We start from the raw sequence: 136,171 nt of genomic DNA on the forward strand, positions 1-136,171 counted from the left end.
CGGCCATCACCCAGTTACAAAGTGGGCAGGGCATGTGCATAGAGCTTTCTCCAAAGAAGACATGCAAATGGCCCAGCAGCCCCTGGAAGATGCTCTGAGTCTCCATCATTGGTCGTGGGGGGCGGGGGGTTGTGCGCGGGGAGCAGATCCAAACCCCACGAGAAACCCCCTCCCACCCACCGGGGCGGCTAGAATGAGCGGCCGGCGGTCACCGGGCCCACAAGGATGGGAAGGCGCCAGAGCCCTCGGTGCGTGGCCGGCGGGGACGCGCGGGCGCAGCTGCAGCTCCTCCAAAGGTTAGACGTGGCGTCACCTCGTGGCCCAGCCAGTCCACGGCTGGGTAGACACCCCGGAGAACGGAGCACACGTGTGCACAAGGCACGGCAGGCACGTGGGCACGGCGGCGCTGTCCATGAGAGCCGCAAAGGACAAATAACCCAAACAGCCCTCCGCTGCGTGGGTACCCGGCTGCGGTCTGCCCGGACCACGGAATATTCTTCAGCCTTAAAAAGGGGGCGGAGCACCCCACAGGCTGCGTGGAGGGGCCTGGAAGACGTCATGCTACACAGGAGGCTACATGTTGTGTGACTGCATTTACAGGAAGCATCCGGAGGGGGCGGGTGCGCAGAGACAGAAAGCAGGTTGGTGGTTCCCAGGCGCGGGGGGCTGGGGCAGGCGGGGGTAAGAGCAGGGTTTCTTTGGGGGGATGTCCGCGTTCCGGAGTCAGGTAGTGGTGGCAGGTAAGCAGGTGCATCGCTGAATTTCATACTTTAACTGGTGGTGTAGACAGCACCTGGGAAGGCACGTGGGCATTTCTTTAATTATCGGCAGCTGAAGATGCTTCCCCAGTGAGGCTGGACATGTTATCAGCACTGCCTTACCTTTGCCCAGGTGTCTTTGATATGTAAATCCAGGCAAGCACCAGGAATGCTCGGGCCTCCCCAAGAATGCAAATAAACTCCTTTGATCCTAAGTTTTGGTGACACTTCCTGGTATTTGGGGTATAAATAAACACTGTCCCTCCATCAGAGAGGACGGCGTCCCACCGGCTCCCAGCTTTATAATTCTATTTCTTTCTTTCTTCCTTCCTTTCTTCCTTCCTTTCTTTCTTCCTTCCTTCCTTCCTTCCTTCCTTTCTTTCTTTCTTTCTCTCTTTCTTTCTTTCTTTCTTTCTTTCTTTCTTTCTTTCTTTCTTTCTTTCTTTTCCTTCCTTCCTTCCTTCCTTCCTTCCTTCCTTCCTTCCTTTCTTCCTTTCTTTCTTTCTTTCTTTTTTCCTTCCTTCCTTCCTTCCTTCCTTCCTTCCTTCCTTCCTTCCTTCCTTCCTTCTTTCTTCTTTCTTTCTTTCTTTCTTTCTTTCTTTCTTCTCCTTCCTTCCTTTCTCCTTCCTTCCTTTCTCTCTCCTTCCTTCCTTCCTTTCTTTCTTTCTTTCTTTCTTTCTTTCTTTCTTTCTTTCTCTCTTTCTTTCTTTCTCTCTTTCTTTCTCTCTTTCTTTTATTTCTTAATCCCCAGCTCCTCCACTCAGGAACCGGACCGGCTCCCTTTCGGTGCTGACGCGGAAAAGAGAGAAACCCCCCCACGGGTGGACCTTACGGCACGTGACTTCTGAACCGATAGAGCTGCTGCTCAAACAGATCTGCCTCTAATAGTCGCAGGAGCACAAACGGAGGCCCGCAGGCCATGTGCCTAAACAGTCAGGAACCGAGCAAACAAGCTGCAAAGTAAAATATGTTCCCTTCTCTTACCTTGACAGGTAGCCCTCCGTGGTGACAAAACTGGAAAGTGTGTGTAGAGCTGTGGCTTTATATGCCGGGAAGCTGTCATGTTTGGGTGGGCTGTTGAGGGACCGGCTGTGTTTGGACAAGTGATAAAATAAAGACAGGCGAAACTCCGATTCTTCTAGTTTTATTCCATAAACACACGTTTGTGTGCTAGGAACAGGAGTAATCTAAAACAACTAAAGAAATACAGCGTTCATCAAAAACATGGACGATCGTGATTTAAATTCTTAAAAATGATTTTCAAGCCGAAACCGGTTTGGCTCAGTGGATAGAGCGTCGGCCTGCGGACTGAAAGGTCCCAGGTTCGATTCCGGTCAAGGGCATGTACCTTGGTTGCGGGCACATCCCCAGTAGCGGGGTGTGCAGGAGGCAGCTGATCGATGTATCTCTCTCATCGATGTTTCTAACTCTCTATCCCTCTCCCTTCCTCTCTGTAAAAAAATCAATAAAATTAAAAAAAAAAGTGGAAAAAATGATTTTCAAGAAGGTATTTATCAAAAGTGTTCGTAACCGTTTCTTGAAATGAAGCGGCCGGGTACACATGCTAATGAGCACAGTATCTGAAATCAAATCCGAATCTTCACTCATTTTTTGAACGTTTAATGAAATGTCAGTAAACATTTTTGACAGAAGAACACTCTCAGCCATTGGCCGTCCCCAGCCCGCCGAGCTGGTCACGCAGAGCGCGGCGCCACGCACGCTCTCCCTGGACTGACACGCGCAGGCTGAGAGCGACAGGCACTGTTTAAACACGCAGGCGGCCCCGGCCGGTTTGGCTCAGCGCACAGAGCGGCGGCCTGCGGAGTGAAGGGTCCTGGCTTCGATTCTGGCCGAGGGCACAAAATATACTTAAAAAAACAAAACCATGGCAAGGTCCATGCCCGCCAGCCGCCGCGGGCGTCCCTCTGGATGAACCCACAAGAAGCAATGGAGCCAGGTCAGCACGTGAGGAGGACAGAGAACGGAGCCTGGGCCCTGGTCTGAGAGGGAGACTGGGGGACACGCAGGCCTTCCCGGGGTCACCCCTCAGCGGCGTGCCCAGGGGCTTGGTGCACACTTTGCACAGCTTTTTTTTTTTTCTCTCTGAATATATATTTTTATTGATTTTAGAGAGGAAGGGAGAGGGGGGGGGAGGGAGAGAGAGAAAAACATCCATGATGACAGAGAATCATTGACCGGCTGCCTCCTGCAGGCCCCACACTGGGGATGGAGCCCGCAATCTGGGCCTGTGCCCTGACCGGGAATCGAACCGCGACCTCCTGGTTCCTAGGTCGATGCTCAAGCCCGGAGCCCGCTGGCCGGCGTTGGCAGCTTTGTAAAGCCATGGGCTCAGACTCAGGCGGCTACGCCAAGAGACGTGAGGGACGCCCCACACCAGCCCCACGCCTGTCCCTTCTGGCCTGAGCGTTCTGGGTCCAGGTGGCCGTGGCCCGCCCCCCACACCCCACACCTCCAGGCAGCCCCTCTTTCTCCGCTGTCCCTCACTCTCCACTGAGCCAGCCAGGCCTCTGCCCATGAGGGCCCCTGTTTCTGGAACACTCTCCTGAAACCTCACAGTCAGCGTCTGTGCACGCCTCCTTGGCCAGCCACAAACTCGGGGGAAGGGGGGGAGGGACTGGGGGCTTGGGGACGTGACCAGCTCGGCCTGGCCCTGGCCCATCGTGAGGATGAGGGACTAGGCATCCCCACATGAACCTGGGGTGTGGCTGTACTAGGGGGGCAGTCAGCCGTGTTTGCCCCGTCACACCCGGGACAGGAGTGCAGAGTGCGCCCCCCGCCCCCGTCTGTAGATAGGGCTTGGGGGTCGGGGGGATGGACTTGCTCAAGATCACACACATCACAGCGGGGGACTGAGCCCCAGCTTCTAACGCCATCAGCAGCATTCTTCCCCCGCCCCCAGCATGGGATGAGTTCTTGGTTGACAAGACCCCTTTAGAGGTCTCGGGAGTTGGGGAACCCCAAGGCTCCAGCACCCAGAATCCTTCAGGAGGAGGGGAGACGTTAGCCGGGGTGGGGGGTGGGGAAGGCCTTCCCTACGCCACCAGCGCCACCAGCCCTCGGGGCAGCGCCCGCTGCCGGGGTGGCTCGCTGGCAGGCAGCCATTACCCCTGTCACCCGCTCTCCTCTGGGGGAGGCAGGCTGCTCACCCCCTGTCAGCGGGACAGGGGCAGACCCTCTCCACCCCCTGCTGGGGGGGCAGCCGGTGAGGGAGGGGGATTGGGGTCCAGCTGGTAGGCGGGTGGATAAGTGAGGGAAGACAGTGAGACGGGGCAGAGCAGGGATGCCGGCTGCCACGGCACTGCCAGGTGGGTAAACTGAGGCGGGGCCCCTGCCCCCGTATGGAGCGCGCTAACCCCGTGTAGAGCAGGACTTCGCTTGTGGATGGGTCTCCCGGCTCCAGGAGGTGTCCGTGGGAGGTCCTGGCCGGGGACCCCTAACCCCAGGTGGGGGGCGGAGGGCAGAGCAGGAGGTGTTTCTAACTGGGCCTTGAAGGAGGGCTGGGGTCTGGGAAGCAGAGAAGAGAGGGAAAGGCGCCCCAGGCCAGGGGACAGATGAGCAGCCGGCCAGGCGGTTCTGCTGTGACTTCAGCGAGGGCCCGGGGTTGGCACAGGGGGCGGGGGGAGGGGGCTGGAGGGGAGAGCCGGAGGCCGGAGCGGGTGCGCTCACTGTTTCAGGAAAGCGGCCAGCGGCCCCAGGCGAAGGGACTGAGGCCCAGAGGTCACGCGGCGAGCAACTGGCAGAACCAGGATTCAAGCCCCGGGTCCGTGCTGTCGGTGCGCACACGGTCGGCTTCCGCAGCCGGGAGGGTGGGCGAGGGGCGCAGACTTTATAAACGGGGGGGGGGGGGGGGTCTGAGCAAGAGGAGGGCAACACGGTCCCATTTGTGTGAAGCACCCTTAGTTCCCTTTCTAAGTGGCCCCTCACCCGCTCCGTATCCTCTTTATTTTTCTTTTGCTTCTTCAAAGGGTCGTGGGGCGTGGTTAAGTACGTGGGACCCAGAGCCACGGCCCGAGTGCAAATCCTGCCCCGGCCACGTCCTCCCCGTTTCTGTCCCTCCTGCTTCACCGTGGGGTGTGGGGACCGAAGCGGGCGCCAGGCCTGAGTGTGCACGTCCGTGTCAGCTGGCCACCCGGGTCCTTCCCCGCCTGCTACTCGGCCGCGCCCGAAGCCGGGACCCTCTCTCACCGGATCCGTCTCCTAGAACTGCGGACACAAAGACCACCAACTGGGGGCCTCCCCACAGAGGTGCACGGCCTCCCAGCCCTGGAGGCCGGAAGTCTAACGTCAGGGTGTCCGCAGGGCCCGGCTCCCTCGGAAACCTGGGGCGGAGGACCCCCCACGTGCTCCTTCTGAGCTTCAGGAGGCGGCGGCCACCCGGGCGTTCCTGGACTCAGAGCCGCATCCCCCTCCCTCCCTCCCCCTGTCGCCGCGTGGGGCTCTCTGCTCCTGCCGTGTCTTCCCATGGCCGTCCCCTCTCTTCCCGTAGGACACCTGTCGTATTGGGGGAAGGGCCACCCCATTTCCGTGTGACGTCACCCCACCGCTGGTCCCCGTCTGCACCCACTGATCCCATCCGCCGTGGCCCTGTTCCCAGATACAGTCGCTTTCTGAGGTGCGGGGCTGAGACCAGCATATCCCCGAGCGGACAAGTTCAACCCAAATACTCATCGACGCAGCCCCGCAGCTGGCCCGAGGGAGGTCTGTGGGTGGACAGCACGTTGGTTAGAGCATCGTCCCGACACGCCAGGGCCGGGGTTTGAGTCCCAGTCAGGGCGCACGCAAGAATCAATCAATAGCCCTGGCCGGTTTGGCTCGGTGGATAGAGCGTCGGCCTTCGGACTGAAGGGTCCCAGGTTCGATTCCCGGTCAAGGGCACATGCCTGGGTTGCAGGCTCGATCCCCAGCAGGGGGCGTGCAGGAGGCAGCCGATCCATGATTCTCTCTCATCATTGATGTTTCTATCTCTCTCTCCCTCTCCACTCCTCTCTGAAATCAATAAAAAAAAATAAAATAAAAAATAAAAAGAATCAATCAATAAATGCCTAAATATGTGGAACAACAAACCAGCCTCTCTCTCTCTCTCTCTCTCTCTCTCTCTCTCAAATCAATAACAAATATTTAAAAGGTAAAGGGGCTCTTCTGACTGTGAGTCCCCAAGGGCAGGACTCAGTGTCCCCATCTCGTGTCCTGGAGCCTCAGGGCAGAGCCTGCTCTCCCGGGGGCCTGGAGGTGGACTTTAATTTCGATGCATCTTGGGGCGTCTGCCTAGACCGTGGGCTGGCCAGGCCACCCCGGGGCTGGGAGGGGTACAGATGGGCTGGGGACGGCTCCGCTCCTCAGAGGCGCAGGCCTGGCGGCTGAGCCCAGAACGCTGACAGCGGGCTCAGCACTGCTGCCACTCAGCACAGACGGGCGCTCCCCAGGGAGACGTCAGAGGCCGCGGGTGCGCGAATTCCGCTGTCACTGCTAAGCCGGGGCCAGGCTGCCTGAGCGTCGTGCCGTGACTGGCAGAGGGAGGCGGAGGGGATCCTGGCTGGGGGCCTGATGCTGAGTCGGGGGACAGGGGCTCCCCCTGCCTGAGTGAAGAGGGGAGGGCAATTGGTCTCTGCAGGGACCCCCTCCCCGGCCGCCTGCCCGTGGCCCCTGGTGCCCGGCCCCGCCCTCCTGCTGTTCCACGAGGCCCCAGCGTCCGATGGCCGGCCGGCCGAGCGCAGCGGCTGGAGGGGAAGAAGGACGGAGACGGCCGCTGTAAAGGTCAGCAGCCCGAGGGACCGGGAACATCCACGATGCAAATGTGGAATTTACACTCCCCGTGCCCGCTGGCCTGCCTGCCTGTGTGCGTGCCAGCCAGCAGCCTGGGCACAGCCGGTGTCCTGGGCCTTGTCCGCAGCCGGGTAGCTCTGGGGCTCCCCACGCTGCAGGCACTTCTCCACGGGGGGCCCTGGGGTGCCCGTGGAGGAGGGGCCTCCGCTCCGGCCGAGACATCCCAGGGGCGGCATGGAGAGAGTAACTGGACGCCAACCAGTCCTCCTGTCGGTCTATCCGGCTTCGCCTGGATACTTCCCAGGCCGGTCCATCCATCAGACTTAAGACCACCCCCCACGGAAACCTGGGTCCTGCTGTGAGCCGGGCATTGCGTGACACCTCCTAACAACCCTGCCGTCACGGTCCCGCTGCCCCAGGGCAGGCAGCGGAGGGGCAGAGAGGAAAGGCCTGCCGGGACCACGCGGCCCCGAGTGAGGGAGCCGGGACTCACACCCGCGTCTCCGTCATCACCGGCATCGCACGAAGCAGCCCTCCCATCTTCGTCAGCCCCGCCACCCCTGGCCACCGTCCCTCAAGTCGCTTAGCCTAGCAGGCCGGACGGATGTCCCTGCACCAGCACCGAGAGGCTGTGTGTGCGTGTGCGCGTGTGAATGTGTGTGCGTGTGCATGTTCCTGTGTGTGTGCATGTGCGTGTGCGTGTGCGTGTGCGTGTGTCCCATCCAGCTGTGCAGTGCGGGGTGCTGTGCAGTGAGGACTGGGCCAGGAATCCCGGGCTCAGGACCAGATCTTCGCCTGGCTTGCTGAGTGACCTCGAGACCGTCACCAAGCCTCTCGGGGCCTCAGACTCGTCCGTGACCCCAGGACACGGGTCAGGGATCTTTCTGCCCCGCCCCCTCCTCCGTGCGCCTGGAAACCCCATGGCTGAGTCGGCCTCCTCCTCTCCCTGTGCTTCCAGTTCCCACCTGCCCCCGGTAGCCAGCACGGAACTCGACACCCGTGGGTGCTGGACACGGCCCGCCCTTGCCCGGGTGACACCCTGCCGCTCCGAGTCCCCGGAGACGCCGTCCACAGGGCGGACGCTTCTGGGCGTTTGCAAACCGACTCGTCCTCTCCCGCTGGCCGCTGGCCGCCGGGGCGCAGAGCCCTTAATCCTGTTGACAGTCGGGGAACCAGTTTCTGCCGCTGTTGACAGAGCTCGGCCCCGCCTCGGCCCACAGGCCGGGATCAGAGTTCAGCCTGTTGTTGGGCCCTTTGGGGCCTGGGGGAGGGGAGCGGGGAAAAGGCCTTTGAAGCCGAGGCCTCCCCGTCGCCGGTGGCCTCCCTGGGGATGGAGACCAGCCCCGGATGAGCTGGCAGATGCGGGAGGCACCTCACAGTGTGCTGGGGGCCGTGGGCTCAGCAAGGCCCCGGGGAGGTGGATGGACAGACAGACACCCACACAGTGAGGTGGACGCCAAGGGGAATCCAGACACGTTCCTCGGTTGGCCGCTGGCTGTGACAGAGAGATCTGGGGGGCGTGGGCTCCGAGGGCAGAGGGTCAGGCCGGAGGGACCCAGCACTAGCTGTAGACAGGCCAGGGGGGCTGTGGGTGCCTGAGGAGGGGGAGGGGGGCTCTGGAAAGGGAGAGGCCTGGGGGAGCAGCCCGTGGAAATCGCTGCCAGAAAACACACACCCGTGGGTGCCAGGCCGCTGGTGCTGGCTCCGTCCTCAGGGGTGCCATCCCAGGAGCTGGGGACCAGCAGAGCCCACCTCCCTCGGGGCTTCGGCCCTGGGGCAGAGCGGGGGCTCTGGGAGTCCTCCTCAGGGGGCCCCACCCCCAGGAAAGCCTATTCGGGGCCCAGTCCTCACCCGTCACCTGCTGCTGGGAAGCAATATTCCTGGGGGCCCAGGGCTCAGATGGCGTTGGGGAAGGGAGGGAGGCGTGGACCCAGGCCTGGGGGAGCTTCTGCAGCCCTCCCGGCAGCCTGGAATGGAGGAACGTGGCAGCCCAATACGCCGAGGTTGCGGGTTCGATCCCCGGTCCGGGCGCGTGCAAGAACCAGCCCATGAACGCATAAGTAAGTGGAGCAACAAATCCATGTTCCCTTCCTCTCTCTCTAAGCACCAGTCCGTACAAACATCATTTTAAAGGAGAAGGAGCGTGGCTCCGGCAGACGGTCTGGGTTCAGATCTCCCCTCTGCCTCTTCAGGGCTGTGGGGGCTAAAGAAAGTGCCCAACCACCCGGCCGGCGTGGCTCAGGGCTGAGCGTCGGCCTGTGAACCAGGTCACGCTTTGATTCCCGGTCAGGGCACGGGCCTGGGTGGTGGGCTCGATCCCCAGTCTGGGCGTGCAGGAGGCAGCCGATCGGTGATTCTCTCTCATCATGGGTGTTGCTCTCTCTCCCTCTCCCTTCCTCTCTGAAATCAATAAAAACATATATATATTTTTTTTTTTTTAAGTGCCGACCTCCGGGCTCCAGGTTCTCCCGTATCCGGCGGACACGGCGCTCTGCTCCCAGGGGTTCGTTGTGAGAAATGAGCATCACGGCCCGTGGAACACGCGCCTGGCAGGGGCCTCTCCGTCCCGTAGACGTAAAGGCTGTTCTAGGGTTTCCAACCACAGACACGCCGTCATTCAAACAGCAACCGGCAAGCTGACTGAGGGCACCGAGCTCGGTGAGACGCCGCCGCGGGCCCGCGGGCACGCGTCCGGAGTGGCGCGCGAACAAGGCTGTGGATCGCAGCATCTCAGGTCCTCGCCACCGGCCAGAGGCAGCTCCGTGCTGGGCCCGGGCCCGTCAGAGAGCGGGCGGCCCCTGCACAGCCAAGGCAGACGCGGCGGGAGGACGGACCAGGATCTGCTTTCCCACTGACAGCGAGAAGCACTGGCACGCAGTACTTACAGTTTAAATGTTACCGTTTTAAGGGAAGGACGCCGGCGTGGAGCAGGGTGTGCGAGGTTGTAAAGTGAGAGCGGGCGTGCAGGCGGCGGTCTGGAAGGACACGCAGGGCCGGCGGCCGCACGCCGCTCCGGAGAGGGCGCTGGCTGGCCGGGGCGGAGCGCAAAGCCCGTCACGGTGTGTCTTGAATTTTGAGTTTTGAATTTTGAATCATGTGAATGCAGCGCCCATTCAAAATGTAGATGTACATTATTTTTTAAATTCATTGTTTGTACATTGTTTTTTTTTTAATTGCTTTATTGATTAAGGTATCACATATTTGTCATCAACCCCCCCCCCGTTCCCTTCCCAAACCCCCCCACACACATGCCCCCCTCCCCCTGTTGTCCGTGATCACTGGTTAGGCTCATATGCAAGCACACAAGTCCTTTGGTTGATCTATCTCCCTTGTCCCCACCCTCCCCTACCTTCCCTCTGAGGCCCGACAGTCTGATCGATGCTGTTCTTGTTCTTCAGTCTATGTTGTTCATCTTTTCCCCTAGATGAGTGAGCTCGTGTGATACTAGGAATACACTTATAGGAACTGAAAATGAGACAAGCAATAATGGTTATGCTGAGAGGCAAATGAATCAGTCTGTAGTGAGTTTCCTTCTGGGCCAACAGTTCTTTTGAGTCCCGGTTTCTATGTCCAACAGTTGTTTATGTGTACATAACAGCAATGATATTTCAGTTCTGGATGGTGGACAAATGGTGGTGATGCAGGTCCGACCCTCTCTGGTTCGGTCCTGGGCAATCTGCAGTGACGCACATCTGCTGACTGCGAGTATGGCAAGGCATGGTCAGCGTCTTCCATCTCTGGACTGCTTCTCTTCTGACTTCATGGCTGGAGTGTACATTGTTTTTTAAATATCCATTTTTTCATTAACCCCGCCCCCCCCCTCCCCGACAGCCGAGATTGAACTTGGGGTGTGCTTGGGCTCTGGGTGCCCAGGGGAGAGAACGGTGACTAGGGAACCTCAGAAGCTGGGCTCCGGGGTCTGGGCAGTGAGGTGGGACCCCCAGGTGCTGGGTGGGCCAGGCCTGGGCCCTCGAGCCCACCCCTCGACGGGAAACGGGTGGGACTGAGAGCGGCGTGGACACCTGCCCGACCTGGCCCCCGCGCCGGTGTGAAGGCCTTGAGGCAGGTCCGCCCTCGTCACCTTCTGCGCGTCCCGCTGGCTCTGGCTCGAGCAGCACCCCGGGCAGCACCCCGGTGGGGCCCCACTGCCCTCATGTGAGGGGGATGGAGCGTGCCACACCCTCCCCACCGGCGGGAAAGGCCGCCCTCCCCCGGGCCCGGCCCTCTCGCTCCACGCGTGCAGACCCCAGGGCAGGCTCCCCTCGCCGCGTGCCTGCTGGGCACCCGTGCCAGGTCTTTCCCGCACGAAGGAGCAGGCTCGGAGGAGCCAGGACCGCCGTCTCACCTGCCCACACTCCCAGGGCGTGAGCCATGTGGCACCTGACCCCTGGCCAGGCCCCTGCCCACTCCCCGGGTCCAGCCGGCCCCGAGGCCCCGGGCACGGCGGCGTCACAGAGGCCCAGGCGGGGCGGCAGCAGGAGCTCCGCTGCCAGGAGACCGTCTCCCTGGAGTCCCTCGGAGGCGGCAGGGATGTGGAGGAGGGAGGGTGCCACCCACTCCCTCCCCGAGCGGAGCGGAGCGGGGATGCTGGTGCTGGGCTCCGGGTGGGGGGGGGGGGGGCCTCGCAGGATGGTCACGGGGCTGCAGGGCGCACAGAGCCCCTCCGGCCGTGTCCTCAGTGGCGGGACCCGAGCAGATGGGCCCCGGGGCCCTCGGAGAGGTGCCTCCCTAGGCACAAAGGCCTCAGGTGACAGCTGTTTCTGTGTTGCCAACGCCAGAGGGTCCTTGCTGGACTTCACAAGTGGGGGAGGCGTCTCCCTACACCTGTCACGAAAGGTGTGACCGACCTGCTGAGCTGCAGGACCTACTGTGTGCCGGGACCTCCCCACACACCATCTCTGAACCTCGTGAGATGCTCAGTGAATAGTCCCACTTTGCAGAAACGGAGGTGCAGAGACCTGAAGTCACATTCCTGCCCCCAAGTCCCTGGTCGCTTTCCTGCCTCCCCGCACCCGCCTCCTCCCGCCATCGGTGCCCGTGTGACCCGGCTCAGCGCTCAGGCCAGGGGGCATTGGCGCGGGTGGAACCCACAGGAGGGAGCACTCCCACGCAAGAGCCAGGCGGTGGGACCACGCAGCAAGGGGACAGGAGGTGTGAGATCCCAGCGAGTCTTGGGGGGCGGGGCGAGCACGGGGAACAGAGGGGCCGGGAAGCCTGGTCCGGAGGGTGGGGTCCGAATGCCAGGACAGAGGCCTGGCCAGGGAGTAGCGGGCACCACGGAGGTTTCTGACTCGGGGACAAGCACGATGAGAGAGGAGCGGCGGGCGCCCACGACGGCAGCGAGGCCCCGGGCAGGGGTGGGCCAGGCAGACGGTCGCTGCGAGCGAGTCTTCTGGAACAAGCGTGCTTAGACCGAAGCCCGGCTGCCCTGCTTACCGGCTGTGTGACCTCGGGCCAGCGACCTGGCCCTTCTGGGCTTCCGTCCTCTCAGATATCAACTGGCGATGGCGCACCTCATCGGGCTGCGGTGAAACAAACTGAATGAAGACATGTCCAGCCCGGCGGGTGTGGCTCAGGGGTTGAGCGTCAACCTTCGAACCAGGGGGTCACGGTTCGATTCCCGGTCAGGGCACGTGCCCAGGTGGCGGGCTCGATCCCCCGTGTGGGGCGTGCAGGGGGCAGCGGGTCCATGATTCTCTCTCCTCATTGATGTTTCTCTCTCTCTCTCCCTCTCTGACATCAATAAAAACATACTTTTAAAAAGACATGCCCAGCACTTAGCGCAATGCCTGGGAGACGTGGGAGCACTACTCTCAGCGACCTGCTGTTGTCAGGGACCCCGCCCTGAGCTGCGGGGCACGTGGGCTCCGTGTTCCTGCGCGTCGAGGGGAAGCAGATGGGGAGACAGGAAGCCCAGTGGGAAAGGAGCTGCCGGCACAGGCCTCGGTGCTCCTGGCCCCGACCCGGGGGCCCCTCTCTCTTCAGACCCCGGCAGGTGACCAGACGGGCAAGGGCAGGCCCTGGGAGCTGGGTCCAGGTGGACAGGGGACCTCATACCGGCTGCCCTGGGTGGGCATCCCTGTGCCCACTTAGCAAGGCTCCAAGCCAGGTTCCCTTCGCCAGTGCCCCCTGCCAAGCCCAGGGACGGGGTGATGTCTGGGCAGCGGGCCGGCAGGCACACCCAGGAGGCCCTAATGAGGCGTGTAAAGGCCACCGAGGCGGCCGGGGAGTCGCGTGGGATCCGCCCGTCGCTGGCGGTTGCTGGGGTGAGCCGTGCGCTCCTGTCATCCGCCCGTAATGACCGTAACCAGCTCATTACCACTCGGGCTGCCGGTGACTCAGACCCGAGCTGCCGAGGGTTCCTGCCTTTAACCCACCCTCCCCTCCCCCCGCCCCCACATCTGTGCAACAGCTGGGCTCCGGGACAGCCAGTCCTAGGCAGGCCCGCACCATCTGCTTCTCCTGGGGAGTCGGTCTCCCCAGAGGGTGCACCCGTGGGGGCTGGGTGGAGCGAGCCTGGGTTAGGGTGCTGTGAGCCTCACACGGCTCCTCACGATGTGACAGGCGTCCGGCTGGGGACTCAGGAGGCCTAGGGGCTCTGCCTGGGCCCTGACGGACACGGGACCACTTGTTTTCCTGACCCTGGAGCCCCGGCGTCCCCCGGCTGTCGGCTCCCTGCCTGCTCCCCCCGCCGACCTGGCCTAGTGCAGGAAGGTGCTCGGCCAGCGTGAGGCCGGGGGTGCCTGTGTGTGTTGGGGTCCATTAGGGGACGATTGGATGTGACTTCTTTGGGGTGCGGAGGGGGTGTGAAGGAGAGGGCTGGGGGGCAGAGGCACCTTTTAGCTCCACCCAACCCCAGACTGCCCACCGATTTGGGGGTCCTCAACCCCTTTCTCCTACCCCTGCCTGGATGAGGGGGCTTTTTCCCCACGGCGGCCCCTTCCTAAAACTGGGAGGAGCCCTCGGGATCCCGGTAAGAACAACAGCAACGTGGGCGCACAGCGCACCCACCGGCCCCTCGGAAGACTGTGAGCCAGGAGGGCTCCCAGGTGGAGGTGCTCCTACCTCATGCACAGATGAGGGCCCCGAGGCCCCGAGGCTCGCCTCAGTCACCCGGCCGGCAAGTGGGCGCGGGCGGCTGAGCCCCTCTGGAGCCGGCTCTCAGGGCCACAGGGCCACGCGTAGAATCAGGGAAACAGACAAAATAACCCGACCAGGCCAAACAGTGTAAGCAATTTACAGCTAATAAGTCCCGAGGTTGTATCTTCCCTAAACACAGACACGTGGGAGCAATGGCCCCCTATTCCGGGCCGCCCAGGACAGACCAGCCGTGGTCCGTTCTCCGCGACGCTCTTTACAATGAAACCAACTTTCCAGAAAAGAGCCCTGACCCGTCTGCACACACGTGTGGATGAATCAGCATACGGAAGGACACACCTGCAAAGCTCATGAATAACCTGGTGAGACCCTCCCCCGAGGGTTCCCACTGGCCAAGACGAAGGGGTGGCAGGGGGCTCTCGCTGGAGCACCCCCCGCCTGGCACCTCTGCCCGTTTCCTAAGGGACACGTGAGACTGGCACCCAGGGGAGCAGCGGGCAGCGGCAGCTCGCGCCGGGCCAACCCCTGAGCCTGACTCCGGGGCCCCTTTCCTCTGACTTCCTCCCGTTGTTCTTCTACCGTAAGCCCTTCCTCTGTTTCGCTGTCCCCAGCTTTCATAACACCCCGCCCCCCAAATCACCTGGACGCGTGTTGTGAAATCCTTCCTCCACAGAGTCAAGAACCCACACACGCCTGGCGGGCCCAAGGCAGACCGGCTCCGGGCCCGGCCCGGCCCAGTGACAGCCCCAGTGTGGGCTCTGGGACTGGGGGCTCCCCTTCCAAAGAAGGAGCTCTCTGCCCGGCCAGTGTGGCTCAGTGGTTGAGCATCGACCTAGGAACCAGGAGGTCATGGTTGGATCCCCAGGGTGGGCCTGCAGGAGGCAGCCTATCAATGGTTCTCTCTCATCACTGGAGTTTCTATTTCTCTCTCTCCCTCCCCCTTCCTCTCTGGAATCAATAAAAACATATTTAATTTAAAAAAGAAAAGGGGGAGGGCTCTGGGCTGGGAAACCCGGCTGCCTCATCTGATTCACACCCACCCGGGTGCCCGGGATCTGCTTGGCACACGAAGGAATCACCAGGCGAACTGCTTAGAGCTGAACTGCTCTGGCTGAAGGAAGCGGGGGGGGGGGGGGGGGGGGTCCCCTGGGGGAACTGCTTCTCTCCCCACCTCTCACCTTCAGAGAGTAAAACTGAAGTCGAGAGAGCAAGGGACTGACGGGGTCGCCCATCCAGCTAGCAGCGGAGTCAGGCCTGGCATCCACACGCCAGGACTCCCCCAGGGAAGGACCAGGAGACGTCGGGGGCTGTCTCCTCCCAGAGAGGGGTGCCACGCCCTGCTGGCCCCCCTCGGGCTGAGCCAGGCCTAGGAGGGGACCGGAGCCCCGGCCGCACGCACTCTGAGCGCCTCCATTAACAGCGCTCGGGGCAGCAGGCCCGGGCTCCCGCCCGCCGCGCCCTGCGCCGTGTCTCCAGGACGCCAGGGACAGCCCGTGGGTGTGCGGCTCAGGGCCACCTCCTTCCCTCTGTTGACACACTGACTGCCTGTTCCATCAGCAAACACTCGGCCCGCAGAGGCCGCGGGATTGGCTGGCAGGGTCCGCGCCGCTCCCCTCCTTGCCTAAACAGACAGCCTGTTTGTCCTGCCGGCCGCCAGGACTCCCGCCACCCAGTCCCCGCCCGGGGCTGACTCACCCCCTCCCGCTCCTACAGAGTCTCTGTCCGCGAGGGAGGCCCAGGGACAACTTTTAGGACAAGCCCTGAGCACTCACCCATGCGGCTCCCTCCCCCCACTTTTACAGGTGACACCCACCCCCACCCCCCACCCCCCGCCAAGAGGGGAGGGCGTGGCCAGGTCACGCGCAGGAGGGCAGGGCCGGCACCCAGCCTCCCGCTGGGGTTTGAGTGCAGCCCCTGTATCCACACGTGCTGTTCCCTTCGCCAGGAAACCCGCTGCGGGGGCGGCCACCGCACCTGCGTCTCCGCGTCTCCCCAGCTGCCCCACTAGAGCCGTCATACCCGCCTCCTTCATGCCACGGGTCCTGAAGGTCAAGGTCTGGGCGGATGCTCCTCCGAGCCCCGGCCCCCAGGCGCCCCGAGGGAGGCCCCGAGCCAGTGTCAGCCAGGCCCTGACCGGTGTGGCTCAGCGGATGGAGCGTCAACCCCTGGACCGAAGGGTCCCGGGTTCGAGTCTGGTCCAGGGCATGTACCTGGGTTGCAGGCTCAATCCCTGGCACCAGGTCGGGGTGTGTGCGGGAGGCAACCCATCGATGTGTCTCTCTCACATCGATGTTTCTCTCTGTGTCTCTCCCCTCCCTTCCGCTCTCTAACCATCAGTGGAAAAATAACCTCGGCTGAGGAGTAACCAAACCAAACCACGGGGTCAGCCGGGACAAAGCTCAGTCCTGGCCCCTCCAATCCCGGTGCCAGCTCCCCTGGGCCCGGGCTATTCTGGGAGGCCTCCCCCCCTCCCCCCCCCACCCCCCCCCCCACTTGTTCCAGGATCCCAGGGGGGCTTTTCACACCAGGGGCGCCCTGGCTTCCCTGCGCCTGGGCCCAGCCTGGGCAGAGCCTGCTCCAGGCTGCGGTGGGTGAGTCAGGGGCAGACGGTAAACACCTCCACGGAGCACTGGCTGTGCCACTGAGGCCTGGCACGCGTCCTGGCCGCGCCGGGATCTAAAAGAAGACGCGCTGGCGCCCACGCACCCACTGTGGAAAGGAGAAGGTGGACGGGAAACAGGCTTCCGACGTGCCTAGCGACACAGAGGCCCAAGCAGAACCTGGGGGATGAGCGGCGGGGGGAGGGGGTGCCTCAATCAAAGCCACCGCCATCGATGGAGCACGTGCTATGTGACAGGCACTGCTGGGCGCTGGGACGTCACGGTGGGCGAAACGCAGGCCCTCCGCGTCAGAGCGCAGGGAAGCTGGAGCAGGGGCGGGCGGGTGGGAGGAGGGGGCATAGAAGGGTGGGGTCTTGACAGATGGGGAAACTGAGACCCAGGAGGGCCTGAGATCCCACAGGGAGTCAGGGCAGAGGCAAGCCCCAAGGCCGGCATGTGGGCTCAGCAGTGAGGTGACCCCAATGTGGTCCGTGTGCGGCCTCTGCCACAGGCCCGGTGGGGGGCTGGATGAGGGCATGACCCCTGTGCTCTGCCCCTTGGGGAGGGAGGGCCTCTGGGGCCCCAGGGCACACGGCCGCAGAGGAGGCTCCGGGTAAACCAGGCTCCGAGGGCGCTCAGCGGTCAGTCCCCATGACGGCCCCTCTGTCTCCCCATCTGAGCGGGCGGCTGTCGGTGCTGAACAGCCTCCCCTGGGCCAGAGAAGACGCTTCTTACTCCTCGGGCGGGTCTGGCGCCTGAGAAGCCCACCTCCTGTCAGCGCCGGCGTGGGCCTAGGCCGAGCGGCTCCTTCTCGGCGGGGACCACCCGCCACGGGGCAGGGCCAAGGCGCTCTAAGTGAGCACCAGACGCCGGTCACTAGCCCTGCCCTCCGCGCTGCCTCCTCCGCACTGGCTGACAAGCTTCATAGGTCACCTCCCTCCTGGGCCTGGGCCTGGGCCTGGCAGCCTGTTTGCCGGGAGCCGGGAGGCGTGTACGGCGCAGAGCCCCGGCTGGGGCCCTTCCCAGCGGTGTTACCTGGAGCACGGCGCTTGCCCTTTCGGGTCTCGCCTGGAAATGGCGATAATGTGACCCGACTTCTCGTCCAGGCGCCCTCACCAACCCGATCCTGGCTGCGGTCTCAGATTTGGGGCAAAGCAAGCTATTCCTGGGTCACTAACCGCCCCCCCCCCCCGCCCCCGCTCCCAACCCCTGACCCAAACTATTGGTCATCAGGGGCCCTCACACCTCTTGCCGGAGCTTCTTAGGATCGTACTCCTCCCTTCCCTGCGCTCCCGTCACAGCTCGCCCAGGCTCCCTATGGTCAGTGTGGGGGACCGCTGTGCATGGGGGTGCTCCATGGGGCTGAGCTGGGTCTTATTAACCACTGGACCCCCTGCACAGGCCTGGGACACAGTTGGTCTCTATAGATGACCATTCAGTCATTCAATGAACAGCTCTTGGAGCAAACTGTGTCCCCCGCTCCACGCTGGGTAGTGGGGTACCGATAACAGAGGCTAAGAGTATGGCACAGCCTCACCCTCAGGAAACACAGCTACGTAGCAGGTGGTGAGTGCTTTGTGGGGGAGCAGCGGGAGCACCCATCAGGGCTGCCTGACTGGGAAAACCAGGGAGGGCCTCCCGGAGGAGGCAGCATCCACACTATGACCTGAAGGGTCAGTGGGGGTTAGCAGATGGTGAGTGCTTTGTGGGGGAGGCCCGGGAGCAGCGGGAGCACCCAGAGGGCTGCCTGGCCCGCAGCGGGCCCTCCGTGTGGGGCGCAGTGTCCTCCCGCCGCCTCGATACCTCTGGCTTCAGGTCACTCGTGGGCGAAGGAAGGGCTGGCCTTTACTCCAGAGTCCCCTGAAGGGCGTCTGGCCGTGGCCAGGGAGGCAGCCACGGTCCTGGGAAGAATACTGCACACCCTCAGGCCGGTCCCGTGTCCGCTCTGTCCTGTTTCTCCCGCAGGGTAGCGAGGGCGCGGCTGAGTGCTGACTGAGGTCCCCTAGCCCCAGGGGCGGCTCCCGGACCCCGTGCCACGGCCCTGCCTGCGGGCACTGCCCCCCTCTGGGCTCCCCGGAAGGGAGTGCAGGGGCCGGACTCTTTAGGCTGCCCGCCTGCAGGACGCAGGAGCAAGCAGGGAGCCGGGCAGCCGTGCCGGCGGCTGTGGGCCTGAGAACCGAGCTGGCGGTGGGTGCTGGCGGGCCGTTAAGGGGCGAGCTTGCTGAGCATCTCGTTGGCCCCCACCCGCACTCAGCCTCACCGCACCTGGCACTCAGCGGCCGCCTCCGCCCCCCGCCCGGCCTCTGGGACCGGCTAGGAGCATGGATCTCATCGCAGACCAGGCGCCCACTCCTGCCATTAGCTCTCTCCGCGGGCCTGGATAGGGAGGCTGTCCGCGACCTCGGGCTGCAGGGTGGTGGGTGAGTGAGGTTCCGGGAGGAAGGTCCCCAGCTGGGCAGGCCAGGCAGGTCCCCAGGCCCTGAGCCCCTCCCAAGGCGCCAGCTCCCATCCCGGTTTCCATGGCGCGTGGCCAGCCCCCTGGAGGAGGAGGGCAAGGCTCATGTGCCCCCATAACCCCTCCTATTCCCTCCCTACACACACACACACTCACACACATATACACATACACACATACACATGCACACGCATACATATGTACACATACACATATATACACACATATATACATACATATATACACACATACACTCACATATACACATACACACATATACACAAACACACATACACACACTTACACACGCATACATGCATATATGCATACATATATACATACATATATATACACACATATACATGTACATACACACAGAGATACACACATGTACACACTTGTACATACACATACATATACACACACACACATGACACGGCCTCAGCACAGGCCCCTGCCTCCAGCCTCCAGGGAGGGGCTGGCCAGTGGGTAATTTTCTAGGGCGTCCCAAGGTCCAGATCCTCACAAGTCCAGAAAGCGCTGGGCTCTGCAGAGAGAGAGAGAGAAAGAGAGAGAGAGAGAGAGTCAGAGAGGGAGGAAGGGAGGGGGAGAGAGAGAGAGAGAGAGAGAGAGAGAGATCCTGCCCTGACTGACCCCGGAGGAAACGGCCTACAGGGCCGCGGAGTAGAAACAGGAAGGGCCGGGCTGCCTGGAAGTCCGCAGGGTGGGGCCTGGGAGGGCCAGCTCCAGCCTCTGTCCTCGCCTGAGCGGTGGGTGGGCTCTGCCCTTGGGGTGACCGGGGCCCTGGCGTGGGCTGCCCTGGGGCGTGTGTTCCCGGCCGGCTGTTGCCCGCCTGAGAGCCTTGCCAGGGCGCCTGGCACACATGTGGGAGCTGAGCGGTGTGGGTGGGGCACGGGGTCCTTCCTCAGCCGTGGGGGGGGGGGGGGGGCCGTGGATCTGACGCCAGCCCGCTGCCCCCATCCTGGCGGGAAGGGGCCGAGAGCAAAGTTCCCGCCCTCGTCACCTCTTCCGGGTGCCCGCCTCCCCACCCTCCTCAGCTGTTGGCCTGGTTTGTTTCTCACCGTCTGCGCGGCTGGCGTGGCTCAGCTTAAGCATCAGCCCAGGAACCAGGAGGTCACGGTTCGATTCCCGGTCAGGGCACATGCCCGGGTTTCAGGCTCGATCCCCAGTGTGGGGCGTGCAGGAGGCAGCTGATCGATGATGTTTCTCTCTCATCGAGGCTTCTATCTCTCTCTCTCTCCCTTTCCTCTCTCTCTAAAAATCAACAAAAATGTTTTGTTTTGTTAACAGAACACAATCCAGTCCCTCCACATTAGTGGGCACCCCCGCCCCCACCGGCACCTGCTCCCCCTCGCTCTTCCTCCCCAGTCCCGCCAGCCACTGTGCACCCGCCCAGCCCCTCAGCACAGAGCCAGCTCCGCTCGCTCCAGGACGCGGCCCGCGGCAAGTCCCTCACGCGTCTCCTCGCATCATCCACGGCGCCCCTCCACCAGATCCTCCCCCTCGGGGACAGACCCCGGCTCCCCTCTATCTAAGGCACACCTGCCCGGCCCCCACGTCCCCGCAGCTCCCCGCCTCCCTGCTCCCCTGCGGGGAGACTCCTGGAAGCTGCTCCCGCTGCCATCCTCCCCCTCCTCCCGCTTCTCTCAAACCCACTCCAGTCTGGCTCCCACCCCCACCCCTCCGTCAGCAGTGCTCCCGCCAAGCCCAGCCAGTGTGGCTCAGTGGATAGAGCGCCAGTCCTCGGACTGGAGGGTCCCGGGTTCGATTCTGATCAAGCGCATGTAGCTCAGTCGCAGGCTCTTCCCCGGCCCTGGTCGGGCCACGCGGGAGGCAACCGATCGATGTGTCTCTCTCACATCGGTGTTTCTCTCTCTGTCTCTCTCCCCCCCCCCACTTCCACTCTCTCTAAAAATCGATGGAACGGATCTTTGGTGAGGATTAACCAAAAAAAAAAAAAAAGTGCTCCAGGCTCTAGCTCCAGGGCCCTCCACAGAGCTGACCCCACGGGCGCGGTCCTCCCCGACGCACGGCCAGCCCTTGGGGCGCCTCTCGCTGTGGGGTGGCCCAACCCGGTCACTGGTCTGTCCGCAGGCGCTGCCCTGGCCCCCTCTCCCGCTCTCCCCGCTCTCCCCGCTCTCAGCACCACGTGTTTGCCACTGACTCCCTGACCCCTCAGCCTGGAGCCCGAGGGCCCTCCGCGGCGCCTCCTGGACCGGGCTGCTCGGATCCTGCCCTCTGGGGACAACGGGGCGCCCTCTGCCCCAGGGGTGAAGATGGGGTCTTGGGGAGCGGGCAGCAATTCTTAGATACTGCAGGGGTCTGTGACTCTCCGAGGGGCCAATGGGCGTCAGCCTGCGTCCATTATCGCGGCGGTGTTCACGTTTCCTGGGCGGGGGTTGAAGGAAACATTCTAGAAAGTGCCCTTGCGGGCGGAGATAATGCAGAGGAGATAGAGAAATGCTGCTCTGGCTCGAACTTCCCACTCCGTCCGCGGCCAGCCTCCCCTCCCATCGCTCCGGCCAGAAGCCGCCCCCCTTTTCCCCACAGCCCACGTCCCGTCCATCAGAAACCCTGTCGGTTCTGCCTTCAGAACAGATCCCAATCCAACCACGCCCACCCCACCCCCACCCCTGTATCTCCGGCTGAGCCGCCTCCTTCCTCGCCTGGGCTGTGGCAGCAGCCCCCCAACTGTTCCTCTCCCTCGACAGCCAGCTCCATCCTTTACCATCGCAGCTCAGCTCCCGTCCCTCCTCTGCACAGAGCCCCCCAGCCCCAGCCTTCTCCTGCGACCCCTCGCCTCCCCTGCCTCCCCTGGCTTCCTCTGCTCCCCCTCCCTCCCTCCCTCCTCCCCCTCCCTCCCCCCCTCTCGCCCCCCCTCTCTCCCTCCCTCCCTCTGCTCCAGCCCCACAAGCCCCTTGCTGTTCCTCCAGCTCCCGGGTGCAGTCCCACGCAGGCCCTTGCCTGGCTGCCCCCGTCCCCGGTGCACAGGAACCCAGGCGGCTGCAGGCTAAACCCCTGCCTCTCGTCTTTGCTCAGATGCCACCTCCCCAGCCGGCGTTCCAGAAAACACTCCTTCTCCCTGCCCTTGCTCCCCCACCACACTCACCACCTCACACCTGCTGCTGCTGCTGCTGGCCTCCCCCCGCCCCCTGCCGGCTCCCATACTGCGGGGCAGGGGGGAGGGGGTACGGGCAGCATGAGCAGACTGCCTGGCACATAGTAGGTGTGTCCGACGCCCCCTGGGCACCCACTCCGGGCTCCTGCCCACCTCCCCACTTTTGCGCTCGCCCCTCCCTCTCTGAAATGCGCCCCCACACTGACCTTCAGCCAGTTCTTTCTCCCCCAAGGACCCCTCGCCTCTCTGGCTAGGTCAGGAAGGGTCCTGCTTGTCAGGCAGGAGGTGGGCTTCTCCCCAAAGCAATGGGGCCCATGGGAGGGCTTTGAGCTGAAAAGCAACATGGTCACACCTGCCCTGATGCCCACAGGACCGTGGAGGGAAGGGGAGCGCCTGGCACCGGGGGCGCCTTGCCCAGGGAGGAAGCCAGGGAGAAGAGACCTGGCTGGGCAGTGCACTGGGGCAGGGAGACGGAGGATTGGAGAGAGGACCAGGAGCGGGGGCACGGCCGGGCCTTTTCACCACCTCAAGGTGCGGGCAAGGAAAAGGGGGGGACACAGCCAGGATGTGTCTGATTGACAGGGCGGGGGCTGGCACACTAGCCAGGCGCAGGGAATGGGCGGGGAGCCCACATCAGAGGGGGAGGAGGCTTATGGGAGAGCTTCCCTCTTCGCCCCTACAGCCTCCATCCCCGTGCACGGCCACAAAGGGAGAAGCCCACGGTGACTAGAGGAGGGGGGACTTCCCCGGGGGGAGCCCAGGCCTGGGACCTGGGGTGGGAGGGAGGGGCCCACACAGACTGCAGGCCGGAAGTCTGTGCCCAAAAATTTACGGGGAAGCTTCCAGCCGCAAAGTCCACACACGCCTCACCTTCTGCGTGGCCTTGTTTGACCAGAAGGACAAACAGGACAGGGAGTGGCCTTGTGACATCACGGGGACTCCTGAGTGCAGCCGGGGGCGTGGGGGCAGGAGAGGGCCGGGGGCCCCATGGAGCATCTCCCTGGAAGAGCCAGAGACGCCCGGGCCAGCTCATCCCACACCCTCGTGTTGCAGACGGGGGAACTGAGGCCCAAGAGAGAATCGAGGTCATGGGGTGCGCCCGATTTTCCCAGGGGGAAGCAGGCTCTGGAAAGAAGGGCTTGCTGGTCCGATGGGAGGCTAATAATAGCACATATGTCCTTTTCTAAAATATATTTTTATTGATTTCTGAGAGGAAAGGAGAGAGAGAGATAGAAACATCAATGATGAGAGAGAATCTTTGATCAGCTGCCTCCTGCACGCCCCACACTGGGGATGGAGCCGGCAACCTGGGCATGGGCCCTGGCCAGGAATTGAACTGTGACCTCCTGGTTCCTAGGTCGATGCTCACCCACTGAGCCATGCCGGCCGGGCTGCACATATTCCCTTCCTTCCTGCGAGTCCAGAGGCCTGCACATCCGTGAGCTCGTCCATCCCCCAGATCCCCGTGCTGGGGCGGCGGGGGGGGGGGGGGGAGGAGCAGGGTGACCTTGCGCCAACTTAGTGCCAAGGCTCCGTCACGGTCCTCCCTCCACAGCATCCTCTCTCCTCCGTCTCTGTTATGCGCCCTTTCCTCTCCGTCCAACTTATTCCGCAAGAAGGACAGAGGCCCCCTGGTGTGAGGACCGGGCAGTTGGGAAGCCCCTGGCTTTCTCCAAGGCCAGAGTCCTTGCTCTGTCTCGCATGGTTTCACGCATTTTCCTCACGCCCGCACCTGCACACATAGTGCTCTGTGTAGCCACAATCCCAGAGGGCGGGGCTTGGTCTCACTCAAGCTGGCATTCCCCCGCAGGGCCTAGGCCAGGGTGGGGCATTCAGGAACCAGGAGGAAGGCTTGCCCAGGGCGGACTCACCCCCTGAATGTGCCCTGAGCATCCTCCACCCCATAGCGCACCTGTCCCACTGGGTGCCAGTTACCCAGAGGAGGAGCCCAGGGTCAGGGTGCTGTGTACGCGGCACCCGCACACAGTGGCGTGTCTGCTGAATGGCTCCGTTAAAAAATGAATGAAGACGAAGATGGGCGGTAATGGACGGTTCTTGACGTTCAAGAGCTTCCGATCCATTGCCCGGGTGAGGGAGTGGGCAGGAAGCAGGACTGGAGAGGCCCACAAATACTCCCGAAGTCGACAATCCCAGCAGCGCCGTGCTGGAGAAGTGCCGCGAGGCCGCAGAGCAGGAGAGCTCGGACTCGCCTGGGAGAATCAGGGAGGGCTCCCTGGAGGCGGTGGCGTTTGAGATGGGCTTTGAAGGGTGGAAACACGTGGCAGAAACTCAGGAGCAGTTTTGAGCTGACGGTAGGGCACAGGGCAAGATGGCGAGGAGGGGCAGGGTCCTTATACTGGGGGGACTCGGTGTCAGGCCGCGTTTCTTAGGTCGGCCCCACAGGCTGTGGGGAGCCACCCAAGGCCTGGGGCGTGGTGCTGGGAGCAGCATGATCGGATCACCAGAAAGTCACAGTGAGGGAGGGCGCTGGGCTGGAATGGAGAAGGCAGCCGCCTGGCCAGGACGGTCGCCTCGCCGCGGCAGCGGGCGAGAAGCTGCGGGTGTCCGACTCAGGGAGGCAGCTGACACGTTTGTGATGCGGGTGTGAGCGGCTCCACAGAGGACGGGTTTGATGTCGGGGGAGAGCAGTGGGAGGCTTTGGGGAACCGATCTGGGCTTGGGAGAGCGATGGGCCCTTCCCAGGCCTGGTGAGGTCCCAGGGAGGGGCTGCCTCTCAAGGAGCGAGTTCGCCCCACCCGCGTGGAGATGCTGCGTGAGGAAGGCGGATGCCGGCCGGGCCGGGAGGGAGGTCAGGGCCCCAGGGACAGAGCCAGGCGTCGGGCTGAAGCAAAAGCGAGGCCGTGGGAGTGGATGAGCTCATGCAGGAGAGAGTGTGGGGTGAGGAAGGAGAGAGCAGCGCAGGACAGAGCCCTGGGGAGTGTCCACAGCTGGCGAGGCGCGGGAGCAGGAAGAGGGGATCCAGGAGGAAAGGGGGGTGGTCCCCTATCTCCTCCCTTGTTCCCAGGGCCGCCCCGCCTCTGCTGTGCCCCAAGTCCGTAAGCCGGCTAAACAGGGCTGCCGAGCCGGCCCTGGAGCCCGGCCGCCTTCAGGGAAGTTCCCGGTTAGAAGGCAGCAAACCCGGTGGTTGAGCACTTGGGCTCGAGGCCTGGCCCGCGCTGGTGGGACTCCCAGCTGCCCCCCATCGCTCACCCCTTCTGGCTGGGTGACCGGAGAGCCACGCCCCCTCGGATCCGCAGCCTCCTCCCTCGCCTGGCCTTCCCCGGGGATCACAGCCCAACTTCTTCCTGGGCGGCGGCGGCGACTATTAGCGGGATAATGCGTGTGGTGCACTTGGCACTTGGGCCTGGCCAGCCCTCAGAGCTCAATAAAGGGTGGCTGCGGCCATTACGATTATTACAGGGGTGGATTGGATCCTGGCGCCGGGTCTGGCTGGGCCCAGAGTCCAACAGCCCCAGAGCCCTGAGCGAGGGGGGGCTGGTGACCTAAACTCTCCCGCCCCCGAGTGCCAGGCCCCTCCTGCTGTCCTCCAAGCGCAGAGCCAGGCGCATGGAACTGGGCAGTCACAGCTCTCTCAGCGCTGATAGCCCTCCGCCTGCTGAGAAAGGGGACCCCCCCCCCCGCGGTCTTCAACCCCAGCCGGGGCGCAGGGATGGGGCCTCGGTCCCAGGGTTGGGGGTCCTTTTGGGGCGTGTCATACCCATAGCCGGAGGCACCAGTACGTGCTTCTCCGTGGCGAGCGTGGAGGTGGGCGAATCCTCTTTCCACGCCGTAATTCACCAGCTCCCGCGGGCACGGCCTCCCAGACGCCCCTCTGTGCACCGCATTCCCGCCGCAGCCCGACCCCCCTGGAGACTGCGCTGTGGGTGGGCAGGTCCAAGTTGGTAAGAAGGAAGGAGGCAGTGGGGGCCCGTCGGGGGGCTGTGGGGGCCCTGAGCCCAATGCCTCATCCCCCACCCCTGACCCCCACCCCCCTGGACTGTGCAGCTGGGGCTCCCCCAGGCCTTCTGCCAGCCCTTGGGGAGAGGCACCGGCTGGCAGAGTGGGTGAAGGTCTGAGTTCAGGGGTGCTGGCTCCTATCCTCCAACCACCGAGGCCTCCCCCCGGGTCTACCCTAAGCCTCTGTGTCCTCTCTCAGCCTCAGGCTCAGGGTCTCATCTGCTGGGCGCCGGAAGCAGGTGAACGGGTCCCGTGGGCCGCACGCCCATCTGTGCAGCCTCAGTTGGGCAGGAAGAAGAGGGGTGTCCCGCCAGAGTCTGGGGACACTTACTCAGACCCCATCCTACCTGGACCAGGTGGGGGCCCCCTGGCGGGAGTGGGCCTGACTGCAGCAGCCTCTACCGGTGGGCTCAGGCCTGGGGTCCCGCTAGGAGGCCCCACGAACTAGGCCACGGCTGGAGGCTGGAGGCGGCAGTGGCCGCCGGAGCGGGCCGTGTGGGCTCCGGGAAATGTGGCCGCAGGAGCCGGGCTTTGAACAGCGCACAGAAGGTTCCTGCGATTTCAAAAGAGCTGCTCGCCGCTAATCCAGGGCCGAGGGGCTGCTGGCGAGAGGGCTCGGCGTGGTTCCCGTCAGCCGAGGATCAAAAAGCATTTGGTCAAAGAACCTTTAAATACCTTGAAAGGCAGGTGAGGCCGGTTCAATGGGCTCAGAGGGGGACTGAGCCGGTCTGAGCGGCCGGCAAGCTGGCTCCAACCGCGGGGAGGGCTGGGGGAAGGGCCGTGGAGGCGGAGGGAGGGATGTGGGGATAGACCACAAGCCCCCTCTCCCCCTCCAGGGCGGGGGAATCCATGTGCGGAGGGTGAGTAGGGCAGAGAACCGGCTCAGACAGGCAGAGCTGGAGACCACCTCTTAGGCCCCTCGGACAGGGGTATTTATCTGGAACCCACCTCGTAGGCCCCTCGGACAGAGGGGCCTCGTAGGGCCCCGCCCAATCAGGGGCAGAATGCTGTGTCTATATCTGGATACGCATTTTTCTAGGGAGGAGAGGGCCACAGGATTCATTAGATTCCCAAAGGAGTCCGAGGCCAAATCAAGATTAAATACTGAGCCCTGGCCGGTGTGGCTCAGTGGATAGAGCATCGGCCTGCGGACCGAAGGGTCCCAGGTTCGATTCCGGTCAAGGGCACATGCCCGGGTTGCGGGCTCGATCCCCAGGAGAGGGCGTGCAGGAGGCAGCCAATCGATGATTCTCTCTCATCATTGATGTTTCTATCTCTCCCTCTCCCTTCCTCTCTGAAATCAATAAAAACATATTTTAAAAAGAAAAAGCATTAAACACCGACATTCCTATGGTGCAGACTGGTCGTCCGAGGCTCAGAGGGACGGAGCCATCTGTCCCACGTCACCCAGCTTGTAACCGACAAGCCGCAGCGCTCCCACCGTGCACCCACAGGTGTCTCAGCAGAAGCCCGAGGCCACGATTCTGACCGAGGTTGGGGACCTCCCAAGCAGGGGCTGGCCAGGAGAAGGGGGACCAGATTTTATCTTTCGGGGTGCAGAGGGTTTGAGGGACTGAGCCAAAGCACATGGGGGTGTCAGGATGGCCTTGCAGAGAGACTCGGAGCCAGAACCTGGATGGGGTGCTGTTACAGGAAGATGACTAGGTCTGGGGAAGGCGTTTCGGAAAGAGAATGCTTCTGGCCCCGCAACCTGACCTGAGGACGAGGAATGGGGACCCCGGGCCATGGAAGGTCAGCGTGGGCAGGGTGCTGGGAGCCTGAACAGACCATCAGCCTTTGCCTAGCCTTCTCCCCAGCGTATTCTCACAGGCCTGTGTGGTGCAATTATTTAGCCCTATTTTATTTTAATATATATATATATTTTTTTTTAATTCAGAAGAGAGGGAGAGGGAGAGAGAGATAGAAACATCACTGATGAGTGAGAATCATTGATGGGCTGCCTCCTCTACGACCCCTACTGGGGCGGAGCCTGCAACCCAGGCACATGCCCCCGACCAGGAATCAAACCGTGACCTCCTGGTTCATAGGTCGGCGCGCAACCCCTGAGCCACGCCGGCCGGGCTTTAGCCCTGTTTTAGATGAGAAAACGGAGGCCCAGAGACATCCAGGAACCAGTCAAGGCCAAACAGCCAGCTCGTGGCAGGAGCAGGACCAGCGTTCAAGTCCAGGACTCCTTCCCGGATGCTGTGGCCGGGCCTCCACAGCAGGGCGGGCGGACGTGTGGCCTGTGCGGACCCTGGGTGGGCCTCGAGGTTCGGTGGCCACTGGGCCTGGAGAGGAGAGGTCATGGACGAGCAAGCATCGATCCGGTCTCCATTGTGACGGGGTGGGCACAGAGGCGGTGGCAGCGGCTGCTGGGAGTTTGCGGTCACATCCTCTCTGGGGAGGTGACTTCTGTGAATCTGATGCTTGTACCTTCTCCAGACTCCTGCCCTCCGCCGGGGAGGAAAGGGACGCCTGGGGACGGGGTAGCTGCAGGGACCGGTGGCAGAGCAGGTCCTCGCCCTCCGGCCTGGCACATCCGCGGGCTCGGCTGGTCTCTGAGCCCGTCCCTCCCGGGTCAGGCAAATGCCCAGCCTGCGTCTCTTGCCACATGGATGGTGGCAAGGAGAGAGGGGTGTTTGCTCTGTCACGTGAGCTGCACAAACAGCTCCCTCGGCACTTGTGTTAATAATTCAGCCACGGCCGCGGGGGTGGGCGAGGGAGCCGTGGGACGGAGCCGTGCGGACAGCAGCGTGGAGACCGTGACGGGTAGAGGCCAGAGGGGAGCCGGGAGCCCTGCCTCCCCGCCGTGGCCTAGCAACAGAGCCAGGTGGCCTCAAGGGCCCTGGTGAGGAGAGTGCGGGCCTGGCAGCTGCTCCTGGGGGACAGAACGTCCCTCCTGAAGCCGACCCAGGACACCTGGGCCCTGATGGCGGCGCCAGATGGGAAAGAGGCCTGAGGGTGCACAGGCCGCAGTGGCTGCCAGCCCGGCCGGCGCGTCAGGGAGCCTGGGACGGGAGGCCAGAGCTTCACAGACTGAGAGGGGGCGGGCGGGGGGCGGGGGGCGGGGGGCGAGCACCAAGGCCCCGGCCCTCACCCTCTGATCTCCCTTCTCGGAGGGCCTGCGCACTCCGACTCCGGCTTCGTTTCCTGCCTGTGCCCGGTGCTCCATGAGTGCTCAGAAGGCAGGGCTCCCGGTGCCCGTCGATGCCCCAGCAGGACGGCTCAGAGGTTAGACATCTGGAAGAACTTCCCGGGCAGGCGAAACCTGGAGACGCGGAGCAGGTGGCGTCTCGCTTAAGGTCAAACAACAACGATGGCGTGCAATATCTGGCAACACGTTCGGTGCTCTGTGTCCCATTCCAGGTGCTTTCACTGTGTCCTCTCGCTCCGCCTTCATCACAGCGGAAGGAAGTAGTGCTGCTATTATCCCCATTGTATGGATGAGAAAACAGAGGCCCAGAGGTGTCAGGTCGCCCGCCCAGGGTCACACAGCTGTGAGCGACAGAACTGCACAAAGCTCTTTCCAATGACTGCAACCTCTAGACAAAGTGCCGAGGCCCCGGGACAGGGTGTCTTTAAGCGTTCAGGGTGTCCTGAGACCGGCAGGCAATCCCCAGGGCCTCCGTTCCCTCAACAGTCTCCTGGGGTGGATCTGGTAGGTCCGATGGACACGCCAGCTCTGACGTTCCGGAACAACCATTGTCCAGCGGCTGCTGGGGTGAGTGAGGTGGGGGTTATGTTTGTGAGGGACAGGCTGTAAGCCCCCCGACGGGAGCAGCCACGCGTCTCCTCGTGAACCTCAACATCTCAGCCGGGACGCCGGCAAAGGCTGGGAGTCAGGACCGAGGGGTCCACCCCTGGCGCTCTTGCCCCTCCCTGGGCTGTCGGCTCGGGGGCCTTTGGCTCCCTGGCTCAGTCCCTGCCCCTCTGCCACCTGGGGGCTGCCCTGGGTCGCCTCTCAGACGCCCCCTCCCTCGCCCCCTCTGAGAAACGCCGTGATTCCAGATGCTTACAGAGCGCTGCTGAGTGGCAGCGGTGAATTCGGCTCTCCCCCCCGGGACGCGCAGGCTGATGGGTGGGCAGGTTCCTGAACAGGGGACCTTTCTGTGTGGTGCCCGTTGGTGGGGAGGTGGTTGGGGGAGGGGACGGGAGGCGGGCGGGGGGTAAGAGGGGCACTATTTGCTCTTTGCCAGGACAATGGGGGGCAGCCGGGGGAGAGCCTAGGAGCCGGGGTCCCGGGCGGTGGGCTTGGCTTTCTGAGGTTGGCCGGAAAGGGGTGTGGGGCAGTCCTGGGTTCGCGGCCGCCTGTGGGTGTAGGGAACGTAATGGCCCTGAACGGGGGACGAGGGCTGAGATTCATGGCCACTGAGGAGTTGTGGGTAGAACCTACAAATGCCGTTTTCCCCTCCATGTTTAATTAGAGCGTTCAATCCACGGAAATCGGTCTCCGCGGGGGCAATCTTCACAGAGGGGTGCTCGGGGGATTTCCTTGTCTGTTCCTCAGCCGGAAGAGCTGTGGGTGGAGGGGCGTGTGTGCGTGTGTGTGTGTGTGTGTGTGTGTATGTGTGTGTATGTGTGTGCGTGCGTGTGTGTGCGTGTGTGTATGTGCATGTGCGTGTGCGTGTGTGTATGTGCGTGTGCGTGTGTGTATGTGTGTGTGCGTGCGTGCGTGCATGTATGTGTGTATGTGTGTGCATGTGTATGTGTGTATGTGTGTGTATGTGTATGTGTGTATGTGTATGTGTGTATGTGTGTATGTATGTGTGTGTGTATGTGTGTATGTGTGTGTATGTGTGTGTATGTGTGTGTATGTGTGTGAGTGTATGTATGTGTGTGTATGTGTGTGTGTATGTGTGTGTGAGTGTGTGTGTGTATGTGTGCGCGTGTGTGTATGTGTGTGTATGTGTGTGTATGTGTGTGTGTGAGTGTGTGTGTATGTGTGTGTGTATGTGTGTGTGTGTGTGTGCTGGGGAGACTTGAGACAAAGGTTGTCCCTGTGGGGGCTGCTGCCTGCTGGGCCGTGGGAAGATGGAGGTGAGCGGGGTGGGAGCCGCGCAGGATGAAATCGGTTGGTGGATTTCTCCGGGTGGGAGTGGGAAACCTGGGCTCCGGGGAGCCTGGCTGTCTGTGAACTGCATTCCCAGTGGAGGGGGAGCAGGCTGCTGATGGGGGGCCCAGGCTGTGACACTCCGTGTCTGTTTCTCCCGTGTGGAGGTGTGTTTGTGTGCCTGTGTGTGGGGTGGTGGTGGTGGTGAACAGGTGTGTGCAGGAGGTCTCCATACCTGAAACCACCAATGGTTTGGCTCCAGGCCCTTCAAACCCTTGGGAGAAGCCCCCCCCCCCCCCCCAGTCCCCTTCTCCGCCGCAGAATCAAACACCAATTCTGCGGAGAAAGAGGAACTAGGGTTCCCCTGATTTGGACTGAGCTGAGCTGACAGAGGGGCAGAGCGGGCCAAGAGAGCCCCAGGGTTGGAAGGTCAAAGAGGGGTTACTTTCCTACCCACTAAAGCAAGGTCAAGAAAAGGGGGTGGGGTGGGGGATGGGGCGCTGGGGGGAGTGGGGCGCTGTGCAGGAGAGGGATGAGCACGGGCTGCAGGTCTGTTTTCTTCTTTTGAGGGACTGGGTTAAGCGGGGAAGGTCACTGAGCTAGTCCTCCGCCAAGGGTGGCGATTCTAGACTTTTCCATTCCATATGCGTGCAAGCTTGGGGGACTAAGAGGAGCGGATCCAGGCTCAGCCTGGCAAAAACAACTCCACTCCTGGTTTTCGCACACACCAGCCCGTCTTCCCGGGACCTTGGCGGCGTGGAGTCCCGAGCTGACGCCCAGGAGCCGCCACCAAGTGGAAAACCTGGACGGGATTTCAACGCCTCTTGGAGCGGAATCAAAGGGCACCTCGGAGGAGGCGGCCGGCTCCGCGGCCCTGCGTGCTTCGAAGCCGCTGCCATCGGGGGCGGGTCGCCCAGTGCGGCGGGACCCCAGGCTCCCAGCGCCCAGCGGAGGGCGCGGTGCCCTCCCCGCGGGGGCCGTGGGCGGGCGGGGCGCGGGGCGCGGCGGTGCCCTCGGGGCGGCTCGGGGCGGCGGCGGCGCGGGCTGCAGTGCGGCGGGCGGCCGGCAGCGGGCAGCAGCGGGCACGGGCAGGGGCGGCAGCAGGCGGGCGGCGCCGGCGGTGCCCCGGGCGCGCTCTCCACACACACACACACACACACACACACACACACACACACACACACACGCACCCACACGCCTCGTACACACTCACACACGCTCCGGCACGCACACGCAGCGCGGGCCGGAGGGAGGAGGCTCGGCGGCGGCGGCGGCGGCAGCGTGCTCGGCGGCGGCGGGAGGCTGGCGGGCGGCCCCCGCTCCCCGGCTCCGCGGCCCCGTGCAGCCCGCGCGGCCCCCGCCCTCGGACCCGCCCCCGGGGGTCGCCGGGCCCCATGCCCTGCGGCGGCGGCGGAGCAGCGCGCGGCCACGGGCGGCTCTGAGAAGCCCGGAGGGAGCCGGCGACGAGGGGACCATGTACCGGGACCCGGAGGCGGCCAGCCCAGGTAAGCGCGGCCCCGCGGGCTGGGCGCCCCGCACCGGCGGGCAGGACGGCGGCAGCGCGGGGCGCCGTCTCGGAGCCCAGCCCGGGCCGCCGGAGCCGCGCTGACTCCCCCAGGGTCATCCCCGCCGCGGGCACGGGCGTGAGCGGCCCCGCTCGGACCCCGGACCCCGGACCCCGGACCCCCACCTCCTGGGGTCCGAGCCCTGCCCGGCTGGATGCCCGGCGCCCGCTTCGCAGTGTCCCCACAAGGACCTCCCCCCGCGCCCCGCAGCCCAAGGACAGCGTGCGTGGCGGAGCGAGGCGCCGCTCCGGGAGCGGGCAGTGCCTCTGGCATCCCCGGGTCCCCAGCACCAGCGCCCCGAAGGGGAGGTGCCCGCGCTAGGGGACCCCCGGACCAGGATCCCGGGAAGCTTTGGATCCAGGCTGCGGGCACTGGGGAGCGGTGCCATCGGCGGTGCCAACTGTGAATTGAGAGGGTGCCAGGGGGCAAGCGGGAATCTGGTGCAGCCGCAGGGGAGGGGGCTGGGGAGCCGCAGGAGCGAGGGGGGGGAGGCCGGAGCACCTGGAGAGAACGCGAGCCGAGATGGATGAGTGTGGGGGTGCCAGGGGGATGTGCTCCTGGGCCTGGGGAGGGGGACGCCGAGAACCCCAAACTCACTCCTGTCCTGTGGGGGAGGGCGGGGGAGGGGCCGCTCCTTTGCATTTCTCCGGAGCTGGAGCCTGGGGAGTGGCCTGGAGCCCACGTCTGCTCGGCATCCTGGCATCCTGGCATCCTGGCAGCTAAGCCAGGATCCCTCCTTCCTTCCTTGGCAATTGCCCTGCCATTTCCTCCTTGGCTCCTGCTGCCTCCTCGTGCAGTGCCCACCTGTAGGCAGGGCCCCTCCAGCTCCTGCCCAGGCTGGCCTCGGCGCCCTCCTGGGGTGCCCCACCCCGGGCCCGGCACTCCCGGTCGGCTGCCAGTTCTGGCAGCAGGGTCTCCGTTTCTGGGTTTCTTCTCTGAGGCTACAAGCACGTCACCCAGCCTGAGGACTTGCTCTCAGAGGAGTCCCGGCGGGTACTGAGGCGGGTGTCCCGGGAGTGGGGGCCCCGGGGGCGGGAGCAGCTATAAGACCCTCCACAGAAGGGACCCAGAGCTCAGGGCAGCCCGTGGGCGCCCGCCGTGCCCGCTCTCCCCGGCCCCACTTCACAGGTTCCCTCGGGGCAGCGTCCGTCTGCCCTCGCCTCCTGGAGAGCTGCTTCTCAGCCCAGCCGGCCACTGCAGCTGCCGCCGCCGGGCAGACGGGTGCCGGGCACTGCCCGCCCTCAGGACTCAGTCTCCCTCTCTGGAACCTCATGCCCATCGGCGAATGTCCTCCAGGGGATGGTGGAGGGACGGTGCCTTTGAAGATTCCTCCCTTCATCTGGACCCAGGTGGCCTGCCCTGGCATCTTCCCCCAGGAGGCTGCCAGCGTCCAGCACTTGGGCCAAGGGCAGGGGCCTTCTCCTGCTCGGCTCGCCCTCTCGGAAGCCAACAGCTTAGAGCAGAGGCCAGCTCTGGGGGTGAGGATGGAAGCGGGGAGGCAGCAAGGACACCCCCAGCCCCTGCCCAGCCAGGCTGGCAGCCTCCCTCTTCCGATAGGTCGGTGGCCTGGGGCTATGCCCTTGTCCTCTCTCCACCCCTCCTCTCCCCTCCCAGGCCTGGCACCGTGACAACACGGCTCCCCACACACCCCTGCCCTCTCCACGGACGCCAGCTTTCTGTTTGGCATCTTGGAGGTGAACGGCCTCGAGCCCAGTGCTGGAGCCCCACACCGTTCCCTCTCCCACTCGGCAGTGGGCCCCCTGTCTCCCCACTCCCACCGCAGCTGCGGGCCCACCAGCGCCATGGCAGGGGCAGCTCCGGAAGCGGGCGGGCCTGAGGGCTGCTTCCCTCTGGGGCGGGCACGGGGCTGGGGGGGGGGGGTCAGTCTTAGATCTGCTTTTGCTCCTAAGCCCCTGGGGAACTCTGAGGGAATAGAGACCTCCCTCTGGCCTCTGTGTCCCCAGCATCCCTGCCTACCTCCTGTAACCTCACAGTTCCAGGCTAGACGCACCCCCCCCCCATCCCCCAGCTCACCCTAGGCCGCCCCAGACTCTGCTCCCCCAGCCAGGCCTATGTGTCCCCTATTTCTGTCCCCGCACCGTTCCTTTGGATGGCACCAGGTGGGAGTGAGACAGGCAAAGTAGTCCCTGTGGGGTTCAGGCCAGTTCCTCTGGTGCCCCAGGGCCCAGCACCTTTTACATCCTGACCCCTTCATCCCACTCTCAGAACACCTGTGGTCCAGGCCTTGAAAATGTCTTAATCCCCTGTCCTATCCTGCTCCCCTCTGTCCCCAGCTGGCTCCAGCGGGTCCCTGTGGCACCGCCTCGCTCAGCCCACTCGCTCGGCATGTCACCGTGGGGCCCAGCCCACGGGGAAGTCCTTACTCACGGGACAGGCCAAGTGCAGCTCCCCTCCCACGTGGGGCCCTGGTCCCCGGGCAGTTCTCGCCCGGATCTCTCGAGGCCGAAGCGAGGGACTGTGGGGGGAGCTGGAGCCCCGGAAGACTCCCGTCAGCTTCTGCCCCAGCTCTGCCCGGCCCTCCCAGCTCTTCCTGCAAACTCGCCTCTGCCGCCCCCCAGCCATGCAGCCCGCTCCCGTTCCAGCTTTCCCCCGTGTCCCCAGGCCGGGTGGGCCTCCCTGTGTCCCTCCGATGCCTGTCCTGGCCCAGGCAGGGCTTCAGCACGCCTGCAGGGGTCAGCGTGGCCGTGGGCAGGCAGGACGGCAGCAGGGAGGGAGGGAGGGAGAGGTGACCTTGCCGTGAGTGAGTGAGCAGGGCCAGCGAGGCAGAGTCTGAGCTCCCACAGCAGAGTGGGGACAGAGACCAGGTCCTGAGGGTGGCCCGCTCTGCCCAGCCCTCTGCCAGCTTGTCCCTGGGGGTAGCTGTGCTTGAGGTCCCGTCTGCTCCACCTGTTAATGCTCTGCTTCCTACAGCAGCTCTGCTGGGCAGGCCCTTCCTGGGAAGTCTGGGGGGCACCCTGCATGGGCCGGGGGCCTTGGCATGGTGGGTCTCCTCTCGCGAGGCAGAAGGATCCACGGGATTGCCCAGGCCACTGGGCACGAGTTAGGGCAGTGGCTGCTGGGTGCTGTGTGGGGCAGGAGTTGGGGGTATGGCTTGAAGAACAAGTCAGGCGCGCTGTGAGGGCCGTGGGGGTGAGGGGCCAGGGCTGGGGTGTGGGATGGCCCAAGGGGCCTGGCTCTGTCGAATCATTTCCCTGGCAGACTCTCCCCCTACCTTCCTCTACCCATCCATCCCCCCATCCCTCCCCTGCCCCGTTGGCACAGGCCCAGACCTCCCTGGCCTGTGTCTGGGCTTGGGTCAGCGTCTAGGACTGACGTTCCAATGATCCCCCAGCCGGCCATGACCTGGGGGGCACCTGGGGCTGAGCAGGGCTGGAACGGGGGCGGGGCGGGAGGGGTGGCTTCTGTGGGACTTGGGTCAGGGGAGCCCGTGCCCCCGAGCTATTGCGTTTCCCATGGAGACAGCACCCTTGGTTCATGCTGTGGGGGCCTGTGGGGACAGCTTGACCGGTGGGCTGGTGCTCCAGGACGGTGGGGTGGTGGGGGGCAAGATCGCCTCCAAGCCCCTCCTCGCTGGGGAAGGGGGCCTAGAGCAGGCTGCCTTGGGGTGGGAGCACCCAGGCCAGCAGGTGACAGGTGAGGACAGCGGGACGCACGGGAACAGGTGGGTGTCAGGGGAACAAAGAGGCCCTGGGCAGTTGGGACGGGCTGACCCCAAACTCAGGCCCAAAGGTCCTGGAAGGCCACAGAGTGCCCGTGAGGGCTGCCCCCTCCCCCCTCCCCTCCCCCCTCCCCCTCCCCTCCCCCGCCCTGAGGCGGCAGGAGGTCTTCAGGGAAAGGCAGAGGAGTGGATGGTTACCCCCCTCTCTCCCCACTGCCTGCCCACCCCCATTCTCTCAGGGGCTTTGAATCCTCATTGAATCTGATGGACCGTTTTCAATAACTGCTCCCCCCAGGGGAGTGAGGCGGGAACAGCAGGGCGCGGAGTGGAGAGGGAGCCGCGTGGCGGGTGGGAGGCCCAGGCTGGAGCGGGGCTTTGGCCGGAAGAGCCGTCGGCTGCACAGCCTCCTCAGGGGCACCGCGGCCTCCCCGGTGGGCACAGGACGCCCTGCTGGGAGCCAGCCCCCTGCTCCGTGGGCCGTGCCCCGCAGGTGGCACATGCAACTGGTGAGGTCAGCTCTCTGTCGGGGCCGTCGCCGGTCTGGCCAGGTGCCAGAGCCAGCCTGTGCCAGGCCCAGTCCGGGTGCCCGCCTGCCTTGCCAGGGAACCCCAGTCAATGGTGCCAGGCGGACTGTGCCAGTTCCATGGACATGGAAGTCGCTGACTTTCTAGGCGGCGGGGGCAGCCTGGCTGGGCCCTGTCCAGCTTGTGTCTGGAGGGCAGGGCTTCGGTCTCACCCAGCAGGATCCCCAGGGGCAGAACGGAGTTGGCAGACAGCGCGGGGCCTGGGGAGGGGCTGGACGGCGCCCAGCCCTGGCTCCTGGGACTCTGGACCCAGTCGGTTGGGAGGTGGGCTGGCCTGTCGGGCCTTCTCCGGGGGGCTCTGAGCTCCCAGCTGGCAGGCACGTGGGAAGGTGTCACCCGTGGGGCTGGGCTGGGAGCCCACTTGCCTGGTGACTGGGTGGGGCCACCACGCAGTGGGAAGGGAGGGCGGGGCCGGAGGGGAGACGCGTCCTGGCCCGGGCGCACCTGCGTGCGGGTGGCAGCTGGGCCGGCCACCGGAATAGCCGCGCTCGTCGGCGTGCCCCGCCGCTGCCAACAGCAGCTAATGAGCGCATTTGTCGAGAAGCACGGGAGGTGCCCAGGGAGCTGTGACGGGAGGCACTGGGGGAGGGTGGCGCCTTGGCCCTGGGTCCCTGTGCCCAGCCAGGCGGGGCCTGTGCCCTCCAGGGGCCCTGCCTGCCCCCGTCACGCCCTGCCACCTGCCGGCTTGGCTGCCTCGGAGGCCTCCGTCTGCTGGGAGCAGGGCCTCACCTGGCTGCGTGGCCTGCGGGCGTGTGGGGGTTGGTGCTTTGGGGTGCTGGATACAGGTATTTTCATGACAGCGTGTGGGTCAGTCAGCGTGTGTGTGTGTGTGTGTGTGTGTGTGTGTGCGTGTGTGTAAGGCTGCACCCCCATTTTGGTGGCCCTGCTCCTTCAGTGCCCTTCGTGGAGTGCAGGAAGCGGGGGGCTCTCAGACTAACTGGGGAGGAAAGGGGGGTCCCATTCTGCCCCGCAGAGGAGCAGGAGCGAGAGGGCTGAGCCGCAGCCCCAGGGCCCCCCGTATCTGCCACTTGTGTCAGAGGAAGGGGAGAATTGGGGCCCGCAGAGCCCAGCCGGCCCTCTGGTTCTGGAGCCCCAGGAGCCCTGAGAGTGGGGGTGGGGGTTCGAGGGGCCGGTCCTAGCCGGTGGGGGTCTCCCAGCACTGGATGGTGCCGTGCACCCCCTGCCCCCAGACCGGGTAGGGTGGCATGGGGTGTGGGAGGCCACGAGGGGTGCCTGCGTGCGGCCCTGCACGAGGGGAGCGGAAGAGAGCTGTGTGGCTAATACGTCCAATTAAATTACTTCAAACCCTGCCGCGGCAGCTGCTCCCGGCGGGGCCCTGGGTACAAATTGGATCCGGCTCATTACCACGGGGCAGAGTCAGCGGGACATGAGAGTGGCCAGCTCCGCAGCACACGGCACGCCCTCCGCTCCGCCCAGCCCGGCCCGCGGGGGCCCCTCCAGCCTGTGCTCACCCCAGCACCCCTCAGGCTCCCCAGGTCCACCGGGTCCTGATATTGGGGCTCCCTGCGCACCTCTTTACTATCCTGGCCCGCAGAGCAGCTCCAGGGCTGCCCTGAGCCCTCACTTCCTTTCTCCAGGAAGTGGGGCTTCAGGCTTGATAAGGGGTGCGGCTTAAGGGAACCCCCTCAGGTCACTCAACACCCCCGTCCCCTCCCCCGATGACAATAACGACAGCGAGGTTGTGCTCGCGGAGGAGCACTCGGTATGTGCGAGGGGCCGGCACGCTGAAGCGAGGTCAAGTTACTCTACCACTTGGGCCTCAGTTTACTCCTCTGTTCAATGGGTGTGGTGATGCTTCCTGCCTCCCAGCGGGTTGGAGGATGAGGAAAGGTAACGGGGAAACGTCTTCAGCGGAGAGCCGGCACAGAGGAGACGCTCGGCCAACGGCAGCTGTTACCAGCGTTTTCCTGGACCGAGTGATGGGTGTGTGGGACGAGGGTTCCGAGAGCTCCGAGGAGGAGGAGGCTGCTTGGGCCCCGGTGCAGGAGGAGGAGGGAGGCTGCACCAGGCAGTGTCAGTCAGTTGTCACCGGAACCGCTGGGGGCGGGACTGGCCCTTAGACGTCGGCTTGAGGCCTGGCCGGTGGGCTCCGTGGTCGGAGAGTCAGGCCGCACGCCGAGGGTCTCCGCGTGGGTTCCACGTCCCGGGCACATGCCTGGGCTGTGGGTTCAATGCCCGGCCCCGGATGGGACTCGTGCAGGAGGCAACCGGTGGGTGTGTCTCTCGCATCGATGTGTCTCTATCTCTCCCCCTCCCTGCCTACCTCTCACAAGATCCTGGAGGAAATACCTGAGGTGAGGATTAACAAAAAAAAAAAAAAAACCCACAAAATCCGTTTGAGCCCTTGCCCGTGGCTCATTGGTTGGTTGCTGGTTCGATTCCCAGTCAGGGCACAAGCGCAGGTTGCAGGCTCGATCCCCGGTGGGGGGTGTGCACAAGGCAGCTGATTGATGTTTTGCTCTCATATTGATGTCTCTCGCTCTCACTCTCCCTTCCTCTCTCTCTAAAAATCAATTTAAAAATCTTAAAAAAAAAAAAAGTCAGTTTGAGATTCCAAACCCAAGTGTGAGCTTTGGGCCAGAGCCGTGGGTCTTGAAGGAAGTGGAAGCGCTTGCCATGTGAGCGAGCAGGGGCGAGGCTTTGGGTGTGGAGGGGACCACACATGCCGAGGTCAGAGGTGTGGCCAGTCCTGGCCTGTTGAGGCGGCAGCGAGTGAGCGGGCGTGGCTGGAAGGGCGGTCCTTGGGGTGGGGGTAGGAGTCCGGGCTTGGGAAAGGTGGGGTGGGTCAGATTCCGGAGGTCCTGTTGTTCTGAAACAGAAAAACGGAATCTTTAAAACAGAGCCATGGGGAACCATGGACGGCTCTCACGCAGATCCCCGTAAAGAACCTTAGTGCCCGGCAGCGCGGAGGGCCTCTCCCCTGCGCAGGGCGGAGCCCGGCACCCACACCAGGAGGTCTGCAGCAGCCACCGGACGGGGCCCTGCCCTCCCAAAGCTGGTGGTGGGTCAGGGGCGGCCAGGGGCCCAGCCTGGGACAGATGGGCCTGGATGGACCCCCGAGAGGGATGGAGAGCCGCATGGGCAGGCCCGGGGCCCAGGTCACGCTCCTGAGGTTGCATCTGCACCCCACCCCTCAGCCTGGGCATCAGGACCGCTCCTACTCCAGCTGCCAGACCCCACCAGAGCCAACCGCCAACCTGTTTCCATGGCAACTAGGCGGCCACCCCCCTCTCTGTGCCCATGGCCCCTGGCGCAGGGGCCCATTCCCAGCAGGGCCTGGGTCTGTCTTCTCACTTCCTTAGGGTCGGCCCTGGGGAAGCCCCTCCCTCACACCGAGGCGCCGGCAGCCTCGGGGTATTGGGGTCCACGTGCATGGAGAGTGCGTTGTGTCCCCCGCAGCAGGGAGCAGGAAGGCAGGGCTGGCCTCCAGGGCGACCCTCCTCAGCTGGGGCTTTGCTCCCCTCGGGGAGAGGGTCGAGGAGCACCAGGGGCCTGATGCCAGGATGAACTCTGGGCCCCTTCCCAGGAAGGAGGAGAGGTGCGGGCTGTGCAGGTCACGGGAAGTGGCAGGGAGGACCTCCTGGCAGTGCCTGCTGGGTCCTCAGTCCACAGCGCTCCCCCCTGCATCTCAGCCTCACAGCCGTCCTGGGAGGGGGTGTCGCTAGCCCTGTTGTACAGAGGGGGAAACCGAGGCCAGAGGCCGAGTGTCTTCCCAGTCACTCAGCACACAGGCGAGATTCCCAGTAACCACTGGCCTGTGCGGCCTGGTGCCTCCCTTATCCCACTGGGACCCAAGCCAGCCTGTCTCTCGGCTCATCGCTGGGAGGGAGTGCGGGGAGCTGGGAGTGGCTGCAAGCCGGACTCCGAGGGTGTCCCGGTGCCTCCTCCAGTGCTCAAGATGTCCCCTAAAACCTGTGCTCCCAGGTCCCCGGAACAGGGGCGCCTCCATCCCACCCTGTCTCCTCTCCCTCCCGCAGGCACCACGGAAGGATGCTCTCGCTCATGGGAGGCACCCCTCACCCCTGCTTGGCACCTGCCAGCCCCGGAGGAGCCTGATGCATTGGCTGTGTGCCCCCCAACCCCATTCCTCCCTCTCCAGCCCCCGCCTCGCTGGGGAGGTGCGAAGGGAGCGATTTCACAGCCTGTCAGCTGAGGCCTAAAAATACCCAGAACTCCAAGATGCCTGGGCAGGGGGAGGAGAGAGCAGGGACCAGGGATGGGGTGGTGGGGGTGCAATGGTAACGTGGCCACAGCCTTCTTGGGAGGGATGGGCAGAGGTCCCTGGGTCCCCCCTCTGGCCCCAGAGCTGGCAATGATAACGGGGGACCATCTCTAGGGTCTCGAGGACTCAGCTCCGGCACGCAGACCGGAGGGAGGGCTTAGTCTCAGGCAGGTACCGTGGACTCCAGGGTCCCCAGAGCCTCCGGTCAGGGCCTCTCTGCCTCTCCACCCCTGGCTCGGCTGGCATCTTCGGCCGTGGGAGCTGGGCGTGTGCCCGCTTCCTTCCTGGAGAAGGTGCCACTGCTGTGAGGGTCGAGGTGTGAGGAAGGCAGCGTGGATGGGGGAGCCGGCAGGTGCGTGATGTGACGTGTGAGTCACCAGGCGCTAGAGGGGGGCAGAAGAGAAGGGGTGTGGTGATCCATGTCACTGCCAGGTGGCTGGGTGCTGAGGCGTGGCCCGGCCCCCACAAGTCAGCCCGTGCCCAGAATGGGGGGCACGCGTGCGTGCGTGTGTGCGTGCCGACCTGCCGGGGCTGCCCTCTTCTTGGTGCTGGGGTGCTTGTGGAAATGTCTGAGCGAGCATGGCTACTCCAGGCAGCAACTGCGTGAAAGCATGGGAGCAGGTGTGGAAGCAAGCACACGCCATGTCATGCAGACACATGACGGAGTGTGTGCTTCTCGTGTGGAAACCTGATGGCAGGTGTGCCTGTGCAGAGGGCATAGGCAGGCCCCCGTGGGGCACCGGGCAGGGGCTGCGAGTCACTAGGGAGAGCGGTGGGGGGTCAGCAGAGCAGGGGCTCTGGATCAGAAGGGATGGGGCTCAGGCCTCAGCGCTGCCTCCTGTTGGGCAGCCGTGTGACCCTGGGCACGTCAGTTACCTTTCGTGGACGCGTGTCCCCGTCTGTAGCCTGGAGGGTGACGGCACCTGCCTCGGAGGGCGGCGGGGAGGCTTGTCTGTAAGCTGCCTAGAACCGGGCCCGGCACAGAGCTAGCTAGCACCACGTGTGTACCCGCTCCTCGTCTCTGGTCCTCCCCTCTGATGGCACAGGCGGCCGCACCAAGTTCAAGAGGGCAGAAGGCCTGCCCAAGGTCACGCAGCACGTTAGTGGCAGGGCCAGGACCAGACCCCCGACTCCGGCACCTAAGACAGAGCTTGTTCAAGTCGGGGGCCTCGGGATACTGCCCCCGTTAGGCCACCGGAAGCCCCCACAACGCAGGATTGTAACCCCCTTGGCGTCTGGGGCCTGGATTCTGCCCAGGCCTGGGCTGGGGCTTGGGAACGCAGCGGCCTGAGCATCATTCGATGATGCCAGGATGTTGGCATCCCGGGGGCAGTGGCCAGCCACCTGGCAGAACGGTGGCACTGCTCCGCCTGTGGGCTTGGCCACGTAGTCACCCCTCCTGCGTCTGGGCTGCCTCCCGCTAATGAATGAGAGGAATCCGTGCTTCCTAGGGCTGTTGTGGGGGGTAAACTAGGTCCTGCGTGTAGCGTGTACGGGGCTGGAGCACGGGGCGTGGTAAATGCTCCATAATGTCCGCTAACCCACGTGGATCCCTCCCCCTGAGTGCTCCGTCCGGGGTGACTCCCTGTGCTTCCCTCCGGCCCCTGCTGGCCTCACTCCCCTCCACCCGCCGCCCAGGCCTAAGCGGATCCGGGACTGCCTTCCTGGCAACCGGGACCTGTGTTTGTCTCCCGTTATCGCTTCTGCCCAGGAGGGAACGCGGCCCGCCATTGGGACTTAGCCCCGGAGCCCTCTGGACCTGGCCTCCTCACGTGCTTGCTCCACGACCTTGGACAAGCACCATCTCATCTCGGGGCCCTGATCCTCCCTCTGTGAAGTGGGAAGGCAGGACCCCCCCCGTCCTGGGGCAGCGTGGCCCCGTAGCCGTGTGACCCAGGAGGGTCCCTGGCTCAGCCCCCGAGAGGGGGTGGCAGGTTGGCAAGAAGGAGGTGGGCCGGCTGCCCCGGGTGAGAGGAGCACGCGGGCCCAAGCTGGCTGGTGGCCTGCCATATGCCTGCCGGTACCTGTGGGTGCGTGGGAGGGCAGGCAGGCCCAACTGGCTGGGCCCTGACATTGGGGGCGGCTCAAGGACAGTGACAGAGAGAGAGCCTTTCCTGGGGCCCTGGGAGCTGCCACGCCACCGTCCTCCCGGCTCTCCCCCCGGCTCTCCTCCCGGCTCTCCAGGGCTTTCCTCCAGCAGTTCCTCCTTCCTCGCTGCCCTTCCTCTCTCCTTCCCCTTCCTGGAGTCTCCCAGTCTCCCCCTGCCCCCCTGCCTCTTCCAATTCCTGCATCTCCACCATTTTCCAGGGTGCTTTCTTCCTTCCTCTCCCTCTGCAGAGGGGAGAGCCCGCCTTTGTCTCTGCTTCCTGAGGTCCCTCCTTTCTACAACAGGACACGCTCCCCATTTCTCTGGATCTTCCTGGCTTCGCCGGCTCGAGCCTAGGCCTCCTCTTACCCTGCATGCATGTCTAAGCTCCTTCCAGCTTCCTGTCCCCTGCCTCTCCCCCTTCAGATCCCCTCCCTCCCCAGCAGCCCGCTTCCCTCCTTCCAGTTCCTTGGCCCTCGCTCCCTACACCTCGGCCAGGCCCCCTCACCCACCCTCCAAGGTTTCCTGGCCTCCTTCAGCAGATGGGGCCAAGCCAGGCAGTGTCTGTGGCTGTTGCTGCTACCCTGTACCTCAGCAGCCGCCCCCACCCCTGTGAGTTGAGAAAAGGGGTCAGCCCAGGGCCCAGGGACTGGCAGCCTTGCCTCCTAATTAGCAGGAAGTAATTGCCTGGGAAAAAAAAAATTCATTTAGAATGAGAAACCGAGACTTCAAGTCAGAGCTGAGCCAACTGACAGCCCTAGGGAGCAGGAGGAGGGAGGTGGCCCAGGTCATGGCCTTAGGAAGCCCCTCAGGACATGAAGGCCCATTGGACCCCCCCTCCCTGGACCCCAGCCTTGGGGAGGAGGGCGGATAGCACTGGGCTGGGAGTCCCACCGTCTTCATCGGAGGCTCGGCTTCACGACCCACCGTGGGACGGGGCAAGCCACTCATTTCCTTGAGCCTTAGTTTTCTCTCCTGTAAACTCACACGAGGCCCTCAAGCACCATGAGGGAGGCTTTGGACGGAGGCTGTAAAAGCCCTCTGCGGGCCGTGAAGAGCTGCGGGACCGCGGTGTCGCTGTCTCCCCCGCGTGGCTCTCCATCTCTGGGATGGGAGGATGGTGGGGGGGTGGCCCTGGATACACCCGAGGGTCAGCGAGCCTTCCCGAACAGGTGGGCCCAGCTGAGGAAGGCAGACAGGTGTGGTCCCCGTGCCAGGCCCCACACGCACCGGCTGGCCCACCCTGCGTGGTCCCCTCACCTGTCGGAACCCTACTTCCGTCGTCTGTAGGATGCTGCTGATCATGATGTTTCCCACCAGGGGGGTTGTAAGGCCGAAGCGATAATGTGGGCAGAGCTCTTCCCGTCGTGCTCGGCCTGGAGTGAGTGCGGCTCGTGGCATTGGCTGTAGTACCTACTGTAATTAAAGGCTATTAGCCTTACTCCCTGCCTGGCTCCAGGGAAGCTGTGATTTTGAGTGTTGTCTTCAGGTGGTTATTTGTCTTTTGCCTTTTTTTTTTTTTTTTAAGGAGGAGGGGGATTTTTACACCCCGTGAGGCCAATATGAAGCAGTCCTCTATAAACACCAAGCAGATTTGCTTCGCAAAGAGCCCCCACCTGTGGGGTCGGGGGGTCAGGACTGGGCTGCAGCTGTGGCCTCCTCTCACCCCCACTTATTCCTAGGGAGGGGCTGAGGGCGAGCTCGTTATTTGGGTGGATGTGAGGTTGGGCGCCTCTGCCCTCGGGGAAGGAACAGGCCTTGGTGCTCATCTTGGTAGGACTGGCCCTACCGTGGGAGGAAAGGTCGGATTTAAAGAGGTCTACCCCGCGAACCTTGGAGGAGGGAGCAGAAAGTATCACCTGGTCCAGTTGTCTTTGCTGTGAACTGGGGAGCATCGCACCCCAAGGCCACCAGACACAGCCAGACAGCCAAGGAGCACGGGTGCCAGGCGCCAGATTGCCCCGGGAGGGGTGAGGGGGCGGCGGGGGCGGGACAGGCTGCCACTCCTTCCCCCTTCGCCCAGCACCACCGTCTGTGCGCCTGCTCCGAGCGCAGTACCCGCGCCAGCCTCCAGGGGGCGGCGCCGCGGGCTCCCGGGAGGGAATGGGGTGTGGCATTTCCAGGGGTGGGGAGGCTCTTGGTGTCTCAAGCTGGGCTGCTGACTGGGGACCTCCCTGGGGGAAAGGGAGCTCCTAGGTCCGTTGGTGGCTCGGCGGGGCTTCAGCTTAAGGCTGATCTGGGAGGAACTGACAGTGGAAGGTGGGGCCCCTGTGCTGCAGCCCCAAAAAGGGTTTCCGGCGGGTTAGACCCCACTCGCCAGGGGCAATGCGAACGGTGGCCCGGCGGAGGGCTCCGACCCAGGGCCGCGTCCTGCTTCAGCACCAAGGACAGAGGCAGCGGGCTGCGGCGGAGTCAGGACCGCGGACAGGTCTCGGGGCGCGTGCTCAGGGGCTCTGTGCTGACCATGGGCTGCTGCTATCCCTGAATAAGGAGAATGGCGCCTCTGACGGGGAATCTCAGCTGCCCTATATCCTAACAAGGCGACTTAGGACCAGAGAAGTGAGCTCGTGGCTAAGGTCACACAGCCACCGTGACACAGTGAGTGGCCGGACTGGACTCAGATCCCAGCAGTCTCTTTCCACCACGCCCACAACTGAATTCCCACCCGTTACCGCCCCCCCCCCACCCCGCCACCTCCTTCCTACACACCTCTGGGACCTGCCCCTGAGAGCTCTCACGCGGACACAGATTAAGTGTATCTCTGCCCCCAGGTCATCAAAACCACAGGTCAAGAGTCTGGACCTCAGGGTGGACGATCCCTCGCCCCCGTGGCTTTCATGGCTGTGAGCCGCAGGCGGGAGGGTGTCGGGGCCCGTAGGGGAGCCTGTGACCTGGGGGGGGGGGGTAAAATCGAGGCATCAGCACGAGGAGCTCTTAAGTGCTCCGAGATCCTCGAATAAAATACTGCGCACCGTTCCCACTCCGGCTTCTTTGCAGCCGTGTATTATTCATAACAATACGATGCTGATTTAGGCCGAGGCACAACGATGTATTATTCATAGGAGTAACGAGTGGTCAAGGCCTGTACTTAATCATCACATGCCCCTGGTCCTGCCCCCGCTGCACACTCCGGCGGAGAGGCCCTCCAGCGGAGCCCCTCCTTCCCTCGGCTCCCTGCTCGTCCTGAGTGGCTTTGACCCTGATGACTTCCGGACTCGGTAGCTTCCTGAGGTCTGCAGATGGTTTATCTCCCCCTCCCCCTCTTTTTTTTTTTAATATTTGTATTTGATTTCAGAGAGGAAGGGAGAGGGAGAGAGAGATAGAAACATCAATGATGAGAGAGGATCACTGGTTGGCTGCCGCCTGCACGCCCCCTACTGGTGACCGGAATCGAACTTGGGACCCTTCAGTCCGAAGGCCGATGCTCTATCCACTGAGCCACACCGGCTAGGGCTCCCTCTACCCCTCTTTTGAGGCTAGAGACCGAAGCCTTCCCTAAGCCTCGAATTGTGGGAGGTGGGAGGGGCTGTGATGCGGGAAGGGGGTCACCAGGTAGAAGACACCCCCATCGGTGGACCCCTCCGTGGACTCTGGAGCACGTTGTGAACTGCTCTGCACGGAACAGCTGGGAGCCACTGTTACCAAGGCCGTGCTGTCTGCTGGGGGGGAGAGCAGAGGCGGAGAGGGGTGGACGCGGCCCGGGGAGCTCGCCCGGCCTCGCTCCCTGGTGAGGAGTCAGAGGGCTCGTGGACCCCGACATGCCCCCGGCCGGTGTCTTGCTGGAACAGCTCCTGGCCCATCCGGGTCATCCTTCATTCGCTCTTTACTCATTTAGCATCTCCTCTGAATTCTAAACCGCCCGCATCCCGCCGGCCTCGGCAGCCCCTGCCAGCCTTCTCTCCCTCGCTCGCTCACGCATTATCTGTTTTTATTACAGTCAAGGTTGAAGAGGCTCGCTCGCTCTAAGCCCCTATTTTCAGCTACTTTTAACTTTCCCAAACAATTCCCCGAGGGCCTCCTCGGTTTCCAGCCTCCCTCCCACCCTGGAGAGGCCGGAGGGGTTGTGGGTGGCGCCGGCTTTCTGAAGGACACGGAGAGAGCCTGTCGGGAGGGCATGGGAGTGGGGCCAAGGCCCAGCTTCCCCGGGAAATGAGAGCCTGGCTCGTTCCCTTCTTTTCCTTTTCCCTTCTGCCCGCCCATCTCATTTTCTTTTTTCCTGGAGCAAGACAGGAGCTGCCCCCGTCCCCAAGGTGGGTGGCCTCGAGCGCGGGGAGTTTCAGTGCGGAGAGAAGGCAGGGCATTCATCACGACGGGAGGCCTGGCGCTTTGCCTGGCTGTCTGGGTTCAGAGTTTAGCTCATTGGTTTTTCTGTTGCTGTCTCCCAACTATGCCTTTTTCTGGCTGTTCTGTATGTTGGGTCGGTAGGAGGGAGGGAGGTGGGCTAAGCATCAAACATACCCCCCCCTTCTCATGCCCAACTAGTCCCGGGCTGCAGGCTCTGCACCTGTAACTCGCCTCCCACCTTTTCCCACTCCCAGCTGCTCACGTGCACGGGACGGGATGCCTCGTAGGGAGACCTGGGACTCCAGCTTTCACTGCTTCCCACCGGACGTCATCCGGCAAAGGATGAGGGAGGGGGGTCCCTGAGGCATAATATGTCCCCGTGCAGAATCCGGTGGGAGCAGGCGGGTCAGGAGGGGAACCCTCTGGCAGATGTAGCCCCAACCACCTCCAACATCACTCTGCTTTCTCTCCGGGATAGTAGTTGCACCCCAGTCAGCACAGCAGAGACAGGGCCCTGGGCACCCCACCCTTCTCTTCTGCTCACACTCTGGCCAGCCTCAGGCACTCAACCCCCGGACTGTTCTGAGACCTGTGGGTAGACTGAGGCCAAGGTCTGGCCTGAGGTCTGGAGGGAGGGAGGAGCCGGGAAAGGTGTGTGAGGGAGCGGGGGACCTCTGAAATGCTCGGGGTAACGGGCATGGCTCTCTGGTCAGTTTTTTGGCTGCTCTTTGATCCTGTGTTCACTCCGTGTCTTTCTTCTCTTCCTGCTCCTTCGAACGACTTGTGTCAAGGCTCAGCTCCCAGTGGGTGGGCCGGAGTGAGAGCCGCAGGGTTTGGGGTCCAGAGACGCCAAGTCCAACCCTGGCCTTAGCTCTCCCCGCCGTGTGCTCTTGGGCAGAGAGCCCTTCTGAGCCTCCGTTGGCTTCTTTGTCAAATGAGCAGAGGAGTGTTTCCCCTCAGAGGGGCGCTGGGGGCTGCGAGCGTGACTCGGTGCTGAGTGTGCGTTAGTCACTGTGAGTACAGCCGCTCGGGAAGGAGGGCACGGGCCTGGGATATGGGGTGCAGAGGAGGGGAGCAGTCTAGGCTGGGAGGGGGTGGCGGTGCAACAGCTTTGGAAAGGCTGGAGAGAGGGCGTGTGCACGGAGAGTACAAGAGCAAATTAGCTCCGGGGCAAGCGCCCATGTGCACAGGTTTCCAGCACATCCAGCAGCTTCCCTGCATTGTGTCCTCGTTGGAGGGCGAGGGGAGACCCCAAGCAATGGGGAGACAGGATGTTGCCCTAGTGGCCCTGCTTGGGGAACAAGACTATTCCCAAGAAGAGGGAGGTGGACAGAGGGGCAGTTAATTCCAGTTTGGAGAGGAAAGGGACGGCTGTGAGTGCATGTCATCAGGGAGGGCATCCTGGAAGAGGTGGGCTTCCCTGCGGCCTTGAATGGCTTCAGGCTTTTGTTCAGCACTTGTCTATCCAGCCCCTCCTGCGTACCAGACCCTGGGCTACAGAGATGAGTGATGTGTGGTCTCAGCCCTCCCGGTGCTCCCAGTGGGGGAAAGACATAGAAAGTGCTCATTATTAACCCAAAGAAGAATTGCCGTAGGAACAGGGGAAGCAGGAGGAAATGTGGGAGGGGATGAAGGCCATCTCTGTCTGGGGATCCTGAGGGTGGAGAATAGAAGGAGGGGCATTCCAGGCCTAGAGAACAGTTTGTGCAAAGCCTCAGGTGTAAGAGACGTCGGCCTTCCGGAAGGCAGGGGAACGGTGGGGTGTGGCTAGGTTGTGCCGTGTAGCATATTACAGAATCTTATCACATCCTTCAGCTCAGAGGAAGCCGCTGTCGCTGGGAAGGGACCGGCTCGAGTTGCCTTAATTCCCCATGCCCATTCCTTCCTCTGTGGACTAGGAAGAGGGGTGTGTGTGTGTGTGTGTGTGTGTGTGTGTGTGTGTGTGGTACAAGGTCGTGGCGATCACACAGAATGGTGCAGCTGAACTTCCTGGCACAAAAGGCGTGCGCTCGGTTAATGTGAAGTGTTCTGTGATCCTGACAGGACCCCAGCAGGGGAGGCCAGGGGCTATTATCCTCATTTAAAGGGGAAGCACTTGGGCCCAGCATGGGCCCTCCCAGGGTCACTGGCCAGGGCCAGGGGTGGGACTTGAGCCCAGGTTGTCTGCCTCCACGCCTGGTTTCCCTCCCACTGCTCTGCCTCCGAAGGACAGACAGAATCTGAGTAGACAAATGCGGGGCACAGGGAGAAAATTCCAGGCTAGAGGAAGTGCATGAATACCGAGACCCCGTGGATGGCAGAGTGGGCGGGGCATCTGCTCATGGCTATGACCATGTATGACCATGCATGGGGGGGGGTGAAGGTAAGCATGGGTGTTCGTGCAAGGAGTGAGTCTCTGTGGCTTGTGTGTGTGTGTGCGCACACATGGGTGTCCATGCATGTGTATGTGTGTGAGTCTGAGCATGGGTATCTGCAAGGAGTCTCCGTGGCTCATGTGTGTGTGTGTGTGTGTGTGTGTGTGTGCATGTGCGCATGGGTGTCCATGTATGTGTATGTGTGAGTGAACATGGATGTCTGTGCAAGGAGTCTCTGTGGCTCGTGTATGTATGTGTGCGTGCATGGGTGTCTGTGCCAAGGGTGAGTCTCCGTGGCGCATGTATGTGCGTGTGTGTGCGCGCGTGTGTGAGAGAGCCATGGTGTCTGTGTCTGTGGCCTGTGTATGTGTGCCTGCTCCTCTGGCTCCCTGCCCACTCCCCCTGGTGAGCTTGCCCTCAGAAGTCCATTCCCTCACCACAGCTCCCCGGGGCATCCCAGCAGCCAGCGGCCCTGTTTGATTCTGTTCATCCATAAATCATGGCTTGCTGAGGAGATGAAAAAATTGGGAGTGAGGGCAGATCCCTGGCAAGGGACGGGTCCGGTCTTCAGTGCTCACCTGCAGCCCAGCCTGCTTCCAGCTGCCACCCCACCCCCAGCCCTCGCGGCCTCCGCCCTCCCCTCGCCTTGCCCTACGCATTCAACTGACGCTCTTGTTCAAGCCCCCGGCCCGCCCGCCGTGAGTCAGGGACTGGGCGGGGGCGGGGTGCACAGAATTGAGTAAGACGTGACCCCCCCCCCCCCCGGCCTCTGCTGTCCTTTGGGGAAAACTGGGTGTGCATCTAGTTCAGTATTTCCCTCAGCTCACCGAGTGTCAGCCCCGAGCCCAGACGGCTCCTGCGCGGAGCGGTGGCGATGCTGGGACAGTGGCCAGCACTCACTGCCTCTTTACTCCGCACCAGGCACGGTGCGGAGCGCATTCTGGGTGCTAATTCCCTTAAACCCCACAATAGTCCTAGGAGGCCTGGACTATGACGAGCCCCCACCTACAGAGCGGGAAACCATGCACACACAGGTCAGGCCCCATGGCTTGGAAGAGTAAGAGCGAGAACCTGAGCCCAGACAGCCTGGCTCCAGAGCCCGGGCACTTAGTCACCGCACCCTGAACGCAGGGCCGGCACCGTGTGGGGGGGCCAGAGGCAGGAGCAGCTCATTCCCACTGAGGAGGTTACGGAGGCTCCTGGACGAGGTGCTTCTCCTCTGGCCTAGAAAAACCAGGGATTGTCAGGCCAATGCCCTGGCCGGTGTGGCTCAGTGGGTAGAGTGTCGGCCTGCGGACTGAAGGGCCCCAGGTTCAATTCCAGTCAAGGGCACAGGCCCGGGTTGCAGGCTCAATCCCCAGTGGGGGGTGTGCAGGAGGCAGCCGATCCATGATTCTCTCTCATCACTGATGTTTCTATCTCTCTCTCCCTCTCCCTTCCTCTCTGAAATCAATATATTTTTTTTTTTTAAAAAAAGAATTGTCAGGCAAAGATGGGCATGAGGGAAGAACGGAAAAGGGGTGTGTGTGTGTGTGTGTGTGTGTGTGTGTGTGTGTGTGTAAGAGAGGTTCTCAAACCCTGTCCCTGCAGCCCCTCCCGTCTCTTCTCTCCTGCCTTGTTTGGGTGACATGTGATAACATACACAGGCATTGAACGTTCAACCAATGTTTACCGAGCGTCAGCCTGTCACCGAGGATCCTGGAACGACAGAGCAGGACCCCTGCCTTCTCGGACCCTGTACTCTGGTACACAGTAGGTGCTTAATACATGGTAGCCTCTATTATCATCATTACTCCTAGCGGCCTGGGGTTCCTCCCCACTCATCCTGGCAACAAGCATGTATTGAGCACCGCCTACGGGCTCGGCTCTGTCCGTGGTGCTGGGCAGGCGGAGGGGAAGACTGTGGGTGAGCATCTCGCCCACCCTCAGAGGTGGGCCGCCTCCTGGGGCGCCCAGGCTGGACCCCGCGAGCTCCTCGGGGAGTGGCATGGTTAGGAGCACAGGCCCTGCCCACGGGACCTGGCAGAGCCTACAGGTCTCCGTTAGATTATCATGAATCCTGAGCTCTGATCAGCTGACATACCCGCCACAGGCCTGGGCTCGGGGGCAGCAATGTGCCCGAGCTCGCCCCTCGCTCCAGGACACCCCTGGGATGGGACCCAGGAGGCCTGGTCCTCCTCGCTCCTGCCTCCCCCTGCCTCCCGGCTCTCCCGGTGCCCTCGGTCTGCCCTTGTCTGTCTCCCCCTCCCCCCCCCCTGCCCCCCGGGACCCAGGTTGTCTCCTCTGCCCAGGGATAGGTCGTGGAACTCAGCGCTGTCAGAAGGCTGGCAAGGGCGGCAATATTTTCTTTCCCCGCATGTGAATATGCTGACGCTAAGGGGACTTGAAACCATGCATGTCATCGGAGGGAGGTTTCGAAGGGCACGGGCGGCTTTGCCTGGAGACGGCTGGAGGGCACATGAGAGCTGTCAGCACGGATTTGGGTCCGGCGTGTGGCAGAGGGGGCGGCTTGCTCCCAGCAGCTCCGGAGGGCGAGCCGGGGGCCACGAGGGAAGGCTCCGGGGAGGCGGGTCCAGCCAGCACGAGGCGCAGCAGCCCTCCCCAGTGCCCATCCCTGGAGCCCGTCTCCTGCGAAGCAGCTTCCTGTGGCCGCCCCGCCGGGGGCGGGGGGGGGGGGTGCGCCCCGATGGGCTGGCCCCATCACTTCCGAGGTCCCGTCCAGCCCCAGACCCTGCGACTCCACGCCCTGGGGATGGCTCGCAGGTGGACATGCTGGTCCCCCTGATGGCAGCGCCATGCGTCGGCCGAGGACGGCGTGTCACTTACTCACAGCCTCAGTGCAATTTGCAATGGCAAGCGTTTCCCGGGCCCCACGGGCTGTGCAAGGGATGCTGGGAGCCTGGCGGGGAGAGGGCACTGCCTGGAAGACCATGGCATCCACCATGCTGCAGGGGTCCAGGGCCCTGGTCCCGGGACGGGCTCACCATCCTTAGCAACATCCCTTTTGTCAGGTGTCCGCAACCCCCCAAGCGGGGAAACGGGGAAATCGGAGCTGCTGCGTTGGTTGAGGAGGACTTGTGGGGCCACAGCCTCACCTCCGCTCCCGCCTCCGCAGCCCCGGAGGGGTTCCCGGGAGCCCCAGTGTTCCCCAAAGCGCACAGAGCAGGGGTATAGGCTCCGAGCCAGGCTGCGGGCTCACACCCTGGCTCCACCACCTGCTCTCTGAAGGACCCTGGACAAGGGGCGTGGCCCCTCTGTGCCTCCGTTTCCCCGTTTGTAAGCTGGGGATAGCCATACCGCTGACTTCCGTTGCCGTGCGCACTACGTCGTTACCCCACATGGAGCATCTAGGACACCTGCTTGTCATCAGAGCGAGGAAGGGCCGGCTCTGGCACAGCCGAGGGCACCGACCTCCTTTGCTCTTGCTGTTCCCTCTGCCCAGAATATGCTACCCTCACCTCGCCCCCACCCCCAGACCACACCACAGGCCCTCTCCTCCGGGAAGCCTTCCCAGATAGCTCCCTCATCCGGCTGTCACGTCATCTGTGTGCCCCAGAGCCTCTGTTCACACCCGAGACAAAACTAACACCAACAACCCTGGTCACCATACTGATCTATGAGCGCTATCAGCGATCCCACAGACCGGACGGCGTTTTTATCTTTATGAAGGAGGAAACGGAGACACGGCGGTGGAGGCACTGGGCCAAGGCTGTTAAGAAATAGAGGCTTGTCAACTCCCATTGAAAAGTAAATTTGGAAGAATATATGTTCTTTTTAAATAAAGTTATCATTTTTTAAATGAGGCAGCGGCTGTCCTCACACCTGGGTCTTTCCTCGGGTGTGTTGGAGTCCGGAGCTCCAGGCTGGCGGCCTGCCGCTCGCCGGTTCTGGGGCACTGACAGGCGAAGACGTAATCGCCGGATTCTGGCCTGTCCCCGGTGCCCGTGGCAGGTTCTCAGCAGAGAGTAGTTGAAGAAAGCTCAACCCGAGGTGGAATTTACTTTATTGAGGAGGGAGTTCAACAAAGGCAGGTGTGGGGTCACTGCTCTCCCCCTCCCCCAGGCCCTTCCGGTGAGGCAGGGCCAGTTCCCGTGGAGGGAGCTGGGCAAAGTGCAGCCCTCTTCCCGGAAGGCAGCCCTGCCCACCTCCTCACCGCAGCCCTGCGTCTCGGGCCTGGTGACGTGCCCTGCGGAACTGTGGCCGTCACTCTCCCCCCTCGTCCTCCCTCAGAGGCTGGAGGGTGAAGATGGAGGCCTCCCATTTGGCCTGAGAACTTCGGCGAGCGTGCTCTCCCGCCCGCGGAGGGAAGGGCAGGCCGGGTTCTTTGGGGTCTGGGCTGCCGGGGCCAGAGCTCCCGAGAGCTGTGGGCCCTGAGGGTGACCGTGGGCAGCCTGCAGGGGCGTCTGGTGGCTGAGGCTGTGGACTCGGGACGAGAGGAAGTTCCGTTGGCCTGGCAGGTGGAGAGATGGGGGACAGGCGAGGGCGGCCTTTTCCCACAGCTGGGAGGCTCCGGAAATGGGGAGGGAGAGAGGGGGCCCAAGCAGGATTCTAGGGAGAGCAGGTAGCGAACCAGCTGCCCAGGGCCCTGGAGTGGTGATGGGGGAGCCCCGAGGGCCCTGAGAGCTGGGGGCAACCTCTGGGCCCTCTCTCTGAGGCCCCCCAGCAAAGCAAGAGGGCGAGCCCAGAAGCTAAAACCTCAGGAACCAGGACCAGACAGACAGCTGTCCTCAACTCGCAGTGACGGCCCCCTGGCTCCTCTGTAACAGTCGCGTCTCCTTGACTCTCGGACATCCCAGTGCACGCCGCTTCACAGAGCACGTGTGACCGGTGCCGCTCGCACCTGATCTCTCACATGACCATTTCCCATCAAGTTTCGTCTTCCTGATGTCTGGTTTGGGCTCGTGTGTGCCACCCGCTGCGCGACGGCAGGGAGGAGGTTTATCTGCATTGCAGGGGAGCACACGGGCGGTTGTGACTCGCCCTCAGCTACACGGCGAGCAGGAGACGCCATTTGCGCAGAAACCTGTCACTTTCCTCCCCGGGCAGGCCCACGAAGCCTCCCATCCCTGAGGTCCAGGCCTGTGGAGAGCGGCCACAGCGTTTGCACAGGTTCAAGCCTGGGACTAATGAGAGGGCACGGTTCTCTCGTGGCAAAGCCACGTGCAAGTCCCAGCACAATTACAGCCAAAGGCTATGGTTGTGAGCTTGACCTTATGGTCCGAACCTGTGGTCCCACGTGGCTGAGTGATATGGGCTGCGGGAGGTGCAGCAAGTAAACAAAGCTGGATCAGGTGCGTGTGATTGAGTAGATCTGAAACCCGCGAGAACATTGTAAACATCTTTCCCACGCCCTTCCTTTGCCTCCTGGGATCTGACTATAAAATAAAGACTCGGCTTGCAGGCCGTGGCACTGTCTCTCTAATCAGAGGGCAGTGTCCTACCTAGCCCCAGCTTTATTCTCTTGTCTGTCTTTTCTAATCCTTCACCGCCTCCCCGCCCTGCCCCTCAGGTTCACCCCTGGCCGTGCTGGAACGGCACGCAGGACCTCTGAGTTCTCGGAATGGAAGCCAGGGCGAGCGTTCGGGAGGGGAAGGCGGGTGTGCAGATCCTGGCTGGGTGGGCTTTCGCCCAAGCAACGCTGGGCTAAGGGGGTGAGGGCTGATCACAGGGTTCCGGAGATCTCCTCCTGGACTCTACATGTGGCTGTTGAGTCTTGGCCAGACACTTAAGAGTCTGTCCGTGCCCACAGGGCAGATGCCCTCAATGGGATTGTAGGAGCCAATAGCCCTTTGGGCAGATTTGGCTGGAGCGGAGCTCAGAGCTCAGGCGGGAGAATGCTGAGTGGGAAGGCCTGGGGGAGCAGTGGCTGTGTTCGTGGGTCTGGAGGCCTGTGGGGGCTGGCAGGGCTAGGAGCACGCTGGCTTCTCCCTTGGAGGGTGTCACGTCTGGGGGGTGGTACGGAGCCTGTGGGCTCACACAGGGCCGGGGCAGGGAGAGAGCAGTAAAGATGTCAACCAGCACAACTGCCTCATTTTACAGATGAGGAGAGCGGAGAGCCCCCCAGGGTGGGCTGTCGGGCAGAGCTTGGGGCTCAGAGCTCCCAGGGTGGGGGTCAGCTGGAAGGGCGGGCAGCGTGGTGGTTCTGAGGGCTCGGGGCGGAGGGAGGGTGGCTGGCCCTGGCCAATGAGGGTCTGACCTATGCATGTCCTCCCTCCCCAGGGGCGCCCACCCGCGACGTCCTGCTGGTCTCGGCCATCATCACCGTCAGCCTTAGCGTGACTATCCTCCTCTGCGGCCTCTGCCACTGGTGTCAGCGCAAACTGGTGAGGCCCCTGCACCCCGCCCCCCACAACTGCAGGCTCCTGAAGGCTCTCCAAGGCGCGCGCAGATGGCCCACCTGTCCTCCGAGGCAGGCGCACCTGATAGACATTGACGCCGCACGTGCGCACTGCGCTGGCCCGGGTGTTGGCCACGTAGGTCCGTGTGGACACCCAGAGCCACACACCTGGGGACATTCGTGGCGAGACGGGTCTCGCGGGCAACTCCGCGCACACGCGCCCCGCCTCCCGCAGAAAGAGCCGCAGCCACACACGCTCGGACTGAGAATGGGAGCCCCCTCCCCTCCGCCCTCCCCCTCCCCCGGGGCGGGGCCGAGCCGAGCATCCTGGCCAATGAGGTGGCTGCGCCAGCTTCGCCCCACCCCCGCGCCCTCACATCCATCCAGGTTCCCCGGGTTTGTACAAGCACAAGCGGCTCCTTTGCTCTCTGGCGAGGCTGGGGAATTGACGAGCGGATCGGGCATCAATAAGTAACGAGATGGTCCGGAGGGACATCCATCACCGAGGGCGCCCGGGGCGGGAGCGGGGCTGAGCCGCCCGCCCGCAGCCCGCGGCCCGCGGCCGGGAGGGGGGCTGCCCCCGGAGACCCTCAGCCCTTCCCCGTCCTGCCGCCCCAGCCCAGAAGCGCCGTGGGGCTTGGAGGAACTGCGGGGGACACCCCCGAGGGTGGGCCTGGAGGCGGCCCAGGGTGAGGTTAGAAGGGTCCCTGCTCAGCCACAGAGGCGGGAGGCGGCGGCGGCGGGCACACTCCTACGAAAGAGAAGGCGCAGACGCCCCCGGGGGGCCGGGCACGCTTCCTGCAGGAAACGCAGGCTCAGGACCTGGGAATGTGACTCCTTCCTGAGATGCACAGCTTCAGGCAGCTCCTTCCTGCCCCACCCCCACCCCCACCCCGTGCGCGCATGTGTGTGCGCGCGCGCGCGTCTGCGGGACGGCTGTTCCCCGCAGGTGGAGCCAGGCTGGCTGCCCCGCATTGTTCCTGGCTCTCCTGTGGCTGCTTCATCTCAGAATTCCAGGGGCGGTGGAGGGTGGGGTGTGGCCACGTGCCTATGTACACGCGTGTCCTCGAGGCTGTGGGAGTGGCTGAGCGCACACTGCAGCCTGCATGTCTGGTTGGGCTGTCTGTCCGTAATGGAAGGCAGGTGAAGGCGTGTGAGCAGGTGCTGCGGTGCCCTTGAGTGTGTGTGGGGGGGGGGGGGGTCTTTGTGCCGAGTGTATCCACTTTGAGGGTATTGGTGCAGTGTGTGTGTGTGTGTGTGTATGTGTATGTGCAGCCTGCACGGGGAGATGTGGACAATCTCATCAGATCCCTGATCGAGCAGATGCGCGCCTCTGCCTCCGTCCCAGCTTCCCCTGGCAAGCGCTGCAGTGTGTGTAATTGTGAGTCTGTGTAGTATGTGTCTGTGTGTGTGAGAGTGTGTGTCTGTGTCTGTGTATGTAGTGAGAGCCTCACCCTGCCCCCACCATCTGGGGGCAGGAGTTCAAGGACAACAGCTTTGTAGCAGGTGGGCAGCTGAGATGCAGAACCTCCCCGGGGCCTCAACACCCCACCCCCACCCCCGCTGTCCAGCCTAAGGAACTTCCCCCAGAGTCCAAGCCACACTGTCCGGACTTCTTTCTCCGAGCTGCCCAAGCCCTCAACCTGCTGCCACCCTCCCCTCCCCCTCAGCCCCCCCCCCCCCCGCCCGCCGGGGCTGCAGAGCCAGGGAGCCCCTTGCCAGGCTGTCTCTGTGCTCCTCGGAAGGGGCTTGAAGGGGGCCGCACAGTTGCTGGGCTCCCTCGCCCGCCTGTCCCTCTGCAGCAGTGACGTGGTGCCCTCGCAGCCCAGATCTCATTTCCAAACATTAATAACTTCCTTAATCTCCAGCTGGCGTTTTCCAGCTCAGCGGCCAAGCCCGCCCTGCCAAGCAGGCTGGGGGCGTGGGGTCTCCTGGGCCCTGCTTGGGGTTCTCTCCTTGCCCCATGCACTTCCCCTGTCCCCCAAATCAAGTTCTGCCCCAATTCCTGTCCCCCTAGCACCCCAGCTCCACTGCAGTGACAGTTGCAGCCCGAGGGGGAGGCTCTCTGAGCTGTGGAAGGAGGAGCGGGCCTGGGGAAGGACAGGGACCGCCTCAGGAGGGGGTGCTTGTGGGCAAGCTCCCTGCCAAGACTAGGAAGAAAGAGGAGAGGGGGGGAGGGGGAGAGGGTTCCTCAGCCAGAGCCTCACACTGCCTGAAGCGCTGGAGAATAGTGGGGGGGGGGGTCCTGCCTGAGGGTCACCCCAAGAAGGGCCCTTGGCACCATGGACCGGCTCTAGGCTCTGACCGTCCCGGCTGGAACTAGGAATCTCTTGGGGTCAGAGCTGGAGCTGAGAACCGGCAGCTTTTGTGGACCCAGAGGGCCCAGCAGCTCCGCTTTTAACTCTTAAGGTTCTGGCTCCAAGGCAACAGCTAGGATGGGGGGACCCCAGAGGGGCGCTCCCAGGTGATGGTTTGAGAATTGTGGGTACCAGGCTCCACACTGAGTGCCAGAGGCCGTGCCAGAGGCCATCCAGTCTGTCATTGGGGTGAACTTCCCGGGGTGGGGGCTGGAGGTGGGAGGGAAGCAGTGACAGCTGTGCTGAGAGGCTCTTCCCGTGACGTCACCCAACGCGGGGAGGAAGGGGAGGCGGCCCAGAGGCACGGGACCTGACCAGGGTAGCGCGGAGCATGAGGCCCTGGGACCAGGATCCTGGCACCCGGAGACATAGGGGTGCTGAGGGTGGATGAGGCCCCCCCACTCCACACACACCCTGCGGGGATCTCCGCGGCCACTGTCCCCAAGCAGGTGGCCCTGTGCCCAGGAAGGGGCTGCAGCTGGCAGGAGCCAGGGAGCACAGCTGTGCGGCTCCTGTTTGCTTTGGGGCCAGGGGACAATGGACTTGTGGCTGTGGCGTCGGTGCCCACGACTGCATGTGGAGAAACGTGTGTGCGTGCGTGTGTGTGTGTGTGCGTGTGTGTGTGTTCCCACTGGGCAGGGGCAGGCAAGTGTCGGTGGGAGAAAGGTCTGCGGGGGCAGCTCCAGCCTTCCCATGGCCCATCCCCCCGCCACTCACACCAGCCCCGGCCTGGCCCAGACCCGGGGCCCCTGGGCCACTGAGGCCGCGGTGGCAGCCAGGAATGCTAATGGTGCCAGGCTCTGCATGAACTAAATTTAGAAACCCAACCAAGAAGGTGAATGGCGCTCACCTTCCGGGCAGCAGGCCCGGCCGCCGCTGCAGCCACGGCCCTTCTTCCAGCCAGGGATGGGGTGCCCGCATTCCGCCCTGCCCTCCCCGACTCGGGCTGGGGTGAGGAACTCGGGGGGCCGCCTTCTTACAAGGGAGCGTGTTCAGGCCCTGCCCCGCCTCCCAGCCCCAGGCACAAGGACCCCAGGGAGCCCCCGGACAGTGAGGGGCACAGCCTGGGCAGGACTGGGCCCGGGCCTTCTCCCCACCCCTGTGGCTCACGTCACTGGCCGCTGCCAGCCTTGCCCTGCAGGGTGCCACCCCCGCCATCTGGGGCAGTGACGGCCGGTGTGACGTAGCCGGGTGATTGGCCAGGAGAGCCATCTGTCTGTGCCGAGGGAGAAGTGCTGGGGAGCCCGGCCAGAGCCACAGGACAGGAGAGGCCCCGGCCTGGGGGTCAGGGATGGGGTGCAGGTCAAGCGGGTGGGGCAGGTCTTGGGACCCATTGAGGCCCAGGAAGTGCCAACCAAAGAGCAGGCACTGGTGAAGCTGGCACCCCACAGCTGTGACACCCTCACCTCGGCCTCTGACCTTGTCGCCAAGGCTGGGCTCCAGTCTACCCCCTACCCCAGGGGCGTACCCCGCTACCCCAGGGGGAGTACCCCGCTTCCCCAGGGGGAGCCCGTTCACGGAGGCAGGGAGGGTGCGGCCCGGGCCCCAGGAGTGACGTGGTGCTGTCTCCGTAGGGCAAGCGCTACAAGAACTCCTTGGAGACGGTGGGCACGCCAGACTCAGGGCGCGGGCGCAGTGAGAAGAAGGCCATCAAGTAGGTGCCAGCCTTGGGGTTGGGGATGGGGGTGTGCGGGCAGCCCAGGTGGGAGGAGCCCCCGACCCTCCCTACATCTGCCGCGCACATCAGTCCCCCTCAACCCTGTGCTGTGCTCACTCCCCACCTCCCCGCACACACCCTGTGCCTCGGGGGGCTCCAGGCCCCCCCTTCTCTGCCTGTGCCCCCCAGACCCATCTCTGGCTGCTCTCCCGACACTGTGTCCTCCCTCAGCCCTGGTTGCTGGTTCCTCCATCCACCCTTCACATCACACATACTACGCCCAACCCCACCCAGCCCCCCACTCTTTTCTCGGACCCTGTCAGTGTTCTCAGGGTGACCTGGAGGGGTGCAGCCCAGCGCTGGGCTGCTCAGGGGACGCTGGTAACAGGGAAGCTCCCCTCCCCCATCCCCCATCCCCCATCCCCAGCGAATGTCTTGCTGCCTCTGACCCCCCATTTTGCTCTAAGAGGCCTTTCAAGTAAGCAGTTCAGCCTTCCACTGTGGACCACCTGGGCCAGCCCACTGCTGAGGGTCCCTGGGGGACACCAGGAGACGCCCCCCTGCCCCACCTGGCCGGGGGCTCTGTGCCCTCTGGCTGATGGCCCTGGTCCCTTCCTCAGGCCCTCACTGGGAGGCTATGGGGCTGGGGCCCCCCCATCTCAGCTGGCTTGCCCCACCTCTCTTTCATCTCTAGCCCTGACCCTGTCTGGGGTTCACAGAAGCTGCGGGTGTGTCTGTGGGGCGGGTCAGTGGGGGGCGGGTTAGTGGGGGGCGGGCCGGCCAGGTTGGGGGTGGGGAGGCCGGGGAAGCCTTTGAAGCTGGTTCGGTGGAACACTCTCCAGTCTTCAAAGCCAGAGCCGGCAGGTGTCAGGGGCGGTGCAGAGCCTGGCTCAGGGCTTCCCCGAAGGCAGGGGGGCAGTGTGGGGAGTGCGGGGAGCACGGAGCACGGGGCCAGCCCCCAGCTCAGCACCTGAGACGCCTTCAGGCCGGCCCCTGAGTTCTATGCGTGGTCTGGGCTGAGGGGGGAGGGGGGCAGAAGGCCTGGAAAGGGCCCAGGAGGCAGAGGGGATTCGCCACAAGGGGATGGGTGGGCAGCGGGGTGGGCGGCACCCGCAGGGCTCTCAGACGAAGCGAGGGGACAGTGGGCTGTCCCCATTCTGCAGCCCGTGCCCCCGCCCCCCTCTGCTGCATTGTCACCTCTGCCCCGGGGGAAGGAAGCCACCACTCCTTTCTGGGCGCCCCCAGGTCCCTAGGCCCCCCCTCTGGCCGGGCCCAGAGCCAGGGGAGCGGCAGGAAGCCGGCTCACCCTGCACCATCTCCCCGGCCTAGGGCCTCCTGTAAAGGGAGGGGCTTGTCAGAGTCCTGGGGAACGCGTTCTCTAGCAGTGCTCCCCACACTGGGCTCCTCGGAGCACTCCTAACAGTTATTCCACAAGTCAAGGGTTCCGTGACCAGCTAAGTTTGGGAAACACTGTGCACTATCATTGGCGCCTTCAAGGCGCTGGGTTTTGGCTTTGAACCCTGGCCACACCTCCCCAAGGTGCTCTACAGACAGGCTGTCCACACCGGGGAGGCCCGAGGGCGCGTGGTGGCAGCTCGGCTTCTCTGTCTGCTCTTGAGAACTGAGGTCAAGGTCAACCTGTCCTTGGCTCCTGGGGTTTCCAGGCCACCAGCCCCCATTCTCTGTGCTTCCAGGGGGGGAGGGGGGGCGGGCATAGGGTGACGCCACCTCGGCCAGGTCCGGGCACAGGGAGAGGCTGCCCGCGGGGCCTTCACACCGGCCCCGTGCAGAGGACCTGAAGGCCGTCCCCTCAGCGAGGCCCAGGCCTGGAGATGCCACCCTGGGAGGCTGGGGGACCCCGGGCCAGTGGGAGGGGGAGCTGGGCCTGCCCAGGAGCGCTCAGTGGAGGGGGTGGAGAGGGGAGAATGTGGGGCTCCAGACTGGGGCCTCCACGCACCGTGGGATGGCTGGCGGCTTAGCAGCCACAGCAGCCGTGAGGGACAGGCAGGGACACCGAGGCCGGAGGACGTTGGCAGCAGGGTCTGATCGGCACTTCAGCTCTTTCCAGCCAGAAACCAGCTCCCTCTCCGCCTCGCCCTCCCCCTGCATCCCGCCCGGCCTTCTCCCCGGGCCCTCTCCCCTCGCCCCTGCTCTCTCACCATCTTTCTCTCTCCCACCAGCTTCCCAGGGTGCCAGGCTCCAGTCGCCCTCCTGCCGCTGGCCTCCTCCCGGCACCGCTCCTCCCGCCCGCGAGAGTGTGCGCCCCGGTGGGAGCCCGCCTGCCTCTCTTCCTCCCGCAGGAGCCGGCCTGGCCCGCCTGCCCTCTGTGTGCCCAGGGGCCCCTGCCCCCAGGACGGGCGGTTCTGGTTTCTTCTTGTATCTCCCTGTTTTCTCCCCTCTCTCTCTGCCCCTCCAGCGATCTAGACAGAGACTTTTGGAATAACAATGAGAGCACAGTGCAGCAGAAATGGAGCTCCTACCCTCCCAAGGAGTTTATTCTAAACATTTCACCCTACGCCCCTTATGGCGACCCACGACTGTCCCTCAAGTGAGTGACTTTACCTGGTTTGATGATATGTACCGAGTCTCTGCGCACGCCCTCCTCCCTCCCGTCCCGTCACTCTCCTCCCCCTGCTCCCCTTCCCCACCCCCTCCCCTGCAGCCCATGGGCAGGCTGGCCATGGAGACGAGCAACCCCTCCTGCCCCCCTCGCCTGCCCGCCCCCCTCCTGTCCCCACCCCCAGGGCCGCCACTCAGGAGAGGCCCCTCTGCAGCCAGCAGCCACACGGCCCCACGCGGGTCCCCGCGGCCCCACCCCTTGCAGTCAGGACGGGGTTGCCCGTGTGGGTCCCTCCCCCTCGGCGCGGCTCGGCTTCCCTCCCCGCTGTGCGCTGCTGCCCTGGCTGCTGGTGGTGGTGGTCGGTGGTGGTCGCGGAGGTGGTGGCGGTGATGGTGGTGGTGGTGATGAACTCTGACTAACACGGCTTTCTCTCTCTCCCTGCCTGGGGGCCTCCTGGCCTGGACAGCCCGCTCTTCCTCCGTCGTTAACCCTCGTTGTCCTGTGGGATAGAGTTGGAGGTGGCTGCCCTCCCCCACCCCCACCGCCCCTGCCCCAGGCGGTGGGGAGGGGCCCCCTCCACTGTCGTGGTGCGTTGCTCTCCAGCCCCCAGCCCGCCGGCCCCTCTCTCCTCTCTGCAGGCTCCGCTGTTAACCCACTCGCAGTGCTGATGTCTCTCTCTCTCTCTCTGTCTGTCTCTTGTCCGTCTGTCTCTCTCCTCCTCCTCTCTCACTGTCTCTTTTTTCCTTTTATCTGTTATTGTTCTTCCTCCTCTTCTACCTCCCCACCCCCACGTGTGTCCTGCCCTCTCTCCCCCACCGCCACCCCCGGTGCCCCCTGGCCTGGCTGCCTCGCGCGCCTCCAGTGGCACCCTCCTGTCCGGCGCCAAAGTGGCCGCCGCAGCGGGGCTGGCGGTGGAGCGGGAAGGCCGGCTGGGGGAGACGCCGGCGCTGGTGCCACCACCCGGAGAGGACGCCTTGAGAAGCGGCGGCACTGCCCCCAGCGAGCCGGGCAGCGGTGGCAAGGCGGGGAGAGGCCGCTGGCGGACGGTGCAGAGCCACCTGGCCGCGGGGAAGCTCAACCTGTCCAAGTGAGTGATGGCCCCACGGCCGCCGGAGCCCAGCGCTCAGGCCCGCCCCCGCCAGGGTGGACAGCGGGACCCCTGGCATGCCCGCTGCTGCCCCCAGAGGGGCCGTCCTCGGCCCCTGGCTCATCCCATCCCTTCATGAGACGCCCCATCGTCCTTGCCATCAGCACAGCTAACAGCCATCAGTGTCGCCTCAGCCTGTGGCTGCCGCCCCGTCAGACTCTTCCTTGGCCCCGTGACCAGGTCATTTCACTTTCTGCCCCCGGGGCGGCTCCATTTCAGCCCTCGGGCCATCCCCTCCTCTTCGGCTGGCGGCCCCATATCAGCATCCAGGTCACCCCTCCATGGGCAGCAGGCCCGCAGCTGGACAGCCATTGGGCCATCCCATCCTCGGGGGAGCTGGCCGCTCTCAGCCTGTGTTTATGCCACTCATCTGCCACTCACCGGGCCTTCCCTCTTACGGCCAGCAGATGGCTCTAGACCCAGAGGTGGGGCCCTGCCTGTTCTGACCATCCTCCGGCCTCCATTGGCTTGTCTCCGTCTTGCTCACACCATCGCACCCCCTGTTACGGGGCCCACCACGTTCATCCTCATCTCGGCCATTCCCACCGCTGTCCCCGGCTTGGTCAGCGGGCTGGCGGCTGCGGGATGCTATGTTCTTGGAGGTTGGGTTGTGGAGCCCCAGCTGGCTTCTCTCTTCTGACGAGGGTGGTCTGGATGTCAGACGGAATTGCCTTCCCTGTTTCATAGCTGCCCGACCTCATCAGCCGGTCAGTCCCTGTCCTGGGCGATGGCTGTAGGGCTGGCCCCTACTCTCAGCAGGTAGCACGCTCCCCTCCCCCGCCAGGGGGCAGCCTTGTTCTCATCTTGGCTTCTAGAACCTTCTGTTGCCCCAGGCTCTCAGGCCCTTGAACCATCCTCACCCGCTGGGACCTAGGTTCCGATCGGCTCCTAGAACTGCCTTGCTCCCAGCCCATGGGGCAGCCTCTCCCTCAGAGGCCAGCAGCCCTGAGCCCTTCTTAGCTCCTGGGCCCCTGGTTCTCTTCGCAAAGCCCGTGACTCCTGCCGTTGGGTGCACCGAGGCCCCCTGTGCTGAGGGCTCGTGCGCTTTCTGGCCTGAGGGCACACAGGCCGAGGTCCCCCCAACATCAGTCCTCAGGAGAGTCCGGAAGGCAGCCCCACCCCCCTCTGGAAGCAGGCCCAGCACGGCCCTCCCAGGCTGCTCCGGCCACTGACCCCAGGCTGGCTGAGGCCTCCAGGCCACCTGCCGGCTTTCCTGTGACTCAGAGGCTGTGAACTAGGCTCCTTTTGGATATGATAGGAAGCCATTTGAGGTCAGCAAGGAGGAGGCAGCGGCCACCCAGGGGCCGTCCCCGTCCCCCCACCCCCCACCTCTGCCTGCCCCCAGGGAGCTGTGGGCCTACGTGGCTGCCAGGCCTGGGCCTGCGCCTGGTGGTGGCCCCAACTCCAGGCCTGAGCCTGGCAAGGCTGCTGCCCTCCCCAGGACCCCAGCGTTTTGCTCTTTGCTCTCTCTCTCTCTCTCTCTCTCTCTCTCTCTCTCTCTCTCTCTCTCTCTCTCTCTCTCTCTCTCTCTCTCTCTCGCTCTCAGCCCACAGGGGCAGGCTAACTGTTGTCCTTTGGTTCCCAGGGAGGCAGGGCGTGAGCAGAGCTGAGGTCTGATTGCAGTGGTGAACGCGGCTCCAAGGGCCCGGCCCCCCTCCCCCCTCAGCAGCTCCGGGGTGCGTGGCTGCCTGGACGGGGCCAGCTAGGAAGTAGTCGGCTTTGCAAGTCTCTCTCACAGCCACTCAGCCCTGCCGTCGTGGCCCAGAGCAGCCCAAGGCAGACGCGCAGCCAACCTTGGAGATGCGCGTTCCCTTGCAGACGTTCGCGCAGTAAAGCGAACGCCGCAGTAAATGATGGCGAGCCCCACGCCTCGTGCATTGGTTCCCCGGGGCGCACAGACGTTACACTGCGCTCCACCGCCTCGCGAAGTCTGCACCGGCTTTATGTCCGAAAGGGATGTGCACGCCTTAATTGAAAAATACTTGGTTGCTAAAAAAAAAAAAAAATGGCATTGATAGACCACCAGCTCAGTCCAGAGTTGTCATAAAACCAGGAGGCTGTGAATTAGTGACAGCGGCTGTTTCCAGTGAAACTTTATTTACAAAAACCCGTGGCCGAGAGCCCATCTCCTGCCAACCCCTGTCCTAGCCCAGGGATCGGGGGTCGGAGGGAAGGGACAGAGGAGGCTGAGGCCTCAGGCTCGGGCCCTGCCTGTTGGCTGCGCTGGAACCTCCGGCCGGGGCCCACGCAGCAGGTGCCCGGGGAGGCCCGCGCTCTGACTCCTTCTCCCTCCGTCTCCTGAGACCTTGGCAGCTACCGCGGGCCCCGGAGCATTGCCCGGACCACGCATCCCTGGGTCTGGCCTCAGCAGGTCCTCGGGGCAACCCTGTGACAGAGGCAGCTTGGATCATGTCTCATTCCCATTTTACAGATGAAGAAACTGAGAGGTGGACTCACCTTTCCAAAGTCCCAAAGTTAAGAAATGGCAGAGCGGGGCGGTTTGGACCCGGGTCTCTGACCTCATCCTGCCTCTGATCGGCCGTATCCTGCCTCCGGTCTGTCCCCGCCCCCCACCCGTTCCAGCGTTTTTGTGAGGTGCCCTCTCTCAGATGCATACAGGACAGGGCAGCCACGCTGTTTTCATCAGAAATGTGCAAAGTGACCGGACAGGTGGCTCCTGGGGCTCCCCCTCCTCTGCCCCTTTCCTGGGCCCCCTCCTCTGACGAGGAGTCATTGCCAGGAGACCAAGAGGGAACACTTGCCCTCAGAAACGGGAACCCAGGAAGGAGGGTGAAGATGCGCCCCGGCCTAAACCCTGAGGTCGCCCTGGCCATGGCGCAGAGGTCGGGGGGCCCGCGGACACCCCTGCCTCCGTGAACAAAGCGTAAGACTGGCCTCCCCGGCCCTGCACGGCTAGGCCTGCTCTGCACTGGCCTGGATCCCACGTGTCTCCCGGCCAGGAGTGCGTAGAGGACAGAGGCAGCCTTTCCTGGGGTCCCCAGGGAGACGGCAGGAGGGGGCAGCAGCAGGTCCCTCCACCCCCTCCCGTTCCAACACGGCAGGCAGCCACAGGGCCTTGGGGACCCGCCTTCACCACGCAGCAGCCTCTGACGCTCCCGTGGCCGCTCAGACCAGCGAGAGGCCTGCTCAGACAGGAGGTACTGGGTGCTAAGCTGAGCCAAGGCCAGGGGCGGGCTGGGCGGGGCGACGGGGCCCTCGGGGCGGGCTGGGGCCTTAGGGCCTCCCGGGGGAGGTGGCGGCGACAGCAGCGGCGAGGACTGCGGTGGAGGCCTGGCGAGGTCCGGCGGAGCGCGCCTGCACCCGGGCCTCCTGGGCCCGGCTCTGGGCTTCTTCCTTCTCCACCGTGATCCCTTCACCTGCTTCTCCTTTCTCTCCTCTCCCCCACCCACCCCAAGTTTCGAGGACTCCACCCTGTCCACGACCACTACCCTTGAGTCTATCCCCAGCTCCACGGGAGAGCCGAAATGCCAGCGACCCCGCACCCTGATGCGGCAGCAGAGCCTGCAGCAGCCGCTGAGCCAGCACCAGCGGGGCCGGCAGCCCAGCCAGCCCACCACCAGCCAGAGCCTGGGCCAGCTGCAGGCCCACGCGGCCTCGGGGCCCGGCCCCAACCCCCGGGGCTACGGCCGGGGCCAGGCGCGGCAGGGCGCCTCGGCCGGCTCCAAGTACCGGGCGGCCGCTGGCCGCAGCCGCTCCAACCCGGGCAGCTGGGACCACGTGGTGGGGCAGATTCGAACCCGAGGCTTGGACATGAAGTCCTTCCTGTAAGTCCCCCCCTGAGCCGGCGGCCCCCACTTCCCCGCCCCAGCCTCTCCCCCCCCATCTCCAGGGCAGGTGCCAAGCGGACGCGGACACCCCTTCGGTCTCCTGTAGCTCATGCTCACGCCTGCAGCCCCCCCATGGAAGGGTTCCTATCTGAGCCACCCCTCTGAGGACCCCGGTGTCTCAGGGCTCGGAGAAGGTCCCCCCTAGAAGTCAGTGGAGACGCTAGAGAAGCTGCTGAGGCCCCCAGATCTGTCTCCTCTTCCGGGCTAGTCCCAGGGAGCGCTCGTGGCCTCCCTGTCAGACTCCCCCTCTCCGCCTGTGACCTCTTTCCTCCCTGCCCCCCAGCCTGGCCCCCTTCCACCCCTCATCAGGCCCTGCCTCCTCCCCTCCAGGAACTTCTGCCCTGTAACTGGACTCTGCCCCCTCCTTCCTTCCCGCACCCCCTCCCTCCCCTCGCTTCCCCGTCCCTGCCTGGGCTGTCCTCTGCCTCTGCGGCCTTCCTCGCCCTGCCCTCCAGCTCCCGCCCGGCTCCCCCAGGGGCCCCTCCCCTGAGGACAAACTGTCCCTCCCAAAGCTTTAGAGAACGTTGTTTCTAAAACCAAAGCCTCCTTTCCAGCGAGCAGGTCTGAGAAGTAACAACACGCATTGAACCTCAGCCGTCCCCCGCCACCTGCCCCCTGCCCCGCCTCACTGGTTGGGCCCCGGCCCAGGGCACCCTCTGCCCCGTCCGTCTGGGCACCGGTCTCACTCGGAGCCCAGGGCAGGTCTGGGCTTCCGTCCCGGCCATCACCACCTCCGGGGTCTGACATGACCTTCCTTGCAGGCTCGGGGCTTGTTCCCTCTCCCGGGTCCCTTCCGGGAGCACTTTTCCTGAGCAGGCGACGGGCACACCGACCTGGGAGAGAGAAAGGGAGGAGGGGGCAGGCCCAGCTCCCTGGCACGACGTGGGGACCCTCGGGCAGCTCCTCCAGCTGGACCCCGGCCCGGATTTCCAGGGCAGACGGAGTGCTGCGTCTGGCAGACACGCCCAGCAGGAGCAGCTGCACCGTGCCGGCTTCCCACGCTCCTGCCCGTGGCCCGGGCTCCCCCCCGACCCCTACCCACCCCCCCCCCCCCCCCCCGGCCACCCGACGGGACATGCTGCCTGGGACTCGACTTGGCAACGCTGGGCAGCGTGTCCACGGGGGCTCTCCCCGGCCTGGGGCCCCGGGGCCCCCTGGACGCCCGCATGAGACAGGATGCCCAGCAGAACCTGCTGGGCTCCGGGTTCCAGGTTGTTCGGAGACAGGTGCTGTGGCACCGGCGAGGATGAGGAGAGTCCGGGGAATCGGTTCTGCCGAGGGGAAAGCGCCGAGAGCCAGCGGGCCCTGCCCTCTCTCCTCCTGACCACGCGGCTCCACGCGCGTCCCCGCAGTTGTGTGAGGGCCATCATAAGTACCTTAGGCTTTGCCGGACACATGGAGTCTTGTTCACATTTTTAAAAAATATTTTTTTATTGATTTCAGAGAGGAAGGGAGGGAGAGAGAGAGAGAAACACCAATGATGAGAGAGAATCACCGATTGGCCGCCTCCTGCACGCCCCCGACCGGGGATTAAGCCCGAAACCCGGGCATGTGCCCTGACCGGGAATCAAACCTCAACCTCCTGGCTCATAGGTAGACGCTCAACCACTGAGCCACACCGGCCGGGCTTGATCCCGTTTTTAAATGTACAAACTGTTCTTGGCTTGTGGGCTCTACAAACATAGGCCACCAGCTGTAGTTTCTCGACCCCTGACCCCTGACCCCTGCCTTATGGTTCAGTTTCTGAGGCCTTCCATTCACCCAAACGCTGGTGGCTGGGGTAGAGGGTCAGGGTGAGAGGACTAGCCAGGGCCACCCCCAAGACCCCACCCCTCGGGGAGGTAGGCGTCCCTCCTGCTCCATGGGTGTGGCCGCCCACCACCACCAGCTCCCCCCAAAACTCCCCTGCTGGCCCCCATGCTCGCCCTGGCGGCCTGGCCTGCAACCTGGAGAGAATGACAGATTGGGAATCTGCAGAGGAGCCGCTCGGTGTTCAAGAGGAGCCGAAGGAGTATCTGAAAAATGCATTAACCAGGGAACAACGTGTTGTTTTCACTGGCTCGCCTTCCGCCCGCTCAGCCAGCTCCCAAACAGCCAAATGGAATTTTACCAACTCCAAGACAGGGCCGGTGGGCAGGGACCAGGGGGAGCGAGGGCCCGGCCCGTCCCCAAAGGCAGACGCCAGCGCGAGGGTCAGCCTGGAGTGACGTGCGCAGGACAAAGAGAAGGCCGTGGGACCACCGCCCTCCCTCCCTCCCCGCCCCAGGCTCCCACGTCCAAGACCTCTGCGCCCGCCCGCCTGCCCGCCCTCCGGAGGCCTCGCTCACCTGCCACAGCTCCCTGGTCGGCAGGCGCCCTGGGACGGACCCACAGCCGGCTGCCTGCCACTCCCTGCCCCCCTGGGTGGAGGTGGAGGTGGAAGTGGTGGGCTCGGACCCAGGATCTGCCTCCCTCCGGAACATGCCGCCAGCTTACCATCTTTCCCCTGGACCTCCTGGCGACGCTTCCGTGCCCGTCCCGTCTGCGAACCCCCCTCCCTCTGTCGGAGGAGAGACCGACGCTGGAGGAGCTCCGAAAGCAGCCAGGAGGCGCTGCGAACGCTGCTGAGGTCCCTGAGACACGCAGGCGGCCCTGCGGGACCCGGGGATGCTCCCCACTCGGCACGTACCCCTTGAGCCCGGGCCCCGTGTGGCTACCCACGGGCCACTCCAGGAGGTTCCCGCCGCCGCCTCCCTCGTCTGTTCTCGCGGCTCTGCCTGGCCTGCGCGGCCTCCACACCGTCCTCGCTGCTCACACGGGCTCCCTGCCTGGACTTCCCCCGACGTGCCAGCTTCCTGCGCTTCCCCGAACGCCATCTTTGCTTGGTGGCGCCTTCCGGACTGCTGCTCCAAGGAACGGCGTGGCAGTTACCCCGGCTCTCCGGGAAGGGACACGGAGAGGGCCCGAGTGGCCCACACACCGTTTGCCGGAGGGACTTCCATCTCCCTCCGATGGGCTGTGTGTCCGGGGACCCCGGGCAGGCTGCCCCACGACGCCTCCTGGCATCACGCACGCCTGGCTGGCCAGGATCGGGAGATGTCTTCGTGCGGGGCTCCCATGAGCACCGGGTGCGGGCCCACGGGGCTTGCACACTTCCTAAGAACCTCCCCACTGGGAGCCACGCTGCCTGCACAGCCCGGAGCGGGGGCCACAGAGCCCCTCCTCCCCTCCAGGCCCGGTGTCAGAGCCCGAGCCCCTGGCCTCGGCTCAGCAGGCGGTGCATTCACCTCGGAAGTCTGCCGCGTCCCCGGCCTGGGCTCCACTCCCTCAGCCTCCCCCAGGGCCCCTCAGGAAGCCCCGGTCACATGCCAGCTCCGCAGGCCCCTGCCCAGCCCCTTCCCCGTTCCTCTCCAGAGAGTCTTGCTCTGGGCCCTGGCGAGCTGGGTCTCAGGCCACGGACACCTCCCCTCCATCCCGCCCCTCCTACCCGCCTCCACCCGCTCTGCTCTGCAACTGTTGACAGTGCTAAAGTTTGGTTTCTCTCCTGCAGGGCCAGTTTCTTACGCTTTTTTCTTCTCTCTTTTTGTCTCTGTCTCTGTCTCTGTCTCTCTCTCCTTCCCCTCCCCGCCCCGCCCGCGGGGCCTCCTCCGTTCCCGGCTGGTGGGCTGCCCACCCGGGCAGGGAAGGCCGGATGGTGGTGCTATCCTTGGTCTTAGGGCTTTCGGAACAGGATGACTTTGCCAATATCCCTGACCTGCAAAACCCAGGAACCCAGCAGAACCAGAACGCTCAGGGGGACAAGAGGTACGAGCTCAGGCGGCGGCGGCGGCAGAGGAGGAGGCGGAGGCGGGGGCTGCCTGCCTTGGCCGCCCGGCCGCTGGACCCGGCGGCACGGCGGCGCCTTCAGCGGACGCTGGTGCAGGAGGCCTGCCTCCCCAGCCGGCGCCCTCCCACGCGGCCACCCCGGGGGTGTCCCCTGGGTCTGAGGCCAGTGCGGCCGTCCTGGGACCATTCTGGATCAAGCCTGCTCCCCGGGCCTGCCCGCCCTCGCCCGGAGCAAGCCCGCCTTTCTGCCCATCCTCCCGCTTGCTCCCCCTGCCCCTCATCTTCCATCTCCGCCCTGGCCCGGAAATCCCCGTTTCCCGGTGGTTGGTGGGCGGGGGGGATGTTAGGGAAGGGGCGCCAGCCCGTTCTCCCTCATCCCCGCCACCCCAACCTCCCGTTTTCCTGGGGTGATGGTCGCCCCCCCTCCCCGCCACTGCAGAGGTGTGGCCGGCTACTCTGCTGATGGGAGGGGAGTCCCTGGTGGGGAGAGGCAGGGGCAGGGGAGAGGCCTGGTGACCGGAAAGGCAGCCCTTGAGCCTGAGGTACCAAGAGGAGGGGATGGGAGGGGGGCCGAGAGCAGCGGCTGGCCCCGGGACCTGTGGGGACAGGGACGGCCCCTGTGGCCACAGCGCGGGCTGAGCCGAGGGCTGGGCATTTAACCGTCCTCAGCTCCCAGGAAAGCACCTCGGGGGGTGCTGGAGGCGGGGGGGGGGGGGCCTAGAGCGAGGTCCAGGGCTCCGGAAGCATCACAGGGCAGGGCAGTCCTGCACCTGGTGGCCGCCTCCTGTCCCCTGGCCTTGGGCTGGGCAGGCCACACACCTGTGTTCCTGGGACAGGCGCATCCCTTGGGCCCGGTCCGCTGGTCAGGCTGACGCCCTGCCCTGCAGACGAGCGTGGGGCGCCTGCCCTCACCCGGTTCGGCCGGGGCACGTCTCGGCCCCTGGGCCTGTGTGCTTGTCTGTCAGCGAAGGACTGGACAGGGTGGCCCTCCCGGCTCGGACGTGCTGAGCTTCTAACCAGGGGCCGGCCCTCGGCTGGGGCGCGGGCAGACCCTGTCAGCGGCAGGCACCCCGCTGCCTGCTCACCGAGGGCCTGTGGGGAGGGGCGGGGCGGGGCGGCCGGCCGAGTTAGACAGCTGGCTCACTCGCCTCCGGTGGCTTCTGGGGACCAGCCCTGTCGTGTCTTCCCGTCCGAGCCCACAATGCATGTCTGGGGGGCAAAGCCACGTCCCCACAGAGTGGGAGGGGAGAGTGGGACCCGTTCTTTCACTCGGGACGCAGATGGTGTCGCAGCCCGAGCCCAAGTCCTGGGGGCCGGGAGCATCAGCGCCTGCCGCCTCCAACTCCCTGGCGCCAGGGGTCCCCGCTTCCCAGGCTGTGGCCGCAGGGCTGGGCCGGGTGGGGGGTGGCCATGCTGAGGGCATGAGGCTGCGGGAGAGGGGCTGGGCCCTCAGAAGCCTGCCGGGCGCCTGGCCTGGCAAGGCGTGACGCGTGAGGGGGCGGAGCAGGCTGGGAACAGGCTGGAAACGCGATTCCGCATCCCCCGTGTTCAGTTCCCTGCCTCCATTCCACCCACGGCCTGTTTTTACCCCTTGCCACTCAGGTCTCACTCCATCTCTTCACACCCGTCCCTCCTGATCCTGACATCAGCGCTCCCCTGCCTTCCTGGGAAAGGGGGGGGGGGTGGAGGCGGGGGCCAGGCCCTCGCCGAGACCCTGCCTGACTTTCCCAGGGGACCCACGCCAGTCCCAGCCGGCCACACCCACCCCATCCGGGACACTCATGTCTCATGCCTGGGGCGGGGGGCTGGCAAGGGCGTCCCGGCTCCAGCACTTCCTTCCCAGCGCGCCCCACCCCAAGCTTGGCATCGCTTCCCCCGCGGGCGCCAGGCCCCTGGGCTCCACCCCTGGGCTCCTGCTCCCAGGCCAACTGTCCCTTCCTCTTCAGCTTCCGCCTCAGGCCCAGCCCCCCCACCCCCCCACCCCCGTTTCCCACCCAGTCTCCGGGGCGAGGGGTGGGGGGCCCTTGGCTGCTGCTGGGGCGGACATTTGGGGAGGACGCGCAGCCCGGGTCTGTGAGCACCGGCTCCGGGCAGAAAGGGGGAACAGCAAGGGAGATGGGGTGCATCTAGCAAAGAACTCGAAGACGCGAGGGTCGGTCCCTGCCCCGGCTGCCAGGATTCTTGGGGTCTGGGAAGCCCCCATCCAGGCTCTCCCGGCCCGTGGGCCTCCAGGCCATGGCCCCCGAGAACCTCCAAATGCTCTTGGGCCCGGGAGGGAGGGAGGGGGGAGGCCCTGGCTCCACGCCCTGCATTCCGCCTTCACCCATTGGCCCTGCACCCACCCCGCCTCATGCGCTCAGCCATCCCTTTCACCACTGCTTCTTGGGATCCAGATGGTTTCCACCATGGCCCCACCCCCGCCCGCGTGGGCCCCGGGCCGGGCCTGACCACCCCATCGCTGTCCTCGCCCAAAGCCACCATGCCTCTCCTGTCACGGTGTGTCCCCCGCCTCCTCTCCGCCTCTCCTCTCGGCCGCCTCGCTCCTCCTCGTCCCCTGTGCACCCTGCAGCCTCCACTCGTCTCCTACTAACCTTTCTCGGCCTCTCTCTCCTGCCTGCTTCCTCCCATCTGCTCCTCACAGGGACGGCCCTGGGCCGGGAGGGCCCCTCCGCCTCTCCCCCGCCTCTCCGCGCCTTGTCTCTGCCCCGTAACCTCCGACGGCTTCAGTGGCGCTGACCATCTTTTCCCAGGCTGCTTTGCAGCTGCGCTGAGGCTGTGGTGCGGCCCAAATAACCGACGTTCTCATACCTCCAGCGGCCAGTCTCCGCGCTCCTCCCCCCCTGTTTAACCTGACTTTACCTCTCCAGCTATTTCAGTCTCCTCTTCCTCCCCGTGCCTGCCTGCGTGAGCACGTGTCCACCGTGTGTCCATGTGTGCATCCACGCCTGTGTGTGTGTGTGCGCGCGCACGTGAGCGCTGCTGTGGCCGCGCCTCTGGGAGGAGCGCCCTCGTGTCCCCGGGTGGGGTGGGGTGTTTCCGTGTGGGCCAGGCCAGGCCACGTCCCCACGGCAGGTGCCGTTGCCGTGTGTCCCGGTTCCCCAGCACACCGTGGCATGCTGGGTCTCCCCAAACGTGTTTCCTCTCGGGGTCACGGTGTGCGCATCCCCGTGTGTGTGTCATCACACTGCTCTGGTCGGCCTGCCCGTCGCCTGTGCCATTCCCTCCCTGGTCCCCTGGGTGTCTGTGTGTGTGCGTGTGTGTGTGTGTGTGTGTGTGCACACGTGTGTGTGTGTGTGTGTGTGTGTGTGTGTGTGCACACCCTGCTCCTGGGCCCTGGTGCCCCTCCAGGACCTGCATACTCCGTGCATGCCTCTGTGCCTGTCGTGGCCAACTGTGCTGGTGGCCGGTCCACACCCAGGGCCGTGGCTTGTGTCTCCATGTCTGGCTCTCGTCTCACAGCTGTTCTACCGTAGCCTGTCCCGAGCCCCACGCTGCCGTCTCCCCATCTCCTCCATGCCGCTGCCCCCTCCTCGTGGGAGGCTCCAGCTGGTCTCTGGGGGCCTTTAGCCCCCCTTCCGGAGCCCCCACTGGCCTCCCCCCAGCCGCCGGCTGGAGAGCCTGGCTGCCCGGAAACAGCACGGAGGCAGGGTGCAGACAGGGCCTCTCGTGGACTGCCCAGATCCGGGGCTTCTCGGTGGTACCCCGACTTCCTCTGACCCGGGGAGCCTTCTCGAAGGTGCAGCCTTTGGAGCGAGCGAGGGGACCCACTGGCCTGCCCACCGGCGGCCCTTTACATCAGCGAGTTTCAGTCCCGCGGGATTCCCGTTCCCAGTCGCACTGGCCGCTCTCACACGCTCCGCGGCCACACAGGGACAGCGTGGACACGGGACACGTGTCGCCATAGACAGTTCTGCTGGGCAGAGCTGCGAGGACAGGGCCTGACCTCACCTGGTCGGGCTGGCGTCCGAGGGGCACCTGTGTTCTCGCTGAGCAAACAGGTGGGGCGTCCGGGGCAGAGGCACCTGGGTGTTTGCAGAGGGTAATGATGCGGAGAGCGACGGAGCGCTCGACACCGAGCCTCCCCCCCCCCCCCGCCCAGGCTCCCCCCTCAGCTGGGGCAGCAGGGACGCGGCCCTGGGGAGGGAGGCAGGCTCAGAGGTCACCATGCAGGCCGTGATGGAGGGTGGGGGCGCTCTGGGGAACAGGTAGAGTGGGCGTACCCCCCAGACAGCACCCACAGGGGCATCCAGGCACCTCACACTGGAGCGGGGGCGGGGCGGGGGGGCAGGCCTCCCGTGGACAGGAGCACAGTTCCTGCTGGCCTGCAGGCGGCCGCTGCCGGGGGCTGAGAGCGGGGCCCGCCGCCCCGGGCCCACGGGGCCCAGCCCCGCCCGCCCCCCGCCAGGCTCGCTCATTCGGACCCCCCGGCCCCCAGGTTGCCTGCAGGAGGGAAGGCGGTAAACACGACTCCAGTGCCCAGCCAGACGCCTCACGATGAGTCTGACCGCCGGACCGAGCCGCGCTCCTCCGTCTCGGACCTCGTCAACTCCCTCACCAGCGAGATGCTCATGGTGAGAAGGCTGGGAGGCCCGGCCCGTGCAGGAGCTGGGCTGCGCGGCCGGGCAGGGGAGGGGCGCGTGTGGAGGTGGGTGGCAGTGTGGGAGCTGTCCACGCAGGCCGGGGACCCAGCGTGGTGACCAGCTCTCTCATCACAGCGGCCTCTCGTGCCTCAGTTTCCCCATCTGTCAAGTGAGACTAAGCAGGCCCCCCCATCCCCGTCTCTCTGGACTGAGCAGGGGCCTAAGGACAGCTACCCGTGTGCGATGCTTTCAGGGCCCTAGAAGGGAAGACGAGTGGACAGAGGGGCCGAAGGTCCCCTTCCTGTGAGTGGCAGCCCATGAGCAGAGCCCCCGCCCAGTGGAGCCGGTCTCCGATCCCCATCCAGGGACGCCCCCAGCCCATGGCAGCGGGGCCCACTGAGGCCCAGAGAGAGCCGGAGAGCAGGCAGGGCCCCGTCCTGATCCCTAGGAGGGGACGCTGCAGGTGCACCCGCCCAGCAGGGTCCCAGCCCTGTGGTTCTGGGCGCTGCTTTTTTTCACCAAGGCAGAGGCTGTGGCTTCACCTGGCGCCCCCTGGCGGCAGCACCCTTTGCCCCTCTGAGCTGTGGCAGCTCAGGAGCGCCAGGAAGGCTGGGGGAGGGTGTGAGGGGGGGGTCCCGGGGCCAACGGGGTTCCTGCTGGACATGACCTGGGACAAGTCACTTCCCCTCTTTGGACTAGGCCCCCCTCCCCCTCCCCCTCCCCCATAGCGAGAAGGAAGGGGCTGGGTGGGCTCCCGGGCCCTGGCCAGTGCTGACATCGGGCAACTCAGAGTTGCCTGCCCACGGCCTTGGCACCGAAGCCCCCGCCCTCCCTGAGGGCCCCAGAGCCCCCAGGCCCCACCCTTTGCCATTTGGGGTTCTGGCCGGTTCTAACCATCCATCCCTACTGCCCTTGGGTAGCCCAGCCCGGGGATCTGGTTAAAATGCAGAGCCCCAGCCTCCTTGGCCCGTGTGGCTCAGTGGATAGAGCATTGGCCTGCTCACCGAAAGGGTCGTGGGTTCAGTTGCGGTCAAGGGCACATACCTGGGGTGCAGGTTCGATCCCCAGCCCCAATCGGGGCACGTGCAGGAGGCAACCAATTGATGTGTCTCTCTCACATCGATGTTTCTCTCCCTCTCTCTCTCCCCACCTCCCTCCCTGCCTTCCACTCTCTCTAAAAATGAATGGAAAAATACCCCTGGGTAAGGGTTAACAACAAAACGCAGGTTCCCAGGCAGCAGGCCTGAGGGGGCCTACGAGCCCACATTTCTCTGGGGTGCAGATTAGAGCGTCCGCTCTCCCCGGTCTCCCTTGGGCCCCCTCACCGCCCCCTTTGCCCGCCCTCCAGGCCCTTGCGAGCCGAGCGCTCCACTGCCCTCCTGTCCCCCCGACGCACGTGGGTGGACAGGCCTTCGTCACAGCCGGCCTGCTCTCCGCACAGGCTCTCAATTGGCTCCGGGTTCCCAGAAGGGACGGCCCTTCCCCAGCCAGCCCCCCTGCGGAGCGGCTCCCGGGGAGGGGCGCACCGCTGCGGGCAGAGGAAGGACGCGCAGGCCTCGGCCCCCTTCCGGGCCCAGCGGACCCTCTGGGTGGCAGGCCGGCCTCTTGGCCAGCCCTGGGCCCCAGGCAGGTCCCTAGCGTCAGCAGGGAAGAGGAAGGTGAGCAGGGCGGAAGTGAACGGCTGTCCGAGCTCCCGGCCCCGGCGGCCCGAAGCTGGGGGTCAGGAGGCCTGGGCACCCGTGGTTTGGCCAGAGGAAGAGTCAGAGAGGAGGCGGGGCCGCACGCCCATCTGAGCCTCTCCGCCCGGGCGCTGCCCAAGTGCTGCTTTTAACGATGTATCGATTGGTTGATTTGCGAGAGGAAGAGAGACAGAGAGAAACATCGACTTGTGGTTCCACCTATTTATCCATTCACTGGTTGATTCTTTTAAAAAAACTTCTATTGATTTCAGAGAGGAAGGGAGAGGGAGGGAGAGAGGGGAACATCGATGATGAGAGTGAGTCCTCGATCGGCTGCCTCCTGCAGGCCCCACACTGGGGATCGAGCCCACAACCCGGGCCTGTGCCCTGATCGGGAATCGAACCGTGACCTCCTGGTTCCGTGGTCGGCAAACTGCGGCTCGAGAGCCACATGCGGCTCTTTGGCCCCTTGAGTGTGGCTCTTCCACAAAATACCACGGCCTGGGCGAGTCTATTTTGAAGAAGTGGCGTTAGAAGAAGTTTAAGTTTAAAAAATTTGGCTCTCAAAAGAAATTTCAATCGTTGTCCTGTTGATATTTGGCTCTGCTGACTAATGAGTTTGCCGACCACTGGTTCATAGGTCGATGCTCAGCCACTGAGCCACCGTTGATACTTATCTGTACCCTGACCAGGGATTGAACCCACAGTCTTGGCGTATCAGGACGATGCTCTAACCAGCTGAGCTCCCTGCCACCCCCCCCCCCCCCCCGCCCTCCCCGCCAGAGTCCAGATGCTTTTTGCTGCTTCTGCTGGAGCAGGGGCTCCGGCAGCACCTCCCTGGGGGCGTGGTGGGGGTGGCCTGCTTGGTTGCCATGGAAACCGCTCCTGGAGCCGTCCCAGCTGGTTAATTAGGGCTCCAGGCTGTGGCTCTGAAAGGCGGGGAGCAAGCACACAGCCACTGCCTGCGTCCATGGTGACGCCCACTGGCCCCTCCCCCCAGGCCACCTCCAGTCACCGGACTCCACCCCAACCTTTGGAGAAAGGGGAGGGGGCGGGAGGTCTTTGCAGGCCCCAGAGCAGCAGAGCGCCAGGGGCCAGACTACAGAGCCGGACTATGGAAGGGCCTGAACCCATTTAACCCTCCCAGGAGCCTCATGAGCCAGGTCTCGCAGTCCCATTCTGCAGATGCGGAAACTGAGGTTCAGAGGGCGTGGGCTGGTGTGAGGAGGAGCACCAGGGGAGAACTGCGTCTGGGGAGGGAAGCCGGAGAGCCCTCGTCCACCGTGAGGAGGAGCAGGGGGCAGCTCAGCCCCCGTCCAGCTCCAGGCGGGACCAGGGTGTGGCGGGCACTGACCCGGGTTTGAGCATCCCCTCACCGCTCGGCGGCTTGATGCCAGCCAGTGATCTGCCTGGGCCCCAAACCAAACTGGAATACTGCCGCGCCGCCCCCTCCGATGCTGCGGAGAGTGTGAGGGCCAAGCCCCCGGCTCAGGGCAGGGCCAGGCGCGCGGCAGCGGCGGCTACTATCACCTGTGACTGGGGTGCCTCTCCCCCGGGGCCGGCCACTCCGCACTGGCTTGGGGGGAAGGCTCCACCTTGCCCTGGGACGTGGGCCTGCTTTGGTGGCAAGAGCGGGCCTCAGAGGCAGAGAGGGTTCGTGTGGCTGTGCAGTCTCGGGCGTGTGACTTAACCTCTCTGAGCCAGTCTCCCCAGCTAGAGCGCTGATCACTGCCCGGCCCGCTGTTGTCGGGAATCGGTAAGAAGGTGATGTAAGAGTCTTCTGCCATGGTAGGTGCACCCGCGTGTATTCTCATCACCGAGACTGTTTAGGGTTTCAGAGCTCGGGGCCAGCTCTCCAGGAGGAAGGAGGAGGCTCCCGTGGGGCAAGTGGGGAGAGACCACAGGGCTCGGCAGTTCCACCTGGGCCCGAGGAGCTCTGAGTGCGGGATGCCTGGGCCACGTGAGCCCCCTGGGTTTGGGGTGCGGTCGGGGTGGGACCCAGGAGGCCGGAGTGGGCAGTGTTCTCAGACCTCCCCAAGGAGCAGCCACAGCTGAGAAGACTTGGCTGGGGGACCCGCCCCCAGTTCCCTCCTCTTTCAGGGTCGGCCTGGGAACGGGACCCCATGCTGCCCTCCCTCCATCTGCCCAAGTGTCCGCCCCGCCAAGGGGTGGGGACTGAATCAGGGGAGTCTTCCCTCCCAGTGTCCTCGCCTGGCGTGTGTACTGGCATCTGAGGCTCCTTTTAAACAACTCTGCTGCCCACCCCCAGGGCCCCCCAACCCCGTCACATCAGGCTCCCCAAACTCACCTCTCCTTCTGTAAACCTCACCACCCTCAGAACCCCAGTCACTGTCCGAGGAGAGGTCACAGGTGTGCACAGTCCCCTCATCTGCTGGTGGGTGTGTTTCACAAGACACCCTACAGGGCTGCGGGGGTGGGAAGCTGGCGGAGGGAGCTCAGGGGCCGAGGGGAGGTGGGGGCAGCCTGGGGTGGAGCAAGGAGGGCAGTGGACCCGGGGCATCCAGGTGAGGCTGGGGAGTGGGGCGCGCACTGCCCTGGGGTTCAGGAGACAAGGGGGGGGGCGAGCCAGCTCTGCCCTCCCTCACTCCCCCTGTGAGCCTGTGCAAGGCTCCTGCCCTCTGTCTGAGCATCCTCACCGGGTGTGGATGTGGGCGCCCCCCCCCCCCCCCCGCCCAGCCCCATGGCGACCAGAGGGACAGAGCAGCTCCCAGCTCTGGCCCGGCTTGGGGCGCAGAGAGGCCTCCTAACGGCGCTGGGCCGCCGTGGGGGCTCCGGGAAGCAGAACCCTCCCAACCCCGCCGGCCTCCCCCCCCAGCTCTCCCCAGGCTCCGAGGAGGACGAGGCCCACGAGGGCTGCAGCCGCGAGAACCTGGGCCGCATCCAGTTCAGCGTCGGCTACAACTTCCAGGAGTCCACGCTCACCGTGAAGATCATGAAGGCCCAGGAGCTGCCGGCCAAGGACTTCAGCGGCACCAGCGACCCCTTCGTCAAGATCTACCTGCTGCCGGACAAGAAGCACAAGCTGGAGACCAAGGTCAAGAGGAAGAACCTGAACCCCCACTGGAACGAGACCTTCCTCTTCGAAGGTGAGGCTGGAGCCGCCGCCCCCGGTCTCTGTCCCTCCTCCGCACCCACACCGGCACACACGTGACCGCAGGCGCAGATGCACATGTTCGGACACACACACACACACACACACACACACACACACACACACACGCCCACACAGCACGTGTCCCGCCCGGCTAAGCGGCTGCCTGTGTCTAGCTGGGATTAGGCTGCAGCGCTGAGTGGGGCCGCCTCACAGCCAGAGGCTGAGGAGGAAAGCTGGTGCTGGGCTCAAACCCAGGGCTCCCGGGAGGAGGGCAGGGGGGAGGGGGGAGCCCGCAGGGTGCCCAGGTGGAGCCGCTGGAGCGACCGTAGGCGAGTGGTTAAGAGCACAGGCGATGGCCCAGGCCTCCGGGGTGTGGATCCCAGCTCTGCCCCTTACTAGCTGTGTGGCCGGGCAAGTTCCTGAGCCTCCCTGAGCCGTGGCTTCAACAGGAAGTCAGCAGGTTGTAAAGCACTCCCACCGCCTCCAGGAACCACGGCCTGTGGGGCGAACGCCCCCCTCTCCCCTGCAGCCCTTCCTCCTCTCTCATCTCTGAGGTTCGCAGTAAAGGGAGCCAGGGTGGGAGCCGGGCGTGACTCCTGCCCCAGGCCCTTTGGAGACGCTCTATCCTTTCCCCACAGCCCAGCTCAGCCAGTGAGAACAAACCCCCTGCCCCGGCTCTCAGAACCTCCAGCACGTACCCCAGGGACTCTCTGGTGCCCCAGCCATCTGGCACCCTCCCCCCCTCCTTCTGCGAGGCGGCAGCCAGCTCACCCCTGAGCAAGTTACTGATGGGGAGCGCACGGGTGCTCCTGTTTCAGCGTGGGGGTCAGTTTAGAGCTGGTACAACCAGCAAGAGGCTCAGCCATCTGGAGGTGTATGGAGCCAGTTCGTGGGATAACGTTTATGGGCAGAGCCCCAACCCGCCGGTCCCTTCTGCAAAATTCATCGAGCATTGACTCTGAGCCGGCATTTTCGTGGGCACGGGAGGCGGGGGGGGGGGTGGGTGTGCAGAGCAGAACTGTGGCCCTCGAGGCTCCCCTGGTCCAACGGAGGACATAGACGTGTGACGACTAAGCCGTGCGCTGCGTGACAGGAGCTGCAGGAACCTGGTGTGAGCGCCCTTGGTGGTGGTGGAGGGCATTTCCCAGAAGAAGGGCCATTCGAGTTGGGTTGTGACGGGTGAATAGGAGTTTGCCAAGTAGCAGACTGCCTCCTCCGGTGTGGACGGGAGCTGGCGCGTGCGCGCAAGGACCTCTTGGAACCTCCAGCGTCGCCAGGGCCCTCGTCATGTCGTCATGCATTTCACCTGGAGGAGTGCCCAGGTCACCTGGGTCAGGTGCAGGCCCCTCAGCAGGAGGAGGGGCCCTGGAGGAACGGAGAGGCTGGAGGTTCCGGAACGGGGGGTTTCGTCTTCTGCCGCCCCTGCTCCCTCCTGGCTGGGGCTGCTCTGTGCGTCTCGCGTCCGTGGCTGAAGGCGCTGGAACCCTCCAGAGCCCTCCACCTTCGCCATCGGTCCGGCTAAGCTGTTGTGTCCTCGCTCCTTCCGGTTCAGACCCTGGATCGGGATCCGATCCCCTCAGGCCTCCAGGCTGGTCTGCGCCCCCTGCACCTCGCAGGCCGGCCCCTCCTCCGGCAAAGCCTCCCCAGGTCCAATGGCTCCAGCTTCAGACCTGCCCCTGGCTTCCCAGCACGTCTCCATCCATCCTCGCTCCTTCCCCGCTCCCCTCGGGCCTCAGCTCCCGGCACCCTGCACCCTCCGCCGCTCCGTCGGGCCGTTCCACCGGCACTTGTGCCCGTGTTCGGTGATTGATTCACTTAACAAATAGGCATCGAGTGCCGCTACGGGCCAGAGCAGGCAGATGCCGGGGCCGGGGGCTGAGGACAGAGAGCCCTTCCGAGTCAGACTCACGGACACAGACAGACAGAGCTCTAGCACGGCCTGTGATGCTGCGAGAGGGGAGTGCTGGAGTGTAAACGGCGACCTGACCCCATCGGGATGTCAGGAAAGAAAGCGGGGCGGGGGGGGGGGGGGCGCCTGAGCTGCCAGGCAGGAGGGCAGGACGGAGGCCGGGGCGGCTGGAGCCCCGTCATTGAGCGAAGAGTGGGCACGAGAGGAGGGAGAGGACAGCGGGCCAAGTCGGAGGAGGGTTTGGAGCCCAGGCGGGCGCACGGCTGTTGTTCTGAGTGCCCTGGGGGCCCCCCCGAGAGGCTTGAGGCAGGAGAGGATGATGCCGTTTCTATTTTTGAAAGCTCACGCTGGCCGAGGTGGAGAGCCGGCTGCAGGGGCGAGCGGGCAGGGCGGTTTGGAGGCTCTTGAGACAGGTGCCCGGGCTTGGGTGAGGGGGGGGCCGGGCTTGGGTGAGGGGGGGGCCGGGCTTGGGTGAGGGGGGCCGGGCTTGGGTGAGGGGTGCCCGGGCTTGGGTGAGGGGTGCCCGGGCTTGGGTGAGGGGGTGCCGGGGAGAAGGCCGCGTGGGACCTGTTGAGGAAGGTGGGGAGCATGGCTGGTGCACTGGGAGGAGGCGGAGGGAGTGCGGGGTCCCGGCCTGTGCGTCCAGCCCTCTCCCACTTCGCTGCCTCTGCCTTTCCCTCTGTGGGTCCCCCGGGCCTCCCAGGCGGGGCTGCTGGCCCAGACTCGCCCCGGGACAGTGGGCGATGGCAGGGCTGCCAGAGGGCAGGGACCACAGCGGTCCCGGAGCCGGATCCGCGGTGAGGGCGTGGGTGGTCCCAGTGCTGCCGCAGTGGCTGTGGGACTTGGGCAGTGATTTGAGCCATCTGAGCTCAGTCTCCTCATCTGTAAAAAGACAAGAGAGCCGGCCGGCGTGGCTCCGTGGTGGAGCGTCGACCCATGAACCGGGAGGTCACAGTTCGATTGCCGGTCAGGGCACGTGCCCAGATTGTGGGCTCCATCCCCGGTGTGGGGCGTGCAGGAGGCAGCCCGTCAATGATTCTCTCCCATCATTGATGTTTCTATTTCTCCCTCCCGCTCCCTTCCTCTCTGCAATCAATAAAAATATATTTTAAAAAAAAAAAAGGACCAGAGAGCATCCGGAGATTGTCACTGGGAACCGCTGAGGTGATGACGGTTCTCACTGAGGCTCCGGGGCCGGCCCAGGCGGCGGCGGGAGGGGGCAGGCCCTCCGCCCAGGCGCCGCCCAGGCGCCGCCCCCCCGCCCCCGCCGCGGCCCCCGCCTCACGGCGCCGTCTGTCCCCAGGTTTCCCCTACGAGAAGGTGGTGCAGAGGGTGCTCTACCTCCAGGTCCTGGACTACGACCGCTTCAGCCGCAACGACCCCATTGGGGAGGTGTCCATCCCCCTCAACAAGGTGGACCTGACCCAGATGCAGACCTTCTGGAAGGATCTGAAGCCATGCAGCGATGGGAGTGTAAGGCCCGGCCCGGGCCTGGGTGGGGGCTGGCGGGTCAGGGCTGGGACCCAGGCCCCGTTCCGCTCAGTCTCGGGGGGGAGGGGGGTCAGGCGTGCTGTGGGAGGGGTGCCCCCCAGCTCACCCGCCCTGTCCCCCAGGGGAGCCGAGGGGAGCTGCTCCTGTCGCTCTGCTACAACCCCTCTGCCAACTCCATCATCGTGAACATCATCAAAGCCCGGAACCTCAAAGCCATGGACATCGGGGGCACGTCAGGTGCGGGCCTCCTGCGGCGCGGGGGGCGGGGGCGGGAGGCTCGGACACGGGGTCATGCTGGGTGTGGACGGCGGGGTCCACGCTGTTCCCATCCCCCCCCCCGCCCACCTCCAGTCTCCACTCCTCTGCCCTAGAGCCCTGGGCCCAGCAGCCTCCGGGCAGCGTCCTCTCGGACTGTCCTTCCCAGACCATGAGGCAGGGGCACTGCGGGGGGCCTGGCTCGGACCCCAGCTCCGACACCACGCGCTTGTGGCCTCGGGGGAGACCCGGCCTCTCCGGCTGGGTTCCCGCCTCCGAGTGCAGGAGGGCAACGGGGTGGCCGAGTCCCCCTCCCAGCTCCTCCGTCCAGCGGTCCCGACCCCTCTCTTGCTGGGGGCTCTCCTGACCCTCCGCAGACAGCACACAGCCCCCCCCCCGCCCCGCTGCCACCCGGGGGAGACGGGCGCCCTGGGGAGCCGCCCGCTGCCGGCTGACCCTGCCCCCCACCCCCGTGCCCAGACCCCTACGTGAAGGTGTGGCTGATGTACAAGGACAAGCGGGTGGAGAAGAAGAAGACGGTGACGATGAAGAGGAACCTGAACCCCGTCTTCAACGAGTCCTTTGCCTTCGATGTGCCCACGGAGAAGCTGAGGGAGACCACCATCGTCATCACCGTCATGGACAAGGACAGGCTCAGCCGCAACGACGTCATCGGCAAGGTAGGGCGGGGCCGTCCTCACGACGCAGGAGGGAGGTGGGCGAGCACAGGGCGGGCCGCGGGAGAGAAGGGGCCACCCCCCCCCGCCCCCGCCCCCGGGCCTCTGAGGATGAGGGGGTTGGGCCGGCGAGTGGTGCTGTGGCTCGGTCCCCAGAACTGCCAGGCGGAAAGGCAGGGGAGGAAGGACTGCCCGGGATCCCAAAATGACCTTCGGGGAGAGGACCTCGGAGCAGCGTCCCCCGGGGGCACGTCCCACCTCCCCTGCTTCAGCTGTGTGGCCTTGGGCGAGTCCCCGGCCTCTCTGAGCTTCGGTGCTCTCACCCGTGAAAAATGGAGCTCCTGCTCCGGACTCTGCAGGACTCCCGGGGGGGGGGGGGTAAGAGAGCCTGAGGCCGTCCCCCTGAGGGCTGTCCCCCTGAGGGCCGTCCCCCTGAGGACTGTCCCCCTGAGGGCTGTCCCCCTGATGGCCGTCCCCCTGAGGGCTCTCCCCCTGAGGGCTCTCCCCCTGATGGCCGTCCCCCTGAGGGCTGTCCCCCTGAGGGCCGTCCCCCTGAGCGCTGTCCCCCTGAGGGCTGTCCCCCTGAGTGCTGTCCCCCTGAGGGCTCTCCCCCTGAGGGCTGTCCCCCTGAGCGCTGTCCCCCTGAGGGCTCTCCCCTGAGGGCTCTCCCCTGAGGGCTGGCCAGAAAGCCGTGCCCGGCCGGAGGTTTTCCAGGAGGTGCCCTGTGGCAGTGCCCGTGGCAGTGCCCGTGGCAGTGCCTGTGGCAGTCCCTGTGGCAGTGCCTGTGGCAGTCCCTGTGGCAGTGCCCGTGGCAGTCCCTGTGGCAGTGCCTGTGGCAGTCCCTGTGGCAGTGCCTGTGGCAGTCCCTGTGGCAGTGCCCGTGGCAGTGCCTGTGGCAGTCCCTGTGGCAGTGCCCGTGGCAGAACCCTTCCACTTTCCTACTTGGAAACAGCTGTTCCTACTCGGTAATGTTTAGCGTTAAGCGTGTGAGCCTGGGAGGCCCTCACTCCGAGCAGGCCTCACCTTCCGGAGCCTCGGTTCCTCCTCGCCAGTGAGAGTGGGGTCCCCCTGCCCCACAGGCCGGCGCCAGCCTCCCCTGGAAGGGCCGTGGCTGGCGGGGCGGGGAGGAGGGGCCTGGCGAGGAGCTTGTCACCGTGGTCCCCATGATCCTCGGCGGCAGGGTCTCCCCTCCTGGGGCAGGGACGGTGCCGGGGGTGGGGGGGTGTGCGTCACCAACGCGTCCTCTCCCCCCAGATCTACCTGTCCTGGAAGAGCGGGCCCGGGGAGGTCAAGCACTGGAAGGACATGATCGCGCGGCCGCGGCAGCCCGTGGCCCAGTGGCACCAGCTGAAGGCCTGAGGCGGCAGAGAAGGCCCGGGGGCCCCCATCACGCCCGCACCACTTTATGCACAACGCCCGGCCTGGCCCCTGCCGCGGGCGAGGGAGGACCCTGCCGGCTCGGCCAGGGAGGGTCCCAGAGCTCATCTGGGCCCCGTTTCAAGAAGCACCAGCCCCCTCCCCCGCCAGGCCAGCTCTGGGGGAGGGGCCGTGGGAGCCATCTTCCTGCTTTGCCCCTTTACCTTCCTGACTTGCTGAGACTAAAGAAGTGGGGGAGGTCATGAGAGCCAGACGGGACAGGCAGATCCCTCCAGAGGCCCGCCAGGGGGCACCGTCCCCCGTTTTCTTTAAGGCGGTGCCTGGAGTGGAGCAAGGTCCAGGAGAGGGGAGGCCGAGGTGATGGGCCCCGGCCTGGCCAGGAGAGGCCTGACCCAGGGCAGTCTCAGGTGCCGGCTGGGCCCTGAATGCCAAGGACAGCGTAGAGCCCCTCGGGGGTCCCGGAGCCGCAGCCCTGTGTACTTGTGTTGTGTCCACCGTGTGTGTATGTGTGTGCACGTGCGTGCATGTGTGTGGGTGGGGGGCTCACTCCCTGTCCCCTGGGGCCAGCGGTGTGCAGAGAGGGCAGGGTTTCATGAAGTGAGGTGGGCTGGAGGCCGGAGGGGGCAGTGCACTGAGCCAGGGGCAGGAGAGGAGAAGCAGGGAGGGGTGAGGAGGGGTGGGGGAGGGCTGCGTGGGGAAGAGGGGCAGACACCGCTGGGCTGAGAACTGGGCTGCCTCCAGCTGTACCCCCCTCCGCCCCCCCCCCCAGGTCCTCTCTCTGCTCAGGCTTCTCCAGTAGCTCCTTCCCCGTTGACGTCATTCATCTCATGAACATTGTTTCACCTTTTAGGCACCTACTGTATGCATCCCATTCCGCCTTTAGGCACCTACTGTATGCATCCCGTTCTGCCAGGACCCACTTCCTTCCAGAGACACCCTTGTTCCTCCCAGATCACATAGCCCAGCCCCGTTGGCAATATTCTACCGGAGTCTCACTTCTTTCCCCTTCATCTCGCCCTGTCCGTGCAGACCTGCCCCCACCCCCACCCCCCCACACACTCCGCCCCCCTCCATCCTCCTGCTTGCTCACCTTCGCTGTCACCGTCTCTGCTCCTGCATCTCCCATTCTTCTCCAGGAGTGTCCCCTCCCCTCCCCCCTGCTCCCTGTCCTTCTGGGCAGCTCCTGCTCCCCTTCTCAGTTCAGGGCAGGGAAGCAGGGAAATTTCCGGGGCCCAAGAGAGGAGGGACAGGTGAGGGGTGAGTGGAGGAGGTGGGGAGGGATGTGGTGAGTTCGGAGGTTTCTCAGCCTCCGCTGCTGCAGATTCCGGCCCCTTGGCGACAGCAGATTCGGGGTTACCCACTGCTTAAGCCCGCGCATCCCCCTAGGGGGCCTGGTATTGATACCTGACGGCTTCCTCCCATTCCGGGGGTCCGCGAGCCGGGACCTGACATTCCCGGCGCCCACCGCCAGGTGGCGCCAGGACACCGCAGTCGGTGACCGCGCTCTCGGACCAAGGCCTGCCCCAGACGGGGGCGGCCCCCCGGGAAAGGAGAACTCTGGACAGGGCCCCCGTTTACAGAGCGTGGCCACGGCGTGGGCATTTGGGACCATCCTCCTTCCGTAGGCGCCCCCTGAGCGGAGCATTTTTCCCGGATCAAACTTGCTGACATTGAGTCGCACCCCTGCGCCTAGGAGCCGGAGGAAGGTCCCGCAGTCGGTGGGTCGTGCAGTCGAGTGGAAAGTGCTCGTGGCCCCCATCCCTTGTAACCCACATGTTTCTCTAGGGTAGCTTTGCTTAAACTGGGGGTCTGCCCGTCCTCCCCGAGCGGGCTGGGGACCAGCCCCCAGAGGGGACGGGAGGGCGGGGGCTCCGGAGGCTGTGGGGGAGCGAAGAGAGGGTGCTGTCTCGACAGGCAGAGGGGGCCCTGTGCCCCTGCACCCCGCGGGAGGCGATCGAGTGAGCGAGCCGGGCCCAGGCCCCCTCTGCCCTGCAGAGCCCGGGGCGGGGCGGGGCGGGGGGGGGGGGGGGTTGCACTAATTTGCAGAGTGGGCGGGGCAGATGCAGCCTTTCTCCCGCCCCCAGCCCCACCCACTGGGTTCTCAGCCAATCACATGCAGAACGCATCTCTGCGCGGTGTCCGTTCCCAGTCTGACCTCGGCTTCCCCCCCACCCGCACCCCGACGCGCGGCCGGAACGCAGGAGAGGGGCGCAGGCGGTGGGCCAAGGACCCGGTGCGCTGTCACGGGGAGGGGCGGGTGGTCCGGGGTGAGGGCGGGGCTGGTCAAGGGAATGGGGGAACGAGGACGGGGGTGGGCACCGGAGCCCTGCCGCCATCCCAGGACCTTGGGCAAATCACCCACCCTCCCGGGGCCTCAGTTTCCCCATCTGTAAAATGATGGCAACAATACTTCACCTACCTCATAGGGGAGGTTGTGAGGCCGCCGCCACCTGGGGTCAAGGTGTGGGCCGGTGTGCGGGGGGGATCTGGGGGGGGCTGGGAGGGGCTCCCCGCGAGCAGCGTGTTATTCCTGCAGCCGGAAGCAAGGCCCGCCGGCCCCTCCCCACCGCCCGCCCCGCCCCAGGGCGCGCGGCCTGGGCCCACCTGTCTCCTCCGCTGCGCCCCCGGCCCCTTTCTGAGCGTCCTCTCCGTCTTCGTGGGCCCCTAGACTTAGTCGTTACCTGTCCAGGTTCCCTTTCTTGTGACGTCTCCCCAGGGCGCTGCTGTACAGACCCCACCGCCCAGGGCCTCCTCCCGCCCACCGTGCCCGCACCAGGAACACAGCCACAAACACGCGAGGGGGCCCCGGACCCCCAACCCGCTGGGGCCCAGGGGTGGGGGCTGGTAGCCGTTGTTTGTATTGTGTTGGGAGTCCTTGAGCGCAAGTGTTTTATTTAAAAAACAAAAAAACAAAAAAAACCCACTGTCACAAAAAAAAAAAAATGCAGTCAAGAAAAATGAAAAACCGAAGGAAAAAAAAAAAGGAAAAAAGAACCATACAACTTCCACCACGCGCACCCTCTAAGCCAGCGAGACTTCCTCTTCGCAAACCATACCTTTGTGGGGCGGCCTGCTCTGGCGGCTCGGCCCGTCCCGGTTAATAAAGGATCGTGGAAAAGTCGGCCTCGGCTGTTTCCTCCGTGGGGCCAGCCCCCAGCCCTCCCTCACCTCCCAGGGGAAGAGGCAGTGCGGGGAGGGGTGGGAGCCTGGGCGCAGTCTCCCCTCGTCTTGTCACCTTGGCGATGAGGCCGTCAGCCCTCGCTGCCCGGGAGCAGCCGCGCTCCAGGCTCAGGCCTAAAGCACGGCGTGTTAGGAGCGGCGTCACCGTGAGGTCCGAGGGGCACCCTGTCGCTCACCTGGTCCCACCTCCCCTCCCCCACGTCCCAGGGGACCCTCGCCACCCTCCAGGCGGGTCAGACAGACCGAAGCGGGGCCCGACCTCCCCCACGGCGGCCGTGTTCAGGTCAGCGGCTCCTTCCCGGCCCTCGAGGGCCCCGCTCCGGTGGCTGGGCCTGTGGCTTCTCGCCGCCCTTTCTGCGTTGAGTCCTTTCGGGTTAGAAAAGTCTCTCCAGCTCAAAAGAGCCCGTGGCCAGCCCAGCCCGAGGGAACCGGGCCAGGGTCCTCGGGGCCACGGCGGCGAGCCATTTCCTTCCTGCCCTCGCGGGCCACAGAGGAGCAATAACCATCCAGCCGCCCGCCCCAGGCCGCGGGGGGGGGGGGGACACAGCGCCGGGCCGCTCTCAGGGCACCTCGGGGACGGTGCTACCCCCGTTACAGGCGTGAGGGAACGAGGGCCCTCGGTTGTCATGTGTCCACCCCAGAGTGGGGGCCATCGCGCCCCCTGCTCCCCGGGCCCTGGCCAGCAGCTGCCTCCTACAGCGCCGAGACCCCACGGGAAGCTGCGCCTTCCCCCTCCCCCCTCCCACCATGTCTGGCCGCCTGTGCAAACGCCAGTTACAAGGTGGTGGTTTCTTTTTTCTTCTGATCCCTGCCCCGGAGATCGGGGGGAGGGGGGGACGGGGGCCCGAGGGTCAGGTAAGTAGCTCAGAGGGCCCCTTCCCGGGAGCTGTTTGCGGGGAGATGGCCCCGGGAACCGGCCTGCAGCAGGGACAGCGCCAGCCAAGGGGCCGGCCTCCCGCCGAGGGCTCCGGCCTTCGCTTCGTTAGCCCCTCGTCATCCACACAGACTGGCCCTGCCCGCCCGGTGCCGGGCCCGCTGCCCGCTGGGGCGCGCTCTCCTGCGTCCCTCCTGGGCTCGGGAAGGCCATCCTGGCCACGCTCCGCCCTCCCGGCTCCCCACGCAGACACACCAAAGGGCGATGCTTGAACACGCTGCGCCCCGGCCCACGGCCCCTCTCCCGCCCGCACCCCTGGAAGCGGCCCCCCTCCGTGTCCGTGGCCTGTGCGTCCGTGTCCTGTGTGCACGTGTCTGTTGTGTCTCCTTTAGCTGTGAGCCCCCTGGGCAGGAATCCCTGTCTCAATCTGTGTTCCGTGTGGCACCCCTGGGTGCGCTAATAAACGTCCATCCTCAGAACGAGATGCCCACGTGTCATCCGGCAGCGTCGGGACCGAGGCTGAGCAGGCGCGTGGGAGGCCTGGGGGGCAAGGAGGCGACTTCTGGGCAGGGCCCGGTCCCCAGCACCCTGCTCTGCTTGCCCAAGCTCCTGACGGGGGGGCAGGAAGTGGGGGTGGCGTGACAAAGCCAGGAAAGGGTCCACCCTCCCCCATCTCTGCTGCTCTGCCAGCCAGGAGGTCTGGCTGCGGGGGAGGAGGGTCCAGGAGGGAGGAGGAGCAGGCTACTGACAACCACCACCCATCCCACACCCAGACTGACTGCCCGCCAAGGCCAGAGGGGACCTGGCGCCCACGGACTGAGCACTGGGCTAGGAGGCCCAGCACCCTTGTATGGGCAGGTCCCTCCCTCCCTGGGCCGGCCTCTTGCCCTGCCACAGCTCTGCTCTCGTCCGTCCCCACTGCCTGCCTTCCTGCTCTGATGCCAACTCCCTTGGCCTCTGCCCTCATGCCTGGCACAACCACCACTCCTCAGGGCCCTCCTGACCCCCCCCCCCCCCCCCACCCCCCCCCGGGGCCCGCACACGGCTGACTGCCCCGCACAGCTCCGCAGACTGCGGACTCAGTGGTGTGACCAGTGGCCCTCCAAATCACCCCCTCCTCCCGCTCCCCGGAGGGAGGCACGGGCAGTTAGGTGTGGGGGAGCGGCCCTAGGACTCCTAACACAGTGCTCTCTTCCTCACCAAGGGGGGCTAGCTGTACTGCCTAGCTGTCCTGGCAACAGCCCCTCCCTCCCCGGGTCGCCCCATTTCCGCAGGGAGACGGCCCTCTGAGTGCTCTCCAGCTGGGCTTCAGCCCCCACGTTAAACTGTCCTGGCAACAGCCCCTCCCTCCCCGAGGAGCCGGCTCCTGGTGGTGGGGCCAGGGAGCAGCAAAGCCAGGGGCCGGCCCAGGGTGGCCCAGGGGCCTCATCGCCGGCCTTTGCCCGACCTGGAGCTCTCGAGTGAGTGCAGCAGGGACAGAGTTTCAGGGAAACGACCGGAGAGGAGAGGAGAGGAAGAGGAAGAGGGAGGACACCGGGGCTCACAGTGCCAACAGTTACTCGTGGTGACGGTGGCTGCCCGCACCCTGCTCCCCGGCATCTCAGATTTGCATAAAGGGAAGGCAGAGAGACAGGTGCGTGGACTCCTGAGCTGCCGTCGGATCTAAATAAGCCCACCTCCTGTGTGCAGAACCTGAGGCCCAGGTCGGGGGGCGCCATGACACTCTCAAGGTCACTCAGTCAATAGACCGAGGACTGGAACCCAAGCCTTCTGATGCCAGGACCAGGGGCATTCCCCCGGTGCCATGACAGGGGTCACGGGGTCAGAGGACGTTCTTGGCGGCTGCCACTCCTCCCCGACCTGTGGGACCGAGGCCTCACGTCCTTCCTCTAAGTCCCCAGGCCCCGAGAAGGCGCGCTGGCCCGGAAGGAGCCACACAGGGCGAGCGTGGGGGCCTGAGGAGCTCTAGGAGGGTCACGTCTGCAGCAGCCCCGGACCCCTCTTCCTCCCCGCTCCCCCCTTTCTGTTCGTCACTCTCACGGGCAAGCTGACTGCTCCAGACCCTCCCCAGCCGCCTCCCAACCTAGGCCCAGCCCAGTGGCCAGCAGAACTGCTGGGCCAGGCCTGACCTTTGGGCCTTGTATGACATCAGCCCTGTCTCCATGGTGATGGTGGCCTAGCTGCATCTCATGGGAGATGGGCCTCTAGGCTTGGAGCTTTACCATTTTCTTCCTTTCTTTAAAGTTTTAACTTTTTTTTTTTTTTCTGGACAATGAGGGGAGAAAGTCAAACCATAACCGAATAGAAAGAAACAGAGGGAAAGAGAGGAAGAGGGAAGAACAGAGTCACGGGGGGCCGGGCCGGGGGGGGGGGGGGGGGGGGGAAGGGGAGCTGGGGAGGTCAGTACCAGGGAAGGAGTGGGGAAAGGCCAGCCCGGCTTGGGGAAGACTCAGGAGCATCTTAGGTGTCGGGTGTACCTGGAGGAGACCAAGGAGGGGGCGGAGCTGGGGCCGGGCGGCAGAGGGTAAGCCACAGCCCCGATGGGAGCAGCCAAAGCCTTGGGGCTTGTTCCCAGACAGAAGGCGGCAGTTGGCCGGACGTCTCCCTCGGAGCTGAGGCACAGGGACAGAGGGCAGTGCCAGAGGGAGCCAGGGCCCCACGGCAGTGGGACCCGGTGCCCCCAGGGCTTATAAATAAACAGGCGTGGGGAAATGCACATTCTTTCTCCAAGAAATGTAATTTGCTTGCAGCCAGTTTTTCTTCCTCTTCCTAAAGAAACCACCACCACCACGTGGGGCCCCGGCCCCGACCGTGTCCCTGAGTGTCCCTGGCCCCGCCCGCCCCGCCCATTATTGCTCGGATGGGAAAGATCTGGCCCCGGGAATGGGAGGGAGGCCCCTCCTCACCCACTTGAGGCTGTCCCTGGTGACGGAGTAGAGGCACACAGCGCTGTCCCGTGCCCCGCGCCGTGCCAGCCGCCCTGGCTGTGCCCATTTAAGGGAATGGAGAGTGCAGGCAGTGGGAAAGGCCTGGGCCGCCTCCCCAGCCCCGCGCAGCTCTCTGTGCAGGAGGCCTGCAGGCGGAGTGGCTGCTTGTCAACCTTGACAGCTGGGAGGCTCGGGCGGGGGAGGGAGGAGAGGCTTCTTTCGCTGCCAGATTCCAGGCACGAGCTGGGAGGAGAGAACTGGATACAAGGCGAGGAGCAGACCCGGCCTCCTGAGCCCCCCTTCCCCAAACAAATTGGGGGGGGAGGGATGGGGAGGGAGGGATGTCCAATGCGCCCCGGTGGAGGGGCGAGGGCAGCTGCGGTGTGGGGGCCCCAATCCCGGTTTCCCACTTCTGTCCTGGGCACCGGCCCCTGCAGGCCTCGGCCCCGGCCAGGCCCTCCTCCCAGGGCAGGCCTGCCTCGCAGCAGAGGCCCTTCCAGAGGCAGGGGCTGCTGCGCCAGACGGCGGGCCTGGGAGAGCCAACCCCCAGGAGGCGGGAGGCGGTGGGCACCTGGGCGTCCACACTCCGCCGGGTGCTGGCTCCTCCGACAGCAGTGGCCCCGTTTCCGGAGGAAGCTGGCCTCTCTGTTGTGTTGTCAGTGCCGCTCGCGGGGGGCCCCACACAGATACGGGGGGCTGGCTGGAGCCGGTGCTTCCTGGTCTGACGACTGCCCAGGACTGTCTGAAGATGGCCCCCAGGCCTGCCTGTTCCCGGCATCTCCCCCAAAGTGGCCCCTGCTCTGCCCACCGCTCCCACGGAGCTCCCCGGAGCCCCTCCTCCCAGGGCGGCCGAAGTCCATCACCCAGAGGACAGGCTCAGGTGCCCAGTCCTGGAGCGGCGTCCAGGGTGCGCAGGCTGCCCCCCGGGGGCCCCAGGGCCCGGGAGCCCCCGCCCCCGATGAGCAGGTCCTCTTCCTCGTCATCCTCGAAGGCCCGCGCCGGCCGCCGGGGTGGCCGCCGGGGGACGGGCTCGTCGCGCTCGGCCATGCGCTCCACGGCGCCCTCGCCCACGAGGAAGACGGTGTCGGCGACGCGCGGCGGCCCGGTGACCGGGTTGTGGTCGTAGGAGAAGACGCGCAGGGAGCGCAGCGGGCGCAGGTCCGGGAAGCCGCCCAGGCGGTTGCGGTCCAGGTCGAGGATGTGCAGGCGGCCCATGCGCAGCAGCGGGGGAGGGAACTCCTCGAAGCGGTTGCCGTAGAGCCAGAGGCCACGCAGGCCCGTCATGCGCGGCAGGTCGGCGGGCAGCGCGCGCAGCCGGTTGTCGCCCATCTGCAGCGACTGGAGCGCCCCCAGGCGCAGCAGCGGCCGCGGGAAGCGCCGCAGGAAGTTGCCCTCGATCCAGAGGCAGCGCAGGCTCTGCAGCTGGGCGAAGTCGCCGGGCAGCGCCAGCAGCCGGTTGCCGCCCAGGTAGAGGCGCGCGAGGCGCGGCAGGCGGCACAGGCCGTCGGGCAGGCGCTCCAGCTTGTTGAAGTCCAGCGCCAGGATGCGCAGCTCGCGCAGCTCCTCGATCTCCTCCGGCAGCTCGCGCAGCCCCGTGCCGCTCACGTACAGCTTCTCCAGGCGGCTCAGCGTGCACACGGCGCTGGGCAGCCGCCGCAGCCGCCGCCCGCTCAGCTCCAGCTGCTGCTCGCCGTGGCGCAGCTGCTCCTCCGCGTCCGACGGCAGCTCGTCCAGGGTGGACTCGGCGATGCCCATGGTCACGGGCCCCGACCGGGGCCGCTGCCGCCGCTCGGCATCGCTCCGCCCTGGTCGCCCCCTGGTCTCCCCGACGGGGCCGAGGCCGCCTCGGCTCCGGGGGCCCCCCGCCCCGGCCTGCCCCTGCGCCGGGAGGGGGGCCGTGCGCGGCCGAAAGGAGGCACCCGCTTGGGGCCCAGCCTCGGGGCGCAGCGCTCGGAGGCTCGCCCTCTGGCCTCCCCGGCTCCCGACGCCGGCGGACTGGCTCGGGTTAGCTCTGACTCGCAGCTAAGCGACCCGTCGCCCTGGCAACCCCCGACGCGGCTGCCAATGAGGCGGAGGGAGGGCGGGGCGGGGCGGGGCCAAGGAGCTACCAGTGCCGGGGTCCGGGCGCCGGCCAGCGCGGGCCGAGGGAACCCCGGGGCCGCGCCCCCCGAGCCTGGCGTTCTGCGGGCACGGACCCGCCCTCCGACGCTCGCCCGTCGCGGCGAGCCGCTCGGTTGGCGGTCCTTGGCGCCCAGACCGGCAAGTCCGAGAAGAAGGGAGCGAAGGCCAGGAAACGCCGGCGCGCCAACCGGACTCTGGACACGTGGATCTGGAGAGGGGGCTGAGGATGGCGGTCACCGCCGGCCCCTTCGCTCCCGCCGCACGCGACCAGCTTCCCCGCGAGGGTCACTTCAGGACGGTGACCCGGAGCAGAGCCGCCGCCGGGCCCTTCTCACGGCGGGCCCCATCGGAGGACTTTCGGGGACTCGGAGCCTGGCCCCGCCCCGTCCGCGCCGGGACGCCCGCCTCGCCCAGCAGGTTCCTCCTTCGTGCGCGCGCACCGCCTCCCGCCGGTCCCTCCTGCGACGCTCCGGCCGTGCGTGGCCGCAGGACCCGGCACCTGAGCGCCTGAGCGCCACCCACCAGGACCACTGTCACCCCGGGACTGCCTGCTGCGCATGCTCCCGCCACCGCCTCTCCCGCCCCTTCGGAGCCAAAGCTCCGGGCAGGAAGGCTCGCTCCCCGGTGTGGCGAGCCTGCGCGTGCCCAGCACTCCTGGCACGGAACCCTGGCGACGTCCTGTGGGGCAGGTACCCTCTTTACCCCCATTTTAAAGGTGAAGGGAGGAGGCTCTGAGAGGCTGGACGAGCGGAGTGACTTGCCCAAGGTCACCCCACCGGCGGGGGAGTGGCTGGGGCTTGAGGCCAGGGGGCGTGTGGTCTCGGCCTGTGCTCCTGGCCGCGGACCCCGCCAGGAAGTGGAACAGTCACTGCGCCTCGAGGGACGTTCCCGCAGCGGAGCCGCTCCCCTGGTGCCTGGGCCTTATTCATCCCAAACCAGCAAGAGGGAAGCGGCCCCAGGGAGCAGGTACGGCCTCCTCTGTCCTCCGTGTGACCTTGGGACTGGCAGCACCCTGCCCTTTGACCCACCCCACTCCACCCCCACTGCAGGCTGAGACAGGGGGGCTCCAGGGCAGAGAGCAGTGGCACCGGCCATCAGGACAAGAGCCACACGCCCTCTCCTAGGCGCTCCACGAGAGGAGTGTGCCCCTGCTGGCCTGGGGCCTGGCACATGGCAGGTGTCTTTTGCATACAGTGACATGCATGGACCACAGACGTGTACAGTTTTTTCTTAAATGTATTGTTATTGATTTCAGAGAGGAAGGGAGAGGGAGGGAGAATGATGAAAGAGGAACATTGATCCGCTGCCTCCTGCATGCCCCCTTCCAGGGGGATCGAGCCCACAACCCGGGCACATGCCTTTGATCGGGATCGAACCTGGGACCCTTCAGTCCGCAGGCTCTATCCACTGAGCCAAACCGGCCAAGGATGCAGTTTGAGCTTTGACAGATGTGAACAGCCGTGTAGTATTGCCATCACTCAGAGTCCCCTGGTGCCTCTTACCGTCCACTCCCACCGCCCGGGGACAGCCGTGACCCTGACCTCGCTCATCACGGGTCGGTGGGGCCTGTTCTCGAGTTCCATGTAGAGGAAGTCATGCAGCGTGCACTCCTTTCGCTCCTGACTCCGTTTGCTCAGACACGCCATGTGAGTGTGGGATAAAGGAGCAAGAGCAGGGGTAACAGGGCTCGGGGTGGTGGCGTGGCGGGGACACAGAGGCAGGCATTGCTGCAGCCAGGAACCAGCCCGGGACCCCTGTCTTGGCATGGAAACGGGTGAGACGCACACAGGACCCCAGAGGCAGGGAGGGGACCCAGGCAGAGAGTAAGCGCAGCCCCGACTCCAGAGCTGGGGGGTGGGAGGGCCTGGCCTTAGCCAGAGGGCCTTCTCACTCCTTCCAGGCCTCACCCAAGCCCCCATGCAGCTCTCCCTTCTGCTCCTTTGGGAGAACTTCCCGGAGGAAAACCCAGCCAAGCTGATGGGTGAGGCTGAGCGCCCCCCCACCCCCTGCTGCCCCGCAAACAGATGCCCCCCGAGGGAACATCCGCTGTGGAGGAGGGAGCCCAGCAGCCCCCCTCACCACATGCTTGGAGCTGGCACCCCAGCACCAGGCGGCCCTCACGGGCTCTGCCTGCGCCACATGCCCTGCCTCTCCAGCACCGCCCGGCAGAGCGTCCTGGTTCCGGGGCGCGGGGACCAGCCCTCTCCTTTCTCCAGCTTTTTCTTGCTCTCCCTCGGTGCTGTACCTCCGCCTCCCACCAGGTCCTCCTCGGTGGGTACAGGTAAAATGTGCTGGCATCCCCGCCCACGCCGCTGGCAGCGGGCGATCACGCTGATGAATCACGCTGGCACCGCGGGCGCCCAGTTCTTGCTGAGGCGTCACTAATGAATTAGCTCCATCCCCAGCACGGGGCCTCTCAGCCTTTTCCCACTCCCCGGGACGGCAGGAAACTGAGAGCCGGGGAGGGGAGCAGGGGAGGAGAGGGGGCTCCCACAGCGATAGGAGTGGGCCCAGACTCCGCCACCCTCTGCCCATTCCCCCACTGCACCTGCCCGGAGTCCGGGTCCCCAGAAACGCCCTCGCCATCCCTGATCATAAGCTGTCAAGCCTGCCCACCTCCGAGTCTGTATTTTGTGGCAGAAATTTGACCCACAGAAAAGGACGCAGCTCTGTGACAGACACCCCCCCTGCCTGTGAGGGCCGCACACATTTCGTCACCCTCGCTTTAAATCCACTTTCTTGTCTAGGAGCAGGAAGGAAACAGCACATGTAACATAGAAGTCCCCTTTGTCTTCCCTCCCGCGTCCCCACACGCCCCCCACCCTCACCCGCTGACCCTGGTGGCTGCTGAGAGCTGAGCAAGGTCATGGGATGTTAGCATCCCGGGTCCTTAGCAGGCAGGGATGTGAGCCTGTTAGAGCCAAGCATGAAAGGTCAGCGAGGGCGGAGCTCAGCTCCGAGGAGATCGCAGGCTCCGCTAACTGTCCGCAGGAAGCTGGGGCGCTCGTCCCCGGAAAGCACAGGAGGCAGGACCCCCCCCCCCCCCCCGTGATGCCACAGCTCCTGGGGACCTCACCCCAGTCCCTCATTTGGCAAAAAAAGGAAAGTGCCTTCATGCCACGCCCCCTCGTACCTGCACCCCCAGAATGCGAGTCCTCGCCTGCATGCCGGTGTTCACTCACCAGACAGTACGGCCCTGCTCGTGTGGCTGGACCAGGGCGGTGACTATGAATGTGAACATGTTAACAGACCCCGAAACCCTGCCTCTGCGGGACTTACATTCCTGCGAGTGGAGATCATCAACAAGAGGCATTTCCCACTGCGCCCGGCATCGATCAGGCTGTGGAGGAAGGAACGCAAGACAGAGAGCGGACGGAGGCCCGGCAGGAGGGCAGGAGCAGGAGTGGCCGGGAGACCTCAGGACGGGGCGGCACTGGAGCAAGGCCGGGAGGGAGGAGAGGGAGAGGCCGTGCAGGCAGATGTCCGGGGCACCTGTGTTCCAGGACAGGGGGTGGCAGTGCCGAGACCCCGGCAGGAGTGTGCCGGGTGCCCTGGAGCCGCAAGGAGCCCAGGCAGCAGGGCGATGGCAGAGAGAGGACGTCTCGGGGGTGGGGGTCTTTGTGAAGGCCTTGACTTTGACCTTTGGTGAGAGATCACTGGGGCACTTTGAGCAGAGGAATGGCATGAGCCGACATACATCTTCACAGGATCCCTGTGGCTGCTGCTGCAAGAAAGGTGTGTGTGTGGGGGGGTGGGGGGGTGTTGGGAAAGGCGTTTGTCCAACTCGTACCCCTCGCCACACAGGAATCTCGGGCCTCTCCCACACAGTAAGGACGCTCCGTGTGTTTGTGTGGGAAAAAGGAACTTCATTTCCCGCCCACCGCGGCCAAGCAGGTGCTAAGTTCCCCTGCTCCACAGATGAGAAAACCAGTTCAACCAATTCAAACAGCTGGCCCTAGCCGGTGTGGCTCAGCGGATAGAGCATTGGCCTGCAGACTGAGGGGTCCCAGGTTCGATTCTGGTCAAGAGCACAGGCCTGGATTGCAGGCTCAACCCCCCGTAGGGGGTGTGCAGGAGGCAGCTGATCAATGATTCTCATCATTGATCTCTCTCTCTCTCTCTCTTCCTCTCTGAAATCAATAAAAAAAAATTTTTTTTAAAGAAGAAGAAGGTAAGTAGCTTGGTCAAGGCCACACAGCTGGCAAGGGCAAGGCCAGGATGCAAACCCCGTCCATCGCATTGCAAAGCCTGGACCCCCATGGCACATTGCCTCGCTCAGCTGGGGGAAATTCCAGAAACCACCCCGGATGCCCCGTGCTCGCCCTCATCCTGCAAAGATATTTCCAGAACTGCCCTGCTTGGACATTTTGACCCCAAGCCCCAGGACTCAGCGTGTTTGCCCAACTGGGAGCATCCTAGACCCCACAAAGCAAGCCTCAGAACCCCAAAGCAGACGCAGGAAGGCAGGGCAAAGAGGCCGCCAAGGCCAGGGTCAGCCTAGGGCTGTGCTCGGGGCTCAGGGTTTGCCCATTAGCAAGTTGCAGGCACTGCCTGGGCCGCCACTGGCCCAGAGCCCTTCCTAGACAGCCAAGCTCACGAGGCCGGCTCAGCCGCTGCCGCCCTGCGCCCCAGACCCCCGAGAAACTGGAGGCCACAAACACCCTGGGGATCACGTTCCCCGAAACCAGAGCTCTTGAGAGCGACCTGGCTGGTGTGCTGAAAGCTGAGTCCTCCCAGGGGCACAAGAGCTGGAGCAGCAGAGGCCAGGGAGGGAAGCCGACCTGGTGCCGGGACACGCCTCCATGCCGGGACACGCCTCCATGCCCAGGACAGACACTTGACCATCCTAATGGGTTCTGGGAGGCCTCCATGTTCCAAAATGCGTTCTGACACGCTGGCTCCTTCCTCTTGGAAGAGACCACAGTGGGCACGGCTGGCAGCTGCCCTCACACCTTCCTAGGCCTGTGGCCAAGTTCAAGCTGGATCTTCTGCTCCAAGACCACAGACCCAGGTCCTGCCATGACGGCCAGGGACTGACCTGGCCTGGTCCCCCTCCCTGTGGCAGGGGTTGGACCCTGCGGGGAGCACCGGGCCAACAGATGTGGGCAGGAGTAACACATGCCACATTCATGCACAATCTTCCACTTCGATTTTCTGCTGTGTCAAAGGTGAGCAGGAACTGGATCCCTGAGTCACCACGTGGAGATGAGCTCTCTGACCCGCATTAGACTGTGAAGCAAATGAGAAATAAATGTTAACACATTCAGCCATTTTTTTAAATTTTAAAGTCTTTATTGTTTAACGTATTGCATGAGTCTCCTTTTGCCCCCCATTGACCTCCCCCGGCCACTCCCACCCCCCAGCACACGCCCTCACCCCCCTACTCTCTGTGTCCAGTGGTTATGCTCATATGCATGCATACAAGTCCTTTGGTTGATCTCTTACCCCCTCACCCCTCCCACCTCCCCTCATAGGTTGGACAGTCTGTTCGATGCTTCTCTGCCTCTGTATCTATCTTTTTGTTCATCCGGTTATACTGTTCTTTATTATCCATAAGTGAGTGAGATCATGTGATATTTATCTCTCTCTGACTGGCTTATTTCGCTTAGCATAATGCTCTCCAGTTCCATCCATGCTGCTGCAAATGGTAGGAACTCCTTTTTTACCGCAGTGTAGTACTCCATTGTGTAGACGTACCACAGTTTTCTAATCCACTCATCTGCTGATGGGCACTTAGGCTGTTTCCAAATCTTAGCTATGGTGAATTGTGCTGCTATGAACATAGGGGTGCATATATCCTTTCTGATTGGTGTTTCTGTTTTGGGATATATTCCTAGAAGTGGGATCACTGGATCAAATGGGAGTTCCATTTTTAATTTTTTAAGGAAACTCCATACTGTTTTCCACAGTGGCTGCGCCAGTCTGCATTCCCACCAGCAGTGCACAAGGGTTCCTTTTTCTCCGCATCCTCGCCAGCACTTGTCGTTTGTTGATTTGTTGATGAACATATTCAGCCATTTAGACTTAGGGTTGTTTGTTACAGAATCATCCCAGACTGACCAAGACATTTCCTCTCAGTTTCTCAAATGCACCAGCTGCGTTCCACCCCAGGACCTTTGCACATGCTGGTCCCTCTTCTCCCCGCTCTGCTTGGCTCCCATTGCTTATCCCTTACCGTTTCAGTGGAAACCTCCCTCTCTCAGAGAATCCTTCCACATCTCTTCCAGCACACCAAGCTCCCATGTTATACATTCTTAAATCCCCACATTTCTCCTTCAAAGTACTTATTCCAATTATAATTGCATAACTAGCTAACTTCCTGTTATTTGAAGTCTGTTTCCTCTGTACTGAGATACAAGCGCCATGAGGGTAGGAACAGTGTTCGGTGATGTTCTATGTACTCGGCCCGGTGCCTGCTGCCTGGCACCTCCTTAGCCAGCATGTGCTGAGGGAGTGAGCAGGAACCCTCCGTCCCACAGGTTCTCTGGGGCATCTGGTCCACCTGAGCTACTCACGCACCCTCTCCGAACCTCAATTCTCACAGCTAAGGAGTGAGTCTGAAGTGGGACTAGGGTGAGGTGAGCAGGGCCCTTGCCCCAGGCACAGAATTTAAGGGGCGGCAAAAAACCCAGCCATCAAGATAAAGAATAGTTTCATGTAATAAAGATGGATCAGTACCGGTGCTGTGATGGGCCATATTGGAGTCCGTGGCAAAAGGAGAGAGCAGTAGTACTAGTTCTGTCTGTATTTAAAGTGTTTATGCTTTGGCCCGGCCGGCGTGGCTCAGTGGTTGAGCATCGACCTAGGAACCAGGAGGTCACGGTTCGATTCCGGGTCAGGGCACATGCCCAGGTTGTGGGCTCCATCCCCAGTGGGGGGCATGCAGGAGGCAGCCGATCCATGATTCTCTCTCATCATTGATGCTTCCTTCTCTCTCTCCCTCTCCCTCTCCCTTCCTCTCTGAAGTCGATAAAATTTGGGGGAGAAAAAGTTTTTATATTTTGTTTATCATAGATTTTTTTTAATGGTTGCATTAAGCTTTTTTTTAAGAAAATCTGGATTACTCGTTTTTGACACTAAATTTCACGCCTGGGAAAGTGCTCGGCTCATCGCACCGTAGTCCTGGCCCGGGAAGGGCGGTCACGCTCTCCTGAAGGGTTATGATGAAGGCGATCGGGACCTGGGGTCACCACTGTGAGGTAGGCCTCCCGCTGCACCCCAGACAGTGTCCTGGCACCCACTGGCCCCCCTCCGTTCTCCCTGTGCTCCGCTCTCCAAGGGAAACTCGGGACAAAGTCAGACCCGTGGCTTTGAGTCGCACAGAGGCTCTGCAGCCGCGCTGAGACTATGGCCGAGCAAGAGCTGGTTTGGGGCGAGGCGCCTTTGGTGTGGGTCCAAGCACCCGGCTTTGAACTTGGCGAGCAGGGAGCTGCTGCTGCACGCCTGGCGCGGGGAAGCATGGGTCCTCACAGAAGCCACAATCCCACCCAGAAGGCGATGACGGCTCCTCGGCGGGTGGGAGAGAGGGGCCGAGCCGCACCCCTGAAGGTGGATGCCGCTGGCAAAGGAGTCCCGGCCCTGCCTGCTTTGGGCTGAGCCTGAGGGGCATGCGAAAGCCCCAGGTATATCTGGGGGACCCCAGGGCAAGGAGACCTGCACGCACACTCGCCCCTTTTCTTCAGCAGAAGGAAGCAAAGCCCCATGCTCACCACGGGCTGCGAGCATGATGCCTGGCTCTCCCAGGAAGCTTCCAGGCCCACTTCTCATCACCCCTCCCCCGCCCCCGCCCCGGGTTCCGTGCTTGATGGGAAAGGCTGGTGCTGGGAGCAGAGGCCTGAGCGCACACTAAGTGTGTGTGTGTTTGGGGGGGGGGGGGGTGCTTGGGGAGTGCGCTCCGTGTCTGACTCAGCTGGACCTGGTTCTCACCGAGCTCCTTCCGGGGTGAAGTTTTGTGGCTCCAGAGCCTTCCTGGCAGAGCCCTGTCTGTAGCAGCATCTGGAAAAGCAAGAAGGATCGGCGGCAGCCCTGGAGACCCCCACAGACCCCCCCAAGCCTAGCAGAGGACGTGGGGGGCGGGGGGCGTCTGGCCGTCCTTGCATATTTGGCTGTTCAGGGAACATCTCCGCGGGAATGGGGGGCCCTCCAGACGGCCAGAGAGGAAATCGGGGGTGGGATTTCGAGTTCCGGGCCCTCCATCTGTGCGTGCGCATACCCACCCTGCTGCCGCCTCCCGCCAGGGCCTCCCGCCACCCGGCCTCCAGTTCCCACGGACCGTCCCTTTTCCCAGCGGGCCGGCTGGCCAGCCCAGGAGCCGGTGGCCCTGCCTGTCACCGGGTGACCCAGGCCAGATGGTGCCTGTCGGCTTCCGCGGCCACCGTGCCATGACGAGGGGCAGCCTCCCGCGTGTCCGTGTGCGTCAGAAGTGGCGCCCAGCGTCTGTCCCGATCCTGCCGTCCCGTCAGCCCTCGGGGCTGCACACCCCACAGCGTGCCATCAGCGCAGCACCCACCTGTGTCCCCAAACTTCCCCCAGAGGGAGGCCCCTGTGTGTTCTCACTGAAAAGACGAGGCCCACGGAAAATCCCCGCCCCGGACGCTGTGGGCGTAATGAAGGCTAATCATCGTCATTGTGCCTCGGCGTGGCTTCCAGAACGTCCTGGCGCCTTGGCAGCAGCTGCAGTTGGCACAATTGGCACAATTGGCACAAATGGCACCCGCTGGAAGGAGGGACTCGCCTGGTTGCAGGTGGAGGGAGGGGCAGGCAGCGTCCTGGAGGCCCGGCAGAGGTGCCCTCGGGGGGCAGCCTAGGCCTCCTGGGGTCACCCCAGGCTCTCCCAGGCAGGAGGGGGCCTGCTCCCCGGGAAGGTGCTGAGGGCCCTGTCCAGGGCCAAGCAGGAGGCGGTGAAGGCCAGACCCTGCGCCGGCGTGTGGCCTCGCTCAAGTCCCCACCCCACCTCGGTCTGCTCCCTCCGTCCCAGCGGCAAGGCAGCTCCTGCTCGTGAGCGAGCTCAGCACTTTCCACGTCGGCTGGTGTAGCCCAGCGGGCGGGCACTGCTGTTCGCGGCAGCTCAGACCCCCGGGCGGCCGCCACAGCCGGTGACCAGACGCCCGGGCGGCCTCCACAGCTGGTGACCAGACCCCCGGGCGGCCGCCACAGCCGGTGACCAGACGCCCGGGCGGCCTCCACAGCTGCCGGCAGGAAGCAGCTGCAGGGTGAGGAGCTGGGATGCGAACCCAGGACGTCTGAGTCCAGAGCCCTGGCCTGGCTAGCTCCAGCCCGCAGCCTGGGCCGGGGGAGGAAATGGACCAGAGGCTCCCGTCTCAGAGGGGCAAGGGGACGGGTGCCCCCAGATGAAGCCGCACTGTCAGTGGGGGAGACGTGGCGAAGGCCTGTCCCTTTAACTGTCTCAGTGACCTGAGCACCACAGCGGGGGGGGGCGCTCACCCCTCCTGCCTGGCGACACCCGTGACCCCCGCGGCACTGACCCAACCCCGGCTTTGGGCCAACCGGGGTCAAGGTTGAGATGTGAGGCCCCCGGGCCACTGCGGGGCAGCTTGGTGGGGACTGGTCCGAAGCTGGGCACCGTGTGAGGGGAGAGCAGGGGCCCCTCCAGCAGGCCCCCCGCTGCCCTCCCGGCTGCACTGGGAGAGTCCCTGCACCTCCCACGCCCACACGCTCCTCTGGGAGAGGGAAACCCAGGCCCTGCACCCTGTGGAGGGCAGAACCACCCAGGCTCGGCACTGGCCCCTCCCAGATCCCCTTCCCGCCACCCCACGCCCCGGGCTGCCTGATGAGCTGCGGCCCAGGATGAGCTGCCTGGAGAGAGGCTGCAGGGAGGAGACAGGCTAAGGCCGTGGTCGGCAAACTGCAGCTCGCGAGCCATATGCGGCTCTTTGGCCCCTTGAGTGTGGCTCTTCCACAAAACACCACAGCCTGGGCGAGTCTATGTTGAAGAAGTGGCGTTAGAAGAAGTTTAAGTTTAAAAAATGTGGCTCTCAAAAGAGATTTCAATCGTTGTCCTGTTGATGTTTGGCTCTGCTGACGAATGAGTTTGCCGACCCCTGGCCTAAGGGCTCACCGGGGCTGCTCAGCCCCCGCCCCTTGGTGGGGTCCACACCTCCAGCCCAGGAAACCACGAGGCAGCCCCAGCTCCCAGGGCCTGGAAACTGGGTGCAGGACCATGGGGGGGGGGTGCAGAGAGAGGGTGTAATCAGGCTCCCCGACACCCTATCTCCTCCAGGGCCAGAGAGGAGGGTGCGCAGAACACGAGCTGTAAGGAGACACCGACGGGGGATGAGAAGTGGAGGGGGTGTCTGCCCGGAGCCTGTCCCGCTGTTTTGTGTGTCTGTGCCTGTGTCTGTGTCTGTGCGTTTGACGTGCCTGTGCATGTCTGTGTCTATGTGTGTTGATGTGTGTGTCTGTGTCTATGCGTGTTGATGTGTGTCTGTGTCTATGTGTGTTGATGTGTGTCTGTGCATGTTGATGTGCTGTGTGTGCCTGTGTCTATGTATGTTGACGTGTGTGTCTGTGTCTATGCGTGTTGATGTGTGTGTGTCTATGCGTGTTGATGTGCTTGTGTGTGTATGTGTCTGCATGCAGAAGCACCTCAGGTGCTCATGTGAAAACCCGTGGTCATGTACATGCTTGCTTTGTGTTTCCATGTTTCTGTGTGCGGTTGTCAGTCTGTGCACACTTCTCTGCTGGGATGTTTGTATCCATCTGTGTTTGCCTGTGTGTCTCCAGGGGTCTGTGTGTGGGGGGTGGCTGTGGGGGGTGGGCTTGCTGACCTCACCTCCCCCCTCACGGTGGCCAGGCCTGGGTTGGGATCAGCCCAGGTGGTAAATCTCTAGTTTGGTGACTCACCCCCAATGTTGGGGCCATGGACCCGCAGGCCCAGCCATGGTGCGTGGGGCTGTCGCGGGGCCTGAGTCTGGCTGGGTCTGTAGCTGAGAGGCCGTGTCCCCTCCTCCCTCCCCCTCCCCGCCGCCCCTTGCTGGAGCAGCTGGAGCCACCCACATGCCACGGCAGCTCCCAGGCCTGCTGCCGAAGACTGTGGGGTCGCCGACCCCAGGTCAGCAGAGCTGCTCCCCAGACCCCCCCACAGGGCCGGGGAGGTGACCTTGAGCAGCTCCCGCCCCTCTCTGGGCCAGCCTCCTCGTTTATAGAACCAGGCGCAGGTGCCAGCGGCCCAGCTCGCAGCGGTAGCGCTCTCGCCGCACACGCACACCTGAGAGGCGGGCGCTGAGCGGCGGCCCAGACTTGGCCTTGCGGGCTGGGGTCCTGGCGCCAGGCAGCCGCGGGGGCGCCTTGCTCCCCTTCTCACCAAGGGCTGCCCCGAGGTGCCCGCCCTTCCTGCCGCCCCGTCCTCCCGTGCTGGCATCCACGTGTCTGTCCGTCTGCGCCCTCCTCCCTCTGTCTCTGGAGAGACCTTCGGGGCTCCTCCTGCCCCCCACCCCGTCCTCCCCTCTCCTTCCGTCCCTCCAGTGTGGGACCCGGAGGAGCCCAGCAGCCTCCCGCCCCCCGCCATAGACCGGGTATCCGAGGCCTCCAGCCACCCAGCTCTGCCTCCCCGCCCGCCCCCCTGCCCTCTCCCGGCCTCCCCCTCCCTCACCTGCCTGAGCACTTAGCACAGAGGAGACCCCCCACAGGAGGGGAGACTGAGTCTCAAGAGGGAAGTGCCTCGTCCTCAGTGCCACGGTGAGTCCGATGGGCCTGCCTGATCCTCATCTGGCCCTCGCCCCCACCCGGCCCCCCGGCCCCCTCCTTTTCCCAGCCCGCCCCCCAGTGACGGACACGCTCTGCTTTGCTGCTCTTTATTTCATTAGGAAAGTAACTGGGGGGGGGGGGTCCCAGGGGCTCTGCGGGGGGACAGGGACAGCAGCCGGCTCCTGTCCCATTGGCCTGGCGAACCTGTGCTGGGGGAACGAAGACGAGGCCTGAGGGGCTCTGGGTGGTTCTGGGCACTCGCCCACCCCCTACTCTGGGGCTGGGGTCCCCCAGGCAGGGCTTCCTCCACTCAGGGCTTGGGAGGTGCGCTGGCCCTTAACAGCAACCCCCAAATGGGGAGCAGCTGCAGGAGGGTCCCCCAACCCTTACCCAGGCCTCGGCTCAGTGGGGGGCGTTGAAGCGGCCGCTGTGAGGCGGGGGGCGGTAGAAGGGGTCCGTTGAGATCAGGGTTCTGCAGGGAGGAAGGGGCCAGAGGAGGGGGTGGGCAGCGGGCCGGCCTTGGCTTCCGCCTGCGCCTCCCAAGGGGCCAGCGCTCCCCTGAGCGGCCAGGCCACAGGCAGCCGGGTTGGTATGAATGCCATTGGGAGGCACTGAGCCCAAAGGTGTCCGAGTGAGGCCTAACCGTTCAGGTGTGTGTTCCCTCCCCCCGCTCCGCAGCCCTGAGGCAGCAGGGGCGGCAGCCTCTGGTCACTGGGGTGGGGGGGAGCGTGTGGGCAGGAGAGCGATGAGCGAGCCAGAGAGGAGCTGGGCCTCAGAAGGACAGATGGAAGGAGAGAGGCTGCTGCGGAGAGGAGAGGCCGGGACGGCCAGGAGGGGCGGCGCGGGAGGGAGGGAGGGAGGGAGGGAGGGAGGGAGGGAGGGAGGGAGGGGGGAGGAGGGAGGGAGGGGGAGGGAGGGGGGAGGGGGGAGGAGGGAGGGAGGGAGGGAGGGTTACCTTCCCACGTGGGGGTGCAGGTGCCTCAGGCTCTCCGTGGGGGTGGGGATGGCCTCCATGCGGGTGACCGGCTGGTTGAGGGCATAGCCTCCAGGTTTCTGCGGCTGGAGGCCCCCTCGAGTCCAGCCTTCCCGGTCTAGACCCTTCGGGATGTTCTCGAAGTACCTGCGGCACAGAAGGGGCTGTGGCCGCAGCCTCTCTGCCCACCTCTGCAGCCCCCCCACCTCTGCAGTCCCCCCACCTCTGCAGTCCCCCACCTCTGCAGCCCCCCACCTCTGCAGCCCCCCACCTCTGCAGCCCCTCCATCCACCTCTGCAGCCCCCCCACCTCTGTAGCCCCCCCACCTCTGCAGCCCCCCACCTCTGCAGCCCCCCCACCTCTGCAGCCCCCCACCTCTGCAGCCCCCCACCTCTACAGCCCCCCCACCTCTGCAGCCCCCCACCTCTGCAGCCCCTCCATCCACCTCTGCAGCCCCCCCACCTCTGCAGCCCCCCCCCAAACAGGAGTCCTGGCTCCCACAGCCCACACTGCCCCGGCGATGGGCCTCCTCCCAGGCTGAGCTCACACTGGCCCGGCCTGGAGGGCCGGCTCCCCAGCCAGACGTGGGCGGGAGGGGCTCACCCTTGGTTGTAGGAGGTCAGGTAGGGATTGTCCAGGCCGGGGTCGTAGGGGCTGCGGACATAGCCGGCGTTGTTAAGGCTGTACCCTGTGGGCTCCTGCCGAAGGGGCAGAGAGGGGCTGTCAGGTCAGGCGGCGGAGGGCTTGGCGGTGGGGGTGGGGTACCCCAGGCCTCACCTTGTTCCCCACCATCTCCCGGCCAAGCAGGGAGACATTTGTCTGTTGCACTCGCTGGGGGTGCTGGAATTGCCAGTGGGTCACGCTGCTGCGCTCCGGGCTGGGAGGGGGCACCTGCAGGGGCAGAAGCACAGGCGGAGGCAGCCAGGATGGAGGGAGGTCAGGCAGAGGCCGGCAGCCACAACCTGCCCGTCCGTCCGTCCATCCGTCCGTCCGCCCGTCCGTCCCGTACAGCCACACTATTCAGTTTCCAACACACCCTCCCTTCCCAGCCCCTAGGCCTTCACCTCCCCAGGGGCTCAAATGCCCTGATTCTCCCCACCCTCAGGGCCAGCCCAGGCCCCAGAACCTGTCTCCGCGCCCGCCCCCCCCCTCCCCCACCCCCACCCCGCCCCTGGCCCCGTGCCTTCTCCCAGGGAGCCCGGCCGCTTACTCTGGAGCCCAGAATCCTCTCATTCACTCGGCTGAAGCCAGTCTCCCGCTCCGCGTCCCTGGACATCTGGGGCAGGAGCTCGTCCCCCTGCGGCGACAGAGCGGGCCCAGCACACTGTCCGAGCTGCCCCCGGGCGCCCCAGCCCGTGGGGGACCGGCAGCCCTCCCCGCCCGCTTACGTGGAGGGGGGCCATGGGGAGAAAGTCCGCCTTGCTGGTGCTCCGGCCGGGAAGGAGGGCCTGGAACGAGGCCGGCAGAGCAGGTCAGTCAGCCCACCAGAGGCCGCGGCCCCCTGAGGGGGCTCAGCACCAACGGGGTCACCGGGGTGACGGGAAAGGGACGGGTGTGGGAGGACTGAGGGGGCCGCGGCGCCGAGTGACACCAGTAGGCAGGGGCCCGTCTGGTGCCGAGCGACCTCGGTTGGCTACACGCTTCTCCTCTTTAGGCCTCAGTCTTCTCATCCATAAAGTGGGGTCTGAGGCCGCAGGAGTAGTTTTTACAAATGCTCTTTCAGCTGCCGTTTGAACAAAAGGTTCTGCAGCTCACATTTAAAAAAAATAAAAATAAAAAAAAGCTAGGGATTCCCAGACCGGAGGGCTTCCGTCTCCCTGCGACTCCGGGGCCCCAGCCTGGCTCACCGGGTCCCCGGGGAGCGCCTGGGAGGCGATGGGGTTCTTGGCGGACGCCTCGGTGAAGCCGCTCTCCTCCTTGGCCCCGATGGATTTCTTCTGCAAGAGGTCTGCAAGAGGCAGCGTCTGTGCCCCGGCCCCTGCCCGCCCCGTGGCCTCCAGGCTCAGAGGCCCGGCCCCTGCCCGCCCCGTGGCCTCCAGGGCTCAGAGGCCCGGGCCCCTGTCCGCCCCGTGGCCTCCAGGCTCAGAGGCCCGGCCCCTGCCCGCCCCGTGGCCTCCAGGCTCAGAGGCCCGGCCCCTGCCCGCCCCGTGGCCTCCAGGCTCAGAGGCCCGGCCCCTGCCCGCCCCGTGGCCTCCAGGGCTCAGAGGCTGGGGGGCAGGGAGCTGCTCCGAGGATCTGGAGGCTGAACCCCAGAATCCAGGGCAGAGGAGGAGAGGGGAGCGGAGGAAGGGCAGGGGCCACGGGCTGGGGGTGCTCTACCAGCCCTGCAAGGTGACAGCTGTCCTTTGGGGTTTGGCGAGCCTCAGGCACTGAGGTCACCCCGGGAGACGGTTCCCCCAACTGCCTGAATGTCCTTCCTTCTTCCCCCGCGCCTTCCTGGTGCCGTGCCAGCTCCCCCCCCCCCCCCCCGGGTCGCTCCTGGGTCCTCCGGGGCCGGGGGCGGGGGGCGCAGTGGAAGGGGTCTGAGCTCAGACAAGTGCCCACCTGGCTGGCTTGAGGGCTCCCTGAGGTACTTGGAATTGTACTCGGAAGTCATGAAGCGCGGGCCCTGGGACAGAGAGCAGGGTTGTGGGACACAGGGCCAGGCCCGGGGCGGCTGGGGCGCTGGTAGCTCTCGGAACGGCTCTGAGCAGCCGGCCCCGTGTGCTGTGTCCTGAGCCGGAGGGCCAGTCCGACAGCCGGACACGAACTCTCCGACCAGCCTCCCCGCGCCAGAGACGGCTCCCGGCGACCATGAACGCCGAGTCCCACCCCCACGGGACTCCTAGTGATGAGCAGCGGGGCCTGGCGCCCCGGAGGGGCCCCGACCGGGCGGAGGGAATGGGAGTTCCCTGCGCAATTCAGGGCCCGGTTCAGGCGTCTGGAGGAGGGGCAGGGAGCCCGGGGTAACCCGAGGCCCGCAGGAGGCCCGCGTGGACGCCGTCTTGGACGCCACGCCCTCCGCTCGCCCGCGGTTGCTGCTTTCCGGTGCCCCGAGCCCGCAGCGCAGAGGAGGGCGGAGGAGGAGGGGCGCCCTCTGCCCAGCCCAGCCGCCTTGGGGTCACCACTCACGTGCCGGGCGTTCTCCCACTCCACCGAGCCCTTGCTCTGCTGCTGGAGCAGGGACACCTGCTTGGGCTCCAGCCCGGTGATGGCCTGCGGCCCGTAGTCCTGGGTGTCAAAGTGCACCTTCCGGACCTGGGGGGGGTGGGGGGGGAGCAACCCATCGCCCGCCTGGTGAGGGCCTGGCAGTCACTGCCTGACCCCGATTCGGCCCTGGACTCCTAGGGTCTCGGCAGCAGCCTCCGGGGTCCCCCTCCAATGAGGTCGGGGCCTAGCCCTCTGCTCAGAGCCCTGCAATGCTCAGTGCGCGCTGGGAATAGAAGGCCACGTCCTGACAGCAGCCCACGAGGCCCTCGGCCCCCCACTCCTCTCCAGTCCCTGCCTCCTTGCTGTCCCTCCTCACCCAGACACCCCCCACCCGGGCCCCCGGGCCTTTGCACTTGCTGTCTGCGGGGCCTGGGACGCGCCTCCCTCACGTCGCCGCAGTGGAGCGGAAGGCGCGCCTCCCTCACGTCTTGGTCTAACGTCTCCATAGCAACCTTTCCTGACCTGCTTTCAGGTGCACCCCTCCACGGCTGCTCCACCCCCTGCCTCTTCCTGTGGCAGTTCCCCCGCACTTATCTCCTTCGCCACGGAGGATGCTCAGGACACGGGTGGGATAAACGCCGGAGGGAGTGGGTGGGCGCCCGGGGTGATGGTGGTGATAAGGATGATGGCCACAGCAAAGACAGGAAGGAAGATGGGGGTGATGATGACAACGTGGGAGTGACCGTGATGGTGCGCGTGGTGGTGTGGGCCTGGAGCCGCGGTAGGGATGCTGGAGACCGTGGGAGTGGGGCTGGGCGTGGGGTTGGGAGGCCACGGGACTGGAGAAGGGCATGGGAGTGAAAGTGGGGGGGGGAGGGGGATGCGTGCGGATGAGGGGAAAGGTGATAAAGGTGAGTGGATCCCTAGCAGGGCAGCCCTACCCGCCGGAGGAGCCGCCACTCTTTCCGGCCCGGCCCTCCTTCCACCCCATCTCAGCCCCCCCCCCCCCCCGGGCCCTGGCCCAGCACCCACCTCCTTGATGGTGGGTGCCGTGCCGGCCTTCTCCAGAGAGTAGCCGGAGCTGGTCTGGTACAAGCTCCCGGGCAGCGGGCACTTGCCATCGGGCACCTCCAGGGGGCGGTAACTCTGGCCGGTTACCGTCTGGAAGCTGTCCCGGACTTGTTCCCTGAGGGTGCAGCAGGAGCTCGCACCCGGGGCCTGGGCGCTTCCCTCCAGCAGCTCTCCGCCTCCCTCAGGCCCCCAGGATGCCTCGCAAGTCCTTGGGGCCCCAGGCTCGGGCCGGGCCCTGAGTCCCCCAGAGCCCCAGGCCTGGGCAGGCGAGGCTCAGGGTCCCCATGCGTGGATGTCAGTGAGAGCCGAGGGGCCAGACAGACCGTACCCCATGGCTGGGTTGTCCGGAGCACGGAGGCCGGCTTGGAACGAGACCACAGGCCGGTAGTTCGATTTGTAGCCGGTGCCTCTGTGACTGCCCATGCGGGGCTTGAACTCCTCCCGGCCTGCGGGGGGGGGCGGGGGGGGGGGCAGGGCCCAAGGTCAGCAGAGTGGGAGCGCAGAGGGTGGGGCTTCCCAGGCAGGGCCAGCTCCCCCCAGGGCCCAGGCTCCCCGCCCCCCCCCCATGGAGAAGGCACAGCGCCAGGGCAGGAACAGGTGTGAGAGAGCAAAGCCTGGGCCCTGGGACTCCGGCTGAGGGCCCGGGGTCGACAGGTGGGGCCAAGGTCAGGGTGGCAGCTGCTCACAGGTGCCCTCACCATAGGCCGTGCAGTAGGTGGTGGCGTAGAACTTCATGGGGTCCGTGCAGCCCCCTGAACTCGTCTTCACGTAAGGGGAGGCGACGCCCAGGGGGATCTTCCCCGTCATCGTGCTGCGGGGCAGAGCCCCCAGGGGCCTGGGAGGGACACCGAGAGCCTGGGTCCCACAGCCCGAGGGCCCCTCCCCAGGCCGGCCTCTCCCCACCCACACCTCTCCCCCCACCCACACCTCTCCCCCCACCCACACCTCTCCCCACCCACACCTCTCCCCACCCACACCTCTCCCCCACCCACACCTCTCCCCCCACCCACACCTCTCCCCCCACCCACACCTCTCCCCACCCACACCTCTCCCCACCCACACCTCTCCCCCCACCCACACCTCTCCCCCCACCCACACCTCTCCTCCCACCCACTCCTCTCCCCGCACCCACACCTCTCCCCACCCACACCTCTCTCCCCACCCACACCTCTCTCCCCACCCACACCTCTCCCCCCACCCACACCTCTCCCCCCACCCACACCTCTCCCCACCCACACCTCTCCCCCCACCCACACCTCTCCCCCCACCCACACCTCTCCCCACCCACACCTCTCCCCCCACCCACACCTCCCCCCACCCATACCTCCCCCCACCCACACCTCTCCCCCCACCCACACCTCTCCCCCCACCCACACCTCTCCCCACCCACACCTCTCCCCACCCACAGCTCTCCCCCCACCCACACCTCTCCCCCCACCCACACCTCCCCCCACCCACACCTCTCCCCCCACCCACACCTCTCCCCCCACCCACACCTCTCCCCCCACCCACACCTCTCCCCACCCACACCTCTCCCCACCTACACCTCTCCCCCCACCCACTCCTCTCCCCCCACCCACTCCTCTCCCCCCACCCACACCTCTCCCCCCACCCACACCTCCCCCCACCCACACCTCTCCCCCCACCCACACCTCTCCCCCACCCACTCCTCTCCCCCCACCCACACCTCTCCCCCCACCCACACCTCTCCCCACCCACACCTCTCCCCCCACCCACTCCTCTCCCCCCACCCACACCTCTCCCCACCCACACCTCTCCCCCCACCCACACCTCTCCCCCCACCCACACCTCTCTCCCCACCCACACCTCTCCCCACCCACACCTCTCCCCACCCACACCTCTCTCCCCACCCACACCTCTCCCCACCCACACCTCTCCCCCACCCACACCTCCCACTGAAGAGGACTCGTCATGGTCAGCGTGTGTCTCAGGCGTGGGTCTCGTGCACTTGCCCACACCTCGGTGTGAACTCCTGTTTTACAGCCGGGACACAGGTTCCCAGCGATGCAGGGTTAGCTCATCCTCGATGGAAGAGCCAGGACGGGGCACCTGACTGCCCCTCGTCCTCATCCTAACCCCACACGCCGTCCTCTGGGCACCGAGGCCAACCCTGGCCAGTGGGAACGCCGGCTGCTCCGCGGGACGCCCACTCCCAGCCCCGGGGCCTTGCCCACCGCCCACCAGAAGGTGGCTCTGCCCCACGGCAGCGGCCCCGCCCTCACCTGCCCTCCGCAATGGCTGTGAGGTCTGGAGAGGCTACAGGAGGCAGGAGGAGGCAGGAGCGACTCCAGAGAATCCTGGGCCCTCAGGGAGGTGGCCTGGCCAGGAGTCACAGTGGTTGCCTAGCAACCGGCGCGTAGCAACAGCGTCCCACGCCTCTGCAGCAGTTCTAAGGCCAGGGCCCGGTGAGGGGCTGACCCGGCCGAGGGGGCGGGGTGCCAGGAGTTGTCGTCCAGGCCAGGGCCTGCCTCCTCGGCCTCCCCCCTCGCCAGCCTCCCCTGCCGGGGCCCAGCAGAGCTGTTCCCTGAGTGACACGGAATAAAAGATAATCCGGAACAATCACTCCCATTTATTGAGTACCCACTTCTCAGCAGACACTCGCCACCCTTTATCTGCAGCAGCTCTTCCAGGCCGCTGTCATTATGCCTCTTGTCCCATGGGGACAATGAGGTTAGGCAAGCAGAGTGGCTGGAGAGCTTGCAATCAGAAGACGGGGCTGGCACTCAGATGTGGGTGGGTGCAGGCTCCACGCTCAGCCTCTGGGTTAATGAACGTTGGCTGTGTTTTGCCAGCGCCACATCGGTGCCCAGCTCCTCGACACACATTCATAATCGTCCCCGAGAAACCGCAGCAGCCGCGGGTGTGGTTCCAGCCGGATCTGTGGCCTCAGATGAGGTTCTGAGCCCCTCCCGCCCCCACTTCCTCCTCTTCCCCGAGGCCTGTCGCTGCCTGCCGAGTAGGGCTGCTGGCAGATTGATGAGAGCCTGGGCTCGGCACCTGAGTGATAACTGAGGCTCAGTTTTTATTTACTTATTTTATTCTTGAATATATTTTTATTGTTTTCAGAGAGGCAGGGAGATGGACAGACAGAAACATCAATGAGGAGAGAGAATCATGGATCGGCTGCCTCCTGCACGCCCCCCACTGGGGACCGAGCCCTCAACCCCGGCATGTGCCCTGACCGGGAATCGAACCGGGACCTCCTGGTTCATACATAGGTCGATGGTCAACCCCTGAGCCACGCCGGCCGGGCTCCGTTTTTAAGGCTGCTCTTCTCAGCCTCATTTTGCAGATGGGAAAACTGAGGCCCAAGGACAAACGGCCCGAGCCTCGCAGCTGGCGGAGGCGGAGCCCGGACCGAAACGGGGGTGAGCCAACTCCGAGGCCCTGCCCCACTGGAGGGCCCACTTGCCCCACTCCGGCCGCTGGCGCCGGCCGCTTTAGGGCTTGTAAATGTGTAACAGCTGGATCTCCGGGGAGGTGGGCGTGGGAGTCCTGGTCTGTAACATTTGCCAATTTCCGGGGTGTAAAGATTACTGTCATGGCTGCTTCCCAACTCCAAGGCAGCGTCACGGAGCTGGGAGCTGGGAGCTGGGAGCTGGGAGGTCGAGCCCACGCGCTCCAGCGTCTCCCGCACACAGATCCATGGCCGGAGTCGTCTCAGGGTGAGTCATGGATGGCAGAACATCAGTTGCGTCAGCAGGCGATGACTCTGAAGTGCTTACTACCTTCATTTTAAAAAATATATATTTTTATTGATTTCAGAGAGGAAGGGAAAGCGAGAGAGAGAAACATCAATGATGAGAGAGAATCATGGATCGGCTGCCTCCTGCACGCTCCCTCCTGGGGATCGAGCCTGCAACCCGGGCCTGTGCCCCGACCAGAATCCGCAGGCCTGCGCTCCAGCCACGGAGCAAACTGGCCCCGCCCCCTTCTCTGTTCTGTGGCCAGGTTTTCCTTGTTAACAGAGGCTGCGTTCCACACTCAGCTTGTAAACTCCCTGGAGGTTTCACCTGCTCTCATGCTCGGTGAGCAGCCCTGCCCTCAGGAGAGAGTGAGGTGTGAATGCGGGGGGGGGGGGGGGGGGGCACCCTTGCTGTACTCACCCCAGGCGACTGGGCCTGCCAGGGAGGGTGCCTGTGTCTGCATCTGACTCCACCGAGGGACCCTGGACTCAGTGGGGCCCAGGGCCCCGGGAGGTGGGGCAGGCAGAAGCGAAGGCACACAGCCCTGCCCTCCAGCGAGACAGGGTGCCATGTGTGTGTGTGGGGGGGGGGGGGGAGGGGCTCGCCTGGGCGAAGGGAAGGAATGGGCTCCTCGAAGTGTCTGTGGAGAAGTGATGGTCACAAGCAAGAGCTCAGACTGACGCCAGCGGGCCTGAGCCCTGCCCCCGCCACTTACAGCTGTGAGACTTGGTGCCTGTTCGGCGAGCCTCAGTTTCCCCTTCTGGAAAGCGGGGGCACTGGTGGTAGCCACCCAGGGGGCTGTGGCACACCTAGAGCCCTTAGCCCGGTACCTGGCACGCGCCGATGCCAGGTGCCATCTTAGAGTTAGGAGAAGGCCTTGGCAAAGGTTTGGGCCCAGAAGTCACAGCAGGAATCCCACATGGCCCTGCCCGCGGGCAGCCAGGGCCTCAGGCCCAGGAGGGGATGGAGCCAAAGAAAGCCCAATGCGGGAGCCCAGGGGCCGAGCTCAGGAGCCACTTTGCCTCCACAGCTGGCGGCTCCTCCTCCGCCTCCCTGGGCCTGTTTCGCACGGGAAGGGAGAAACACAGCGCCCGCGGGAAGGGCTGTGGGTCTGAACCGCCCCTGCAGCAGCCTGCACCCGGCGGGGGCGGCGATGAGGGGCCTCCGTGTGGAAGGCCGGCAGGACGAGGGTGGGCAGTGCCCGGCCTGGCGGAGCCGGGGTGGCTGTCGCCTGAGGCTGGGCACCGGGTGGAGGGGCTCCGCTGGGGAAGGCGGCCTCCGGGGGCCTGTGCCCAGGTTGCCTGTTGGCAGGGTGGTGAAGAGTTTGAAATGCTCCCCTAGCGCCTCGAGGGAAGCTGTGAGCTGCTGGGGACCCCCTGGGCGGGAGCCCAGAAGGACTTGGGCAGGAATTCCAGAAGCGGGGAGGCCCTCCCAGCCCCGACTCCCACCAGGGCCAGCAGCTGTGGTTTTCTGCTGTGTGGCGACACCCAGCGGCCAGGACTTGCAACTGCAGCAGGCGCTGCCTTCGGGAGGCTGGGGGATGCAGGCGGAGGGAGCAAGCGGCTCGGCTGCCCCAGAGCGGGCTGGTGGAGGCAGCGCTGGCGCTGGGGTTGCACCCCAAGTGCTGAGGCTGTAGCGGCGCGCTCCACACCACGTGGCTCTGAAGGGACAGACTGCCCTGGCTTGATGGGTGACCTCTGTCGAGGCCTGCGCAGTAGGATTGAGAAGGCAGCGCTTCCGGGGCTGAACATGGGGTACAAGTATCTCTTTGAGTCCCTGCTTTCCGTTCTTTGGGGGGTGTATCCACAAGTGGCATTGCTGGGTCCGGCGATACGGTTGAAGTCCCTGTGCTGGAGGCCAGGGCAGGCCCAAAAGGTGATGTTTCCTGGGCCCTGAGACAAGAGGTGCTAGGGAGAGGGAAGGGGGGAGGGGGGACTGGATCAGGTGTGGCCTCGGGGAAGGCCTGGGCTGAGCCCCTTTAGCCTTTAACCTTTAGCCGGGAGAGGAAAAGGCGGAGGCACTGATGTCCTGGGTCAGCCCAGGTCACACCCCTGCTTCTTTCTGAGCCTCTTCTAAAACCTGGGTCTGAGGTCTGGCTCTGCCACAGTCAGTGCTGTGTGACGTTCCTTTAGTAACCGCCCCTCTCTGGTCCTGCTGCCGTGAAAAGAAGGGGCTGGTCCGGAACAGGAGGTTCGGTTTTTGTGTTTGTGGTGGGAGATGCGTTGCTTGTTTGGGCTCAGGCCTTGAAACTGTCTTCAAGCAGATATCGAAATGCTGGCTGTCCCCCATCTCCTCCTCCCCGCACCTCATCTGTGAGGCAGCAGCAGGAGCCCCAGCCCACCCTCCTCCCCGCCCCTTCCCCTCTGCCTTGTTACAGGGGGGTGTGGCCTGGCCCTCCGGGGCCTCTGGACCCGCACGGGCAGTCTCTCCCAGCCCAGACCCTCAGGTGTGTCCACAGAGGCCACGGCGTCCATGAGACAGAGCTCACCAAACCCCGCATTCTGCCCGCGGGGACACTGTTTCTGAGCCCCGATTCTTCTGAGGCCACTGCACACCTCCCCCGAGCAGGCGCCCCCGCTGTGTGACCGCCCGGGTCCCAGCCGCCTGGTGCGCCCCTGCCGTGGAGCAACGTGAAGGTGGGACACGGCGTACAAGGGCACTGCCGAGTGACGGGGGTGGTTATGCTGCGTGTAAAGACTGGGTCCAGCCCGGCCGGTGTGGCTCAGGGGTGGAGCATCAGCCTATGAACCAGGCGGTCACGGTTCGCTTCCTGATCAAGGGCACAGGCCCGGGTTGCGGGCTCGATCCCCAGTGGGGGGCCTGCAGCAGGCAGCCGACCCATGACTCTCTCTCATCATGGAGTTTCTCTCCCTCTCCCTTTCCCTCTCCCTTCCTTCCTCTCTGAAGTCAGTGGGAAGAATGTTTAAAAGATGGGTCCAGGGAGGAGCCTGCGGACGAAGGGCCAGAGCACTTGGGCTCCCCCCTTCCCGGCTTCTCCGCAGCACGACCTGGGCAGGTGGGAAGGTCCGCTGCCTCAGGGAGGCGGGAGAACTGCCAGGCTGGGCTCCCCACCCCCCGGCACCCCTGCTCACTGCACATCACCCCCAGGAACGGAAGGAGCCCCAGTCTAAGGGCCCATCGCTCTGCCTTTCCTAAAAGGAACCGCGCCCGGCGGCTGAGCGCTCTCCCCCGCCGCCCCCCCCCCCCCCCCCCCCCCCCCCCCCCCCGGCTCCCTGCTTCCCCTGCGTTCCCCCTCGTGGGCGTTTCCTGGAAGAGCGTGTGTACGTGATGGCTGTTCTGTTCCTGCCTGTTCTGTTCTCTTACTGTCTCCGCGGAGGGAACTGGTTGATCTTGCACGAGGTTTAAAAATTCATGACTCCTGGGGAAGACGGAATAAGATGAAGCAGAAAATGAACCCGATCCCGGCCCCCCCGACGGGATGGAGGTTGCTGAGCAGCGATGGGGGGGGGGGGTCAGAGGGTGGGTTCAGGTGCACAGAGACCTGGGGTCGGAGCTGCGGCCTCCATGCGGCCGCTGTCTGGCTTCCTTCACTTCCCGTCCCACAGCCGTTCCCTTCGCGGTGTTGAGGTCACAGTAGCTCTCATGCACTCGGGCCGCGGGTTCGGGGAAGAAATGGTATTTAAGTGCTTAGCACACAGCCTGGCCTAGAGAATGCACTCCTAAGAGTTATGATAATTTCCATTTCCCAGACGCCCTCGCAGTTAGGTAAGGGCCATGCGGCCAGTTCTGCTCCCCGCCCCCCCTGTCCCCCCCCCCCGCCCCGTGCTGTGGGAGGGATTGAGGGGTGCCGCTCCCAGTCTGAGATCACAAGGCGTGGCCCTGAGTTTCCCACTCTCTGTGGGTGGGGACCCCGTGCTGGGATGGAAGGACCGAGAGCTGAGAGCCGGATGCAGCCTGGATCCCTGCGGCACCACGTGGAGGCCATTCGGGGAGGTGGCCGCCGCCCCAGGCCGGGCTCCTGCTCCTGCAGCCTGAGGGGTGGGAGGGCCTCGGGGAGAGAGGTTTGGCTGTGGTCTGTGTTGTCAGGGTTCCCCAGAGAAACAGGACCCCTCGGTGTTTACAGAGGGAGAGATAGAAATAGATTTATGATAAGAAATGAGCTCATGCGATGATGGAGGCGGGCGACTCCCAAGATCTGCGGGGTGAGTCAGCAGGCCGAGGCCCCAGAGAGCCGGTGGTTGGGTTCCCGGCTGCGTGTGAGGGCCTGAGAACCAGGAGGCGGGGGAGGGGGGTCCCCGCTGAAGATAAACAGGCTTGAGACGGGGAAGAGCCGCTGTTGCTATTTGAACCCGGAGGCAGGCGAGGAGCGGACGTCCCCGCGGGCAGCCAGGCGGCAGGCAGGGTGCTCCTGTCCTGGGGAGGATGGTCCTCCAGGCCCGCAGCTGACGGGAGGCGGCCCGCCCGCTGCGGGACCCGCTGTTCACCTCCCCCAAACGTGCCCTCACGGTTCCAACACGCGGAGGCGTGCTGGGCCACACGTCTGAGCGCGCGGTGCTCAGTCAGGTGGACACGTGAAATCCCGCACCCCGTTGCGTCACGGGGGAAGCGGGTGGTGAGGGGTTACGAGGACGGTCGTGGCAAGGCAGCCGCGGCCCGGACCTCACGTCGCCTGTCGCTGAGCTGCAGGTGGAAGGCCTAAACCGCAGCATTCCTGGAAGAAAACACGGGGAGGACCTGGGCGATGTGGACCTGGGCGATGGTTTTGTGAATGTGACCCCCAAAACGGCACAAGCAACAGAGCAGCCATACCCAAAGGGGACGCCCCGGACGCCACAGCCCTGCCCTCGAAGGAAACCGCAGAGCGGGAAGGTGAGCCGTGGGATGAGGAGGAAAGTGTCTGCGAGTCCCGTGTCGGAGAGGGGGTTGCTATCCCAAGTGTAGAAGGAACTCGTACGTCTCACCAGCCAAAGGCACGTGACCCGGGTTAAAAACGGGCCAAGGACATTCATAGACCATTTCCCAAAGCACATGGGCAAACGGCCGGCGGGCCCAGGGGAAGCTCTCCCAGACACTGCCCGTCGGGGCAGGCAAACAAAACCACCACGAGATGCCACTCTCCCCGGCAGCACGTCTGTTATCAAAAAGACACGCGCGCCCTGACCGGTGTGGCTCAGTGGATAGAGCGTCGGCCTGTGGACTGAGGGGTCCCGGGTTCGATTCCGGCCAAGGGCATGTACCTTGGTTGTGGGCACATCCCCAGTGGGGAGTGTGCGGGAGGCAGCTGATCGATGTTTCTCTCTCATCGATGTTTCTGACTCTCTATCCTCTCCCTTCCTCTCTGTAAGAAATCAATAAAATATATATTTTTTAAAAGACACGCGCCCGGGGCTGGCCGCCCGTGGAGAAACGGGGCCCTCGTGCGCTGCCGGCGGAGCACAGGGCCCTCCAGATGTTTCTCCGGCCCAGCCAGCGAGGCTCCGTGGCTGAGCGCTGACCCGGGAACCAGGAGGTCACGATGAGATGCCCAGTCGGGCCTGACACCTTGAACTTCATCGAAGACACGGCTGGGAAAATGGAGACGCAAGGCACGGGCCGGGTGGGAATATTGGCCAACGTTGCTCTGGCCACGGACGGGTGCGCGGGATAAATAAAGCACACGTACAACTCAACAACAAGATGACGACAACCGAACTTCAAAATGGATGACGGACTGGGACAGACACTCCGCAAAAGAAGATACGTGAATGGCCAGGCCAGTAAGCACGTGAGCCAAGGGCTTCACATCGTTCATCGTCAGGGAAACGCACGTTAAAACCGCAGCGAGGCGCCCGGCCCTGCCCGCCGGATTGGCTGACGTTTGAAGGACTGTCAACGCCCTGACAGGATCCAGGGGTAACTGGCTCTCCCGTGCAGGGGTGGGGGGGGGGTGAAATAGCACATCTGCTTTGGAAAAAGTTCTGGCAGTTGCTTTTTAGTTCGATTGTTAATCCTCGTCCAAGGATATTTTTCCATTGATTTTTAGAGAGCGTGGAAGAGAGGGAAAGACAGAGAGAGACATCGATGGGACACCAGGACCCGCAACCAAGGTACGTGCCCTTGACTGGAATCGAACCCGGGACCCTTCAGTCCCGCAGGCCGACGCTCTATCCAGTGAGCCAAACCGGCCAGGGCTGGGCAGCTGCTTTTAAACTAGACATATACCTACCTGCGACCCAGCAAGTCCTTGCCTAGGTACCTACCGAGAGAAAGAAAAACGTTTGTTCACACGGAAAGACTTGTCTGTAGCATCTTCATTCATAATAGCCCAACGCGGGGAAGAGCTGAGGCGTCCATGGTGGGAGGGGGGATGGACTGACCGTGGTAGAGTCAGCCGTGGAATAAATAAACGATGAACGCTGGTGGTGCGATGACACAGAGGAATCTCAAAAACATCTCGCTGAGTGGAAGCAGGCGCCCGCAGAACAGCGCGCCCGGAGCGAGTCCGGCTGCTGCAATCCTCGAGCAGAGCAGGCTCTTCCGTGGGGGGTCGGAGATAGGGAGGCCTGGGGGGTGCTGTGGGGGCTGCTGGGATGAGCACGAGGGACCTTTCTAGGGTGACGGTAATTTCTGAACCTTGATAGGAGTGTGGTTGTTAAAAATGCGCTTTTTTATATCAAAACTAGAGGCCCGGTGCACAAAATTCGTGCACAAGGTGTGGGGGGGGTCCCCTCAGCCCAGCCTGCACCCTCTTGCAATTCGGGACCGCTGCCTCCTAACCACTTGCCTGCCTACCTGCCTGATCACCCCTCACCCCTCTGCCTGCCTGCCTGATCACCCCTAACCACTCTGCCTGCCTGCCTGATTGCCCCTAATCACTCACCTTCCTGCCTGATCGCCCCTAACCATCTCTGCCTTGGCCCCCACTGCAGCGGCTTTGTCTGCAATGACATCCAGAAGGTGGTTTGGCTGTCCAATCTAATTAGCATGTTATGCTTTTATTATTATAGATTCAGCAAATATATACTGAAGATTTGTACATTTTATCCCTGGCCCGTGTTTCCCGGTGGTTAGTGTGTCGGCCCGACCACCGAAGGGTTGCAGGTTCAATTTTTGATCAAGGGCACATACCTGGGTTGCGGGGCAATCCCAGCCCCGGTCAGGGCATGTGCAGAAGGCAAGCCTTCAATGTGTCTCCCTCACATCCATGTTTCTCTCTCTCTCGCTCACTCCCTCTCCCTCTCCCCCTCCCCCTCTCTAAAATTTAATGGAAAACATTTTGAGAATTAACAACAACAAAAAGATTTGTGCATTTTATTGCATGTATATTTTATGGCAAGAGACAAAATACTTGACATAAATATTAAAGTCTAATTAATAATTTGCATTCTGAAGTATTTAGGGGAGGTGTTCTGACGTCAGTAATTTTCTCTGAAATACATAAAAAAGTAGATGCTTTTATGGGTGGAGAGAGGGATGGAAAGACAGACAGATGTGTGATCGATCAAACAGCGTTGAAAAGTTAATGGCAGGCACTGGCCGGTGTGGCTCAGTAGGTTGGGCATCCCATGCAGTGGAAAGTTGCTGGTTCGATTCCCAGTCGGGGCACAGGCCCGGGTTGCAGGCTGGATCCCCAGCAGGGGGTGTGCAGGAGGCAGCCGATCAGTGATTCTTATTATTGCTGTTTCTATCTCTCTCCTCCTCTCCCTTTAGCTCTGAAATCAATAAAAATATATATATATTTTTAAAGTTAATGGCAGAATCGAAGTGCTGGATGTAGGGGTGTTTACTGCAGAACTCAACATTATTTGAAATTTTTAATAACAAAATGCTAGAAAAACTTGGTAACATTTTATGCATTTGTTCTTATAGTTACCTTTTTAATTTTGGCGAGTGGCCGCTATTGACATAATTCTTCCATTTACAGTGAGGATCAACCGTTTCCTTATAAAACTAATTTGTTTAAACAAAAAAGGGACTTTTTTTTGTTGAAGAAAGCTATTCGGTGAACATTAGTACAGATGGTGCACGGAGTCAGTCAAGCTCAGGCTGGCCAGGCGTGAAGAGGCTCAGTCTGGGCCGGGGTGTGGGGTGCACCAATTTGACAGCCACGGATGGCAGGTCCGCCGTCCCCAGGCACGACGGGCTGGACGCATAGGGGCTGTCAGCTCAGCCCCGAGACCTGCTGCCGTGTAAGGCCACGCCAGCTCTGTGCCCTGGCACTTTCCTGCCCAGCCACCGTGGCAGGAGATGGACTGAAAGGTAAACGTGAGGCTCTCCGCTCTCCCAGAGGAATCTCTCTCCCTGCTGATATACACTGAGTGGCCAGATTATTATGATCTCTGAACACATAATAATATGGCCACTCAATGCATATATATATATATATACACATATATATATATTAGAGGCCTGGTACATGAATTCGTGCATGGGTAGGGTCCGGCCAGCCTGGCCCCGGGGGGAGGGGACATGGGCGGTTGGCTGGCGTGCCTGCTGGTCGAACTCCTGGTCGAGGGGACAATTTGCATATTAGCCTTTTATTATCTAGGATATACACTGAGTGGCCAGATTATTATGCGTTCAGAGATCATAATAATCTGGCCACTCAGTGTATTTTTTTTAAATATATTTTTTATTGATTTCAGAGAGGAAGGGAGAGGAAGAGAGAGATGGAAACATCAATGATGAGAGAGAATCCTTGATCGGCTGCCTCCTGCACGCCCCCCCACTGGGGATCGAGCCCGCAACCCGGGCATGTGCCCTTGATCGGAATCGAACCTGGGACCCTTCAGTCCACAGGCCGATGCTCTATCCACTGAGCCCAAGCAGCCGGGGCTCCCTGGTGAGATTTGGAACAGGAGCCAGGTTTGTGCCGGTGCCGCCCTGTCCGGAGGCGAAGACACAGACCAGGTGACCTCCAGGCAGTGCCCGGAGCCAGCCGGAGGGGCCCCGCCGTGGCCGGGACGGACACGCTCCCTCCAAGGCGCACAGCTCAGGCGAACGGTGTTTGGCTGTGGATTTTGACGCCTTCAGATGACTCAGTGAGAAAACGGTGGGAAAGGAACAGCCCTGACTGACCCGGTTTGATGAGCCTGGAGACAGGACTGGCGAGGCCACGGCCGATGGGCCCGGGCAGGGCCAGGCGCTCGGGGCCCGGCGGGCGGGAATGAGGTCAGCGAGTGGCGGTGTGTCAAACCGAGAGGAATGATGCAGCTTCTGTTCGCCAGGGCCCTCGGGGGCTGCTGGCCCCGGCTGCGTGCTTATTAATTGTTGTTTTATTTTTAATGCACCGTGGCCGGCCTGGTTTTACTTCATGCCTAAGAAAGGGAAAAGCTGTTTACATGGCAGCCTGCGCCTGACACGAGCGGCTGAGGTTAGCGGGCCGCCCTCTCGGCGCTGACACACGCCAGCAGCCCGGGAGGCACACAGCCCGCTCGCCAGCAGGCGCAGGGGGCAGTGGGCGGCTGGATGGTGCTGCCTGAGACAAAGCCGGGACAAGGGGGGTCAGCGCCCCGGGAAACGGCTCCAAGGGCAGAGCGGGCTACCGGGTCGATGGCTCAGCGCCCGGGGAGATGGGCCGGTAGCCCAGACTCTCTAACCTGCCTGCGCCCCCTTCTCCCCAGTCAGCGGGGCTGAGACAATGGCCAGGGTCGGCGGTGCATTCCAGGGCGACATCCGTCTCCGCGCCTGCCCTGCTCTGCCTTCTCTCACGCCCGCTGCCCGCTGAGGTGAGTGCTACGGGTTTTTCCACCCAACGTCCCGTGACCAGGGTCTGTGTTCTCTCCAGCCTCCACCTGCGGGTGAGACTGCCCTGCGCAGAGCTCAGTGACCTTTCCGACCCGCCCGGCGGTTAGGACACAGGTGACCCCTGAAACCTACCGAGGGCTTGCTGTGTGCTGGGGTCCCGCAGGAACGGGGCGTGCTGCACCCCTCACCTATGGTGACCACTGGTTAAGAGGGAGCGTCGCCCTGGCCGGTTTGGCTCAGTGGATAGAGCGTCAGCCTGTGGACTAAAAGGTCCCAGGTTCGATTCCGGTCAAGGGCATATACCTTGGTTTCGGGCACATCCCCAGTAGGAGGTGTGCAGGAGGCAGCTGATCGATGTTGCTCTCTCATCGATGTTTCTAACTCTCTATCCCTCCCCCTTCCTCTCGGTAAAACATCAATCAAAGATATTAAAAAAAAGAGAGAGAGAGGGAGCGTCACCGTCCCACCTGGTAGATGAGGAAACCGAGGCTCAGGCCAACCTCTCATCCAGCAAGGAAGCGGCGGAGCCAGGGCGTGAACTTGTCACCCGTGCAGCTCTGCTTCCGCGTTCCGAGCCACCTGGTGACGGAGTGCTCGCCCGGAAAGGTCCTGGCCGCGTCCTGCCCCCTCCCCTCGTGCCGCACGGTCACGCCTCAGAGCCGGCACGGTCCTTTGCTACAGTTCGTCCAAGTGTAGATTTCTGTGTCCACCGGTGAGGCAGTCAGTGTGTGCCGGGAGCAAGTTCACCAGCCTCGGAGGCAGGCTGGACTAAACCAGACTCGGGAGTTTGTTTGTTTGTTGTTGTTAATCCTCACCCGAGGATGTATTTCCATTGATTTTTAGAGAGAGTGGAAGAGAAAGACAGAGAGAAACATCGACGTGAGAGAGACACATCGATTGGTTGCCTCCTGCACATGCCGAAACCAGGGCCTGGGCTGGGGAGGGGCCTGCAACCGAGGTACGTGCCCTTGACCGGAAATGAACCCGGGACCTTTCAGTCTGCAGGCCGACGCTCTCTCCACTGAGCCACACCGGTCAGGCAAGATGCTGGCTTTTTGAGCTTGAACAGACTCCTCTCTCTGAGGCCCCTTCTGTATAAGACGGGCGCGAGCCACTGGCCTGGAGGAACGACATCACGTAGTACAGGCTGGTTCGCCTTCTGCGCCAGGGCGCTGAGGAGCTGAGTGGGCAGGGCCATGAGGAGGCTCCAAGGGCACCCGCAGCCCGACAGTGCTGGGAACGCGTACCTCCCCCCCACCCACAGCTCGTCCCTCCTCCCCACGCACAGCTCGTACCTCCTCCCCACCCACAGCTCATCCTTCCTCCCCACCCACAGCTCGTACCTCCTCCCCACCCACAGCTCGTACCTCCTCCCCACCCACAGCTCGTACCTCCTCCCCACCCACAGCTCGTACCTCCTCCCCACCCACAGCTCGTCCCTCCTCCCCACCCACAGCTCGTCCCTCCTCCCCACCCACAGCTCATACCTTCTCCCCACCCACAGCTCGTCCCTCCTCCCCACCCACAGCTCGTCCCTCCTCCCCACCCACAGCTCGTCCCTCCTCCCCACCCACAGCTCGTACCTCCCCCCCACCCACAGCTCGTACCTCCTCCTCACCCACAGCTCGTCCTTCCTCCCCACCCACAGCTCATACCTCCTCCCCACCCACAGCTCGTACCTCCTCCTCACCCACAGCTCGTACCTCCTCCTCACCCACAGCTCGTACCTCCTCCTCACCCACAGCTCGTGATCACCAGGCATCTGCTTATCAGCTCTGGCCGGGGCAGGCCCGGGCTCTGCCATCGCTGTCCTGATAGGATCACCATCCCGATAGAATCACAGCTCCAAGGGCACGAGCCCCCTAGAGGCCGCCCCCAGCAACACCAAAGTCTTCTGGCCCTAGAGCCAAACACTTCCAAATACGTAATTCATTCTTAAGACACTATTGATGTCATTTTGTCAACTACAATAATGTGAAGACTGTGGAAACAGAGAAAAATTGGCTATGTGTGACCCGGAAATGAAAGCTGTGACCTTGTAAACTCTATGCACAGGTCTGTGGATTATATGAAGAAATTGTGCACGGACTGGGAATTGTGGTTTTCCGTCTTAAGACATTCTCCAATATCCGCTTACCGTTTTCACAGTGACATTTTAGAGAAGGAAACCTGAGGAGGAGGAAGTTGGCTGTGATGCAGCACACAGCCCCTCCCCCGCGGTGCCCTCCAGACTCGGGCCGGGTCCTGGATCCGCTTCCCTGGGCAGGAAGCCCGCTGGGCTGGAAGGGGAGGATCGCCAGGGCCGTCAGCAGCGCTGCGGCTGCCGGCACCTGCGGCTGAAGCACTGGGCGGGCACATTTGCTTCCCTACAGCGCCCTCCTGTGGCAGAGGCCGGCCAGAGCCCACAGGCCTGCCTGCCAGCAGCACTGACAAACCACTTTAAAAAAAACTATTTTTATTGATTTCAGAGAGGAAGGGAAAGGGAGAGAGATTGAAACATCAGTAATGAGAATCATCAATCAGCGGCCTCCTGCATGCCCCCTACTGGGGATTGAGCCCGCCACCTGGGCATGCGCCCTTGACCAGAATTGAACCCGGGACCCTGCAGTCCATAGCCCGACATGCTATCCCCTGAGCCAAACCAGCTAGGGCTTTTTTTTTTCTTTAAAAAATATATAATTAATTAGCTAATTTTCAAACCAGTTATTGGGCATGAGTAATGTTTAAGAAGAAGGAGTAATGTTTAAGAAGAAGGAGTAATCACAAAACAATTAATGTTGTTTTTCTTTAATCACTGCTACAAGTAAAATGGATACACATCTATGTAATAACACAAAATCCGCTGCTTTTTAAATACCTGATTCCCCAAAAACCAGGGAAAGGAAGTTCAGCGTGGCTGGTGGGAGGCAAATCGCGATTTGAAAGGCAATTCGTGTGTATCACACTCTACCCGAAGCTCGAGGCCTAGGACCGAACAAGCAGCGCTAGAAGGAGACGCTGAACATTTGACGTCCTGGGAGAGGGTGGGCCCCTCCCGGGGGCAGGACACCCTCCCCGGGGGCAGGACACCCTCCCGGGCAGGACGGTGCGTGAGCGAGGGCCTAGGAGGAGCGGCAGCGAAGCCAGCAGTCCGCAGCAGGGGGGCCGGCGGAGCTCCACGCGGGGGGGGGGGGGGGGGGGTAGGGGGGCCGCTCACTGCGGCTTTTCGAAGAGGTACTCGAGGTCCGGGGCGCGCAGCCGCTGCTCCTTGTTCTTGTTTTTAGCGAAGTCCCTCAGCAGCGCCAGGATTTCGTTTTCGAATATTTCTGGGGCTGGCTTTGCTTCTGCAAGAGAAGAGCGGGCAGAAGAACTGTCAGTCAGTGAGCAGTCAGGCAAAAGGATCCTGAGCCGTGAGACTCGGCCGTGGCCAAGAGCCGCGGTGGGCGTAGCGGCTCCTCTCTCCCTCAGTGCTAAGTGCGCCCGGAGCGGCAGGCGCCTGGACCTGCGACAGGTTTGACTGGGACAGCGGCTCCTGCGGCTCCTGCGGGCTCACGTGCCGTCGTGGCTGCTCTTGTGCTACGACGGCAGAGCCGGTGCAGCCGGTGCAGCGGGCGCCGCCCGGCCACGAGGCTGAAACCTTTACTGTCCGGTCCTTTATGAACAAGTTCACCGCCGCCCCCTCGCCGGTCCTGCTCTGTATGGGGTGTTTCTGTTGCTTTCTGGTTAGTGTGTTTCTCTTTCTAGTCTGCAAGTTTCCGCGGTTGTGGGGGACAGAAGTAGTAACTCAAGTCACTTAGGCGGAAAGGGACTCGTTGGAAGGCGATGGGAGGCTCACAAAGCTGACATGAACCCGCGGAAGCGGATCTGAAGGGACGAAGGCATGGGAAGCAGAGACGAGGAGGCCAGCCTCAGTCTGGGGGGCGGTTGGCGGGGGGCTGCTCACCTCCACCCCGAGACCCTCAAGATTCAAATGACAAGCCACGCCCCCACGGGGAAGCTGAGGCAGCGTGCGCTGGAATCACCCCCCCATCCAGGCTGACACGACGCCAGGAGGGCATCCTCAACACCAAGCCTGGCCCCCCACTCAGCACAGGGCCCAGCACCCAGGGGCCAAGATCGAGGGACTCGGGGCCCCCCAGGGTGCTGGCGGTGGCAATTCATCAAGAACACTGTTCCCATCCCAACAAGAAGCCAGGCAGCCTGCAAACCCGAGTCCTCCTGAGGTCATCAGAGAGCGGAGGTCACAGACACGGCGCCGAGTGAAGCCTGAGAGCCCCCGGGAGAAACGGGACTGAGCACGTGCTCGCCGGCGCCCGCCCAGGAGAAGAGGCAGCGACAGGACACACAGGCGAAGACTCGGCTCAACCCTGAGCTGCGAAAAGCCGCTGCGCCCGCCCCAGACCCGGGAGTCCCCCCCACGGACAGGTTCTCTCAACCCTGAGGCTGCTCCTGACAAGCCTGGGTTCAGGACGGAGGCTGGAGAGAAAGCCCCCTCAACGGCGCAGGCCAGGAGGGGAGCAGACCCGCGGCGAGGAGAGCAGGAAGCCCGGCCCAGCCCCGCAGGCAGACAAAGCCTCCAGGAGAAGGCGAGCAACCCCATCTCCTCCAGGCACAGAGGCCCCATCGGGCTGACGGGGAGGGTAAGAGAAATCAGGCCCTCTCCGTGGGATGAGCAGGTCGCTGAGAAGGCCGCCCCTCAGACCCAGGCCACAGGGACTGAAGCTGGGAGGGGCTCACAGAGACCCCCTGCCCTCCCCACACTAGCAAGCACCAAGTAGAGAGCAACAAGGCTCTAAACGGGGGAGGGAGAAGCAGGAGAGAGACTCCCTCTGAGGCACAGAAAAGCAAGGAAGGCTGGAAGCTGAGGGTGAACAGAACATGGGAGAAAGGCCCTTGGGAAGTCCCGCCCCTCCCAGCACAGGGTAGCAGGAGGCTGGTGCACCGGAGGGAGCCCGAGCAGGAACAGGTCCGACGTGAGCTTCACTCCTGACCGGACTGACAGGACCCCCTGCTAACAGCCGGACACAAGCAAGCCACTTCTAGGCATGAACACAGCCCGCCTCGGTCTCCTTGTCTTCCTCACGATGCCTAACACTCAACACACAATTACCATACACACACACGGTGAAGGGACAAAGCAATCCACAGAAGCAGACCAAGGGATGACCCACAGACTGTTGGGGAATTTAAAGCCACTATGACGAATATGTTAAAGACCCTAGAGGAAAAAGGAGACAAAAATCTATGAACCAGCGAGGAACTCCAGCTGAGCTGGGAACTGTAAAAGTGAGATGGAAAGGTTAAACATAAAAATAAGCAGCCCTGGCCGGACGGCTCAGTTGGAGGGTCGTCCCAGGCACCGAGGGTCACTGGTCAAGGCACATGGGCGGGTTGTGGGTCCGGTCCCCGGTCAGGGTGCTGGGGTGCGTGTGAGAGGCAACCCATGTTTCTCTCTCATGTCGATGTTTCTCTCTCTCCCCCTCTACCTTCCTCTCTCTCTGAAATCAATAAAAACACATTTAATAAATAAATAAAAATAAGCAAATACGCAGAATGACCTCAACAGGTCCATCCTGAGACCTGACAGTTGAGAACGAATCAGTGAACTGAGGACAGGTCAACAGATATCACCGAACACAAATTACCCAAACGGACGCATCAAGGAAAAGAGTAAGAGACACAGAACAGAATCCCAAAACTATGACATCAGATGGACAGTCTAACCGAAGTGTAATTGGACCCAACATGCCCAGAGAACCCAAAGCAGGGTAAATACCCAACACAAGCATCTAGCATGTCATATACAAACTGCTAGAAGCCAAAGATAAAATGCTGGAAACATTCAGGAAGAAAAGATACATTATATACAAAGCAACAAAGACACAGCAGAGCCCACGTCCAAAACTAGGCAGACCAGACAACGGCACATGGCAACACTAACGGACTTGAAGCTGGCGATACAAGGTAACCAAAGCAACAATAACCAGATCCAGCTCAACCGAACAGCTCATCCTTCAGCCTCGCCAAAAGTGTGCCTATAATGTGCTGAAATATGGTGAACCTATAATTCTACAGCCAGTGAAAATATCTTTCCAAACTGCCAAAAGCTGAGAGAATGCATAACAGCAGACCTACAAGAAATATTAAAGGAAGTTCTTCAGGAATAGGATACCAGATAGAAACATGGATCTACATAAAGAAATAAAGAACTCAGAGGCGACTAAAATAAGGGAAATATAAAATACTAGAGGCCGGGTGCACAACATTTGTGTACTGGGTGGAGTCCCTCAGCCCGGCCTGCACCCTCTTGCAGTCCAGGACCCCTCAGGGGATGTCCAACTGTCAGCTTAGGGAAGCAGGCCTAAGCCGGCAGGCGGACATCCCCCAAGGGGTCCTTAGCTCTGCCATGGAGGTGGAAGAGGCTCCCGCCACCGCTGCTGCGCTCACTAGCAGTGAGCCCGCTGGTGAGCCTGGCTTCTGGCTGAGCGGCGCTCCACCTGTGGGAGCACACTGACCACCAGGGGGCAGCTCCTGCATTGAGCATTTGCCCCCTGGTGGTCAGTGAGCGTCATAGAGACTGGTCATTCCGCCATTCGGTCTATTTGCATATTAGCCTTTTATTATATAGGATAATGTAATTTCTATATTATATAAATGTTATATATTATGTTATCCATATATTTACATATAAGATACTATATGTTATACTTTTTATATGTATTCTATCCTTTTCCTTATTTTAAATTGCTCTATAGATAACTGTCTGAAGTAAAACAACAGAAATGTAGTATAGGCTTACAGCGTAAGTAAAAATAGAAAGTATGACAACAATAGCACATAAGATGGGAGGGAGGAGCTGGAGTGTGCTACTGTAAAGGTCTTACATTATACATGAAGTACTATAATATTACTTGAAGGTAGACTGTGATTAATTAAAGATGTAGACTGCAAGCCCTAGGGCAATCGCTAAAAAAATTATAAAGAGAGGTATAAATAATAAACCGAAAGTGGAGTAACATTTAAAATACTCGCTGAAAAAACCCCATGGAAATAGAGGGGAAAAGGAACAAAGAACAGATGGAAGACCTAGAAAACAAAATGATGGTTAGTTTTAATGCAATCACACTGATAATTATATGTAAATGACCAAAACATAGCAACGAACACATAGAGATGATAAGATTGGACAAAAAAATAAAGACTAAGCATGTTGTCTGCAGGAGCTCCATTAAAGTAAAAGGACGGCGCGCAAGCCTTGTGACATCCCGGCCCGTGAACACGACCGCTCCTGTCACTGCGGCACAGTTGGCCTCAGGACAGGGAAATTGTCCACGTGGTTTGGACCTCATCACATGAGCTCTATTAAAGGCAGGGTTTTCTCCAGGAGGTGACAGCAGCGGCACTCGGGTAGCTCTGAAGCAGGAGAGGGATTCCATGTGAGGGAGGCCACTGCTGAGTGGCGGGGCCCCAGGGCACAGATCTGAGAGCGGCTTCCAGGAGCCGAAGGAGATCAACAGCTAACAGACCACTGGGACTTCAGTCCTACAACCTGAATGAGTTTCCGGACTGTGAGATCTGGGCACAGCTCCTGAGCTAATAAACAAGTCACTAAGTTTGTGGGGTAGAGGGGGCCTATGGGGTGGGGGGGGGGGGGGGAGCATCTGCAATACTTTGAACAATAAAGATAAATTTTAAAAAATAAAGTCACTAATTTTGTGTTGATTTACTCCATAGCAACAGAAAACTAATATAGATGGAAAAACACATACCATGCAAACACTCATCAAAAGAACGCTGGAGTGACTAAATTACGATCAGGTACTTGGGAACAAGGAACACCATCAGCAATAAAGACAGGCATTATCAATAATAATAAAAGCGTAATATGTTAATTAGACCAGACGTCCTTCCGGGCAACCTTCCTGACGAAGCCGGGGCTGCAAGGGAAGCCCGGGTCCCGGGTGCCAGAGGGAAGCCGGTGCTGGCAGCCGGGGGAAGGAAGGCCTGCTCTTGCACGAATTTCGTGCATCAGGCCTCTGGTATAATGGTAAAGGGGTCAATGCATCAAGAAGATACAACAATCCTAATATGTCTCCACATAACAACAGAGCTTCAAAATGTATGACGAAAAACTGAGAGAACGGAAAGGAGTAATAAATCCGCAATTACAGATGGAGATTCCACAGTCCCCGCTCACTGACAGCCAGAACAAGCGCCGAGGAATCTGTCAGCACGGAGGAGACAGACCCTGCAGCACGGCTCCGACCTCGTGGCCCGCACTGAGTGGGAACGGAAGCACAGGAGACCCAGAGGGTGGAGAATGGTGAGAGCCCACTTCTGGCTCCACGCCAGGCCCAGCCTCGTTTCTCTCCACCCTGCCTCGGAGACCTGTACAATCTCACCAAACTCCCTTCTGGCCCAAGTTACACAGAATAGGTGTCTGCTGTTGGCACACGAAGAACCCTAGCTGATCAAACAGATGCCACACACTTTGGGAAAATAAACAGTGTCGGGGTGGAAGGTCCATTTGCATGAATAAAGGGGGGGACACTGCCCAGGAGATAATTCCAGACTCAAGTCAGCCCAAGTCACCCTCCTTTTCACATTCCGCTTGCCCCCCCCCCCCCCCCCCCCAGTACCTGTAGCCCAGTGGTAAATATCCCAGTCATTACTGGGCTCGTTAATCAGGCGATCATACAGGTTCAGCTGTTTCTCTGTCATTTGATGCAGATATTCTTTAGCAAAGAGGCTGAAAACGAGAGAGAGGGGAAGAGAGAGAGAGAGAGGAAGAAGTTAAAAGGCCGGTGGCCTCAGGCCGAAGAGCCATGGCGCCCAGCCCCCCCCCCCCCCCTACCTGAGCAGGATGCAGTTCTCCAGCATGCCCCTCTTCCGGCTCTCGTACAGCAGGCGGGCCCTTTTGGTGGCGATGGGCTCGTCGGTTCGCTCCTGCCACGGAGGCAGCGGGATTTCGATCATGTCTTTCTGGGAATCTGACGGGCTGTCCCCTCTGTAGAAGCGGCTGAAGGTCACGCTGGGCAAAGGAGACCCGAGGTGTTGCCTGGACAGAGCAAGCCTCTGAAACAAACAGACCACGGACATCTTTTCAACATCGGGTGACATCACTGTCGCCCCCACACGCACTAGGCGCGAAGCGCATTTGATTTCACCGGGTCCTCGGGAAGCTTCGCCGAGACTGGCCCCACTTTACAGCTTAGAGGCCGAGGCTCAGGGCGGTGAAGACACGGACCAAGGCCACTCCGACAGTAACTGCAGTGAGACCCGCAACCCAGCTCTGACGGCGGCACACGTCCTTAACCAGCGCCCTTCCGGAAGTTCTCCAGCCGACGTGTCCTCCCTCCCTCCCTCCGACGCGTTCCCTGCCGGTGCGGTGTGTATTCTGCCTCCTGTTAAAGTCTGAGCCTACAGTGACGGCACGGACCCTAACCCTCCAAGGGCTCCCAACAGAGAGACAGGCAAAGCCTATCACGATGCCAGGAGAAGGTGCTCATGTCAGCAAGACGGCAGGACAGGCACCCCCCCTCCTTCTCCCAGAAACCATCAACTCCGGTCCCCTTTACGAGAAACCCCGAAACCAGCGAAGAGGCTCCTAACCCCGGGCAAGCACAAGCAGCTGCTGCCTCAAAGCTGGAAGGAGAAGCCAAGACCGTCCATCTCGGTCCCTCCCCCGCTCAGCCTGGTGCGGCTGAAGAACACCCTCAGCTGCTGGCGCCTCCTCCGTGGAGAGAGGGGAGCCTGAGACAGACGCCCAGCATGCCCACTTCTGGGGGGGGGGGGGGGCGCTGCCTGATTGGCTAGTGTTTGTTCTCTCTGAATCTAAGTGCGGCAGGAGATGGGTGCTGTTGAGAACACAGGCAAGGGTTTGGACTGGCCCACACTCACCCACCATGGCCCCTGCCCCGGGCTCAGCCTAGAACAAGCAGGAGGAAGCCCCCAAGTCCGGGCTTTGTAAATGGAAATGTATTCAACTCCCCAACCAACATGCATGGAGCGGCTGAACGGACAAAACAGGAAGATCCAGCGGCCTGGCCAGTGTGCTCGGGTGGCTGGAGCATCGTCCCGCACAAGGAAAGGCTGCAGGGTCAATCCCGGGTCAGGGCTCGCATGAGAAGGCAACCGATCAATGTTTCTCTCACCCATCGACGTATCTCTCTCTCTCTCTCCCTTCCCCTCTCTCTAAAGTCAATAAGCATGTCCTTCGGTGAAGATTTAAAAATAATAATAAATAAGACCCAACTATATGCTGTTTCAAGAGACTCATTTTAGATGTAAGGATACACATGGGCTGAAGTGAAAGGGTGAAAAAAAAAAAGGTATTTCATGCAAAAGTGAGCACAATGACCCTACTCACATCAGACGAAACAGAC

General features: G+C 63.7%; 4 protein-coding genes across 6 annotated transcripts in view; 1 reads left to right on the forward strand and 3 right to left on the reverse strand.

Moving 5' to 3' along the window:
• Positions 1 to 23,868: 23,868 nt before the first annotated feature.
• SYT7 (synaptotagmin 7) lies at positions 23,869 to 86,414 on the forward strand. The gene is made up of 15 exons (XM_054725719.1): positions 23,869 to 23,922; positions 32,190 to 32,349; positions 33,350 to 33,402; positions 55,828 to 55,962; positions 59,908 to 59,987; positions 62,407 to 62,538; positions 63,413 to 63,637; positions 67,114 to 67,482; positions 71,206 to 71,328; positions 75,785 to 75,920; positions 80,445 to 80,715; positions 83,936 to 84,105; positions 84,246 to 84,360; positions 84,859 to 85,058; positions 86,310 to 86,414. The coding sequence occupies exons 1-15, from the start codon at positions 23,869 to 23,871 to the stop codon at positions 86,412 to 86,414; spliced, it is 2,328 nt and encodes a 775-aa protein (XP_054581694.1).
• A 6,802-nt stretch (positions 86,415 to 93,216) lies between these two features.
• LRRC10B (leucine rich repeat containing 10B) lies at positions 93,217 to 95,400 on the reverse strand. Its single transcript, XM_008160325.3, has one exon. The coding sequence runs from the start codon at positions 95,166 to 95,168 to the stop codon at positions 94,290 to 94,292; it is 879 nt and encodes a 292-aa protein (XP_008158547.1). The 5' UTR covers positions 95,169 to 95,400; the 3' UTR covers positions 93,217 to 94,289.
• Positions 95,401 to 107,339: 11,939 nt separating this feature from the next.
• Positions 107,340 to 114,747, reverse strand: PPP1R32 (protein phosphatase 1 regulatory subunit 32). 3 transcript variants are annotated; one of them, XM_054725804.1, is made up of 14 exons: positions 114,657 to 114,747; positions 113,112 to 113,248; positions 112,742 to 112,859; positions 112,375 to 112,528; positions 111,325 to 111,450; positions 110,758 to 110,821; positions 110,061 to 110,161; positions 109,602 to 109,661; positions 109,424 to 109,510; positions 108,991 to 109,104; positions 108,817 to 108,911; positions 108,196 to 108,360; positions 107,631 to 107,712; positions 107,340 to 107,444 (listed from the first exon to the last, which is right to left on the reverse strand). In XM_054725804.1, the coding sequence occupies exons 2-13, from the start codon at positions 113,218 to 113,220 to the stop codon at positions 107,643 to 107,645; spliced, it is 1,263 nt and encodes a 420-aa protein (XP_054581779.1). In that variant the 5' UTR covers positions 113,221 to 113,248; positions 114,657 to 114,747; the 3' UTR covers positions 107,340 to 107,444; positions 107,631 to 107,642. The 3 variants fall into 3 exon arrangements, with proteins under 3 accessions (XP_054581779.1, XP_054581778.1, XP_054581780.1); XM_054725803.1 differs by having other exon boundaries at positions 107,340 to 107,449; XM_054725805.1 differs by lacking the exon at positions 109,602 to 109,661 and having other exon boundaries at positions 107,340 to 107,449.
• Positions 114,748 to 128,996: 14,249 nt separating this feature from the next.
• SDHAF2 (succinate dehydrogenase complex assembly factor 2) overlaps positions 128,997 to 136,171 on the reverse strand; it is an 8,274-nt gene continuing 1,099 nt past the window's right edge. The window contains exons 2-4 of the mRNA XM_008160326.3: positions 134,641 to 134,861; positions 134,426 to 134,535; positions 128,997 to 129,130 (exon numbers count right to left, since the gene is read on the reverse strand). Of these exons, the coding sequence (XP_008158548.2) occupies positions 129,000 to 129,130; positions 134,426 to 134,535; positions 134,641 to 134,861 (462 nt within the window). The 3' untranslated portion in view covers positions 128,997 to 128,999. The remainder of the gene's footprint in view (positions 129,131 to 134,425; positions 134,536 to 134,640; positions 134,862 to 136,171) is intronic.

Source organism: Eptesicus fuscus, chromosome 13 (assembly GCF_027574615.1).
Source record: "Eptesicus fuscus isolate TK198812 chromosome 13, DD_ASM_mEF_20220401, whole genome shotgun sequence".
NCBI classification, from domain to species: domain Eukaryota; kingdom Metazoa; phylum Chordata; class Mammalia; order Chiroptera; family Vespertilionidae; genus Eptesicus; species Eptesicus fuscus.

What these genes read in the sequence shown, in the direction of transcription:
- LRRC10B (XM_008160325.3), bottom strand. Translation starts at nt 95,168, where the DNA reads ATGGGCATCGCCGAGTCCACCCTGGACGAGCTGCCGTCGGACGCGGAG.
- PPP1R32 (XM_054725804.1), bottom strand. Translation starts at nt 113,220, where the DNA reads ATGACGGGGAAGATCCCCCTGGGCGTCGCCTCCCCTTACGTGAAGACG. An exon ending in CCGGACAACCCAGCCATGGG is followed by an intron (nt 112,529 to 112,741) that starts GTACGGTCTGTC and finishes CTGCACCCTCAG; the next exon opens with GGAACAAGTCCGGGACAGCT. An exon ending in CTGCACCCCCACGTGGGAAG is followed by an intron (nt 107,713 to 108,195) that starts GTAACCCTCCCT and finishes TCCTCCCTGCAG; the next exon opens with AACCCTGATCTCAACGGACC.
- SYT7 (XM_054725719.1), top strand. Translation starts at nt 23,869, where the DNA reads ATGGGCGGTAATGGACGGTTCTTGACGTTCAAGAGCTTCCGATCCATT. An exon ending in GACCCACGACTGTCCCTCAA is followed by an intron (nt 62,539 to 63,412) that starts GTGAGTGACTTT and finishes GCGCGCCTCCAG; the next exon opens with TGGCACCCTCCTGTCCGGCG. An exon ending in AGCCATGCAGCGATGGGAGT is followed by an intron (nt 84,106 to 84,245) that starts GTAAGGCCCGGC and finishes CCTGTCCCCCAG; the next exon opens with GGGAGCCGAGGGGAGCTGCT.